The sequence below is a fragment of the Pongo pygmaeus genome, chromosome 3, assembly GCF_028885625.2.
Source record: "Pongo pygmaeus isolate AG05252 chromosome 3, NHGRI_mPonPyg2-v2.0_pri, whole genome shotgun sequence".
NCBI classification, from domain to species: Eukaryota; Metazoa; Chordata; class Mammalia; order Primates; family Hominidae; genus Pongo; species Pongo pygmaeus.
The window spans coordinates 99,908,606-100,052,784 of NC_072376.2; the positions used below are offsets into that span (position 1 = coordinate 99,908,606).

Consider the following 144,179-nt stretch of genomic DNA (forward strand, 5'->3'; position numbering starts at 1 on the left):
AGCCTGGAATTGAAGGGGCAGGAGATCATTTCGAGTTTTTTTCTATATAAGTCCTATTCCTATTTAGAGGTGTTGAAATAGTGGTCAAGATAAATCCTGCCTCCAAACATAGGTTTTGTAAGCCTACAAGAGTGTTTTTAAAAGCTTTGAATTCCTTAGACAAGACATGCACTGTTTAGCTCCCAACATAGCCCATTACTTTCTACTTTCTTATAAAGTTACAGTTCGGCCTGTACACTGTACATGTTTGGTCCCTGAAGTTGCGTTTGTGATCTCTACACACAAATCTTTTTTTTTTTTGAGACAGGGTCTTGCTCTGTCACTCAGGCTGGAGTGCAGTGACACAATCATAGCCTCCTGTATCCTCGAACTGCTGGGCTCAAGTGATCCTTCTGCCTCAGTCTCCCAAGGAGGTAGAACTACAGGTGTGTGCCACCACACTTGGCTAATTTTTAAAAAATTTTCTTAGAGATGGGGTCTTGCTATGTTGCCCCCCTGTTGCAAGGCTGGTCTTGAACTTCTGGCCTCAAGCTACCTTCCCACCACAGCCTTCCAAAGTGCTGGGATTACAGGTGTGAGCCACTGTGCTCAATTCTACTCACAAATCTTTAAACACCAGTGTTGTATCATGCTTATTATTAGGAATTGATCCCTACTGGCTAAAATGAGAGGAAAGTTTTTATGTAATACACAAATAAATCCACCTGAAGCTTGTACCTCTGTGAGACTTACCAGGCCTTCATATAGTCTGGTTGCTGTTATTGCCAGTTATAGTTCTCAGGAAGGAAATTGTATGGGAAAAATTTTGTAAGATGTAATGGGTTGGTAGAAAATCAGCACAATATGAGTAAATTCAGATTCAATAAAGGAAATCAACTGGCCTTTTATTGGTCCATTGGTTCTGAAAGGAGACATTTTTATGTTTTAAAAATCGCATTTAATTCAAATTAACTTACCTTGTGAGTTTCAAACCAAATCACTGTATTCTGGAATTGGATTTTGAAAGAAAAACAACTTTATCATATTCTTATTAAGACTTATCTCCAGCATTTGAGGCAAGTTATATCTATAAATCACACTTCATCTGTTATATAGATCTAAAACCCAACTCTGATTTCAATCTTAGTGCTACTTTGCCTGAATTTAGGCAACTTATTTCTCTTCTTTTCCTTTTTCATGTTTTTTCTTTGTATTTTTCTTCTTTCTGGATTCAAACACTAATTTCTTTCTTCCTATTAGAAGTGGACCTATTGGAAATCATTAAATTACGCAATACAAGAATATGTTACATTTTTTTATCTAGTGCAATAGAATCAGTCCAAATTATACTATATATCTCTTCAATTACCTTTGCTGCAGTGGCTCTTGGAGCAACAAATTCAAGGAGTAGTGTGATCACCTAGAATCTCTATGCCCATCTAGTATTTAAGCCATGTTACTAATGCCTTTATGGTTATGGGCAATGTGAGTCACAAAATTCAAAGCTCAACTGAATAATTGCTTTCACACCAGGAGCTCCAACTTCCAAAATATCTCAATTACACAGAGGTAGACTTACAGACTGATTACTGAGAAAATAACTTCATCTCTTAGGTTGGGATTAGAGTATGTCTTTATCACAAACAACCCACAATTAAAAATTGTGACCACTAAGAATATTAACGTGCCTCTATAATAGATGAGCTAGCTGTGCATGTAAGAGCCTTAAATGATACAGAAATTTAAGGTTTGAGATTTTCTCTTATTAAATATTTTTCATTTCAAAATGAATATTATTTTCAAATAAAATTTTTTAGTAGATATTGAGGTGGTGTCCTTACCTTGGTGTTAAAATCACTTTTCACTATTCTAAAATATTTTTGAAAGTTGTCTGAGGGTAAAAGATAATTTAGGCCTAATTAACACCTCTGAATACAACTTCACTGTTCCCAACAACCTAGTTTGTAATTAGCTAAGAGCTTTTCAGCTTCATATAAAAACGTTCTGAAATTTGAAATAGTTTCTAAAATTATTTCTGTAGTTGGAAAAAATTACAAATAATACTTAATTAGATTTTGATTAATCAAATTGAACTTAATTATTTAGAAAGGACATAGTATGATATAGTTCTAGTTAAGGTAATTGGCCAGGTGTGGTGGCTCACGCCTGTAATCCCAGCACTTTGGGAGGCTGAGGTGGGCGGATCACAAGGTCAGGAGTTTGAGACCAGCCTGACCAACATGGTGAAACCCCGTCTCTACTAAAAATACAAAAATTAGCTGGGCGTGGTGGTGCGCCCCTGTAATCCCAGCTACTGAGGAGGTTGAGGCAGGAGAATTGCTTCAACCCAGGAGGTGGAGGTTGCAGTAAGCTGAGATTGTGCCACTGCACTCCAGCCTAGGTGACAGAGCAAGACTCCGTCTCAAAAAAAAAAAAAAAAGAATAAGTAATTTATTGAGCTATGAAAAGAGATAATGAATGAAATTTTGAAATACTCAGAGAAGATTATTCTGATAAAAAAACTATTCTGTAAATATTTTTCAGATAAAAATCTTAGGGGCATGTTCTCTCAGTGACTATCACAGATAAGGTTTGTAACAACAACAACAACACATTTTTGATTATTTGAAAAAATAGTAAAAGATAATTGTATTGATAACTTTCATTTCCGCTAGAAAAATATGTAAAAAACCACTTTCTTTCAAATAGTCGAATACAGTGGGTGACATGTCCTTTCATTGCCTTACTTCAGAACTTGGAAAACTATATTATGATGTCATATTTTTGTGATCTAGCTTTTACTGTAATAGTTACCAAAGAAGAGCCCAAATAAAAACACAAATTTTTGCTTATGACAGGTTTTTTGCTATCAATTTACATTAATAATATTTAATCTCTTTCTACAGTGGACATCAAGATGCTTTATGGCCCTCTACCTGTTTTACCCTTACATTTTCTTCATTTGGAGGCAATGAATATGTAGAAATTTTTGCAGGGCCACCCTCTTCCCCAGCACACATGCTCAACTGCACAAAAAGTTAGAATTAGTTGGATCAAGCAGTGCATAATATTTCACATTTTATTTTCATTTATTTATTTTTTGAGACGGGGCCTTCCCCTGTCACCCAGGCTGGAGTGCAGTGGCACAATAGCTCACTGCAGCCTCGACCTACTGGGCTCGAGTAATTCTCCTACCTAAGTCTACCAAGTAGCTGGGACCACAGGTACATGCCACCACGGCTGGCTATTTTTTTAAGTTTTCATAGAGACAGGGTCTCTCCATGTTGCCTAGGCTGGTCTTGAAATCCTGAGCTCAAGGAATCCTCCTGCCTTGGCCTCCCAAAGTGTTGAGATTACAGGTGTGAGCCTCTGCACCCAGCTTGTTCTACATTTGAAATCAAATTTGGTAAAAAAGCACTTGATATTAGTTTTTTTCTGTTTAAACTTACATAATGATGAAGGACATTAATGAGCAGCTCTTATCTTACCACTGAGTATTTGTTTCCTGTAAGAGATGTCTCACACTTTTTCCTCAGCCACACACACACACACACACACACTTAAGGTAGTAGGGTTTAGGAAGCACAATTATAATTTGACATGAAGTGTGAGTCTTGGGTTGATCTTTTACATTTGATTGTCTAAATAATAACTGGAAATACACTTGAATAAGCATTTGGATTTTTATGGACTCTTTATTAGGGTATTAAGATATTGAAAATAATATGCGTAAACCACAAAAGAGTAGCATTCCATTTTCTTGAAGTGCACATGATATTATGAACAATACAAATGCATTATTTTTATCATTAATAGTTTTATCATTAATTATCTCATAAGTCAATGCAGAGTGAAATTACTATGAATTAAACTTCTGTTCACAATGTACAGTATTTTGCATATGTTGACTTGACTTAATTGTACATTTTTGTTTCCAAAGTTAGTGTTAAATACCTGGTGCATAGGTTGTTGTCAAGCAATTACTCTCATTGTCTTGTCATACATGCAAACATTTTGCTAAATATAAATCTACAAGTATCACAGCTGCATATATTCCTGAAGTGGTTAGAACAGAGGAGGATGCTGGAAAGTTGAGTTCTTTAAAATCTTCATTCAAAACAAGAGATTTTCATCTATGTCCTCTATAAAAAACAAGAAGCAAAACAACACTTTTAGAAAGTAGCCAGAGTAGTAGCACGAACAATATTAGAGTTGGGGGATTAGAGAAACCATCTAATAAGGCAGTATAATGGTGATCCTCAACTCTGGTAGGGCATCAACATCACTCATGAACTTTTACAAATATATATTTTTAGGCCTCACCTCTGGACTCCAGAATCAGAATCCCTAGGGGTGGACTAATGTCATGTAGACGTTTAGAAAACTCTGCAGGTAATTTGGCTGCAGGGTTGAGAACCACTGATAGAGGAAGAGCAGGTTAATGGGAGGTCCAGCCAAGAAGTGCCCAGTATACTAATCTAGAAGGTGAGCTGAAATATAATGGAAATAAATAGAAGTGTAGTGCTAGGTAAATCCAGTTTTTAACTGAGTAGCTCGTGAAAGAAATTGTTGCCATACCTGTGGAAGAAGACAGCATCCTCTAGCAAATATAAGATCACTCCTTACCAACACGGCCCACCCTAACAAACTATTATACTATTCTGTGTGGGCACTAGGTAATTTTCCTGCTAATAATCTTTATCTAGCCCAGAGAATGGGAAAGACTATGGACTTTGATTTTTTCTTTGAGTACTGGCTTCATATGTAAAAGGGAGATAATAGCTTCATTACTTATACATTTACTTATATTTGCACCCATAGCCTTTGTCTTCTTTCTGTTGCTCAGATAAGAGATTGTCCTTTTTCTTGACGTTAAGGCTAATTCCTCTACCTATGCTCAAGATCTCTTCTGACCTTCACAAGATTCTCCTTTTACTTTCCTCTTTTTTTCTTACTTCCTTCTTCCACCTTTCCTTTTTTACGAGACCCTTCCATTAGCATTTAAATATGTTTCATATTTAGCCTCTAGAACAGTGCCTGCATTTATGTAGACCACCTGTAAAGATTTCTTTTTTTTTTTTTTTTGAGATGGAGTCTCGCTCTTTCACCCAGGCCGTACTGCAGTGGCGCTATCTCGGCTCACCTGCCTCAGCCTCCCGAGTGGCTGGGACTACAGGCGCCCGCCACTGCGCCTGGCTAATTTTTTGTATTTTTAGTGGAGACGGGGTTTCGCCGTATTAGCCAAGATGGTCTCGATCTCCTGAACTCGTTATCCGCCCGCCTCGGCCTCCCAAAGTGCTGGGATTACAGGCGTGAGCCGCCGTGCCCAGCCTGTAAAGATTTCTTGAGCAAATGAATGAATAAATGAAAGGAGTGCTCAAATCTCTTTTATTTTAAAAAATGCTCCCCTTACTCTGTATCTTTTCTAGGTCTTTCCTGCACTCAAACATTCACTCCTTACCCTTTCTCATCTCCCTTTTCTTCTCAACCTATAGAATGTGACTTCCATCTCTACCATTCCACCAAAACTACTCTAACCAAGGCCACCCAGGATATCCTTATTTCTTTCATCTTCTTTGACATCTCAGTCGCATTTGGCACTGTCAATCTCTTCCTCCTCTTTGAAATACCTCCTTTGCATGGCACTATCCTGGTTTTCTTCCTTCATTTCAGGAGAAACTTCATTCTCCTTACTGAATTCTTTCTTCCTCCCCTATCCATCATCTAGATGTTGTTGTTTCTCAGTGCAGTGTTCAATCCTAGACCCCTTTTCATGTAACTCAATGCGTTTTCCTTGGGAGAATTCATTCCCTTCCCTGGTGTCAATTATTCTCTGTATGCTTATAATCCTCAAATATGCATTTCAGTTCCAAAACCCTGTCTTGATATATAAGCGGCCAACAAATATATATAAAGTTCCACGTTACTAATCATCAGGAAAATTTAAATCAAAACCATCTCACAATGAGATGCCATTTCACACCAGTCAGAATGGCTATAATTAAAAGGTCTAAAAACAACATGCTGGTGAAGCTGCAGAGAAAAAGGAATGCTTAGACACTGGTAATGTAAATTAGTTGAGCCACTGTGGAAAGCAGTTTGGAGATTTCTCAAAGAACTTAAAACAGAACTACTATTCAACCCAGCAATCCCACTACTGGGTATATTTATAAAAAAATCATTTTACTAAAAAGACACATGCACTCATATGCTCGTTGCAGCACTATTCACAATAGCAAAGACATAAAATCCATGTAGGTGCCCATCAGTGGTAGGCATGGTAGGGATAATGGTAGTTTTGATGGAGTGGTAGAGATAATGGCCAAACCATAATTACTTTTGCATGAAACTAACACTTAGGAGACAACCTAATACTTTACAATTCAACGTATCTAAAATGGAATTTGTCATTTACTCCAAATCCACTTCTGTTCTTGTGTTTTCTCAGTGGAAGGTGCCTCTATTTACCTCTATTTACCCTGCCTGCTCTGAGCCAGGGACCTAGGCATTGCACTTCTCTTTTCAATCTCTCACCTGTCTGCTCTCTGCTCCCACATATTTCCTATCAAATATTGTCTTATTTCCACATGCTATACATTTGAGTATGCTTATATTTTAAAATATATCTTGAATATGTTTACTTCTTTTTTTTTTTTTCCCTTTGGTCACTTCCCTAGTTCAAGTTCTCATCAGCTCTTGCCTGGGTTTACCACAATATTCTCTCAACAGTTCTTTGGCCCCGCCACAATGTAACCAGGGGAATCCGTCTTAAATACAAACCCAGGGAAATCACTGGCTTGTTTGAAACACTTTGGTGATCCCCCAGTACTCTTAGGATAATGTCTTTAAATGGCTTAGGGGAACTTGCGTCATCTGAGTTGTTTACCCTGTTAGTCTCACTTGGAGGGTTTTCTGACGATTAGCATGGGTATGTGTCAATGCATGGTGTGCATGGGCACAAAATAAATGAGGACTCCTGCACCTGTTACCTGAACCTCATTTTTACAGATAAGGAAAATGAGACTCACTGAGGATAAGCAACATGCCCTAATTCACACAGCTAGTTAATAACAGCTATGTGAGGAATATATGAGCACATCTATCACAGGCAGTTAAAATTCAGGAAAACATTGGCTAAACTTTATCTTCTCCTTCTGTAGATTTCTCAGCCTTGAAGGAAAGAAGGGTATACTTACAAATAAATTTGTTTTTCTTTAGCTACATTTCAAAGCAGTAAGTTGTTTACGTGTTCTGACTGAATATTTAATATCTGCTTTATTGGTTTATTATGTGATAATTTTTTCCTTTCTTCAAAATAAGGCAATGATGGCCAAACCACAGTGCACAAACAAGATCATTAGCAGCTTTGTAAATGACTGGACTTTAAGTCCTTCCTGCTCCTTCCAGACAACCGCCCAGCGAAGCCTGGGTGAGCTTACACACTGAAGAGCTGCCAGAAGCTTTGCAAAAGGAAGGATGAGATGCAACTGGTTTTCTTAAGTAAAATGGCCTCTGTTTAAATTTGCCTTTTTATCTGTCCTTTAAAATCACATGTCATATAAACAGGCATCCATAAATACATCCTATCCCAGCTGAGTTTTCCCCTCTAGATAATGGTGGGCAGGGCAGAACAGAAGGATATATTTGAATTTTTATAAGTACTCTGCTTGTATCATAGATGTTAGAAAGACAATTAACATCCAACCCCCTGTGGTCTCCTTCTCCTCCTCCTGCTGTAGCAGGATTGGTCAGTGTGACCAATAGAATGAGGCAGAAGTCATGATATATAACTTCTGAGTTTAGGTTATAAAAGACATTGGGGCCTCAGTCTTGGTTTTTTCTCTCTTTCTGTCTGGTCACTCGCTCTGGAGGAAACCAGATACCATGCTGTGGGCAGCCCTGTGGACGAGAGGCCTACACGATGGGATACTGAAGGCTCCTGCAAAGAGCCATGGGAGTGAGCTTAGAAGTAGACCCTTAGCCGCAGTCAGGCCATCAGATAATTGTTGCACTGCATGACCCCTTGACCACAACCTAATGAGAGATCCTAATCCAGAGCCATCCAGGTTAGTTACTGTGAGATTCCTGACCCTTGGAAACCGTGAGAAAGAATTTAACCTGTTAAGTTGTGGGGTGATTCACTGTGCAGCACAGACAACTAATACACAGAACTAGGTACTTACAAAAATATACATCCTTTCACAGAATGTTTATTTCACAGAATGATATTGCGAGGAAAAGGACTGACCCTCTCTGCTTACCTATTTATTAATAAGTAAATCCTCATACTTTCACCTCTTCCTCTCTAATTTCAAGGCACTCTACATATGCATGAGGGATATTTTAAAAATGAAGTTTGCACAAGTTATTTCTTTTTGGGAACTTCGACGTTTGATGAACTGACTTTCTTTAACGGCTTAGCTGCATGTTTATCCCAAGGGTATATTGTAAACACGAATGAAATCTCTGTTTCAGAGATTTGATGTTCACTGTTAATTTATGTTCTGTGAGTGGTATTTTTCTTATTTATTTATTTAACTGACAAACAAAAATGGTATGTATTTATCATGTAAAACATGACCTTTTAAAATATATATACATTGTGGAATGGCTAAATTGATCTGATTAACGAATGCATTACCTTACATACTATCATTTTTCTGTATGTGTGATGAGAATTGTGAGTAGATTTGAATGCCCATTGTTTGAACATCTTTCATCTTTTTTTGAGACCTAGTCTCACTCCATCACCCAGGCTGGAGTGCAGTGTTGGGATCTTGGCTCACTGCAAACTCTGCCTCCCGGGTTCAAGCAATTCTCCTGCCTCAGCCTCCCGAGTAGCTGGGATTACAGGCGCATGCCACCAAGCCTGCCTAATTTTTGTATTTTTGGTAGAGGCGGGGTTTCACCATGTTGGCCAGGCTAGTCTCTAACTCCTGACCTCATGTGATCCACCCACCTCAGCCTCCCAAAGTGCTGGTGTTACAGGCATGAGCCACCGTGCCCAGCCTTTCATATCTTAATTATTGAAAACATACCTGCTCATAAAATTCAAGTCTAACTTAAGGAAAGAAAAGGAAACATATTAAGACATAACCCAGCAAAACAAGTGTCTAAATTTAATTTCCTCCACTGCAGGAGTAAAGAAAGAATACTCTGATCTACCTCCCACAGCTCCCATTCACTGAGGATGAAGCCATGGGTGAGTTTAGGGATAAAGGATTATCCTGGCACTAATTGTGATGTAAAATCCAGTCTTTAGTGTGTTGGTAATGGATTCTGAGATGTTCTGACATCTCCCATTGTCAGAAATGGGCTTGCTTTTTTATTCTTTATGTGTAATTTTGAAAAGTTTGGCCCGAGGCCCAGGTTAAGGTAGGATATGAAATAAGGAAGGACACAAAGCCTGCTGAGATTTGGCCCAACTCTGGATTCACACGTCTTTTTAGGCTTAACTGACTGTTGAGACCTCAATGCATGTTCGCCCTTGCTACCCTTTGAAAACAGTGCCATAAAGGTAGTAAGAAGTGACTTCACAATGACAGCATGTGCACCAAGGCAGTCCTATCTGGGAAGCTGCCACCTTTTTGTTTCTTACTTCCGATTTGAACATGTGGCAAGACCTCTCTATGAAGCATGCAGGGCTTAGGGCTTGTCTGGGGAAGAAGACATCCCTCTTCTTTGGCTGGTGATGAATTTACCTTCTTTAATTCCAAAGCAGTGGCCCCACTCCTTCAGGGTGATGTGCTTATCCTTGTTGGGGTCACACTCCTCAAAGAAACGGGTTATGCAGTGTTCCATGGGCACCAGAGATGCTCGCAGAGGAGCAAGTTCAGAATGTGTCAAGACTCTGCAATGAAATACATGGCATCCTATTAATTGGGTAGCTTGTGCATGAAGATTTAAGTCTCAGGCTCACCAAGGACATTTTTCTCCCATAAGATTGCTGTATAGTGATATAAATAGAATACCGATAAAAACTGCCAACGAAATAAACTATTTGTGGGTAAGGTTGACAGCTTTTGGGATGTCGATTCACAAGGTTTCTGTCTTCACAGGAATGTCCTTCCCCCACCGTAAGTCTATAGGGGTGTACCCAGCAGTCATGTTGGTACAACCTGGTTCTCATCCACTGGCTATACCTGATTGTTTTAGATGCAGTCACTTGACCCACATTGGGCCAATCTTGGGAATTTAGGATCAAGAATGAGAAAGTTGGAGGAGTCTCTGTGGGAAGCTGGACCTTAACGTGTAAACTTGGGAGCTGTGGTGTAGCCATATTCTGCTATCTTCATAGCAGCTTTTTTTTTTAAATGAATATTACATAGCTTTGATGATTGTGATAAATGGACTTCAAAAAGTTCATTGAGAAATCGAATTAAAAGATAAAATTATAAAATATATACTTTATCAACATAAGCTCTATCAAGTTCCAGACTTTTTTTTTTATTATTATTATACCTTAAGTTCTAGGGTACATCATACGCAGCAGCTTTGTGTTTAGACTCCTAACCAGGCATTTCAGTATTCTAAATGTCTTAAACTGGGAAATGTCCTAAATCTGTTTAGGTTTTCCTTTTGCATAGATATGTAGATATTTTATCAGAGAGATAAATCTAGAAATGGAAAGGTAAAGAGTTCTTACCTATCCATAGGGTGTTGGTCAAGTTCACTAAACTGCCAGTGCACAGGATACACATACATGTGATAGTTTTTCTTAAAGTCCCTTAAGAGAAGGTCAATGGGATGGTCCCCAGCCAAGAGCCTCTTTTCATCCAGGTAAATTTTCTTGACCTGGGATTAGGAAGGCAGAAGACTGTCAGAGAATCAGACAAATGTAATGCACTTGTCACTTGCTAAACTTCACTTGAAGAGTGATAGTAACACGATAGGGGAAAAGAAGCTCAGGACATCATGTGCAACCAAATGAAATTCCTTCCAATCAATACTACAGGCCTTTCGCATGTCTACACAGAATAGCACCTGAGGTAAGAAACCTCTGGTTTTTAGAAGAAATTTAAATCTTTTTTTAAACTTTTAAATATTTTAAATATTTTTGGCCTCTTTCTTTTAACCAAGTAATGTTTGCTGCATTTTTAAAAAAAAACTATGAGGTTTTAATGAAAAGGGCTGAATTGACTTAGGTGATTAGTTAGTGAAAAAAGTGCTGCTCCTTCCCCCGATGACAGAGTCCATTCTTAGTCTTCTAGGTCATCCATCCAGTGCCCACTCAGTCTTGCTTTCGCTCTGGTGTGTTACTGCTTGGCCAGCCCCATTGGAATTTCCCTGTTTCATAGCTAATACCCTCAAGGCTCTCTGTGACAAGGTATTCAAGACAGGGGCTAGAAATTATTCTTGAGCAGTGCATGTGAAACTCTCAGCTTGTGATGTTGCCTCTTATTTCACTGAGTAATTGCAAGCAAACAGAACCTCCACCTGCTCCCAGAACCACAACTTTGCTCCCTGTGACCTTCCTGTGCTCCTAACCTAAGTCCAGCCCCTCTCATCTGGGTGGGACATGTATTGAAGAACGCCCTCTGGCAGTTGTGCGCATTCTCTGCTCCCCACTAATATTTCCTTCTTGACTGGGTTATTTCCAGAAGCATACAAACATCCTCTACCATCTCCTACTGCTAGGTGGGACTCTTGAACTCCCTTTCCCCTCCAGCTGCCACCCGATTTCTCTTTACCAATTCATAGCAAAACTCCTTGAAAGGAATGTCTATACTTGGGGCATCCACATCCTTCCTCCTAGTCTCTGTTGAACTCTGTCCACTGGAGCTTCCCTCCTGAAACATGCTCCCACCCCAGGAACAGCTCCTATCAAGGTCAACTATGACCTTGACATGCTAAATCTCTGGCCAATTCTCAGTCCTCAACTCACAACCTATAAACAGCATCTGACACAGTTAATGAACACCCTCCTTCTTGTTTTATTTGTCTTCACACCATGTTTAATCCCAAGTGACATACTTATACATATATTTGCTGATTTGGTTGTATTTACGTAAATGCTCATTTTACTATATATAATTGCATATATACATATATATGTATATATACAAATATATGCATATACAAACATTACATACACACACACATATATACTTATTTGTTTAGAGTCTATCTCTTCACCCAGAATGTAAACTCATGAAGGCAGAGATTTTCTTTTCATTGCTGTATCTCCAGTATTTAGGTAAATTTCTGGCACCCAGGATTCACTCAATAACTATCTGGTGAATGAATTTTGTCTGGAAGCTTCTGGAATCAATGTTCTGTGCTTTTTAATCTTGATATATTACTGATATTTTGAGTAATGGATTTACTTTATATCATACATCTATGTCTGGCCTATGAGAACAAAACAAACGCTTAGATTTAAATAAGATGTTTGGACTGACTATATCAATGCTAAATTTATATTAACTTTGCTCAACCAGAGCTTGCTCTAGATAGGAATTGAAGAGCCCTAATTCAGGCCACTGACCATTGGGAAGAATGGGGCGGTTTGGTGGTGTCTGAAACCTTGTAGCATGAATGGTGGCATCTATTATTCTGTTAAGCCACATGGGCTAACCGGGCGTGGGGAAGCATAGTGGGCTTTTACCAGTATGCAGAGGTAGGTAGCCCCCCACCACGTCTTTCTTCCTCATGCCCTGTAGACAGAAATTGAAGAAGCTAACCTGTGGATAACTTACTTTATTTCTCTGCTTCTCATTTAAATAGCCAGCATGTTCAGAGTTGGCTTCATAAAGCTGCATGAGGATATTCTTGAGCCAGTCTCTCATCCGTAGAGGAAACTGAATCACTTCAAAGTCCGTACAAGTAGGAATAGCTGTTACAAGCAGAAAACGTACTGTAATCTTTGGGCTTGTTCGTGTCCTATGGCAAGTCCTCATAACAGGAAGCTTAACAACTTCTGGCAACTGACAGAGCTTTCTCAGGGCCCCATTATTATGACAGTGGTCCTCAGCCCTGGCAGCAGCACAACAGAACTGCCTGGGGTTTTAAAAAACATACCAAATGCCAGCTTCCAATCAAATAAATTCTGATGTGATTGGTCTGGTGTGAAGTCTGGGCATCAGGATGTTTTTAAAGCTCCAAAATCTATTTGGATGTGCAGCTAGGCCCCAGAATCACTGCTGTAGAATCAGAGTTGAAATGTGTAGGTGGAGGGCACAAATGCTATTGAATAGAGAAAAAGGTAGATATTAGCTGATACTACGGTAAGAAATAATGCTAAATCTCAGTGGCTTAAAGAAACAAAAGTCAATTTTGCAATCCTGCTACAAGTCCAATAGAAGTTGGCAGGAGGGCTCTGCTCATTGCAGTCTCCCCAGAGCCCAGGATCACTGCCGTTTTTTGTTTTTGTTTTTAAATTATACTTTAAGTTCTGAGATACATGTGCAGAATGTGCAGGTTTGTTACATAGGTATACACGTGCCATGGTGGTTTGCTGCACCCATCAACCCATCATCTACATTAGGTATTTCTCCTAATGCTAACCCTCCTCTAGTTCCCCAGCCCCTGACAGGCCCTGGTGTATGATGTTCCCCTCCCTGTGTCCATGTGTTTTCACTGGTCAACTCCCACTTATAAGTGAGAACATGCAGTGTTTGGTTTTCTGTTCCTGTGTTAGTTTGCTGAGAACGATGGTTTCCAGCTTCATCCATGTCCCTGCAAAGGACATGAACTCATCCTTTTTTATGGCTGCACAGTATTCTATGGTGTATATGTGTCATATTTTCTTTATCCAGTCTATCACTGATGGGCATTTTGATTGGTTCCAAGTCTTTGCTATTGTGAACAGTGCTGTAATAAACATATGTGTGAATTCGTCTTTATAGTACAATGATTTATAATCCTTTGGGTATATACCCAGTAATGGGATTGCTGTATCAAATGGTATTTCTAGTTCTAGATCCTTGAGGAATTGCCACACTGTCTTCCACAATGATTGAACTAATTTACTCCCACCAACAGTATGAAAGTGTTCCTATCTCTCCACATCCTCTCCAGTATCTGCTGTTTCCTGACTTTTTAATGATCACCATTCTAACTGGCGAGAGATGGTATCTCATTGTGGTTTTGATTTGCATTTCTCTAATGACTAGTGATTATGAGCTTTTTTTCATATGTTTCTTGGCCGTATAAATGTCTTCTTTTGAGAAGTGTCTGTTCATATCCTTCACCCACTTTTTGATGGGGTTGTTTTTTTCTCGTAAATTTGTATCAGTTCCTTGTAGATTCTGGGTATAAGCCCTTAGTTAGATGGACAGATTGCAAAAATTTTCTCCCATTCTGTAGGTTGCCTGTTTACTCCGATGATAGTTTCTTTTGCTGTGCAGAAGCTCTTTAGTTTAATTAGATCCCATTAGTCAATTTTGGCTTTTGTTGTCATTGCTTTTGGTGTTTTAGTCATGAGGTCTTTGCCCATGCCTATGTCCTGAATGGTATTGCCTAAGTTTTCTTCTAGGGCTTTTATGGTTTTAGATCTTATGTTTAAGTCTTTAATCCATCTTGAGTTAATTTTTGTATGAAGTGTAAGGAAGGATCCAGTTTCAGTTTTCTGCATATGGCTAGCCAGTTTTCCCAACACCATTTATTAAATAAGGAATCCTTTTCCCATTGCTTGTTTTTGTCAGGTTTGTCAAATATCAGATGCTTGTAGATGTGTGGCGTTATTTCTGAGCCATCTGCTCTGTTCCATTGGTCTATATATCTGTTTTGATACCAGTACCATGCTGTTTTAGTTACTGTAGTCTTGTAGTATAGTTTGAAGTTAGGTAGCGTGATGCCTCCAGCTTTGTTCTTCTTGCTTAGGATTGTCTTGGATATATGGGCTCTTTTTTGGTTCCATATGAATTTTAAAGTAGTTTTTTTCTAATTCTGTGAAGAAAGTCAGGGGTAGCTTGATGGGGATAGGATTGAATCTATAAATTACTTTGGGCAGTACAACCATTTTCATGATATTGATTCTTCCTATCCATGAGCATTTGTTTGTGTCCTCTCTTATTTCCTTCAGCAATGATTTGTAGTTCTCCTTGAAGAGGTCCTTCACATCCATTGTAAGTTGTATTCCTAGGTATTTTATTCTCTTTGTAGCAATTGTGAATGGGCATTCACTCATGATTTGGCTCTCTGCTTGGCTGTTATTGGTATATAGGAATGCTTGTGATTTTCATACATTGATTTTGTATCCTGAGACTTTGCTGAAGTTGCTTATCAGCTTAAGGAGATTTTGGACTGAGACGATGGGGTTTTCTAAATATGCAATCATGTCATCTGCAAACAGGGACAATTCGACTTCCTCTCTTCCTATTTGAATGCCCTGTATTTCTTTCTCTTGCCTGACTGCCCTGGCCAGAACTTCCAATACTATGTTGAATAGGAGTGGTGAGAGAGGGCATCCTTGTCTTGTGCTGGTTTTCAAAGGGAATACTTCCAGCTTCTGCCCATTCAGTATGATATTGGCTATGGGTTTGTCATAAATAGCTGTTATTATTTTGAGATATGTTCCATCAATACCTAGTTTATTGAGAGTTTTTAGCATGAAGGGGTATTGAATTTTGTTGAAGACCTTTTCTGTATCTATTGAGATAATCATGTGGTTTTTGTCATTAGTTCTGTTTATGTGATGGATTACATTTATTGATTTGCGTATGTTGAACCATCCTTGCATCCCAGGGATGAAGGTGACTTGATTGTGGTAGATAAGCTTTTTGATGTGCTCCTGGATTCAGTTTGCCAGTATTTTATTGAGGATTTTCGCACTGATGTTCATCAGTGGTATTGGCCTGAAATTTTCTTTTTTTGCTGTGTGTCTGTCAGGTTTTGGTATCAGGATGATGCTGGCCTCATAAAATGAGTTAGGGAGGAGTCCCTCTTTCTCTATTGTTTGGAATACTTTCTGAAGGAATGGTACCAGCTCCTCTTTTACCTCTGGTAGAATTCAGCTGGGAATTTGTCTGGTCCTCAGCTTTTTTTGGTTGGTAGGCCATTAATTACTGCCTTAATTTCCGAACTTGTTATTGGTCTATTCAGGGATTCAACTTCTTCCTGATTTAGTCTTGGGAAGGTATATGTGTCCAGGAATTTATCTATTTCTTCTAGATTTTCTAGTTTATTTGTACAGAGGTGTTTATAGTATTCTCTGATGGTAGTTTGTATTTCTGTGGGATCAGTGGTGATATCCCCTTTATCATTTTTTATTGTATCTATTTGATTTTTCTCTCTTTTCTTCTCTATTAGTCTGGCTAGCAGTCTATCAATTTTGTTAATCTTTTAAAAAAACTAGCTCCTAGATTCATTGATTTTTTGAAGGGTTTTTTATGTCTCTATCTCCTTCAGTTATGCTCTGATCTGAGTTATTTCTTGTCTTCTGCTAGCTTTTGAATTTGTTTGCTCTTGTGTCTCTAGTTCTTTTAATTGTGATGCTAGGGTGTCAATTTTAGATCTTTCCTGCTTTCTCTTATGGGCATTTAGTGGTATATATTTCCCTCTAAACACTGTTTTAGCTGTGTCCCAGAGATTCTGGCCCATTGTGTCTTCATTCTCATTGGTTTTAAAGAACTTCCTTATTTCGGCCTTAATTTCATTATTTACTCAGTAGTCATTCAGGAGCAGGTTGCTCAGTTTCCATGTGTTTGTGCAGTTTTGAGTGTTTCTTAATCCTGAGTTCTAATTTGATTGCAGTGTGGTCTGAGAGACTGTTATGATTTCCATTCTTTTGCATTTGCTGAGGAGTTTTTACTTTCAATTATTTGGTGAATTTTAGAATAAGTACAATGCGGTGCTGAGAAGAATGTATATTCTGTTGATTTGGGGTGGAGAGTTCTGTAGATGTCTATTAGGTCCGCTTGGTCCAGAGCTGAGTTCAAGTCCTGAATATACTTGTTAATTTCTGTTGTGTTGATCTGTCTAATATTGACAGTGGGGTTTTAAAGTCTCCCACTATTATTGTGTGGGAGTCTAAGTCTCTTTGTAGGTCTCTAAGAACTTGCTTTATATATCTGGGTGCTCCTATATTGGGTGCATATATGTTTAGGATAGTTAGCTCTTTTTGTTGCATTTATCTCTTTACCATTATGTAATGCCCTTCTTTGTGTTTTTTGATCTTTGTTGGTTTAAAGCCTGTTTTATCAGAGGCTAGGATTGCAACTCCTGCTTTTTTTTTGCTTTCCAATTCTTGGTAAATAGTCCTCCATCCCTTTATTTTGAGCCTATGTGTGTCTCTGCACGTGAGCTGGGTCTCCTGAATACAGCACACTGATAGGTCTTGACTTTTTATCCAATTTGCCAGTCTGTGTCTTTTAATTGGGGCATTTAGCCTGTTTACATTTAAAGTTAATATTGTTATGTGTGAATTTGATCCTGTCATTATGATGCTAGCTGGTTATTTTGCCTGTTAGTTGATACAGTTTCTTCATAGTGTTGATGGTCTTTACAATTTGGTATGTTTTTGCAGTGGCTGGTACTGGTTTTCCCTTTCCATATTTAGTGCTTCCTTCAGGAGCTCTTGTAAAGCAGGCCTGGTGGTGAAAAAATCTCTCAGCATTTGCTTATCTGTAAAATATTTTATTTCTCCTTCACTTATGAAGCTTAGTTTGACTGGATATGAAATTCTAGGTTGAAAATTCTTTTCTTTAAGCATGTTGAATATTGGCCCCCACTCTCTTCTTGCTTGTAGGGTTTCTGCAGAGAGTTCCACTGTTAGTCTGATGGGATTCCCTTTGTGGGTATTCCGACCTTTCTGTCTGGTTGCCCTTAACATTTTTTCCTTCATTTCAACCTTGGTGAATCTGATGATTATGTGTCTTGGAGTTGCTCTTCTTGAGGATTATCTTTGTGGTGTTCTCTGTATTTGCTGAATTTCAATGTTGGTCTGTCTTGGTAGGTTGGGGAAGTTCTCCTGGATAATATCCTGAAGAGTGTTTTCCAAGTTGGTTCCATTCTTCTCATTACTTTCAGGTACACCAATCAAATGTAGGTTTGGTCTTTTCACATAGTCCCACATTTCTTGGAGGCTTTGTTTATTCCTTTTCATTCTTTTTTCTCTAATCTTGTCTTCATGCTTTATTTCATTATGTTGATCTTCAGTCTCTGATATCCTTTCTTCCACTTAATCGATTTGGCTATTGATACTTGTGTATGCTTCATGAAGTTCTCATGCTGTGTTTTTCAGCTCCATCAGGTCATTTATGTTCTTCTCTAAACTGGTTATTCTGGTTAGCAATTCTTCTAACCATTTTTCAAGGTTCTTAGCTTCCTTGCATTGGGTTATAACATGTTCTTTTAACTCAGAGGAGTTTGTTATTACCCACGTTCTGAAGCCTACTTCTGTCACTTCCTCAAACTGATTCTCCATCCACTTTTGTTCCCTTGCTGGCAAGGAGTTGTGATCCTTTGGAGGAGAAGAGGCATTCCCATTTTTGGAATTTTCAGCCGTTTTGTGTTGGTTTTTCCTCATCTTCGTGGATTTTCTGCCTTTGGTCTTTGATGTTAGTGACCTTCGGATAGGGTTTTTGTGTGGATATCTTTTTTGTTGATGTTGATGTTATTCCTTTCTGTTCATTAGTTTTCCTTCTAACAGGCCCCTCTGCTGCAGGTCTGCTGGAGTTCACTCAAGGTCCATTCTAGACCTTGTTTGCCTGGGTATCACCAGCAGAGGCTGCAGAACAGCAAACATTGCTGCCCGTTCCTTACTCTGGAAGCTTCGTCCCAGAGGGGTACCTGCCAGATGCCAGCCAGAGCTCTCCTGTATGAGATGTCTGTTGACCCCTGCTGGGAGGTTTCTCCCAGTCAGGAGGCACGGGGGGTCAGGGACCCACTTGAGGAGGCAGTCTGTCCCTTAGCAGAGTTTGAGTGCTGTGCTGGGAGATCTGCTGCTCTCTTCAGAGCTGGCAGGCAGGAACGTTTAAGTCTGCTGAAGCTGTGCCCACAGCCGCCCTTTCCCCCAGGTGCTGTGTCCCAAGGAGATGGGAGCTTTATCTATACACCCCTGGCTGGAGCTGCTGCCTTACTTTCAGAGATGCCCTTCCCAGAAAGGAAGAATCTAGAGAGGCAGTCTAGCTACAGTGGCTTTACGGTGCTGCCGTGGGCTCCACCCAGTCTGAACTTCCTAGCGGCTTTGTTTACACAGTGAAGGGAAAACCGCCAACTCAAGCCTCAGTAATGGTGGATGCCCCTCCCCCCACCAAACTCAAGCTTCCCAGGTCAACTTCAGACTGCTGTGCTGGCAGGGAGAATTTCAAGCCAGTGGATCTTAGCTTGCTGGGCTCCGTGGGGGTGAGATCCACTGAGCTTCCTGGCTTCAGCCGCATTTCCAGGGAAGTGAACAGTTCTGTCTTGCTGGCATTCCAAGTGCCACTGGGGTATAAAAAAATTCCTGCAGCTAGCTTGGTGTCTGCCCAAACGGTGGCCCAGTTTCGTACTTGAAACCCAGGATCCTGGTGGTATAGGCACCCGAGGGAATCTCCTGGTCTAGGGATTGCGAAGACTGTGGGAAAAGCATAGTATCTGGGCCAGAATGCACCATATTTCACAGCACAGTCCCTCACAGCTTCCCTTGGCTACGGGAGGGAGTTCCCCGATCCCTTGCAGTTCTCGGGTGAGGCAACACCCCACCATGCTTTGGCTCCCCCTCCGTGAGCAGCACCCACTGTCTAACCAGTCCCAATGAGCTGGGTACCTCAGTTGGAAATGCTGAAATCACCCTCTTTCTGTGTTGATCTCACTGGGAGCTGCAAACCAGAGTGGTCCCTATTTGGCCATCTTGCCAGCCACCAATGACGTTGCCATTTTTGAGGCCACTATCTCAAAGAGAGTTTGTGGTGGCAAAGGAGCAGAGGATGGAGAACCATACCCCAGCTCTTGAATGCTTCTGCCCAGAACTCAGATTATTTTTTTCACATTTCACCGGACGAAGCAAGATATATGGTCATACCTAGCATCCAGGAGGCTGACATGTTTCATCCTCTCCTGTGTCTGGAAGGGGAGGAGACCCGGAAATATTAGTGAGCACTGCTAATGTGGAGAATCACTTAGCGGTAAGGGGAGCCAAACACAATTGAGAGTATCCTGGGGCAGGAAGACAGCCTTAAAAAACTTCTGGAAAAATGTGTTGTCAGAAGACTTCTTGGCAAAGGCTTAACTTAAATTGGGAAGAGGGCAGATAATGTAGCAAAATTCCAGTGATTCAACTCTATGATTAAGTGGATAACATTATCATAGTGGTTCTGAGCCCTGGCTGCATATTAGAATTGTCTAGGTTACTTTAAAAACAAATAAAAAAAACAATGTCAGGATTCCAACCTAGTTCAGTTAAATCAGAATCTCCTACAATTAAGGCCTGAGAGTTCTTATTTTTTAAGTTTCTCCAGTTGATGATTTTTGTGTTCAGAACTACATCAGCTTTTCCCTGTTTGCATATAGATAATTCAGGCATGTCCAGATTCACCCCAAGCTCTCTCAGAGATGATGGTTGACAGGAGCGACATAATCTTACATTTGCAGGCTCCAAAATAATCCAGCTGGAGTTGATGTCCCTTTTTGGTCCCCTCCAGTCTGCATTTAGTAGCGAATAGATGACACGAACTGGCATAGGTCTGATTGTCAGTGCCACAAACCTATGGAAGATAAGTAGAAGAAAAAGCTGATAGAGCCAAATGCTCACTGGAAGACACTCTGCTCCTTAAAACTCATATGCTGATAACAGTGCTGTGCCAAAGATGTGGTCAGGTAGGTGAGACTATTAAAATCGTAATTGTTCCATTTGGCATTAAAAAATCAACTAAACTGTACCAACGGTGATGACAATTTAGCTCTAGATAAGCTCAGTAGAATGAAAACTGCAGATGTTCCAAATATCCCAAATATCCAAATGATAACCTATGTATCTACCTTTTTTAAGCAAAAATTTCAATTGCAAATACTTTTATTTCAGTCACTAACCTTTTGGAGCCACTTAAAGACTATTTTGCAGAATACTTACTTGATCAAGGGGTTTTGTTGGAGGACAAGTCACTGGATCCTGGCAGACACAGTGAGGTTTTCCCTGTTGGTCTGCCTTACAGATGTGGCCTCTTTTACACTGGAAGCTCATGCAAGAATCTAACAGAAAAGATTGGGCAGGAAGCATGGACAAAGTTAAATTGAGTATGTAAATACAAATTCACTCAACTAGTTTCATTTTCACTAATGAGGGGGAAATTTTGAAGTCCTTGAAATTTGCAAATTTGGAAGTGGGAAGACATTGGAATCCTCTTTAATTGATGTGTTAATGTCCAGATGGAACCTTCTATTTTACATGATAATTTTACAGACTATTTTACATGATAATCTAGATTTCCTCTTGCAGCAGTTTGGAATGGAGATGTGCAAAGAACAGACAGCTCTTCTGTGCCTGAGATGGTTATAGTCTGAAGTCCTTAGGGCAACGTTGTGCAAGCTGGTCAGAAGTGAAATAAGGCTGAAATTCAAAATGTTTGTGATAGGGGGAGGAATAAGGTCCTTTATCAAGTATGGGATATAAATTCACCAGCAAGTTACAGATTTGAGAATAAATAAGATAGAATTAAGTCTTTTCAGAAGCAAAAGGATTTAAGGAAGAACTCTAGCCCTTTCACTGATATCTCAACAGGGCTTCCAGTTTGTAAACACATTTACCCATAGTTGTATATCAAGTATGCACAAGAAAATGTCAACAATTTATGGGAGCATTTCCTTGGGGAGGACTGGGGAGAGAAAAAATTCTGTGCAGCATTCACAAAGGATGGAGGGGCAAGCCCAAAGTGGCAGATTCCATTTCTTCCTTGATATAGTCACAAACAGCTTGCTTCATGCATACTCACCCACACCATGCACCCTCATGTTGCCTTCACTTGACGTTTCCTCCTCATTTGATGAGTTCTCTGCTTTCTTGGCCTTTAGAATAACAAGAGCAAAAGTTAAAATCTACTAAGAGGAGAGCCATTACTTAATTTATATTTCCACTGTGCATACTTTCACAGAGTATTTTTCATGCTCAAATCATTTCAAATCTCAGAAAGGGAAACCAGGCTGGGTGTGGTGGCTCACATGTGTAATTCCAGCACTTTGGGAGGCCAGGGTGCGAGGATCACTTGAGCCCAGGAGTTTAAGACCAACCTGGGCAACATAGGGAAACTCTATCTCTACCCAAAAAAAAAAAAAAAAAAAAATTAGCTGGGCATGATGGTGCGTGCCTGTGCTCCCAGTTACTCAGGAGGCTAAGGTGGGAGGACTGTTAGAGCCCTGGAGGTTGAGGCTGCAGTAAGCTATGATTGCATCACTGCACTCCAGCCTAGGAGACAGAGCAAGACTCCATCTCTAAAAAACAAAACAAAACAGAAAAAAAAGAAAGAAATGGAGCCTGTAATCCCAGCACTTTGGGAGGCTGAGGTGAGTGGATCACCTGAGGTCAGGAATTCAAGACCAGCCTGACCAACAAGGTGAAACCCTGTCTCTACTAAAAATACAAAAATTAGCTGGGCATGGTGGCAAGCGCCTATAGTCCCACCTACTTGAGAGGCTGAGACAGGAGAATTGCTTGAACTTGGGAGGCAGAGGTTGCAGTGAGCCGAGATCGTGCCACTGCACTCCAGCCTGGGTGAAGGAGTGAGACTCCATCTCAAAACAAAAAAAAAAAAAACAAAAAAAAGAAAGGGAAATCAGTCACAACTGTGGAGGTAGACAGTAACCCCTGGAGAACAGGACCCATTTCTATCTTTATCAACGAGATTTAGTGCGGTATCTCTGGGGATTACTCAATAAGACTTGGAGTCTAGTCTTTGGATTTGAGAAAACACTAGAAATGTAGTATTGTCTTGTGATTTTGTAGTTAAGCCAGAGTTACATTGGAAATCTCTCTGAATTTGTTGGTAAAGCTTTCATACCAGGCTTTTAAGGTATAAGAAAACTCCTACGTTAGAGTGGCAGCAGAGTTCTCAGTAATTGAGGTTACCATTGACCTTGTGTACCAAAATCTGTGCCAAGTCCTGCTGGTGGGTGGCTGCCAGGATTTTGAATGAAGGCTCCAAATATGCTTCCTCCCTGCCCGGATCCTGCTGTAGTTTGCAGATTATTATTTTGGTATGTGTTTGCTTAATAAAGTAGGACCTTAATCTTTATAACTAATTCAACAAACATTGTTGGCTCTTTTGTTATGTCAGAGACATTTTGTTGGACACTGGTGATTCAACTCGAAAACAATATGACATCTGCTTTCAAGGCATTAGAGCAGCAGCTGTCAGTGTCTCCTATCCTTCAGATCTGTCATAATTTATCATTCCAGCTAGTTCCAGGGACTTTCAATGGCCAGTATCTGCATTTCTGTGTCTGAAAAATCATGGAAATTGACCTGGCTCACTCAAGGGACAGACTGGAAATGCTGGGAAATTAATACCCCCCATAGCAATCCTCAGCCAGAAGAAGTACCCTAGCTCCTTCTTGGAATAATTCTGAGAAAATGTCTTTACATGGCTTGAATGATGTTCCTTTTATTAGCTTCCTTTCCTTCTTGTGTTACTTCTCCACTCCTCTATCTTTGTTTCCTGTGCTTCTCAAATAAACAACACTCAAATCCAAGATCTGCATCTATGGGAACCCAAATAAAACAGGCAATCTCAGCCTAATGATAGAGATGGACCTAAAAAGAAATAACTGTAATATATTTAAGTAATGTACTAGTAGACTCCATACAGGACACTGTGAGAGCACAGAGAAAGGTCATGACTGTTTATTGATAATGCTGGCTTTATTGGACAAGGACCATTTAAAATAATCTTACCTCTTCGTGCTCTCCAGGCTCACTGGTATCTATATTTTCATTTTCCTGTGCTTTTTCTCTTTGCTCCTCAATTTTGAGGTGATAGGCAATGGATTGAGCTCTCTCGGCCTCCAGAAAGGCCTGGCTTGGGATGAAGTAGTCATCACTTGCACTGTGCCTGGGGCCATCATTGCCACCATCATCGCCATCATCACCACCATCATCATCAGCTCCATGATTTCTGGGCATGGTATTACCACCATCAGTAGGTTCCATGAGCAGAGCCTCAGAAACAGTCTTTTCATCTATCTCTTTGTGGTTGCTAATAGCTTCCAGGCCAGTTTTACCCTCTTGACTCTGCCATTCAGTTTCTTGAATGTGCTTATTGACTTTTGATGCATTTTCCTCTTCCATTTCTGCATTGGAGTTATCTTCTTGTTCTTGGTTACCCTGCTCAAATTCATCCTCCTGCATCTTGCTTACTTGAGTTGGTTGATCAGACTCTTCCAAAATATCATCAGATTGGGTATTGTCTTCCTCATGCTTGCTGTTAGCATGCTCCCTGGGCAATTCTGTCTTTCTTTCTTGGTTATCATTGTGGATACCAACTTCACCCAGCTCTTTTTCTTCTTCCTCTTCTCCATTGGAAATATTTGGATCCTGCTCTTGGTTTCCTTGATCCCTTAGGCCTTGGCTATGTTTACTGCTCCTGTTCAACTGATGATGTGAATAATTTCTAGGTTGTTCTTGGTTTTCCTCTCTCTTTGTGATACTTTCTTGTTGGTTAGAATCTGTGAAGGAACTAACACCAGGAGCAAAAAAATCACTGTTCTCTGAGAGTTTTTTCTCCTGAGGCTCACTCATATCTTCTTTTATGTCCAGTGTGCCTTCAGTTGGTGCATACTCCAAATTCACACTTAAGTCACCGTCACTGTCCTCTTGATCCTTCAATCCCAGCTCTTGGCTAGAACTCTTGCCCTGTTCTGCTGACTGTTCGTCGCTTTCCTCTTTTGACTTTAGTACTGATGATTTTTCAGCCTTAAAAGAAAAAAGTTTATTCTTCAAACAAATGATAATGTAACCATATTTATGCCTAAGGTAACGTTTAATATTCATTATTCTTTTTCTTCACACACTATCACGTAAATATGTTTATAATATTCCTCACACTCTGTAGCCACAGGTTTAAACTGAATTTGGATTCTATAAAATGAAACAAGTATACAGCAGCTCAGCCCAAGTAGTAAAACTCATTAATCCTCATGATTCTTCTAGTGATTAGAGACAGTTGAGGTGATCATCATGTTTTAAAAAAATTAAACTGAGACATAAATGACATAATCTCTTTTACCATGCTTTGAAACTAAGACCTTTGGAGAATTAAAAAATTATATTAATATAAAAGATGCTACTTTTACCTTATGGTGGGAATGGTCTTCTGTGGATACTGCTGTTTCTTTTTCATTTTCTTCATCTTCAGCCCTTAAACCGGGGATTGCAGTATTGTCGGGTGCCACCGTTTCAGCAGTTGGTTTGGAATGATCAGGTAATAATCTTGCATTTGTCTGAAAAAATTAAAAACTGGTTTTTGTTATTCATGTCTGGATGCTAATTTACAAATTTGCTAGTTACTCTTGTTGTCATCATTATTAGTAGCAATATACTTCATTTATACCAACAATTTAAAAATATTCTCTAGAGTTTTTGAGGATATAAGCAAATGCCTAGAACAGAATGTTAAGTGGAAGCAGAATCTCAATTGTGTTTAAGAAAAAGTTATTTGTGCAGAGACTAGGTGAAAATAAAGCAAAATGCATTTAAATAATGGTAACTTTGAGTTTTGAAATTATTTTCTGTGTTTTTTAAACTTTTGCAAAGCATTTGTACTTTACAATTTTGGCAAGTGTTCTTTAGCAGAAAGTTGAAGTCAAATAAAATTAACCATAGGATATCATATTGTACATTTGCCTAATTTAAGTACTCACTGATAATTAGCAGAAAAATTTATAAACTTTTTATCAATATTTATTTGATTTCTTAATGCCATTGGCCTTAACGTTGATCAGGAAATCTTAATAAAAAACAATTTAAGGGCTGGGCGTGGTGGCTCACACCTGTAATCCCAGGTCTTTGGGATGCCGAGGTGGGCGGATCACCTGAGGTCAAGGGCAGGAGTTCAAGACCAGCCTGGACAACATGGTGAAACCCCGTCTCTACTAAAAATACAAAAAATTAGCTGGGCGTGGTGGTGGGTGCCTGTAATCACAGCTACTTGGGAGGCTGAGGCAGGAGAATTGCTTGAACCCTGGAGGCGGAGGTTGCAGTGAGCTGAGATTGTGCCATTGCACTCCAGCCTGGTTAACAAGAGCGAAACTCCATCTCAAAAAAAAAAAAAAATTAGAATTAATTCAGACTGTGAGACAGGGCACTAAGCCTAAGTAGAAAAGGGCATGTCTGAAGTAGTAATTTCTGTTAGAGGGATGGTCCTATTTCTAGCAAGATTGGAGACTTGGATAAAGAGCTGGGCAGTGATGCATGATGGGGAAGTTGAACAACTGAACTTGGAGGTAAGAGGCCTCCATTCAAGTCTTGCTGCTGCTATTTACTTTCTATCTGTGGTTTGACAGGTCATTAATATTTTTTATTAATTAAAAATATTAATAAAATTAATTAATTATATTAACATTAATTAATTAACTCCAGCCTCTTGCCCAGGGTGGAGTTCAGTGGTGCAGTCGGCTCACTGCAACCTCTGCCTCCCAGGCTCAAGCCACCCTTCCACTTCAGCCTCCCCAGTAGCTGGGACTACAGGCACCACCATGCCTGGGTAATTTTTGTATTTTTTGTAGAGATGGAGTTTCACTATGTTGCCCAGTCTGGCCTCGAACTTCTGAACTCAAGCAATCTTCCTGTCTTGGCCTCCCAAAGTGCTGGGATTACAGGCGTGAGCCAACACGACCGGCCGAGGTCATTAATTTCTACCCTGCCATCTCTCAAGGTGGCAAGAAATATCAAGTGAGCAGAAATATCAAAATAAGGTTATGTATAAAAAATGTTATAAATTTTAAGGAGTTGCCCAGCTGAAAATTACTATTGCTAGTACTAATGTCACACCGTGTTAATAATATAAACTGGCCAGTATCTGAGGCAGATATTCACTGTGGATCTTTATTAGAGAGATACTCTGGACACTAAGATGGCATATCCAGGTGTAAGTATGAAACTGAGATTCTATTTGGATTAACTTATTTTTATTCCATTAGCAGGTCCTGTAGTGCTGACTGTGTAATATAAAGAAAGCCATGGAGTACAGGATTTATTTTTTATTTTTTAATTTTTTTTTGAGACAGGATCTCGCTCTGTTGCCCAGGCTGAAGTACAGTGGCGTGATCTCGGCTCACTGTAACTTCCACCTGCTGGGTTCAAGCAATTCTCATACCTCAGCCTCCTGAGTAGCTGGGATTGCAGGTGCCTGCCACCATGCCCTGCTAATTTTTGTATTTATTTATTTTTTTAATAGAGACAGGATTTCACCATGTTGGCCAGGCTGGTCTCGAACTCCTGGCCTCAAGTGATCTGCCCACCTCGGCCTCCCAAAGTGCTGGGATTACAGATGTGAGCCACAGCTTCTGGCCAAAGTACAGGATTCATATTAGGTTGGTTTGCTCTTTTGCTTCTTATCTCCTTTTCACCTAAGATGGGTAATGAATTTGAAAAAGTTTATAAAGAAGCCTTAAAGAAGGGGGAAAAGGAGAAAGAATGGTGGCCACTTTGGTAAGCTGCCAACAGGGGGCATCACAGAGGGCAATGGATGGGGGAGATTTTAGGCTTATTAGTGGAGAACTGGTCACTCTCTCTCCCCCTCCATCCACCTACTGCCCAAGCAGGAAGAAATGCACACAAAAAATCGCAGCTCTTTTACTTTCAGAAATATTCTGCAATTGAAATTATGTTTTATCATTATGGGCATATTTCTATTTATTTAACATGCCCTCTGGAAATCTATTTGGAATCTCCCAACTACACAGAATCCATTTACATCTGGAGAATTCAGGCAGGCAGGGAAAATGATACAAATTTGTAATAGGTCAGTTCTATAAGAAGATACTTAGCTTTCTAGCAGTTTGGCTAGGTTTACAAGATATCAAATTGTCCCAGAAAGGAAACATCTGGAATGTGTCTAAATGCAAGTGTGTCATTCAAACATTTGGTTCAAACACTTTTTTTGTTTTTTGAGACAGAGTCTTGCTCTGTCACCCAGGTTGGAGAGCTGTGTGCAATCTTGGCTCACTGCAGCCTCGACTCCCCTGGCTTAAGGGATCCTCCCTCCTGTGCCTCCCAAGTAGCTGGGACTATAGGCACATGCCATGGCACCTGGCTAATTATTTATTTATTTTTTGTAGAGACGAGACCTCACTATGTTACCCAGGCTGGTCTTGAACTCCTGGGCTCAAGTGATCCTTTGGCCTTGACTTCCCAAAGTGGTGGGATTATAGGTAGGAGCCACTGTGCCTGGCCCAAAGACACTTTTTGATGTTTATTTACATAACAGCAACAGCCATAAGGACAAAGCACATTTTCAGGAGAAAACAATGGTTTTGTGGGAACTCCTTTCAGTGTTGAACATTAAGTTGTCCCACTTTTGTAATTTCAGGGTGTAATGTATAATTTCAGTTAGAGTAGCTCCATACTACTTAAGCATGATTCCTGATGGTGGGCATAAACTCTGTCTTCCAAGAACAGCTTGGTCTGGGTGCCATGGAGTTTGTTTTTGCTGACACATTTGTCAACCAGGAGCTAGCCAACAACTTATCCAAAAAGCAAGGACAGAATTTTAGACCTAGAGAGGAAGGGAGGAAAGAGACAATTGAGAAATTGCTTTGTCTATTTAAAGGAGGCTGATTCCTCCATTTGGTGAAAAAGAAAAAAAAATGGCACGAATCCTTTGGTTTAATGAAGGATTACATGAATCATTTGCGGAACATCTCCAGTGGTCATTCATGCTATGGTTTCATTTGTTTTTTAACTTTCAGTTTGTTTTGAGGCCACTGACACGGTTTCAAATGATCTGATTTGTGTACAGCTGCTTTATTGCTGTGCAAATGGGGCCAATATATCTGACCATGAAGAAGAGAATATTCTAGTCCTGCCTACTGTCAGCATACTTGCTTGGACAGCCTCCCAAAGATGAGTTAGGAGCTGATTTATGATTACCATATCGTTTCCTGCCTAATTCATTGGTTTCTGTTTTCATTATAGACTCTCAAAATTTCTCAGCCAGCATCTATTTGATCTTGAAGAAAATGCTGCTGGAGACTGTGGATATGCACCCTAAGTATTTTTTTTTTTTTTTCAGACGGAGTCTCGCTCTGTTGCCGAGGCTGGAGTGCAGTGGAGTGATCTCAGCTCACTGCAACCTCCGCCTCCTGGGTTCAATTGATTCTCCTTGCCTCAGCCTCCCGAGTAGCTGGGATTACAGGTGCCCGCCACCATGCCCGGCTAATTTTTGTATTTTTTAGTAGAGATGGGGTTTTGCCATGTTGGCCAGGCTGGTCTTGAGCTCCTGATCTCAGGTGATCCGCCCATCTCAGCCTCCCAAAGTGCTGGGATTATAGGTGTGAACCACCGCACCTGTCCTAAAATCTTGGGTTTATAATAACAATGTGATGAACTTCCCTGGGAGAATTCATTTCTTCCTGTCTCTTGTGTATTTGGGCAGATTCTATGGCAAACAAACTGATAGCCCAAACTTTCTGCTGCATATTTATTGCGTCCTCTAGAACCTGATAGTTCTAAAAATTTTTTTAAGTACCTTGAGTTTTCCAGTTATTTGTTTATTACCTGGGCAATAAAGAATATAATTAAAATAAAAAGAGAATTTCAAACCATTATATAAGAACATTTTCTTTTAAATGGAGGATTTCTACATTAAATATCAGGAGAAAGAGATGTAATAACAGAAGAAAGGAAATTTACCGGGATTGCAGCTGCAGTTCCCAAGAGACATAGGAAAAAAAGCCCAGTCTTCATGCTTTCCAGATCTGTGAACCAAGAAGATAATTATCAGTGGCAGGAAAAAGTTTCCTTATGAAAAACTGCAAGATAATCTTAGCAAATACTGAGCTTGATATTGTCCTTGGCATATAAAAGTGATTTCTATCTTTGTGGATTAATATGTCTGAAAAGACAGATTGATGGCAGTTCTTACTCAATTGCATACCTGTGAAAATTACTCCCTGACTTTTTGGTCCAGCCATGTTCAGCAGAACCTATCTCTGTTTATGACAGTACTTCTTTGAGTAAAGACTCTGTGCAGATCTCAGGTCTTAAGATTTATGAGTATTCATAACAAAAAAAAAGTCATGAAATGAAGTAATATGGTATGTCAAGGTTGAGTAAAAACACACTGCCTGTTTAGTGGTAAAGAAACACATTCATTCAGTGAAGACTTTTAGTCATACAGCACTGCACTGCCACAGAGTCGTAGACCTACACGGTATTAATGTTCATCTAATTTAGAGGTTTTTACTGGCAATCTGTGAGTTGGGGGTGGCCTACAGATAGGTTTGGTTTGGTAGGCACTGTGCATTTTAAACCAGTATTTTAAATTCCAGAGGTTTCATGTCAAAATCCAAATTTCCAGTTTCTCTTTAATCATCTGACCTCTTAGCAACAACAGGCCTTCATGACAGCGGTTGGCTGCATCTGAGTTGAGACTGTCCTCTGTAAGGGATGCTGGGGTTTGTGCTCGATCTGTCTCACTTTTGGTATTTGCCTTTCATTTGAGTTTAGTTAGTTCCAAACGAACTCTTTAAGTTTAGAAATGAGACAAGTGAGGCTCAGAGAGGTTAAGTAAGTTGTCTCCAGATGAACTCTGGGTCTAAGGCTTTTCCCACACACCAGTTATATTATTGTGGTTCTTAAAAGTAGTGGGCAGCCTACATTTTTTTGCAGGATATCCCTAAGTCTGGTAGTCTGACCTCCAGCTGGGATTAGGGCTACAGTTTTTAGTATCTAGTAGAGGTTTTATGGATCGCCCAGAAATACTAGATGACTCCTTTAAATTATTTTTTGCAAACATAAACACATTCACAGAATTTTAAATAAGACTTTGAGGTTTATAAAGAAACTGAGCAGTTTCTTCTGCTACTTATCCCAATATTTCTAAATAATATGCTTAAATGGATATTTTAAAATATATTAAATATTACTCTAGGGATTTAATATTGCAACAACTATCACTTCACACACACGCACGCGCGCACACACATACACACACTTCTCTTCCTCCTTTCTCTTCCTAAAATAATTTTATCATAATTGTTGTTTAAATTTTTATTTAACATTCATGACAATGTAAATATTCCTCACAGCTGAACCAAGTAGTAATTTCATGTGTTGAACCACACTGACATTTCTTTTCTTGAACGATATTTTGGTTTTGTTTTCATTTAGAAATTGGCTTCCTTCTAAAGCTTTTTACATACTTTTTTGTGCTCACATCACTTATTCTTCCTGAATTTTCCAACAAAATTTAAAATTTCCCCTTAATATGGTAACAACAATAACAACAACAGAGCAACATCAACAACCCCCTAAGGAAATCCCTTGTGTCCATTTCCCCCCTTGGAAGTGGCACTCCCAGAGCCTCGGAGTTCTTGCTTCCTTTAGACTGGTGTATCCCTGGCTGCTGTGCAGCTTTTCTCCTGGGGTCCATACCTGGGGTCACCACACCCTGGTAATCCCCTTTGTCTTTTTTTTTCTGTTTGATTTCTTGCTTCCTAAGTCCCATATATTTTTCTTTCTTAGTTTTCTCCCTCATTTTGATGAAGCACATACTCCATAAGTTTCTTGAGAAACCATACACAGGAGACAGAATTTTTAAGGTATTGCATATTAGAAAAAATATCTGTATTTTACCATTTACTTGATACATAGTTTGACTAGATATAGAATTCTAGATTGGAATTTTTTTTTAAAGCATTGGTCTATTTTCTTGTAATTTCCAGTGTTGCTAGTAAGAACTCTGATGTGAGTTTTTCCCCAATGTTTTTATGAACACAGTATTTTTTTCTTCTTTATGGATGCTTTTATGTTTTTACAGTTGGCCCTAGTCTTCTGAAATATTACCATCTCTGCCTTAGTTTGGATACTTTTATATTTACTTTAGGAACTCATTAGGCCCTTTGAATTTGGAAATTTTTATATTTCAGTTCTGGGGAGCATTTTATGTGTTAGTTCCTTAATGATTTTTGCCCTTCTATTTTTTGTCTTTTCTTTCTGGAATTTATATTAGTTAAATATCAGAATTCCGAGGTTGATTCTCCGATTTGCTAATCATTTTTGCTCTTCTCTTCAATAGTGTGTCTATCATTCTAGGAAACTTTCTCAATTTTACCTTACATCTCTCCTATTGATTTTTTTTTTTTTCCTAGAGATAGAGTTTCACCATGATACCCAGGCTGGTATCAAACTCCTGAGCTCAAAGTGATCTGCCCGCCTCAGCCCCCTAAACTGCTAGGATTACAGGGATGAGCCACTGTGCCTGGCCTCTCTTTTTGATTAAAAAAAATTATACTCTTATACTTCATTTTCTTAATTTAATTTTTAAATTGACAAATAATAATTATACATATTCATGGGGTACATAGTGATGTTTCACTACATATAATGTATAGTGATCAGATAAGGATAATTTGCATATCCATCACCTCAAACAGTTATTATTTCTTTGTATTGGGAACAGTGCCTTTTTTCTAGCTATTTGAAATATATAATATCCTACAGTGGTATAGAGCACTAGAACTTATTCTTCCTATTAGCTATAGTTTATGTCCTTTAACAAATAGCTCCCTATTCCTTTCTTCTCCTCACCCTTCCTAGCCTCAAGTATCCTCTGTTCTACTTCTTACTTCTATGAGATCAACTTTTTTCATTTCCATATGAGTGAGAATATGCTTATATACTGTTAATTTTTTATTTCCCGAAGGCTTCTTTTTAATATTGTCCTGTTCTTTATTAGTATGACATATATTCTTGTCTCCTTGAGGATATTAATCAAGTATTTTGAAAATTTCCTCTGCACTCTGCATTTTCTGTTTCCTTCTTGTTCCTTTTTTCTCCCAGTTAGTTTGTTTTGATCTTTGTTTTTCATGTTGAAAGCTTTTCTCTAATGTCTGATGTATTTGGCTGTCCATTAATAGTTAGCAGTGAGTCACTAGAAAGCCAATTAGAACGTTATGGACAGGGCTTGGAGGGCTTCCAAAGAACAGTTCCATGGAGCATTGGAGGGCTTCCAAGGAGCAGTAACCTGACAGTCTTGATGGGGCACCCCAAATGTCATTGTCAGATATTATAGGGAGATTTTCTTTCTTCTAGAGGAGAAATTCATACCTCTTACCTTGGGAAGCAAATATAAACCTGGTTGCTAGCATTCTGTGAAATGAGTGAAGAGACTGGAGTTCTCTCAGTGCACACACTGATTTTTCACTTAGTCCCTAGGTTTCTGTATGGCTCCACCTCCTACCTGACATTGTGCTTACCCTGAGTGCAGAGCCAGAGGATAAGCTTCTTCCTGTTTGTGTTGTAACATGGAAGTCCTCTGGCTGTGCAGGCAGGAGGAAGGATCTTGAATCTAAGAGTTAATCTGATAGGCTTTCAACCAACACTCCAGATTTCAGCCTCTATCCTCACCCTGCCTGCCAAATCACCTGATGCCTCCAATTCTGGAAACTTGCATGGGTTCTTCAGTGTGAATGGCTTCTTTCTTTGTCTATGGCATCCTTCTCTGCAGACTCTTAGGTTTAACCTTTCCCTGTTCTAGTCAGTCTTCCATCTTTTAAAGATGTGTTGACACTTATCTTCTTTGTCTCCTCTTCTTTTATCTTAGTCACTGTGGGTCTATATTATTACTATTCTTTTGCTATCATTATTCTGGAATTTTAGCACGGAGTGGCAACATATGTATATGTTTCATCTCCATTTAACAACAGATGACTTCCATTTCATATTTTCTTCATATTTTCCTCCATCATTATCATCATCATTTTTAGTGTGACACATAGGAATTCCTATGAGTCTTTGGTTCTAACTCAGCAAATGAAGTTTTTTCTTTCTTTCTTTCTTTTTTTTTTGGTGACAGAATCTTGCTCTGTTGCCCAGGCTGGAGTGCAATGGCACAATCTTGGTTCACTATAACCTCTGCCTCCTAGGCTCAAGTGATTCTCATGCCTCAGCCTCCCAAGTAGCTGGAATAACAGGCATGTGCCACCATGCCTGGCTAATTTTTGTATTTTTAGTAGAGATGGGGGTTTCGCCATGTTGCCCAGGCTAGTCTCGAACTCCTGGCCTCAAGTGATCCACCTGCCTCGGCCTCTCAAAGTAGCAGCAAATGAAGTTTTTATTGAAGAAAACAGGGCTATAGCATAGACTTCCTCATCATGTTAGGAACAAGAACACATTTTTACCTGTCTCACTATTCAAATCACACAGGGTGGGCCACCTGGACCAGGGAAGAGTGAGTTGGAAGAATGGAGAGTAAAGCTGCACATAGAAAGTGATTTGGTATTGTGTGTGTGTGTGTGTGTGTGTGTGTGTGTGTGTGGTGGAGTGGGGGTGGGAGGGTTGAATCAGGGGTGTGGGAGAAACTTAAATCATTTATAACCTTACTAGTCTGGACTAATCAATTCCCAGTTTTAATGAAAATGACATGTACTTGGAGACTCAAGTATAATTCTTCTAAGTGATCCTTCTGAAAATGACTACATATAACAAGGAGAAATTTAGAATATTAACAATGGAATGCATGTTTACTTTATTTAGAATGGGTAATGGCATATAAAATATACTTGACATTTCTATTGCCATAGTGCTTTGGGTTTACCAAATAAATTTACAAATGGGATATTACCTTATTTGATCTTTACAACAACCCCAGGATGTGGCAGATGAAGAACAGGCCTAGAAAGCCTACAGTGTGACATGCTGGAGGTCACTGAGCTCTGTAGAAGGGGAGCTGGGATTGAAGCTAGGTTTCCTGGCTCCTACTCCAGCTTTTTTCTAGCTATTTTGCAAATTCTCCATTTTACCTCTTACACAAAGGTGTAAGGAAGGGGGACAAAAACTAAGAAAATCCCCAAACAAACAAAAAAACCACCATTGTGACAAATTGAGATTTCACTTTGAGTTTGAGTTTTTAAACAAAAAGTTCCAAACATTTTAAGGAGTAAGATGGCATGTACTTGGCAGAATGCACTTCTTTGTGTTGAAGGAAAAGGCTTATCTTAGAAGGCTGGTTGGATTACTTGATATTGAAAGTTTCTTTCAATAAAACATCTTATGGCCTAAACAAGGCAAAAAGCATAGGAATTCAATTTTCCATGAAAGAAAAATGTATTTAAGTAAAAACATGGAGCAACCTCCCCCTGCTGTCCCCAAACTCTAATACATCGAAAAGCACCTTACAATGAGAAAAGCATTAAACTGTCAGGAGAGCTGGATTCTGGCTCTAGCAGTGTCCCTGACTGCCAGGAGACCTTGGGAAAGTCACTTGCCCTTTCTTAGATACAGTTTTCTCAAGTGATGAACAATGAAGAGTGAGACCTAGATGATCCTCTAGCCCTAATATTTTAGGATTCTAACATTGGAAATAATTCCATTAATTGTATGAACCCTAAATTGTTGCTATCTTTTCCCCTTAAACTACTAAACCCACTAAAATATATTCCATGATTTTTATTGTATTAAAATAAAATATTTCATATATAGTAATTCATGCTTAAAGTAAATATGTGGACTCTATTAGCAATGATAATTTAAAACATTCTATTCTCTTAGTGAATGCTAATTGTAAAGAATCATTGAAAAACGTAGTTTCTTTCCTCTACATTTTAAATTCAATGTTTACTTATTTATTCATTTATTCCACAAATATTTATTAGATTTATGGAACTATAGTCACTTATATTTTGTTTTATTTATTTATTTTTATTTTTGAGACAGAGTCTTGCTCTGTTGCTCAGGCTGGAGTGTAATTGCAATCATAGCTCATTGCAGCCTCCAACTCCTGGGCTCAGGTGATCCTCCTGCCTCAGACTCTCAAGTAGCTGGGGATATAGGGGCACACTACTAAGCTCAGCTAATTGTTTGTATTTTTTTGTAGAGATGGGGTCTTGCCATGTTGCCCAGGATGGTCTCAAACCTCTGGCTTCAAGCATTCCTCCTACCTCAGCCTCCCAAAGTGCTGGGACTACAGGGATGAGCCACTGTGCCTAGCCTTATATTTTAGATCAGTATGTCATTACTATTCTACTGGTTTTGAAACTATAGAAATACAGAATAGTATGACTTAGTGCAGGGTTTCTTTATCTTGGCACTGTTAACATTTTGGCTTGATGATTCTTTGTTGTCGGGGGGCTGTCCTGTGCATTGTAGGATGCTTAGCAGCATTCCTGGCCTCTGCCCATTAAATGTCAGTAGGGAGCCCCCATCCCCCACCAGCTAGGGACAACCAAAAATGTCTCCAGACATTGCCAAATGTTCCATGGGGGGCAAAAGCGCCCTGATTGAGAACCATTGGTTTAGCGGAAGCAGACTGGTGCTTTCAGATTAGAGAGACATGCATTTGAACTCTGGAGCAGCATTTGCCATCTATATGATCTTTGGCAAGTTACTTAGCCCTCTAAGCCTCAGATTCCCCATCTAAAAATGGGGATAACATCTGTGATGGTTAATTTTATATGTCAACTTGACTAGACCATGGGATGCCCAGCTATCTACTTAGACATTATTCCTGGGTGTGTCTCTGAGGGTGTGTTCTGAAGAAATTAACATTTGATTTGGTAGACAGAATAAAGCAGATTGCTCTACCCAATGTGAGTGGGCATAATTAAATCCACTGGGGACCTGAATAGACCAAAAAGGCAGGGGAAGGGAGAATTCCCTCTCTCTCTCTGCCTATCTGTTTGAGTTGGGACATTGATATTCTGCTGTTGGATTGGGACTTAACACCATCAGCCCTCCAATTCATAGGCCTTCAGACTTGGACTAGAACTCAACATCATTGGTTCTCAGGTCTTCAGACTTGAACGGGAACTATACAATTTGCTCTCTTGGCTTTCCAATTTGCTGACTGCACATCCTGGAACTGGCTCCACTAATGTGAACTAAGTCCTCATTATCTGTATCTCTATCTATCTATCATCTATCTATCTATCTATCTAACTATATCTATCTATCTATCTATGTATCTATGTATCTATCTATCTATCTATCTATCTATCTATCTATCCATCATCTGTCTATCTATCTACCTACCTACCTACCTATCTCCTATTGGTTCTGTTTCTCTGGAGAACCTTGACTAATAAAACATCTAATTCAGTTTTGTGAGAGTTAGAAGAAATGGTACAGGTAAAAATGCCCGATACCTAGGAGATGCTCAATACATTTTAATTCTTTTTTCTCTCATCTTCCTGATAAGTTAAGTTGTGATTCTTGAATAAACAACTTAGATTCTCAGAAAATAATGTAATTTAAGTTTTGCTGTGAGGTCAGAAAAATTGTCCAGTGGAACATTAAAGTCCATTCTGGCCACACATTTAGGCTCCTTTTAATGCCAGGAGTGTTTCCGACATTCATCACACATAACAATGGAATTAGGCACGTGGAATGCTACCCTATTTTCTTACAAATGGTACAACTTAAAAGGGGAGCGAGAATTATCAAAGGCATTTTGCGTCATAAGGCTCATTTCTTTTTGTTTGTTGCAGCAACATGCACAGCTAATTAAATTTGAGAAAATATTTCCGTTTTAATCTGTCCGCATGATCTCACATGATCTCACAAGTTCCCTTCATTTCCCTAAATCTAAATGTAGCTGAATGAATCAAAAGGAAAGAATGTCCAGTTGGCCAGAACTTGCATCACTCATTCATTTTTTAAATTCATTCATTGAGTGCTTACTAGACACTGCCTAAGCACAAGGATACATAGTTTCTGTCTTAAGAGTTTCTGCGTGTGGAAAATCTCAAACTGCTTTTCCTGTGGTCTCACACCACACTACAATCAACACAGAAGACTTCTGTGACCAAATGTGGGAGATTTTTCGTCATCAACATGCAAGCAATCAACTCTGCAGCAGGCATAAGCTGAGTGTCCTCCAAATGAATTCTGACACTGTGTACCTGGAGATAGCGTCAGATCCCATAGGTTGAGGGCTCAGTCTCACAAGACATCTTCCCTTTCCCAGATACCAGTCACAAGATCAGGCCTTCAGAACTTCTGACTGACTGGTTTCAAGTTGGGCTTCCATGACTCCCTCTTTCGGTTCGATTAATTTGCTAGAGTGCATCACAGAACTCAGGGAAACACCTACTCAGGTTTACTGGTTTATAATAAAGGATATTACAAAGGATACAAGTGAAGAGATGGAAAGGGCGAGGTATGGGGGAAGGGGCACAGAGCTTCCAAGCCCTCCCCAGAACACACCCTCTAGGAACCTCCACAGGTTCAGTTATCTTGTAATTTCTTCAAACCTCATCCCCTTGGGCCTTTTATGGAGACTTCATAAAAGGATAGGCACCATTGACAACCACATAGAAATGTGTTTAGACAAAAAGGGTATGCTTTAGTACTCAAAGGCTGAGTGGGGAAACCCAGCAAGGTCCATCTGTTCAGATTCTTTTTGGCCTCTTTTTTTCCTTTGAGGTGGGTCTCACTCTGTGAGGCTGGAGTGCAGTGGCGTGATTTCGACCTCCTGGGCCCAAGCATGCTCCCACCTCAACCTCCCAAGTAGTTGAGGTTACTTGAGGTTACAGGCGATTGCCACCACACTTGGGTAATTAATTTTTTTTTTTTTTCTGTAGAGACAGAATCTCCCTATGTTGCCCAGGCTGGTCTTGAACTCCTGGGCTCAAACGATTGTCCCACCTTGCCCTCCAAAAGTGCTGAGATTACAGACATGGATCACTGTGCTGGGCCTCTTCTTGGCCTCTCCATGCAACATTCCTTCCTCCAGAATATGGGGAAGAACCCCTTCTGAAATGGGGGTCTTATGACCTACAATCACACAAGGTAGGTAAAGGCAGGGGAAGATTAGAGTCCTGCCTTGGGGAGAAAAAGTAGCAGGTAAAAAAATAGAAGATTAGAGAGAGAGAGAGATCCTGTTATTCTGAGGTCCACTTATGAGGCCTAAAATGCACCAACATTATAACATTATAACAAGGTCTATGGGAGTTATGAGACAGGAACCATGGATGAAACATATATATGTGTGTGTGTGTGTGTATAGATACATATATGTATATAATGTAGATATGTATATAGATAAATATATAAATATATACATATATAGATACATGTATATAAGTATATAGATACATATATACATATAGTGTATATATATATGTATATACTATGTATGTATACCTGGAGATAGTGTCAGATCCCACAGGTTGAGGGCTAAATGTATACTATATGTGTATATATGTAATCTATGTACTTATATACATGTATCTATATATGTATTATATACGCATATTTATATATGTATATGCTAATAATGTATCTATAAATATATATTTATATAAAATCATATAGTGTAATGTGATGATTATGTACATAATGCAATGGAAAGAGAGATAGGAAGCATTTTTAAATTAGGTAGTTGATAATAGCTAACTTTACTACATCCTAAGTACTTAAGTTCTAGGCACTATTCTAAGAGCTTTGCACACACATATTCTTTAAATCTTCTGAACAATTCTATCAGGTAAGCACATTATTGTAATCATTTCACTAGTAAGGAAACTCGGGCATAAAGATTAAGTAACTTGTTCAGGGTTACACAGCTAGGAAGTGGCACAGCAGATATTTAACACTTCTGTTTGATTTCAGGTCTGTGTTCTTAACTACAGTGTTCTTAACTACTGTATAGAGATGACCTCCAGAGAAGGTAATTCTTGATCTGAGGTTTGAAAACTAATAAACAGTAGTTAGCTGTATGAAGGATGAGAAGTGTACTCTAGAGGGTGGCAGGCAGCAGCTTGGGTGAAGTTGCAGAAGCATCGAGTCTCTAGGATGTTAATATTTGGGTCTGTAGGCTGTCAATAGGGGAAGTGGGCTGGGGTAGATAAGGCTCAAAAGTAAGCAGATAGCCATATTGTAAAAGTCATAGTGCATTAAACAAGGAATTAAAAATTCCAGCCGTAAAGCTATAGGGACCCAAAGAATTATTGTAAGTGTGTGTGTGCGTGCACGTGTGTGTGTATGTCTGTGTGTGTGTGCACACATGTGGACAGGGGTGATGATATAACCAGATTTGCATGTGTGACAGCTGTATGGAGGACAGACCAGTAGCATGACCTGTGAGAGACAATTATAACATCAAGGAGAGGTGGTCAGAGCCTTACATTTTGGCTGTGGTCTTAGGAGTGGCGAAAAGAGGGATAGATCCAGGCTGTACTTGTTTGTGAGAGCTGTTTGTTACATTTCAAGACTTTTTTGAGTTGGTTGTTAAAGCCATCAATTAAAAATTAAATTACATACATGTATAGTTTAATTATATTAAAAACAAAGAAAATAAATAGTAAAAACTCATCACTTCATAATTATTTTACTATTATCTACTTTTTTGAGGTTATTTACGTCTATTGTATCTGTTGGTGGAAATACTATATAATATGTGTTCCGCATGTCTCTTCCCTATTCTGTTCAGCGGTGTCATGTTGGTAGCTTAAAATTGATAGCAACAGGAGGCAGAGAAACTGTAGGCATACAGGGGCGGGTCCCTGGAAAAATCCCACCTTCAAGCCGAAAAGCCTGAAACCCACAGCCCAAAGTGAGAACTTCCATTCTCTCCTGATTGGTTCTTTCTGAATAATGTCTTTTTACCAATTGAATACTGCCTTTTCCAAAACTACCTACGGCCTGCCCCGTCCCCACCCTGTGCCCATAAAGACCCCAGAACTCAGCCAGCAGAAGGAAGAAGCAGCCTGATGTTGAGAAGAAGCGCCTGGACACAGGAGAGAGGTGGCTTGACTTCAGAGGAGAGGGATCTTCCCTTCCCGTTCCCTTTCCAGCTCCCCTCTCCACTGAGAGCCGCTTTCATCACTGAAAAAAAAAATTCTCCACATTCACCATCCTTCAATTCATCTGTGTGACCTCATTCCTCTTGGGCACTGGACAAGAACTCGGACACACTACGTGCAGGTACCCAAAAAGGCGGTCACACTGGCCCTTTGCCCTTGCTGGCGGAAGGCAGCTGCCCCACGTGATGAGGCAAAGGGCTCACTGAGCTGATAACACACTGCTGTCTGCGGATGGTGGAGCTAAAAGAGTATGGTTACACGCCCTCTGGGGCTTGGCGTGGCCAGTGCCCACACCTGGATGCTGGTGAGGGGCCCACATGGAGTTTGCTCCTGCTGTTGCCAAAGTGGCCAGTTCCTGCCTTCGCTTGCTCAGGTTCCTGCAGTCATTCGCTTGCGTGCTCCCTCCTGCAAGGGATTGAGCAGGGTGGGCTGAGTAAACAAAGCATCCCTGCCGAGAGTTCCGTGAAGCGGTCAAGAAAATATCCTGCATCAAAATCAGTTGTGGTGGGAGGATCAATCACACCATGAAAACCATCAAGTGTCACCCGCCTCTCCCTCTCTCAGAGAATGGGTTGTTCATTTACCAAAACACAACTGGATAGTTCTAAGAAATAATTAAAAAAAGAACAGATAAAACTTAATGACGAATTAGATATTGTAGGAATATGAGAAGGAAAAGTCTTGAGTCACATTTCTAATATGAACAACTTAATAAATGCTGGTATTAATTACCAAGGTGAAGGATTATAGGAGGAAGGTTTGGTTTTAGAAGAAAGATAGTGAATTAGTTTTGGACTTGTTGAATTTGAGTAGAGATATCTAGTAGATACTTAGGTAGATAGGTCTGGAGGTAAGCATGGAGTTTGGGGTTACAGATGTAGTTTGCATGCTGTAGCATGAGCAGTTATTCAACCAGTTAAGCAGAGAGCTGGAGCCAGAACCCTGGGGAGGGAAGATCATTAGGCACCATCAGAGGATGGAAAGAGCTAAAGATACAAACAGTGAGAGAAAGAAGAGTCACATGAGAAAAGGGAAGTGTTAAATGTCACAGAGAGTTCAAAGCAAACGAGGTCAGGAAATTATCCATTGCCTCTGGAAGTGCAGAGGTTATTGAGGAGCTCAGGGAGAGCAGTTTTGTTGCTGTGGTGTCAGTGGATGCCAGCCAGCAGTGATTGGAGAGTGAACAGGCATGGATGAAGTGAGGACAGTGAGTGTAGACCACTCTAAAAATGATTGGCTGTGCAAAGGAGAGTAATGTGGTAGCTTAAAGGGAATGTGCAGTTACAGGAAATTTATATTTGTATTTGAATGTGATCATTCAGATTCCTTTCCTTTCCTTTCCTCTTGCTTTTTTTTTTTTTTTTTTTTTTTTTTTTTTTTTGAGACAGAGTCTCACTCTGTTTTCCAGGCTGGAGTGCAGTGGCGTGATCTAGGCTCACTGCAACCTCCGCCTCCCGGGTTCAAGCAATTCTCGTGCCTCAGCCTCCTGAGTAGCTGGGATTATAGGCATGTGCCACCAAACCCAGCTAATTTTTTGTATTTTTAGTAGAGATGGGGTTTCACCATGTTGGTCAGGCTGGTCTCAAACTCCTGACCTCAGGTGATCCACCTGCCTCAGCGCCCTGAAAGTACTGGGATTACAGGCATGAGCCACCATGCCCAGCCCCAGATTTCCCTTCTATGCTGAAGGGAAAAGACAGGTAAATAAGGACAAATTGAAGATAAAGGGAAAGAGAGGAGATATGGTAAACAATGATGACCCCCAGTAAACCGCAACTTCTGGGCTTCGTTTCCCTATGATGTGGGCCTTAATCTTGTGATTTGCTTTGACCAATGTGACATTAGCAAGCATGATGCCAGCAGAAACTTGGTAAACCTTTGCACATTGGAGTTTTTCCTCTTGGTGGAAGCTATCAGCCATGCTGTACAAAAGCTTGACCCAGACTACTGAATGATGAGAGACCATGTGGCCAGAACCTTGCAGGATAACAGACCCTCCTGGATGATTCAGCCCCAGATGTGTTCCTAGCTCACTGAAGCCAAATGAATTAACTCCAGACAAAATCAGCAGAAGAATCATGCAGTCGAGCCCAATCCAGATTGGAGAATTATGAGCAAATGAAGGGATGTGATTTTAAGTCATTTAATGTGAGAGAATACTGTTTTACAGCAACCGAAAACCAAAACAAGGAAAAACAGACCAGTTGCCAAAACCATTAGCAAGACAATATTTCATAACAATTAAAGGCATAAGTTCTGAAACAGGATGTCATAGGCTCTAATACTTAATTTGCATAAATAAGCAAATTGTGTAGCTTTTGGGGGCTTCAGCTCATTGTCTATAAAATAGTATGAAGATTAAGTGAGACAATACCATCTTGGTAAGTCCTGGATACATATTTACTGGTCTACTATTAAAGCACATGCGAAAGGTTTAACTCCAAAGAGAAGGAGGAACTCTTTATTCTTTAACACAAAAGGAAGGAAAGTTTAACTGTAAGGATGTCTTGAGGCAGGGTTCCAAGGCATATTAACTTATTAAGATGGATTTAGTTATACCTTCCTTGTATTTATTTAGCATTTCACAGTTTATAAAGTGTTTTCTTATATACTCTCTCATTTGATTCAATGAAGAAAGGAGGGAAATAATTTTTAAATGTAAAGAAACAGAAATTTGAAGAGTCTGAATTATTTGGCCAAATGTACAAGGCTTAAGAGGTGGGCAAGAATTAGAAATGCTGAGCTTTGGACTCAGTATCCAATATTCTCCCCAAACAGACTAGTGAACAGGCTACAGACTAGAAGCCAGAAGTTCTGGCTTTGGGCCCTGGCTTTGCCGAGTACTAAATACTACCTTGAACAAATTACTTTCTCTCTCCAAACTTCATCTATAGGATGGGAATAACAGTTCCTTCCGATGTCAAAGGTAGCTCTTTGCAAGGTGAGGTGAGGGAGCTCTTTGCAAACTCTGAAGTACCTTACACATGCAAATGATTATTATTTTCATTGTTCTGCCTGCTGCTTGTCATCAGTAATATCATTAGAGTCATTTATATCTTGTATTAACTACATATGTCTTGTATTAAGTGTGACATAAGGGAAAAAAACCTTAGTGTTTCTCCTCCCCTTTTCCGTATCTTCCTCCCCTAGGGGATTTCAAGCTTCCCAGGAGCTAGTTCCAGAACATATTTACTTTTAGTTCACTCATTAAACACAAACTCACCTATCCTATATTCTATACTTTTAAATCTTTGTTTTTTGCATGCATCTAAACCATACCAAGGAAATAGGAATATTCCTGAATTAGGGCTGGGCATGGTGGCTCATGCCTGTAATCCCACCACTTTGGGAGGCTGAGGCGGGCAGATCACTTGAGGTCAAGAGTTCGAGACCAGCCTGGCCAACATGGGGAAACCCCGTCTCTACTGAAAACACAAAAATTAGCTGGGCGTGGTGGCATGAGCCTGTAATCCCAGCTACTTGGGAGGCTGAGGCAGGAGAATTGCTTGAACCCAGGAGGTGGAGGTTGCAGTGAGCCAAGATTGAGCCACTGCACTCCACCCTGGGCAATAGAGTGAGACTCCATCTCAAAAAAAAAAAAAGATTATTCCTGAATTAATGTATTTCTATTCTCAGGTAAGAGGTATGTTCACATTGTTCTTAACCCAAAAAGAGCTATCGAATGCTGAGAATCCTGGCGTAGCTGTATGGAAGATATTTTAAGGCATAGAACAAGTCTAGGGATTGTCATATAACCTCAGATGGCCACTACTGCAGGCTTTTTGAGAGCCAACATTTACTGAATGGTGCCTGATTATTACTGAGTCCAAAGATGGAACTATTTTTTAAGAGTTTTTTCCATCCTGTAATTGAAAACAAAATTTAAACGCAGAGTATGGTCATGTCATTTAGAATGATCCAAGCAGGAAACCCCTTCAAGTTTCAATTATAAAGAAGATGCGTGTGTTTTATTTTTGAAGGACCTTGTGGGAAAATCCAGTATCTAGACTTTAAAACGCCTTGTGTTCTTCCGTCGTGTTCCATGTTGTCCTTTAGACTAGTCACTGGGCATTTTTGTCTCACTGAGCTAATTGTATTTGCCACATATCGATCAAAAATAATTTCATGGCCTTTAGCTTCTTATTTTAAGAACTGAGCAAATGTGCTGATTGTATAAATAAGACAGAATGGAGAACTTTCCTGGGAAATGAGAGATATTTTGAAAACAACTGTCATACTGAAGACTCAGGGAGGCTTAATTAGCTGATGCTTGCAAAGTACTTTGAAAAATCAAAACCATGATGTCCTTGCTAAGTATGATGAATACCATTTATTCTTGGATGAGTAAAAAGTCATTTATTTTGAGACATTCGAGTTTGGTGTGCACTGACTACAAAATACAGATTATTTTTGCAGAAATCGAAAATAAAACTCCAGATGAAAAATGCAAAAATGAGACAAATTTTGGAATTCACAGAATTATTATTCTCAAAGACTTAAATATGCAGTATTGATGTGAAACTAAATAAATATTATTTTGCTCAAATGCGTGAGCTTATTCAAAGGCAGCCGCATAGTTTAAAGGACAGTTGGTATGGAACTGGAAGATCTAAGTTCCAGACTTGAACTGCCTTTTACCAGCTAAGAGACTTTGGTCAAGTCACTGGTTTCTTCATCTACAAAACAGGAAAAATAATAATACCTTTTCTTATCTATCTTCTGGAGTTGTTTTGAGATTCAAATGTGATCCTATAGTTATTTGGTAATTTCACCAACTGTAAAAATGAAATGAAAGATGTTATCATATCTTTGAAACACTCATAAGGCAGAAAATGGCTTAATAACCCCAATAATGAATAATTCAGACACTTTAATTCATCCCTTTACTAGAGTCCTTAGGTTATTTCTTTCTTTCCTTCATCTCACTGTTTCTTTTTATGGATTTAGAGAGGTTAAAGATGAGGGATGATAGGTAACTGGAAGGAGAGCCCTTTCCTTCTATTAGGAACAGGGTGTCTCATTACCAAACTTTCAGGAGAACCTCAGCTGGAATTTTAAAAGATGATAGCTAGACAGCATTTTATAGAGAACATCCAGCATTTGAATTTCAAATGCCTAGAGTTTTTCTATTGGCTGACCCATGTACCATTAAAACAAATCTCCAGAGGAATCATTTGTCATGGCAGATATAGATCTCCCATTAAGAGCCAAACACCCACAAATGTCAACTCTATTCTAACTCACATGGGTAGCTGCCTTGAGATAATTTCTTACATTTCTTATTTAATAGGTATAAATATTGTGGTAGAGATTGCTGTAAATTTTTTGCTATTTCTCCTATTGAGAGGTGGAGTCTAATTCTCCTTCCCTTGAATCTGGACTGGGTTTAGTGACTTACTTGGCCAATGGATTGAGATAGAAATGATGTTCTGTGACTTCTGAGGCTAGGTCATAAGAAACCTTGGAACTTTTACCTGGATCTCCTGGAAAACTCATTTTGGGAGCCTTGAGCCATTTTCTGAGTCTGTCATGTCACAGAAGACACTTCAACAGTTCTACCAATCCCAGCTTTGCATCTGTCCTTGCAAATGCACAGGACACGTGACTGGAGAGATCTTGTGCCACTCCAGATCAGCTCGTCTCCTAGCTGAGTACCTCTGAGAGGCCTGCCCAAATTTCTGACCCACCAGATCTCGAGACATTATGAAACAGTTGTTTTGAGTCACTAAGTTTTTAAGAAGCAATATATAATTGGCTATAAACATTAAATATTTTTGTGTGGAATAGCACTCAAGTGTACTCATTAGTAGTAGAATCATTTATGGTCATCAAAGTATTATTTTATTGAAAAAGTACATTTTTATCTTAGACCATTTAATGGTAGCTCATTCAATGGCATATTCATTTCCTGAGATTTTACTATATGCCAGGTTCTATGCTAAGCACTTCACCTGTGTACCACCCATGCACTCCCATCTGTGACCCTCACCTCCATTTCACAGAACTACCATTCATGAGTGCGTCCTGACCATCCCTCTTTGCCACTGTGCCCAGTCAGCATTGAGGAGCATGGAAGCCAAAGGGCACCCAGAGGGACAGCTTTTCAGACACATTCTTAAAGGTCTGTTTCTTTCTTGCTCAGGCGAAACTAGTCCATTCCTCCTTTTCTATAATGTGTAATTGAGGGATTACTTTAATTATATTTAGAGGATCCCCCAGGCTTATCTTACCCAAGCTTGTGCAATAGCCACCTTTCACCACCTCTTAATCATGCCTTTCAGAGTTTCTCATCTTACCATACCACTCACTAATCTCACTGTGTCTCATTCCAGAGCTCCAGATGGGATGGATCCATCCAGGGAGACAGTTGCCTGTTCTTTTTCTCAGACATTTGCCAATCCTTCAGAAAGGGTCCACCACTCCCTGCCCTGTGTTATAGTGGGAGAAATTATTTTGGCCACATTTATTTTTCTTTGCTTAAGTCCTACTATGGTATCTGTACTACTATTTTCTCTTTCTCAGAGAAAGAGAACACAGGATTTTCTCATATTTACATTTATTTATTTTTCTCGACTTTTTGTTGTATTTGGGGTATAGACATTTGAATATGGCCAGGATAGACATGCCATAAAACTAGGAAGCTTGAGTTTCAAGGCCCCTCACTTGTGCAGACTCCATACAAAGTTCTAGACTTGATTTTGACTTTTATATTTTTAAAAAAGAAGGTCCCAAACATACGTATAAACTCTTGGCTTCACAAACCCTGAATCTGCTCTTAGGATGGCTCACCTGAAGTCCTGGCATTTGTGACGTTGCAGTAACTTAATAATATCTGAATGATTGGCTTCATGTTGTTAATAGTATGACAACACACCTTTTAAAGCCTAGCCCCTGTAATTATCAGTTAGATTAATCCTCTGCTTTTTCTGCCTTTAACTCTTCTCTCTACCCCTTAATTTATTTGTTTCTCTACTACCCCTGTAATTTCTTTCCCCTGAATGCCTAGTTCTTGGCTTTATCCTCTGACTGCTCTTATTTGAATTTCCCTTATTAGTTAAACTCTACCAGTATAATATAAAACTTCTTTGGATTCAGTGGAAATTGTCTCTCTTTTGCTAACAGAGCAAGTCAGTTGTTAAATTCTGCTAGTTGGGAGAGGAATTTCAAGTGCTTTCAGCTCTGTGAATGGACCAAGAGTTATTCGCTGGGGGGTAGTTCTCTTCCAGGATTAAGAAAAACAACAAATAATACCAAAGAACAGTTCCAAGTAGCCTCATTCTCATGGTGTTGGGACCTTCTGGGGAATAATGGTGTACTTTGATGAGCATTTAGTTCTTGTGTGAACCGCTAATGCAAGCATTCAGTCCCAGCAGAAGTTCCTTTAGGATTCAGATCATGGTACAAGCTTCTCATGTACCTTGGTGGGGGCCAACACATTTAATATGGGAAACAATTGCTTGCTTACTTCAGTGGTGCAAAGTTACTTATTATCTACCTTTTCTGAAAGAAGCAGATGTAATAAACCCTAATGGATTTTAAGGCTAGAGTTTGAAAAGTTCTTTGAAAATAGGGTGAAAATCTGGAAGCTTATTTATGCCTTCAGAGAGAAAATGTTAAGATGCCTTCAAGCAAGGAAAAGACACAGCTTGCCCACAGCTGGTCCACAGCTGTTAATTCTTGTCCTCCCACCGTGGGAAAAGATTCTTCCCCTCAAGCCAGGCTTAATGGCTCCTGCCTGTAGTCCCAGCTACTGAGGAGGCTGAGGCAGGAGGATTGCTTGAGCCCAGGAGTTTGAGGCTGCAGTTATCTCAGGCTATCATAACCTTGAATGATCCAATCCAGAGTGTTTTTCAAAGTATAATAAAACATTTGCTTTTGAAATCAATGGCTTCATTTTCAGATTGTAAGAAGACATCAGCTGTTTTTATCGTGAGATGATGCTGATACTTCTCTTCCCCTCCTATGCCTATCCAAAAAGCTAATGAGTACAAGATCAATACGAGTACCAAGGTTTCAACCAAGCATTTTTCTATTTTATAACAACATCTTCCACTATTTTCTTCTCCCCATATTTTAGGAAATTATTGAAAAGTTTTTCTAGAAAGACATTAACCTTCTTCCCATTATAAAGTCCTTAAAACCTATTAGTTGGAGTTGGGCAACAGGGAAGAAAAAGAGAGAAAAAGAAGACACTTAGGGTTAAGAATTTGTGCTTTGTTTCTTCTGAATTCTAACGGAATACTCCCTTGATTTAGAGAGAATTAGCTCAAAATTGTTTGGTCCTCAGTAAAAGATTGGGAGGATCCACTGAACTAATGGCTTGAAAGTTAAAAATGATTTCAATGAGCTAAGACAGCATGAACATCTGACCAAACACATCATGAAACCATTTACATGTTTTATTTACCCATCATAAAGGTCAGTTCTTCTGATTTTTGTACATCTCAGGGTACCTTCCTATCGGGTCCCTATCTTTTTTTTTTTTTTTTTTTTTTTCTGAGACAGAGTCTTGCTCTGTTGCCCAGGCTGGAGTGCAGTGGCCGATCTCTACTCACTGCAACTTCCGCCTCCCGGGTTCAAACAATTCTCCTGCCTCAACCTCCTGCGTAGCTGGGACTACAGGCGCACACAACCACGCCTGGCTAATTTTTATATTTTTTAGTAGAGATGGGTTTTCACCATGTTGGTCAGGCTGGTCTTGAACTCCTGACCTCAAGTGATCTACCCGACTCAGCCTCCCAAAGTGCTGGGATTACAGGCATGAGCCATTGTGTCTGGCCTGGGTCCCTATCACATTATATAGGCAATTGGATAACTCAAGTTGAATCAAATAATGTAAAAATGCTTTGCTTTCAGAGCTATTTAGGGCCACTTTGAATGGTGGGTTCGTTAACTTTGTAGGCATAGCACTTTTATTTGAACCTAGGATAAAGTTTGTCCTAAGTTTTGAAAAAGATAACCATTTACCACTCCCCACTCCACTAATCTTCAATTAAAAACCTATTAGTTGACTGCATGATTCTTCTGAAAATTTGCAAATTTTTTCCCTATAAGCTGCAAATATGTGTTTTACACACATTCAGTGGAGTACAGTGATTATACAGAAGTGACAGAGATTTGAATAGAATGTGGTTAGTAATTTTATTATTAAATATCTCAGCAATTAGTAAACTTGTGTCAAGTACTTTTAAAATATCTATTTTCATAAATTACTGTTTTGAGAACTGTTTCCATTTATCTCAACCAGGTTTTAGGAATTTAGGATGACCCCTCTCCAAGCAGTACTGCAGTCTCACTAACCTCAAGCAAACAGGTTGGCTGAAAGGGTGACACACAGCATTGGATATCACAAAGGTATCAGAAACAGGCCAGGCACGGTGGCTCACACCTGCAATCCCAGCACTTTGGGAGGCCGAGGTGGGTGGATCATTTGAGGCCAGAAGTTCACGACCAGCCAGGCCAACATGGTGAAACCTCATCTCTACTAAAAATACAAAAACTAGCCAGGTGTGGTGACGGGTGCCTGTAGTCCCAGCTACTCAGGAGGCTGAGGCAGGAGAATCACTTGAGCTGGGTAGGCGGAGGTTGCAGTGAGCCGAGATTGCACCACTGCACACTGTACTCTAGCCTGGGTGACAGAGCCAGACACTGTCTCAAAAAAAAAAAAAAAAAAAAAAGTTGTTGGAAACAGATATGGGAGAATATTGGCCTAAATAATTCACTAATTTATTTCTTGTTTAACATGGCATTCCAAGTTCAATAAGAAAAGTCATCTTGCCAGAAAAAAAAGTGTGTGGGAGGGAGCAAGTGTTGGCTCAAAATTTGCTTTGCCTGACTAATGGATCCTTGAGGAAACTCCCCAAACTCCTGGAATCAGATATGAAAACGTTTTTCCTTTTTGTGGGAGTAGGGGGTAGTAGATTATGACTTTTGTTCCTAAGCAAGGCAAGCCAAGGTCATTGCAACCTTCCTGCATAATTGCCAAAGTGAGAAGGCAGAGCACAAGCATATCCCCTGCCTGAAGCCCTTTTGTTTAGTTTCCTTTTGTATCAAAAAGATTGGCTTTCACCATGGGAGAGGTTGTAATTGGATTTCACCATGAAAGGAAGTTGTAATTGGATTTCTCAGCACTCTACAAGCTCTGTCCCTGGAAAAGCAAGGAAAAGGGGCCTAAATATCCTTTCTGCTAGCTGGAAACAGTCCAGCCAAGCCCTCAGAGATTGACCTGAAAGGTATGGGCAGAATGAGCCATGTGTGTGTCAGCTACCCCCCATCTCTGATGAAAAGCTATGTTTGTAATAGCTAAATATCGCTCCTGAAATTTGTATCTCCTAGAAAAGAGGAGGGTGTCTAAAGTTTGGCATACACTAAACCACAAAAACATCATTCTCCGTCTAGATTTATTAGGGAACTTACACAAATGACCAGAATATGTTTTTATTTTCGGTACTATGGTTTATTTTGCATTCTTTTTTTTGTAATTGATTCCACTTCAGTTTCTATGATATTTCCTAGAAACTTAAATTACAGTAAGATTAGGTTGAAGTAGATATTTGTATTTGATTTATTTTCAGTTCCTATAGTTTTTTAGAACATTAATTTACATTTAAATTTTAAAAGATAAATTTTATTTTTCAAGTTCTGTATATTGCCGTGCCACTTAAATCAACTTAGCATACCTGTCTCCCCTGGGCACTTCTTGCCTTGCTGTACTTCTTTCTATCTTCCTTCTCTTTCCTTTTCTCTTAAGCATTAATAAGCTGTCTGAACACTGAACCAGACTGTAAATGCAGTCATCCATACCTCTGAAAGGAGGAACAGGATTCTTCTTTCATATTGGCCACATCAGTGACTCCCTGGAAATTTTAGTGCTGGTAGTTATTGCTTCAAGACTTTCTAATTGAATTTTCCTTGTGTTGCCTAGCGTTCCCCTGGTTTCTGAACCCTCCAGTCTGAACCCTCCAGTGGTTAGCTCCTTCTTTGGCAGCCTCAGCAAAATTTACAAGTTCTCTTCCTTCCCTTCTGGGCCTAGGGAACTTGTTCAATGTTTTTGGATTTCAAGGCAGATGATGACAACTTGATCTGTTTATCACTTTGTCTAAAGTTTAATGAACTAAGAAAGACATACCATGTGTACTAGAAAAAGGAGAGGTTTGTCTTGTTACTTTCTTTTTCTTAGTACTCTTGGCCTATCATTTCCTGGAGTATGTACATCCATGCATCCAAATAAGGCCAGGTATCTTCTGTTGAATTTGTTTATATCAGAGGAAGCCTGTAGACTGCTATTTTTAGCAATTATTACAACTATGGAAAAATTTCCTTTTTGGGAAATGTAGTAAACAAAACAGTTATTATAGGTACTTTATAATCAGACTCAGAACGTTCCTGTTCACCTTGTTTTTACATAATAGTCAAAGGCCTTGTTATCAGAGAGCAAATCTCTTAGTCATATTTTGGCTAACATATACGTGCTGTTACCTGATCCAGTGTTAACACTGATGCTTTAGAGCTTTTAAAGTATTAATGAGTCTCTGGGGAGAGCTCTATGGTTTGGCCCTAAAGTCATCTGAAGGATGAAAAAGACGTTCTTCTATTTTGAGTTCTCTGCTGAGTCACCATCTGACATCAAGGTGTCCCAGCCCTGTAAGTGTATATGATATACTCAGAGTCAATGACTTAAGACTTTTCTGGGCATCTGACCTTCAACTGCCCATCATCCTTCCTAATTGAACCTACCACCATATGGGTCTGAGCTAGGGATAGACATGGTCATGCCTGCTGGGGCTTTGAGACTAACCAGAAATCCATCCAGACGTTAAAGGTGTACATTAAACCTGAATCAAGCAGAGGGCACATACATTTAGTGCTCAGGGAAGGGAGTATTATGGAGATTTACATCTCCCACTGCTCTGCCCTTGCTCTCGGGAGCTGGCTGCCTCTCAGTTCCTCAAATAGGCCACGATCCCTCTTGCTCCAGGGTTTTTGCACAAGTGTTCACACTGTCAGAATTCTCTCACCAGCACCCACTCCTCCCAGCCACCACCACCAAACTCATACACACACACACACACACACACACACACACACAGAGTTAACTTCTATTCAGACTTCAGATCAAGGAAAGCCATTATTGACCCTGAGTGGAGGTCAGGATCCTTATATACTCTCTTAGAACAGAGGTGTTTTGCCCTCATAACACCTATTTCAGTATATCATTATATATGGCATGTGTTCAAATAAAATGTGTTTTTTTTTCAATCCTGCTGTAAAAAAGAGGGATTTGCCTTATATTCAAGTGCTTCCAAAGTCTCTCACATTAACGGCCACTGTCTCAGTTTCTTCATTTTGAGCAGCAAAGTACTATTCAAAAAACAATTAGAAATCATCTCAAGCAGCTGGGCACGGTGGCTCATGCCTGTAATCCCAGCACTCTGGGAGGCCGAGTTGGGTGATCACCTGAGGTCAGGAGTTCAAGACCAGCCTAGCCAACATGGTGAAACCCTGTCTCTACTAAAAATACAAAAAATTATCCAGGCGTGGTGGTGCACACCTGTAATCCTAGCCACTCAGGAGGCTGAGGCAGAAGAATTGCTCCAGCCCAGGAGGTAGAGGTTGCAGGGACCCAAGGTCACACCACTGCACTCCAGCCTGGGTGACAGAATGAGACTGTCTCAAAAAAAAAAACAAAACAAAACAAAAAAAAACAAAAAACTGAAGCAATGCTTATTTTTGTTCTTAGGAAGGTCACCTTGACAAAATGGATGAAAAAATAGATAAAGATATTTAAAGCAGGTTTAGTCATTATTCCTGAGGTATGATTTCATTATTGCAAGTTGGAATCACACAGTTTTAGAAAGCCACACTTACAGTTTCAAGTGGTTTTTAAATAAGCCCTTTAAAGAGCACTGGAAAAAACAATCTAGTAAGTAATGAAAGTGTGGAGAGCATGACCACGAATGAGGACTAATGCCTGGGGATTAAATTTGCAGCATCAGCAGATGTTTAGCAACTTGCAGAAGGATTGATGATGTGCTCTGTATTAGATAATTACAGCGTGGATCCAGTGAACATACACATTGGTGTTAAAGATGCGTATGAAGAGTTTTAACAAAATTGTTTCGTGAAATGTGAGAAAGGAAAAAGTCATGTTAATAAGTATAAAATATTTAAATTAAAATAACATATTAAATATGTATGTGAACCATAGATTAAATATCCCAAGTGTACATTACAATATATTACCCATTTGTACATTCTGTTTGGCCAAACACTTTGGTTGGGGATGTTCTCACTAGAAAGATGAAGATGGCGTTGTATTTGGGGGCACCTTATGTTTGGGCCTGTGCAGTTTTCATTATCGTGATGGTTTGATCAATGACCATTTCCCTAACTACATGGTAAGCAGCACAAGAGCTCAGCTCCTTTTTGGTTTTGCTCCCTGCTGCATCTCTGGCATTTTGCATGAGATAGAACACTGAATACATTAGTTGTTTGAGATGTAAGATAAAAATGCTAACTTATTTTCATAATTGCATGACCTAGAAAACACTGGAGGAACTGAAACAGAAACTTAATAAAAAGTTAATGAAAGATAAGATGTTTTAATACTTTTTACCCTAGTGTTCATCAAGATGAGATGATCCTTTATAAATGTAAAAAGTCACAATACTTTTTTTCCCCCTTTAGAAATCAAATGGTTCACATTTATGCAATGATAATTCTGAAGCCTCTATTCAGTATATTTAACTCACTGGAGATTCTAAGTTCAAAAAGGCCATTCATGTCAGAGTTAGATCAAACTGAAACTTACCCAATAGTCCCACAGACAGTTCTTTTTGAAAAACATAGAAATTGACCCTCCTGGTCTTAAAGTGTGAAACTTATATTTGTTTTATCTAAGTTCCTTCCTCAGGACAGGACCTTCAGGCTTCTAAAAAAGTATAAAAGAATGGAAACTCACCAGATCACTGCAGCACATGCCTGACCCCTTATTCACCATGATTATTTCCTTACCCCTCCCTAGTCTTATTTTCTTACACATTGTTACATTTCTCCCCTGCTATGTAAACCCCTAGTTTTAGTCAGTTAGTGAGATGGATTTGAGACTGTGCTCCCATCTCCTCAGCTGCAGCACCTGATTAAAGCATTCTTCATTGGCAATACTTGTTGTCTCAGCGATTGGCTTTCTATGAAGTGAACAGCAGGACCTAGACTGGAACCTTGGTGTTTCAGTAACAAAACCATGAAAAAGAATTGTAATAACTACACTTATTGAGCATGTACATTCATTATTTTAGTTAATCATACAATGATCATCTGGGCATGGTGGCTCACACCTGTAATCCCAGCACCTTGGGAGCCTGAGGCAAGAGGATCACTTGAGGCCTGGAGTTTGAGACCAGCCTGGCCAACATGACAAAACCCCATCTCTACTAAAACAACAAAAATCAGTCAGGCATGGTAGTACATGCCTGTAGTCCCAGCTACTCAGGAGGCTGAGGCACAAGAATCACTTGAACTCAGGAGGTGGAGGTTGCAGTGAGCTGAGATCATGTCACTGCACTCTAGTCTGGGCAACAGAGCAAGACTCTGTCTCAAAAAAAAAAAAATACAATGATCTTATGAATTAGCTGTTATCCACATTTCACAAGTGGGGGAAACTGAGGCTCCAGAGCTTAGCAGCCAACCTTTACCATGGGTTAGATACTGTAATAAATGCCTTACATGCTCAATCTCATTCAATTCCCATGACAATTTTATGACTGGTATTATATTTATTTCACAGATGAGAAGACAGAGGCACAGAATGGATTAGATTAAAACAACTAGAAGGTATGAGTGCCAGGATTCAAGTCCAGGCAGTCTGTCCCAGAATTCCCCTCCATAACCACTACACCATAGCACATCGTGAAGATGGGAGGAAGCAGTGGGAACTTGAAAAATGGATTTATTGCAGGGTGTGCTGCAGTATATGTATCATTGAGGCCATTTCTATTTCTCTTCCTTTGCCTTCCCAGTTGTTTTTCCCCTGTATGCCACAGTAAACTAGCCACTGTTTTAGCAGCTTTCTTGTTGATTTTTAAAATACCTATTCACTAAATCTTTAAAGGAAACATTTAGCTACTGCAATGGGTGTACATAAGTTGGTTGTGTAACAGGAAGGAAACAAGCCAGGACTGGAGACTTCATTTCTAAAGAAGGATTTTAAAGCAGACTAAGAGTTATTTCCCAGAGCGGGTCATGAAGCAGGAGTCTCTCTACACCCTTTCATTGCTATGACGACAGCCTGCTCCCGCTACATGCAGCCAGAAAAAGCAGCTGACATTTCAATGCTAGGAACATAGGGGAGAGGTTTACAAAAACGCCAAACAAAGACAAAAAAAAACAAAAAAAGACTCTTTCACTTGAATTTCAGTTAGAGAGGAAAAAATATCCCCTGGAGCAAGTCAAAAGCCCTATTCTTGCCTTTAGAAGAGATAAGAAAGAAAAAATGTTGGGGGCCTTCCCTCTTGTCCAAGTGGGCCAATAAAACAGAATTGACGGCAAAGCAGCATTTCTTCTCACTTTGTGTAATGGTAAACTGACATAGAACACTTTCTTTGGTTTCCTTTGACTCGGCCATTAAGAAGCTACTAAGTGATGCAGCAGTGAAGGCTCATAGTAATAAATACCTCGTGTTGAGGCCCCCCCACCAGGGGAAAATAGTAGTGTCAGATTTACTTTTACATTTCTTTGGATAAAAAAGGCAATTCAAAGAATACTTCCTTCTTGATCTCCATTGTTACTACCAAAGAAATCATTGCAAGTATGTAACAGAGGCCTCACTGATATATGACATTCCTTATAAGCAACCAGTCAACTTTCCTATGTGTTTACTTCTCTGCCAGGTGCTATACTTGGCGTTTAATAAACATCACATTTCATTCCTACAACGACCTCATTTCTGTGTATTATTATCCCCATTTTGCTAAACAGATGGGTAAACTGAGTCGTGGAGGTGGGAAGTAACTGCGAAAGCTTACACTGATTGTAAGAGGCAGAGTCAGGATTCTAGCCCAGATGCACTGGACTCTGAAGCCCATGCTGTGTCCACTCTGCTGTGCTGCCTCAGAGGCATAGACCTGGCATTCATATTTTATTGTAGAGCAAAATGTGTAAGTACAAGGAAGAAACCCTGAGAAAATATCTAGAGTCAGTTCCCATTCTATGGAGTTTCAATAGGGACATATAGTTAGTCCAGTACTTTCATATTATCTACGATCGATTGATTGCTTTAATGTACCAGACATGGCTCTTTTCTTCACTTAATTCTTACAACAAATCTCTGAGGTAGCTACTGATTTTATAATCCCATTTCTATGAATGAAGAGACTGAGGCACAAAGAGGTTAAGTTGTTTGCCCAAAGTCACAGAGCTATTTTGCGGTAAAGCTTGGATATAAACCATGGTCTTATATAAACCAGGTCCATATGGTAAGATATAAACCACTGGTCATGGTCTTATTCATTTTATTAGATTGCCTCCCCACCTTTGGAACAATCAGTCAAGACCATGCACTCTGTTTTTCAAAGTTCTATCCATCTTTTGATGACTAAGACAAAAGCCAGGCTAGCCCTAGGTAGTGCTATCATCGCTAACTCAGCCTTTGGCAGAAGATGCCCTGTGAGCCCCATGAGAAACAGATCCTGGCCTGGTTGGACATCTCTCAGGAAGCCAGGCCTACTGGGAAGTTCTACTGGATTTATTTATGGGGGTCTCCTTCTCCACTGAAGATCATTCTAGAGGGATAAGTGAGGACTACGTGCACTTCAGATCTTCTAATAAGTTGTTTGTGCCCTTCTTGGTGGAAAAATGTTCCCAACCTGTTCTGGACATGGTGCTAAACTTAAGTAAAATAGCAGTGTTTAAGTCAACTGAGTAAAAAGAACAGTCAAGAGGAAATGAAATAAATAATGTTTTCAAGTTGTCCAGATACATCATTATTCATTTTATTTCTGTCATCACTATTATTTTTACTTAGTTGATATGTGAATCTGTGCCATGAGAAGCTATTGGGGATTAAATCTCAAAAGACCTAGGAAGGAAATGCCAGCACTCTAATTTCTCAATGGCTGTGTGAAAATTCTCTGAAAGAAAAAGGCAAGGTTCATAAATAACACGTGCATATTCTTCTCCAAAATGTGGAAAGTGGCACTAGTTGATTGGACGATAAGTAGATGAAATAAACTGCTCTGCTTTGCTAGATCTTATTAAACGAACAGAAATATAAACTTAAATCTTTCCAAAGAGGGTGTTTTTAATAAAAAAAATCATAGTTAACAATAGTCACAACCATCAGGTTTAACTGAGTAAGCTGTGAACTGAAAAAAGCTGGTGTCTACGAGAAAGGGGAGAATTAAAGAAAAAAAAGATTTCTGCTGACTTGGACTGAGTGAACATTTCTATTCAATGTGCTTAGGCCCTGGGCCAGAGGAGAGCTCAGATACAATGCCAAGGTGACATATTTAACCTCTTTGCAGATTAAAGGCAGTGCAAAAGAGATACACTTTCTGCAGTACCTCTTGGTATACTGTTTCAACAGTATTGATCTGCAGTTGAAAGCAGGTTTTTTTTCTTTTCTTTTCTTTTTTTCTCTTGCAGAGTGACCTTTAATACCTGGGAAGGATGAATAAGCACAACTTACATTATTGCTTTATTTTAGAAAAGAGAGCCAGAAATGGTAGCACTTTATAATATGAGTTATCATAATCTCTTTAGCTCTTTAATTCTCCTCTCCCATTTTTGCTTTTGTAAATAAGACATTATCAAAAATTAGAGAAATTTTAGCTCTATGTGTGAGCATCTTAACAAATGATAGTAGGAGGCAAAAAATAATTAGTTATAGAGCTGTAAAAGGGAACCAAGAAAGGGAAAATAATCACAATAACTTAAAAATAATCAAACAAGAATATAGTATAAAAGGAGAAATTTTCCTACCTTTTGGAAAAGCAAAAAGTTCCATTTCTACATTGCTGTTAGGCTCAGGAGATTGAATAACTTTAGATAATTTAAACATAGAAAACATACAAATTATTTGATTTGAAAGTTTTTTTTAAAAACTACTTTCTTTGTAGTTTATTTCATATATGTAATAAAGTACTTCTACAAAACACATTTCAGGATTCAGGCTTCACTAAGATCTGAATGCTACTGAGGCGATCAACAGTTCCACATTTCTATTCTCGGTCTTCACTAAAATCACCATTATTTATTAGTACTTGCTATTTAATTTCACAGGAAACAAGAAAACATGAATACAAATGGTAAAATTCTCTATTAAGTATCTTTTCTGTAAATCACACAAAATTTTTTTGGTAAATAAATGGCTTTGTGTTATTTAGGCAAAAATATTTGACAGCTTTATCAGATCACGCAAATCAGCTTAACAAATGCGCTTAGATAATGCCGTAAATTTATTACAACTTACCTTTAAGTAAGGGGCTGGACCCAGAGCCGCTGCAGAAAATTGAAGTTGAATCACCTCTGCACACAGACAGGGAATAAAGTTTGACAAATACCCAAGAAAAACTCTTTAAATCCCTTTCCTCGTTAGCTCTGCTTCTTTGCCCAGAGGCACATTCAAGTCTACTGGAGTTGAAATTCTGCTGCTCTGTCAACTGGTGGGGGTCTGAAGTGACAGACGAGAATTTGGAGGTTGGCACCAGAGAGTATTTCAGACTGTCATCGTTTTTGTTGCAGATTCCTGGATTTCCCTAGCAGGCTGGCCTCTCATGCGAGAGCTTTACAGGCAGTGCTTGCAAACCAAAAGGGAAAGAGCTAATTCTGGTGGCATGGATGGGGTTAACAGTCTTCCCCTCAAGCTCTTGTTCTCAGAGCCTCATAACTTGGCCAGAATATAAGCACTTGGCTCTTTATACATTTTTTTTTCTTTTTCAAACAACTCTGAAAGGTTTTATAAGCAGCATCCCTTTTTTGGAGATTTTTATTTTAAGACCTTGAAAAGAAACTCCACGCTGTTGTTTCTTTCTAAAGGAAATTGGGGAGTAGGGATTAAAGGAGGGAAGAAGAGAAATGGCAGCAGATGCATTTTTACATTGCTCAATTGGAAATTGTTCTAGCAAATACAGTCTGAATTTTAATAGGAGGGTACTTCAGATACCTTAACCTTCTTTGAATGAGATTTGGAAATGTACATATATAAAAATGATTGCTCCTTATATTATAGATCACTTGTATGCTAATTCAGAAATGTTGCAGTTCTCCCCTCAACACAGCTCTCCACTGTAACTCCATGGTTATAATTGTTGGTCTCTAAGAAGGAGATTTCCCATGAAAAAGAATGGAGGTGTGCACTTATTTTTGGCCTGGAATTCTGGTTATTTGTATATGTGTCTAATCTCTTCTACTGCTACTTCTACATTTATCACACATTTATTATGTGTCAGACACTGTGCTAACAGTTTTTTATGCGTTATTATCAGTTGATCCTCACTACGCATGGTAAGTTTTACTGTGTTCCCATTTGAGGGATAGTGTCATACAGTGGTTGAATTGGCAGAATTTGAGGCCAGCAAGCTTGGATTTGCATCCTATCTTCACCACTTCCTAACTATGACCCAGGACAAGTTATATAACCTCTCTAAAGCATCAGTGCTTTTATCTATAAGACAGGGATATACATATGGAAATGATAATATCTATCTTGGCAATTGTTCTGATTTTTAAGTTAGTTAATATGATAAACTGCATAGAACAGCCCTGCCACGTAGCAGACACTCAATAAATGTTAGCTATTATCATTTACATAAGAGGAAACTAAAGCTTAGTAAGGGTGAGTGGTTTTTCTAGGGTCTCCAACTGTAACTTACAGGATGGGATTCCAAATCAGCTACCATGGCTGACAGCCACACTTGTGTAACTTATCTATAATACCTCTATTATATGATATAGACATATATATATATCATACCTGCTTCTGAGCAAGCTGTAAACTCCTTGAAGGAAGGGGATGTGCCCTTTCTGCATTCTCCTGGTGCCTAGCACAGTGCTTTGCACACTGTAAATGTTCCATTATCATCAGATGAATAATTATAATTTAATTTAATTTAGATTTTCTAAATGCATGCCAATGTCTGGCCAAAAGCAAAAACACTGATAAAAACAAAATAAAACCAAAATAAACCAAAAACCCCCACCTACAATTCTAGGCAAATATGCCCTCAGCCAAATCTCTCAAAACACTTTAGAATTATTTGCCCTATTTATTTTCAGAACACTGCAAGAAAAAGGTAACAAGAATTATCTCTATTTGCAGTTGGAGAAATTTGGGAGCAGAGGAAACTGGGCACTTTGCCTAGGAGCCAAAAACAAGTCACGGTGCAGCTGGGAACAATCTCACGTCTCTAGAATCAGGATAACTTTTTCCAAACCGCCTTTCCCAGGACAGAATGAAAGGACTTGATGTCTTTTTGCCTCAGACAATAGGATGTTTTTCCTTAGCCAAGGTCTAGGGGTTGAGCAATCTCCTCGGAGGAAGGATAAAGGGGTGGGCAGTGTTTGACCATGCTTCTCCCTGGTGTGCACATCCTCTGTGCACATCTGCTCTGAAAACTGTGGAAGACGTAGACCATTTTTCCAAGTCTCCCGAGGGGCGTGGGAGCAGTGAGACTAATGCAGAATATGTAAGAAAAGCATTTCTGAGGATTTGGCCTTAGTTGGCTAAGGAAAATTTTCTTGGGGACCCAAAATACTAACTTCTTATTCTAACTAGCATTCCCCATTTATTTGAGATGGCTTTGTAAGATTGATTTCAGGTGACTACATCAATTCAATGAGAATGTAGAAAAAAATTTCATTTAGAGGGCTCTGGAAAAAAAGTTACCCAACTAAAATTTTTTTTTCTGCTAAAATTGGTATTTTATGCTTCTGTAAAATGATCAAAATAAATTTTCTTATGTAACTCTGTGTTAACCTAAAAAGTAATTACTTAAAGCAAACTGGATTCATCTCTTAAATGTAAATAGGTACCTAGAGAGTTCATTTGTAGGTGGCAAAGCTTGAGAATTTTGACTCTCAGTTTTATTGGAAGTCTTATTAATTTATAACCTGATTAATAAAGACCCACTGTATTTCTTATAACAAAACAAGAGAGAAAAATGAATTAAAAAAAGGCCTTTGAATTCACAGTGTCTTTTCAGTATAGCTTTATTTGGAAATGTTTGTTGGCAGATATTCAAACTCATTGTTTCTGAAGCTGTTTTTTCTAAAATAGTTTACAGTTCAGAAAGCTGAGGACAATAAACCTGCAACAATACTCACCTAACAGATGGAGCTATAGATCAGATTTAGAAAACGTGTGAGATGTCCAAATGGGTTGGGAAAAGTTTGACAAAAAGCTCATTATGTTACTGTACATGAAGAGACGTAACATCAGTGTTGGTCAGAGGATGTGACAGATGTCAACATCTAAGTGGATTTTCTTTTTTGTTTTTTTTTTACCTTTTAGTGTTAGGATTCCCTTTGAGAATCTGATGAAAGCTGTGGGCAAGCTCCTAAAACCCATCTATGAAACTCCCCCCCAATATCCTCTCAGGGATTCTATGAAGTTAAGAACCCCTAATTCAGGGGAAGGAGCAGAGAACACGTTAATTAATCCTCAAGCATATACAGAACTTCTTTGTTACATATAGCAGAAGCCTCTGGGTGATATGAAAGAAATGTAGTTCCTGCCCATTAGGAGTCCAAGAGCCAAGGCATATACTCATTGTCAGAAGGTCGCGTGAATCTTTTGGAATAGTGGAGATCCCCAGGAAGGAGGTAAGTATGGGTGAGTGAAAAAGCTGCAGTAAAAACAGAGTGTCCATATTGATCTTGGCCAGGACCTGGCCTGTAGGACCCTCTTCCTTGCTTACCCAATGTATTAGTTTCCTAGGGCTGGTGTAACAAAATACCACAAATTGGGTGGCTTAAACAGCAGAAATTAATTGTCTCACAGTTCTGGAGGCTGGAAGTCCAAGATCAAGGTGCCAGCAGGGTTGGTTTCTCCTGAGGCCTCTCTCCTTGGCTTGTGGATGGTCACTTTCTCGCTGTGTCCTCACACAGTCCTTCCCCTGGGCATGTGTGCTTCTGGTGTCTCTGCCTCTTTTTATAAGGACGCCAGTGCTGTTGGATTAGATCCTCACTTTTACATCTTCCTTTAACCTTAATTTACCTCTTTAAAGGCTCTGTCTCTAAATACAGTGATTTTGGGGGTTAGAACTTCAATTTATGAATATTGGGGGAAATAATTCAGCCTATAACACCCCATTACATTTAAAATATTTTCCCCATTATGTTTTTAATACCTTGATATTTAGTTCTCTGTGGGTCTTGCTTCTGGGACCCATTCTGAGGTCTCAATTCCAGCTGAGTTACTGATCTCTGCCTGTAGAATTTCCTTACCCTCACAGTACCATCATAACTTGGCACTGAACCATTTCAGATCTCTCAGCTTTGTGCTGATTATTAACCCTCTGGGTCATTTTCTGACTATGGACTCTTGCAGGAGTTTATTCTAGCTATCCTCTCCCAGGCCAGCCCTTCTATGAGTTTAGTCATACCCTCTATTTGGTCTTAGGCAGATGCTTGATACACAGAGAGCAATTAATAAGTAAGACAGTAGCAAAATGTGCACAGTATTTTGTTACATATAATGTGGACATTATGTTACACACTACACATTATGTTTATACATTACACATTATATTTCACAAAATTACATTATGCATTATATATTTAACAAAATTAAGTATAATGTGTAATGTAATTAATTGCTTTTTTTAGTAATAAACTTTGAAGCAAAATAAGTGAAACTAAAAGGAGAAAGATAGGTTAGGACTAGTGGATTTTATTTTATTTTATTTTATTTTTTTTGAGACAGAGTCTCACTCTGTCACCCAGGCTGGATTGCAGTGGCCCGATCTCGGCTCACTGCAACCTCTGCCTCCTGGGTTCCAGCGATTCTCCTGCCTTAACCTCCCAAGTAGCTGGGATTACAGGCGTGTGCCACCACGCCTGGCTAATTTTTGTATTTTTAGTAATTTTTCACCATGTTGGCCAGGCTGGTCTTGAACTCCTGACCACAGGTGATCTGCCTCAGCCTCCCAAAGTGCTGGGATTACAGGCATGAGCCACGGTGCCCAGCCAGGACTAGTGGATTTTAGATATCAGGCTAAGCAGTTTGATCTTTATTCATTAGGTAAAAGGGAGATCTGGAAAATTTTCTCATTGAATGTTAGGGAGTGTAAGAAGAACATGTTATGCTGTAGTAACAAATAATCCCCAAATATCAGATGCTTACAACAACAAATTTTTGTTTTGTTTTGTTTTTTCCATTCTTGCCACATGTTTATTGCAGGTCTGCTGCAATTCTGTTACATGTCTTTACTCTGGAGTGTAGGCTGATGGACCAATTCCCTTGGCAGAAGAAAAAGAGACACAGCAAAATATGCTTGGTTTGTGAAGCTTCTGCCTGGGTGTAATACTTATCACTTCTGCCTACATTTCATTGATCAACATAAGTCATTTGACCACAGCTGACTTCAGTGGGATGGGGAGATATATTCCTCCCATCCAGAGGATGGACCCTATATAGGCAAGAGAACCAGAAAATAGATTTTCATCAGGAATGGAAGGAGACCCTGTTGAGAAAAAAAGTATTAGGAAAAAGGAAGAAAAGAAGATAGAAGGGGCAGAGCAAAGTTTTAAAAAAAGCATGATGGGGCAGATATAAGACATAAAGGGGGGAAGGGAGAGAAAATTAGGGCAAAAATAAGAGGCAGCCCTATAAAGACACAAATAATTGAGACAACTGGGATAACAGAAATATAAGGGGTTAGATTATCTTAGTGCTGTACAATCATGTGGTTCTATAGAGCCGTAAGAGGTTTGCATTAGTTTCCTGGGCTGTCATAAGAAATTACCACAAACTGGGTGGCTTAAAACAACAGAAATGTATTGTCTTGAAGTTCTAGAGGCTAAAAGTCTGAAATCAAGGTGTCAGCAGGCACCTGCTGCATCCCAATGCCATAGGGAAGAATACTTTCTTGCCTCTTCCTGACTTCCAGTGGGTGGCTTCCAGAAACACCTAGTATTTCTGGGCTCGTAGCCGCAGTCTCTGCTTCCCTCTTCCCATGGCCTTCTTTCCCTGTGCGTCTCCTGTGAATCTCTGTGTGCCCTCTTCTTGTGAGGACACCAGTCATTGGATTTAGGGTTTACCGTAATCCAATGTGACCTCATCTTAACTTGATTACATCTGCAAAGACCCTATTTTCAAATAAGCTCACATTCACAGGTATGAAGGATGGAGACTTGAACATATCTTTTTGGGGAGCAATTCAACACATTATAGTCCATTCTCTGGTCCCCCAAAATTCATGTCTTTTCCACATGCAGAATACATCCATCCCCTTCTTAACCCATTTCAAATTTCTGAACCTATTCCGGCATTAACTCTAAATTCCAAATCTCATTTAAATATCATTGAGTCAAAAAGTCCCAAATATCATCATCTAAATCATCTAAATCAGGTGTATGTGAGATTCTTGGTATGATTTATCCCGATTCCTCATCTATGAAACTAGAAAACCAGTTGTCTCTCCCCAAATACAATGGCATAGTATAAACAGTTTCATTCTGAAATGGAGAAAATGGAAGGAATACATAAATGGACAAGGGTCACTTGTTCCAAGCAAGTTCAAAACAGAGCAGGCCAAATTCCATCATGTTTCAGGCCTGAGAATAATCCTCTGTGGCTCAGTGCGCTGCTCTTTGGCCCACAGAGGCTCTGCCCTCAGGGCCTGCAGGAATCCCACCAGTTCCTGAACTATCTTCTGAGTTGTATTACTTTGCTAGAGCTGCCATAGGAAAATACCACAGGCTGAGTGGCTTAAACAGAATAAATTTATTTTCCTCCCAGTTCTAGAGGCTGGAAATCCAAGGTCAAGGTGTCAGGAGGGTTGGTTTCTCCCCAGGCCTCTCTCCTTGGCTTGCAGATAACCACCTTGCTGTGCCCTCACGTGGTCCTTCTCCTGTGTGTATCTGTATTCTAATCCCTTCCTATAAGGACACCAGTCATTGTGGATTAGGGACCACCACTCTTATTACTTGACTTTACCTTAGTTACTTTAAAAGCCCTATCTCTAAATATAGTCACATTCTGAGGTATTTTAACATATGAATTTAGAGGAGACACAATTCAGCCTATTACAGGAGTCATTTATTCATGTGTGAAAGGAAATTAAATTTTGAGACCTCAAACTCATTTAGCCAAGGGAAAAGTCAAGCTGGGAACTGGGTCATGCAAACCTGCCTCCCGTTTTGGTTCCTAAATAAGATGACTACAAGATGAAAAGCTACATGCCCGCCCTATATTTTGCCCACAAGGAAATTCCTAGTGAGATCTTATAACTTTACCATGGCAATGCAAATTGATAGCTTATCTTTACAGGTGCAGTCGCTCTGGCCCACCAGACACAAATGCTTATCTGACTGTTCCCTGACCCCATTTTGTCCATTTTGTCTGTGTTATCTGATGTAAAATGCAGATTCTCCACATTTTTCCTCTGCCCTTTTTGTTTATGTCATCTTATGTAAAAAAATGTAGATTCACGGAGCCAGGAAAAGGCATAAATGACTATTTTTCCCTAACCCCTCTTACATGAAAACTGTGTGCTTCTCAATATCCCACCCTTTCCCCTTTAAATTTGGAGCCCTCAAAATCATCTTCAGAGAAAAGCATAGACCTATCTCCCGGGTGCGTCCTTAACTTTGGTAAATAAATCTAAAATTATTGAGACTTGTCTCATCATTTTCCTCAATTGACACGTTTTCATTTTTATTTATTTATTTATTTATTTATTTAATGAGGCAGGATCTCACTCTGTCACCCAGGCTAGAGTGCAGTGGCATGATCTTGGCTTATTGCAACCTCCGCTTTTCAGGTTCAAGTGATCCTCCCACCTCAGCCTCTGGAGTAGCTGAGACTACAGGTGTGTCCCATGGTACCTGGCGAATTGTTGTGTTTTTAGTAAAGATGGGGTTTCACCATGTTGCCCAGGCTGGTCTCAGACTCCTGGGCTCAAGCAATCTGCCTGCCTTGGCCTCCCAAAGTGATGGGATTACACATGTGAGCCACTGCGCCCAGCAGGAATCATTTTTTCTTTTCCTTGACGGATAACACATGTTCGCAGTCATATAGAATTTTGAAAGTCCTACAGCCTTCATTTTGTCCTGCCTCTGTTTCTTGAAGCCCAGGTTGGCAGTATTTCTGCTGATATAACATTCTTAAAAACATTATTGGTTTCCTATGCAATTCATGGGGATCTGGGCCATCAGACAAGAAGGTCCTGCACAGATTTTTCCTGGATAAACCCACTTGTATTTCTGGCTCCTGCTGAGAAGGTTGATTGAATCCATGGGTCACACTCACATACCTAATCTCTATAACAAAAGGCTGTTTAGCCAAATTCTTGGTGTTCTCTCCAGAGCATACTTTCTCGCCATTTGCATTCTGGATAGGCTGAGAATTTCCAAAGTCATCAAGTTCTGTTTTGCTTAATAGTTTCTTCCTCCAATTATCTCTTTCTTCTCATTTTCTACTATAAACAGCAAGAGAAAACCAGGCCACATTTTCCACACTGTGTTTGGAAATCTCATCAGTTCAATATCCAAGTTCATCACTTATGAGTTCTGCTTTCCACCCAACAGTAGAACATAATTCAGTCAAGTTCCTAACATTTTATAACAAGAATAGCCTTCCCGCCAGTGTCAAATAACATGTTCATCATTTCCTCTGAGTCCTCACCAGAAGCACCTTAACATTTATATTTCTACCAACGTTCTGTTTGTGACAATATACATGTTCTCTAAGATGATAGACGATTTATCTACAGTTCTCCTTACTTCTTTCTGAGCCCTTCCTGGAATCTCCTCTAACGTCCACATTTCTACCAACAATCTTTTCAAGGCAATCTAGGCTCTTTAAAACCATGTGTCTAGGCTGGGAGTGGTGGCTCACGCCTATAATCCCAGCATATGGGAGGCTGAGATGGGTGGATCATTTGAGCTCAGGAGTTCAAGACCAGCCTGGCCAACATGGTGAAAACCCATCTCTATTAAAAATATGAAAATTAGCCTGGCACAGTGGCGTGTACCTGTAATCCCAGCTACTTGGGAGGCTGAGGCGTGAGAATCACTTGGACCTGGGAGGCGGAGGTTGCAGGGAGCCAAGATTGCACCACTGAACTCCAGCATGGGTGACAGAGCCAGACTCAGTCTCAAAAAAATGAAAAAAAAAAACTGTCTAAAAATTCTTCCCACTACCACCATTATCCAATTCCAAATCCACTTCAACATTTTTAGGAATTTGTTATGGCGGTATCCCATTCTCAGTACCAAAATCTGTATTGGTTTCCAAGGGCTGCCATCACAACTTACCATAAACTGTTTGGCTTAAGACAATAGAACTTTATTTTCTCAAAGTTTTGGGGGCCAAAACTCTAAAATCAAGGAAGCAGGGCCATACTCTCTCCAAACTCTGTAGGGAAAAATCCAAAAGAATCTAGCCTGATGGTATTTGCTGTGAACATGGACTGTCAGGTTTATTGCCAGAGTGCTAGACATGTGCGTCTGAGTTCCAGCCCAAAGAGTTATGTATATCCAGTGCTTTGATTCAGAATTGGTACATTCTAAATTGAAGGACGTTTGGAGTTGAAGTTCACTGCCTGTTGTTTTCTTAACCCTTTAATCCTTCATGCTACCTCCCTATCAGGTGCTAGGCTATCATAAGACATAAAAAAGGCCTGGGGGGTTTTGCTAATCTCTGATGCCACTGAATACTACCAGAAATAAATTCTATTCCTCAAGCTAAATTACACCAATCAAGCCCTGTAAGGAAGGAGAGTGTATTTAAAATCCTTGCTCTCGCTGGAGGAAGTATAGTAGAAAATTGATGAGTCAGAAAGACCGGAATTCAAGTTCCAGGTCTGATGCTTCCTAGCTGTGTGATGTTGGGCAAGTTACTTAACCTCTCTCTCTGTGTCTCATTATCCTCATGCGTCCAATAAGGATGATAATAAAACCTGTCTAATAGGGTAGCTGCGAGGAAAAGAGATGATGTTCGCACAGTGCTTTGCCCAATTCACGACTAGACTGGGGTTCAATATATGATAATAATGGCAATGATGATGAAGGCCAGTAAGAAAGCTGAATATTGTTGAAGATTGTGTCAAGGAACCTCTGTAATAGGATATAGAATGCCTCCTCTTTTCACATGAACTGCTAATACTCTCTGTGAAGAATGACAATTTTTAGGCAGAGGGGTGAAACATATCCCTTTAGTCAAGCTATGCAAACACAGCAGCTGCTCACATAAATCCCTTGAGTTTTATGCCGTTGTCTTTTCTCAGACAGAGCCCTCATTGAGTTTGGGAGAGTTTGGGTTGGCTGAGTAATAGCAGCGTGAGCTATGTAGCTACTCTTTCATTCTGACCTCACCTTGGGATAGACACAGAGCCCAATGTATCAAATCGCCTGGTGTACAGATCTCTTGTCCAAGTGAGGTGCAGCTGGACTTTATATTTCTGTGCATTTGACTTGCAGGCTATGTCTTATTCACCAAGACAGAAGTTTATACTTGGGCCTTCTCATGGGTGAGGTCACTTTGCTGTTATTAGCCAAACGCCGCTCTTCTCCAAATGTCTGATGTTTTCTTGGCTGTAGTGTTCAGTTCCCAGAGCAAGATGTTTTAGACTAAGAAGTACTGCTTGTGCAATGACGCAAACCTATTCTGGAAATTTGCTCCAATGGTTGTGTTTTCTTGTTGGTTTTGAGCAACGGTATTTGTATTTTTGTTGATATTTCCCTTGTGAAGGAGCAATGGGTTTGTTAGATTTTGCGTGGTCTGATTGTACAACGTCAGGGATGCAGCTGAGGCTTTGTCTCTAGCAAATGTTAGGAGAGACAAATTCGGACTGTTTAAAGTCTACATCGGCATTAACTGGCTGGCAACTTGAAATGAGACAAAAATGAATGATTTCCACAATGCCTGTCCTCGCTAGCTCAGTATTTCTCAAAAATTTCTTTTCATTATCACTCCCCCAAGGAGCTTTTTGAACATTTTTTTCCTAAGTGTCTCCTCCCACCATGAAATTTTAATACTTCAGATACACTGTGTATCTATTTATATACTATTATCTGTACCTGTGTTTTATATATAAAAGAATAGAATTCTAGCTACCCCTGAACCAATTTTGCCCTTTTACTAATGATCCTCACCAATTGACTGAAAACACATCTCATGCCTGAAAAAAACACAATTTACTATGGGGTAATTCATTGGCAATTACAATTTATAGCTGGAGAAACTGAGTCATGAATGATTTTCTAAGAACTCGATATAATAGTTATAACAGCATTCATTACTCTACAAACATTTATAAAGGGATCTAGAACTAGAAATACCATTTGACCCAGTCATCCCATTACTGGGTATATACCCAAAGGACTATAAATCATGCTGCTATAAAGACACATGCACACGTATGTTTATTGCGGCACTATTCACAATAGCACAGATTTGGAACCAACCCAAATGTCCAACAATGATAGACTGGATTAAGAAAATGTGGCACATATACACCATGGAATACTATGCAGCCATAAAAAATGATGAGTTCATGTCCTTTGTAGGGACATGGATGAAATTGGAAATCATCATTCTCAGTAAACTATCGCAAGAACAAAAAACCAAACACCACATATTCTCACTCATAGATGGGAATTGAACAATGAGAACACATGGACACAGGAAGGGGAACATCACACTCTGGGGACTGTTGTGGGGTAGGGGGAGGGGGGAGGGATAGCTTTAGAAGATATACCTAATGCTAAATGACGAGTTAATGGGTGCAGCACACCAGCATGGCACATGTATACATATGTAACTAACCTGCACATTGTGCACATGTACCCTAAAACTTAAAGTACAATAATAATAAAATAAAAAAAAGAACACAGAAGAATAACTTTTTGAATACATTGCAGTTACTTTTCTGAGGAAATGCAGTCAAAATCTCTATAATTACAAGCTTTTTGTCCATGTTGTTAGCTCTTCTCATGTTGTGTGCCAAAGTTGGTTGAGATCTGTAAAAGCACAGGACAAATATTTCCTGCACATACCCTTTTTCATTCCTATGCTCAAATCCCTGATGAAAGCCCCAATCACTTCACATCCGACTGTTTTCCCTACCTCTGAACTCACATTCACAAATGCAAATTGCCCTCAAGGGCCAGGGAGGCCACAGAAATTAATGAAGGGGGCCCGAAGTAAGAAAAGGACACTCTCCCAACACAGGCAGGGATGACTGGCAGCTGACACATGGCCTTTGTGTTAGGAAGACAAGAGGGGGTGCACGGGACTTGGGAAATGGAAAATATGTAGTCCATCTGAAGGTGGCAGCCGCTACTCAATTCTTGGAGCTTTATTGTCACAGGGAAATGGCAGCCCAACATTGTCTGATCATTTTACTGTTTTAGAGAGAAACCAGAAATCTAACATTTTATGGGATTGTTAAATATTGACCAACAGTCTTTGTGCCAAATAAAACAGATCTGTGAGCTGGGCTGGGCCACTGAACACTAAGTTTTGAGCACAGTTCCAGAGACTTCCTTCTCTTTCCAACCCAATCTATCTTAAACTCTATTTTAAACAATTTCACCCTCTCAAAGTGTAATTCACATCATGTTCCTCTCCTGCTTAAAAGTTTTCAATAGCTTCCCACTGCCTACCAAGTCAATTCTAAACTCGTGAGCTAGGCATTTTAAAGCCATCTGCCACTTTATGTAATATCTTCCCTTCACTTATGTGAACATCAACTTTTTCTCCTTTCCTTGACTTGCTTTGTAATTTTCTGCCTCACTCCTTTGACTAAGGTGGCTTCTTCTGCCTGAAACCTTCATGTTTAAATCTTAACAATCTTTCAAAGTCGAACTTCAGATGTCTCCTTTCCAAGAAGCCTTCTTTGCTGTATCTGATACGAGGTGATTCTTTCTCTGAACTTCAATAACGCATTATTTTTGATAAAGTGCTTGGAACACTCTGTTCAGAGTAAGTGCGTTAGGATGAGTTGGCTTGGAAGGAGTGGCTCATCACCCTCATTTGCCCTTCACTTCTCATCTCTGGCTCTGTCCTGTGTCATAGGGGAATAGCATATTCATTTAATTTTTTCTCTGGCATTTTTCACTTTTCATTGTGTAATACAGTTATTTGTATAGAGGTCCTCTATCCCTTACTAGGTAATATTTTCAAACAGGGATTCTTTCTTTCTTTCTCTCTTTCTTTCTCTCCTTCCTTCCTTCTTTCTCTTTCTTTCTTTCTTTTTCTTTTCTTTCTCTTTCTTTTTCTTTTTTTCTTTCCTTTCTTTTCCTTCCTTCTTTCCTCCCTTCCTTCTTTCTTTCTTTCTTTTCTTTCCTTCTTTCCTTGCTTTTCTTTTTCTTCCTTCTTTCCTTCTTTCTTTCTTTTTTTTTCTTTCTTTCCCTTCCTTCCTTCCGTCCTTCCTTCCTCCCTTCCTCCTTCTTTCTTTTCTTTACTTCTTTCCTTTCTTTCTTTCTTTCTTTTTCTTCTTTCTCTCTCTCTTTCTCTTTCTTTCTTTCTCTCTCTCTTCCTTCCTTCCCTCCCTCCCTACCTTCTTTCCTTCTTTCTTTCTTTCTTCCTTCCTTCCTTCCTTCCTTCCTTTCTCAGGGTCTTGCTCTGTCACCCAGGCTGGGGTGCCATGGGCCAGTCATGGCTTACTGCAGCCTTGACCTCCCAGGCTCAAGCGATCCTCCTACCTCAGCCTTCCAAGTAGCTGGGACTATAGGCTTAAGCCACCAGGCCCGGCTAATTAAAAAAAGATTTTTTTCCAGGGATGGGTGTCTCCCTATGTTGGTCAGGCTGGTCTCAAACTCCTGAGCTCAAGTGATCTTCCCACCTGAGCCTCCCAAAGTGCTGGGATTACAGACATGAGCCATTGTGCCCCGCCGGGGATCATTTCTTATATAACCTTGATTCCCCACAGTGGCAAGTACTTAAATATTTGTAAAATGAGCATTTGCAATTCTATTGATTGCTTCATTCACCAGATCATTCCTTCCCACATGCCCCAAAAGTTCCAAATCTATGGATGTTTTACTTGAAGGGAACCAAATTGAGAGAAAGCAAACATACTTCAGGAAGGGTAATGTATAAGGAACCATCAGGATTCTCATGCATTTGCGTCATTTGTCTACCCTCTTTGGCCCAAATATTGAGCCTTTTAAACATTTAAAAATATTGACCAGTGAAGATTTAATATGTTTGATTGACCCTCATTTTAACATGCTGTTCAACATCTGCCAATTTTTAAAAACTGGTCTGACATTCTAGAAGGAAAAAAAGAATGAGCAATTCCTAGGTTAACGAACATATGTAAAGAAATTTGATATCTCTTTTGCCTTCCTGGGCTCCTGGTACAGGACAGTATACTTGGAAGTGGCCACAAGAGGGGAGTATGAACCACAGTCATCCTTAAATGAATGAGACCAAGGATTCACTCTTTCTCCAGCTGAATGAAGAAAGCTCCATCCTGAACAATAGTCAGTTGAATTATCATTCCCTTTCCAGCTGACGATCAAAGACTGAATGTGGATCTGCTCTTTCTGTGTTCACAGAGACTGTAGCCTTCACCTCTCAGTTGTCCAATCAGACCATAACCCTGACTGGAAGAAATACTTATGGAGGAGGGCCTGAAGGATGTGCAGTCCCTCTCGCTCAATTTCTCTCCCATTGTTTTACCTTTGCATGAAACCAGAGCCCTGAGAGAACTGTGTTCCTGGATCATGTTGCTTTGGGTCCTGTAGAATTATTTCTACTGAATTGTGATTTGGCCTCCCTCAAAATCTTTGTACTGAGGGAAGCTTTAAGAAGCAGCTGTTTAAAATGTGTTATTAGGCCAGGTGTGGTGGCTCACGCCTGTGATCCTAGCACTTTGGGAGGCCGAGGAGGGTGGATCACCTGAGGTCCGGAGTTCGAGACCAGCCTGGCCAACACGATGAAACCCTGTCTCTACCAAAAATACAAAAATTAGCTGGATGTGGTGGCAGGCACCTGTAATCCCAGCTACTTGGGAGGCTGAGGCAGGAGAATCACTTGAACCTGGGGGATGGAGGTTGCAGTGAGCTGAGATCGCACCACTGCACTCCAGCCTGGGTAACAGAGCGAGACTCTGTCTCAAAAAAAAAAAAAAAAAAAAAAAGTGAAACTGTGTCTCAAAAAATAAAAATAAAAATAAAAAAATTTAAAACATAAAATGTATTATTATATCAACATAAAGATGTTGTCTACAAATTCATACAATGTTCTGTTTTTAAGGACCCATGGGAGAAATTTTGCTTAAAACTCAGAATGCAGGAAAAGCTGTTTGTCTTGATATATTGACTTTCTAAATATTTTAACTTATTATGCCTTTCTCTTCCCTTTCACTGCTGGGAGGCTTCATTTATTCAACCAGTATGTACGGAGTGCCCGTATGTGCCAGCTGGCTGCTGGAGATATGATGGGGAGCAAAAGGAGAAGGAATCCTGTCCTCACAAAGCTTCCAGTTTAGAGGAAGAAACAGATATTTATTTATTACTCAGATAATTGCACAAACTGAAAAGTGCTATGAAGGGAAGGGCCCTTGCTATGAGAACATAGCAAGACAGGACTTCGTTTGAAGAAGTCCCCTTTGGGCCCGAGGCGGTGTGAAAGTTTCCTAAGGGAAAGGGGGTGGGGTGCTGGCATTCCTGACCTGAAGAGGAACCACCTACTGGGGAGAAGACCTGCATTCTGGCAACTGGAAGAATTCCAGGGAGCTAAAGTGCACTTTATGTGGATGGGGAAGGTGTGGAGGAAGGTTTGAGTGGGGAGTGAAGTTTTGGTGCCCTGTATACGTGTTTCTGCTTGCTAATCTTTTTTTTTTTTTACTTTTATTTTAAGTTCGGGGGTCTATGTTCAGGTTTGTTATATAGGTAAACTTGTGTCATGGGGGTTTGGTGTACAGATTATTTTGTCAGCCAGATGCTAAGCCTACTACTCAGCAGTTATTTTTACGGATCCTCTCCCTCCTCCCACCCTCCACTCTCAAGTAGGCCCCAGTGTCTGTTGTTCCCCGCTTTGTGTCCATGAGTTCTCATCATTTAGCTCCCACTTATTTTTATTTTTTATTTTTTTGAAACAGAGTCTCCCTCTGTCGCCCAGGCTGGAGTGCAGTGGCGCCATCACAGCTCACTGCAAGCTCCACCTCCCAGGTTCACACCATTCTCCTGCCTCAGCCTCTGGAATAGCTGGGACTACAGGCAGCTGCCACCAGGCCCAGCTAATTTTTTGTATTTCTTACTAGAGACGGGGTTTCACCGTGTTAGCCAGGATGGTCTCGATCTCCTGACCTCGCGATCCGCCTGCCTCGGCCTCCCAAAATGCTGGGATTACAGGCGTGAGCCACTGCGCCCGGCCTTAGCTCCCACTTATAAGTGAGAACATGCAGTATTAGTTTTCTAAGGATAATGGCCTCCAGCTCCATTCATGTTCCTATAAAAGACATGATCTCATTCTTTTCTGGCTGCATAGTATGCCATACAGAACAACATAGTATTCCATGGTGTATATGTACCACACTTTAAAAAATTCTATCTGGCCGGGAGTTGTGGCTCACGCCTGTAATCCCAGCACTTTGGGAGGCCAACGCAGGCGGATCGCGAGGTCAGGAGATCGAGACCATCCTGGCTAGCACGGTGAAACCTCGCCTCTACTGAAAATACAAAAAATTGCCAAGTACCTGTAATCCCAGCTACTCAGGAGGCTGAGGCAGGAGAACGGTGTGAACCTGGGAGGTGGAGCTTGCAGTGAGCCGAGGTCGCACCACTGCACTCCAGCCTGGGTGACAAAGGGGGACTCTGTCTCAAAAAAATAAATAAAAATAAAAAAATAAAAATAAATTTAAAAAAATTAAAAAATTATATCTGTCCCTGATGGGCATTTAGGTTGATTCCATGTCTTTGCTCTTGCGAATAGTGCTGCAATGAACATATGCATGTATGTGTCTTTATGGTAAGATGATTTCTATTCCTTTGGGTATATAACCAGTAATGGGGTTGCTGGGTCAGATGATAGTTCTGTTTCTATATGCATGCTAATTTTACCCAGGCTTTTGTTTTACCCTATATCCCTTGATATGTTATCTTTTCATAAGAAACATATTTTGTAGAATAAGATGGAATAAATAAAAAGTTATTCAAAATTGCAGTATAAGCAGACTCCATCTTGAATTAAATAAAAACAGATTTCACACCATGCCACCCCTGCCAAGGCTCCCTCACGCCCATGGGTTCTCACTCTTGGACACAAGGTGTACTGTCCCACCTTGTGTGTGAGCCTGTGGACTTGAGAACATAGACTGGCTTTGCTCTGCTGGCATCTGGAGGCTCAAGGTATTTTTCCTTCACAGCACATCAGGATCCAGAGTTATAAAGTACTGGCTACTAGATGGATTTATTGACAATTTAGAAATTATAGTCCTGCCTTCTGGTCCTATAAAAAGTTACATCCAGTTCCCTCTGAAAAACACTCCAGGAATAAACAGGTCAAGTGAATAAGGCAGTATTTTATAGTTGCTTTTCTGATCAGAGACCTTCATTCTGCTGGCTTTGCTGAGGATTAGAATGTGTTGCTAAAAGGTTGCTAGAGGAAACCTCTGCGGTTAGGTGTTCTTGCCTTCATCTGTCATCTCTGTTCTCAGTATTGATTTGAACCAAGGCCTTAATGGGGACAAAATAGAACATATCAATGTCTCTTACATTTCCTAGGTCAGGAAAAAGCCTATTTCTGAGAACTTACTCATTGTAGTAACACATTTCATTTAACAGAAAGGGGTGCGGTGGAAAGGAAGAAAGAAGAAAATGAATTATGATACCAGTGAGATGGTTAGAAATAGAGTTGCCCATCATTCTGCCTCAGCCAGACAGAGCTCTTTGCTGAGCTCCAAAATGCACTGGACATATTGCTGCCACAGCACTTTTGCACTGGCTGCCCATCAACCTGGAATGCTCTTCCTCTACATAACAACAAGCTTGACTTGTTCACCTCCTTCTAGTTTTTGATTGAATATATTATCACCTTGATCATCCTATTTAAAATTGATGACCCCCTTGAACTCCTGATTCCCTTTACCACATCTCAGGGGTTGGCAAATTATGACCTCTAACCACCTGTTTTTGTAAATAAAGTTTTATTGGAACATAGCCAAACTCATTTGTTGTTATTGTTATTGCATTTTACACATTGAGTGTGACTGCTTTTGTCCAACAATGGCAGAGTTGAGAGACAATGTGGCTCACAAAGTCTAAACAATTTACTACCTGGCCCTTTTCAGAAAATTTGCCAACACTGCCCTGTTTCATTTTCTTCTGTTTCATTTCTAACCTTCTAACGGTATACACATATCTATATATCTATATCCATCTATATCTATCTACATATCTATATCTTATTTTTATTTTATTCTATTTTTTGAGATGGAGGCTTGCTCTGTTGCCCAGGCTGGAGTGCAGTGGCACGAGCTCAGCTCACTACAACCTCCGCCTCCTGGGTTTAAGTGATTCTCCTGCCTCAGCCTCCTGAGTAGCTGGGATTACAGGCACGTGCCACCAAGCTAATTTTTGTATTTTTAGTAGAGATGGGCTTTCACCATGTTGGCCAGGTTGGTCTTGAACTTCTGACCTCAGGTGATCTGTGGCCTCCCAAAGTGCTGGGATTACAGGCGTGAACCACCACGCCCTGTCCATCTTTTTTTTTTTTTTTTTTTTTTTTTTAAGTTTTGAGATGGAGTCTCCCTCCTCTGTTGCCTAGGCTGGAGTACAGTGGCATGATCTTGGCTCACTGCAACCTCCGCCTCCTGGGTTCAAGTGATTCTTCTGCCTCAGCCTCCCTGAGAAGCTGAGACTACAGGCATGCGCCACCAAGCTCAGCTAATTTTTTTTTTGTATTTTTAGTAGAGATGAAATTTCACCATGTTGGCCAGGCTTGTCTTGAACCCTTGACCTTAGGTGATCTGCCTGCCTCAGCCTCCCAAAGTGCTGGGATTACAGGTATGAACCACTGCGTCCGGCCTGCCCATCTTATTTTTAAAAATCTCCACAAGGGCAGAGATTTTTAATTTATTTTGTTAGTTCACCAATATATTTAAATATCTAGAACATTGCTCGGTAGATTTTGAATAATGATTTATTGGATGAATAAATGAATAAGTGAATATAAAGTGTCCCACAAAGATTAGACAGTTAGTTTGATAATTATTATTTCAATATAACTGCAACTTATGAAAAGGGGAAGATATCCATTACAACAGTGTATATTCTCAACCTAACACGTAGAAAGTTGTGACTGTTACAAGCTCCTCTCAGCTGCTGCAAGAAGCATGCTGTCACAGGCTTGTCTCTGAGCCTTATATACCTGCTTACTTCTGCTAGGACACCTACACAATCCTCAAATAAACACTAGAGGAAAAGGCTTTTTTATGAAAGTAAACATTTTTTTGTCATTCTAAAAGTTTTGGCTTTGTTGGGGAAGTGCTATTTTCATGTTCAGACAGAGGAATGCCTATTTTTACACTACAGCCAGACAAGACTCAACTATTGAGCCAAATGGGCAGGTGTGTTTTCAAACTATGTCTTTATTTCACTTAAAAGAAGACGGGAAGAAAGAAACTCACCTTTTGATCAAGGAAATAAAAGGTTCAGCCTTCTAGTTCCTTTCAGCAGCTGGTAAAATTTTTCATGTGGGTTACATTTCTCGATCACATAAAAAAAACCAATTTACATAAATTAGTCTCTTGTCAATATGAAACATCTATGTAGTTGCTGCAAAAACACTAAGGTTGGACAGCATCTAACTAGAATTCTGAAGTTTTTTTCTTATTTTTGCTGACTTTTTGATTGCCACTCCAGTGCTAGTTTTCAAAAGTACAGATATGTCAGCCTTCTTATTATTTTTAGGTGGGTTTTGAGGATGAGAATGAGGAAAGAGTTACATATGGCACAAGTAGGTCATACTCTGAGAGCTGGGCTCAATTGGGGGTGATTTTGCATTTAGCAAAGTCTGGAGACATTTTTGATGGTCACAACTGGGCAGGTGCTATTGGCAGTTTAGTTGGTAGAGGACAGAGTGGTTGTTAAACAGTCTGCAGTGCCCAGGATGGGTTCTTCCCATCCCCATCAAGCCCCAACCTCCCAACAAATAATTACGCTGTCCAAAATGTCAGTAGTGCTGAGGTTGAAAAATCCTGTCCTGTGATCTAGTTAACATGCTGCCTTTTCCTTTCTCAGCCTTTTGCTTTCTTGTTGCCTTGGTGATGTCATTCCTTGCAACCTGGGGTTAATAATAGATGCCCATTTCTTCCTTCACTGGGAGGAGATAAACATGGTGAGCCATTCAAGCACCAAAAACACCTAAGGAAAAGTATTATTACTATTTATTAAGAAAGAATTGTATGTCTCCAAATGTCATGTCTGTATTTCTTCATGACTGCTTAAAAAAAGTTTAAATAATTGAAGGGTGCCTAACCTATGTGTCTTCTGTCCCTTCTGTTGTAGAGAGAGGGTCATAGAAACACAGGCTGCTGAAATCCACTTTAAAAATCTACAGCTGATGTGTTTGCTCCTTTTGGTCTTTTTCTGGCTGTCCTATTCCAGAGTGTCCTCCTTCCCTCTCTTTGTCCTTGTCCCCTCGGTGATACCCTGACCTCCTTGGCTTTTTCCTTCACCTGATACACCTGAAGGGTATGTCTGCTACAACCTCTCATTCCTTTCCCCTTAATTCACTTGATTCTTGATTCAGTATTTCATCAACTATTTTTTGTTACTCAAGCACTCTCTTGGGGTCTTGCACTTCACTCAAGTGGCTTTTTAGCAATTTTTCTGAAGGAAATGTTCTCCATCTTAATATAAATATATATATAAATATTTACCCTTGAATGTTGAAAGTCATGGCTAAATAATAATACAAAAATGAGAACCAAAAAAAGAATCACTTTACTTAAACATTAATTTGGGCTGGAAAGATAACTTTGTGGCTTTAAACCAGATTCCTGATGTTTTAGCCATCTAAATCCCCAAATTTTTGTTAGAATAAATTGTATTTGTTTATTTTTAATTTTGTGGAATTCTTGGGTTCTCGAAGTCCTGGAGCTTGAGGACCCAATTGGCAAGCATGAAGGGCTGGAAAATCCTATTGTTAACTGACAAAATACCTTTTCACAAGAGTTTATGCAAGCTAAAAGAATATAGCTGAAGACAGGATTACGTGCTTTTCTACAAAGTTCTCTTATAGTTTTTAAGGGGAGGGTAGTGATTAGGATACAGCACTGGTTTTTTTTGTTGTTGTTGTTTGTTGTTTTCTTTTGAGATAGAGTCTCGCTGTCGCCCAGGCTGGAGTGCAGTGGCACGATCTTGGCTCACTGCAATCTCTGCTTCCTGGGTTCAAGCGATTCTCTTCCCTCAGCCACCCAAGTAGCTGGGATTACAGGCACATGCCACCATGACTGGCTAATTTTGTATTCTTAGTAGAGATGGGGTTTTGGCATGTTGGCCAGGCTGGTCTTGAACTCCTGACCTCAGGTGATCTGCCCACCTTGGCCTCACAAAGTGCTGGGATTACAGGCGGGAGCCACCGCACCCGGCCGCAGCACTGGGTTTAAAGGAGATCTTAGAGAAGAAGTTGTTCCTGTCAGCAAGCTGGAAACACTTTAGATGTAGGAGATTAACTTGGTTAGGTCATGGTCCTTCCCATTGTGTTATTTCTTAGATTTTTATATGTTTTCTTAAAAGAGGAGAAATATTCTGTCTATATTAATTAAATTGGGAGAAAATGAAATTTACTTTCTATTTGCACCCAGTTTCACTCAGAGTAACACCCCAAGTCGTCACATTGGTCTCCAAGTTCTTGAGGCTACGGTGCGGTAACTGTGTTGACCTCATCTCTTGCTATTGTGCCCCAACTCACTCAGTCACTCTGCTGCAGAACACTGGCCTCCCTGCAGCTCTTCACACCCTTCAGACACACTCTTGCTGGGGAGCCTTTGTGTTTGCTCCTCCTGCCTGGAATGCTTTTCCCTAGTTTACTTACTTGGCTTACTCTCTCACCAACCTCGTCTTTGTTCCAGTTTCTCCTCAATGAGACCTCTCTGCCCTCACTATTTAATTCTGAAAACCATACTTTTTCTTTCTTCCCTTAGGTCTTTTAATCCTTCTTCCCTGCCCAACTTTTTTCTCCTTTTTTAAAACATAGAATAATGATCTTTTAACAAACTATTTACTCATTTATAATGCATTGTGTTTATTTCCTACCTGCCCTTGCTAGAATGTAAATTTCTCAAGGGCAGAGATTTTTGTCTGTTTTGTTCACTATTGTGTCTTAAGAGCCTAAAACAGTGCCTGGCTCTGTGTGAAGCCACACATCATTGTTGAATAAGCAAGTGAGTTGGTTAAGCATAAGCAGGGACAGAGAGGCTTTTATGAGGAATTTGTAGATGTCAAAAGAATAGCTTGAAGGCCAGGTGTGGAGGCTCATGCCCGTAATCCCAGCACTTTGAGAGGCCGAGGTGGGTGGATCACCTGAGTTCAGGAGTTTGAGACCAGCCTGTCCAACATGGCAAAACTCCATCTCTACTAAAAATACAAAAAATTAGCTGGGCGTGGTGGTGGGCGCCTGTAATCCCAGCTACTTGGGAGGCTGAGGCAGGAGAATTGGGTGAACCTGGGAGGTGGAGGTTGCAGTGAGCCAAGATTATGCCATTGGACTCCAGCGTGGGGGACAGAGCAACACTCTGTCTCAGAAAAAAAAAAAAAAAGAATAGCTTGAAGACACCCACAAAAGTAGGACAGAAGGAAGATAAAATGGAGATGGAGGAAACACATACAGATGATCCTTGACTATGATGGTTCAACTCACAATTTTTCAACTTTATGATAATGCAAAAGCTATATGCATTCAGCAGAAACCATGCTTTGAGTACACTTACTGTTCTTTTTTTGACTTTCAGTACAGAATTCAATAAATTACATGAGAAATTCAACACTTTATTAGAAAATAAGCTTTGTGTTAGATGATTTCGCTCAACTGTGGGCTACATAAGTGTTCTGAGTATGTTTAAGGTGGGTTCAGTTTTCTAAATGCATTTCTGATTTAGGATATTTTCAGCCTACAATGGGTTTATCAGGAAGTAACTCCATCATAAATCGAGGAGCATCTGTATTGCCCTTACAATTTTTTCTAGGGTTTACCTTGCTGACAGGTATCTGAGGTATAGGAAAATGCCTGGATATAGGTGCTCAAGGGCAGCTGTTTCTAGGAATTTTAGGGGAGCGTGTATGTGACAGAGACAAGAGGAAGAAGGGAAGGCATTGCAATGAATATAGCTAAGAAACATCCCATCACTCCCTTGATCTTTTATCCTTCCAACCTTCATGCACTCAACTTTTGTGCTTGTACCTGCAGCACACCATTGGTTTTATTTTTATAGTCAGACAGAGATGATAAACATAAGATATCTCTGGATAGAACCTTAAATACCTCTCAGGGCCATAATGAGACAAAACAACTTCATTTTTACCAGACACAAGACAAAGATGACTGGCTTATCAGACCAAACAATCTACCTGCTCACCTGTGTGGAACTGTTTTAACTCGATATTCCAGTGTGCTCCTGCTGAATTAGAAGAAAGAATGGAAAAGCTATTAGAAGATGAAAAAGTCATGTTAGTTTATGCTTTCCCCAACAAACAGTAGATGCTGCTAGTAAGCATCTTTTATGTGCGCAACTCAGAGCCTGAGCTCTGTATTTGTTTGGGGGATAGGAATCAGACTATCTGGGTTTAAATCTTGTTTCCACTACTCACTAACTGTGTGACGTAAGGAAAGTTATCTGATCTTTTAAATCCCATTTTACCATGTGTAAATAGCACTGTGAGATTATTGTGAGGATATACATGTGAGGTGTCTAGCACAGTGCCTTAATAAAGAGCATCTATTAGGCCTGCTCTATAATATAGGCAGTTAGGCTGCCTACTTTTTTTTTTTTTTTTTTTTTTTTGAGGTGGAATCTCACTCCCATTGCTCAGGCTGGAGTGCAGTGGCATGAACTTGGCTCACTGCAACCTCTGCTTCCTGGGTTCAAGCGATTGTCCTGCCTCAGCCCCCTGAGTAAGTGGGACTACATTTGCGCCACCACGCCAGGCTACTTTGTGTATTTTTAGTAGAGACGGGGTTTCACCATGTTGGCCAGGCTGGTCTCAAACTCCTGACCTCAAGTGATCTACCTGCCTCAGCCTCCTAAAGTGCTGGGATTACAGGCATGAGCCACCATGCCCGGCCAGGCTGCCTATCTTAAAATTCTGGTATTATTCTGTACTTGTTATGAAATTTAGGGCAAGATACTTCACCTCACTTTGCTTCAGCTTCCACATTTTCTTTTCTTTCTTCTTTCTTTTTTTAAAAAAATATTTTGTAGAGATGGTGTTTCACCACATTGCCCAGGCTGGTCTCAAACTCCTGATCTCAAGCGATCTGCCCGCTTCGGTCTCCCAGAGTGTTGGGATTCCATGCGTAAGCCGCTGCACCTGGTTTCAGAGTCCTCGTTTTCAAAAGAGTTAAATTAATTACTATGCAGAATTGTTATGAAGATCCAATGAAATTATTTAGGAAAATAAGAAAGACTTGGCACGTGCAAGTGTGCAGTAAAAGACAACCTTTATTACTATTTTTTCTCCTATTTGTTTTTGTTTTTTTTTACTGTGGTAAAAAAAATACTGTGGTATGTGATATACATAACAGAAAATTTACCAACGTAACCATTTTTAAATGTATAGCTCAGTGGTATTAACTACATTTATAATGTTCAACCATCACTGCCATCCAACTCCAGAACTCTTTCCAACTTGTAAAACTGAAACTCTGTTGGGGTATGGTGGCTCAGGCCTGTAATCCCAGCACTTTGGGAGGCCATGGTAGGTGGATCACTTGAGGTCACGAGTTCGAGACCAGCCTGACCAATATGGTGAAACTCTGTCTTTAATAAAAATACAAAAATTAGCCAGGCATGGTGGTGAATGCCTGTAGTCCCAGCTACTCGGGAGGCTGAGACAAGAGAACTGTTTGAACTGGGGAGGTGGAGGTTGCAATGAACCAAGATTGCGCCACTGCACTCCAGCCTGGGTGTCAGAGTGAGACTCCATCTCAAAAAAAAAAAAAAAAAAAAAAAGACCAAAAAACCAGAAACTCTATACACATTAAACAATAATACCTCATTCCCCACCCTCCTCCCAGTCCTTAGCAACCATCATTCTCCTTTCTGTCTCTCTGATTTGACCACTACTGTAAGTAATGTCATACGAGTAGAATCAGTGTTTTTTTGTGACTGGCTTATCTCACTTAGCATAATGTCTTCAAGTTTCATTCATGTTGTAGCACATGCCGGCATTTCCTTCATTTTTAAGGCTGAATAATATTCCATTGTATAAATATCCCACATGCTTATCTATTCAACTGTTGATGTACATTTGGGTTGCTATTGTGAATAATACAGCTATGAACGTGGGCATATAAACATCTCTTTGAGACCCTACTTTCAATTATTTTGGGTGCCTACTCAGAAATGGAATTGTAATTATATAGCAATTTTATCTCTAATTTTTTGAGGGACCACCATACTGTTTTCCCTAGTGGATGTACCTTTTTACATGTATTCCCATCAACAATGTATAAGAGTTCCAATTACTCTACGTTCTTCTCAACATTTGTAATTTTCTGGCTTTTTCTTTTTGGATAGTGGCCATCCTAATAGATGTAAGGTGGTAACTTGTCTTACTCTTTTGTTTTTGAGATGGGGTGTCATTCTTTCACACAGGCTGGAGCGCATTGGTGCAATCTTGGCTCACTGCAACCTCCACCACTCAAGCTGAAGCGATCATCCCACTCCAGCCTCCCGAGTAGCTGGGACCACAGGCTCACACCACCATGCCTGGCTAATTTTTTGTATTTTTGGTAGAGATGGGGTTTCACCATATTGCCCAGGCTGGTCTTGAATTCCTGAGCTCAAGTGATCCACCTGCCTTGGCCTCCCAAAGGCCTGGGATCATAGGCGTGAGCCACCGTGCCTGGTTGGTTAACTTGTCTTACTTTTGCCTACAACTACAATTCCTGCTACTGCTATTGCTATTACTACAACCATGGCTGCTGCTTCTACTATATTTACTAAGCAATGGGAGAAAGTTGGAAAAAATCGAAAACATAAATTTTACTCTCAAGGAGACTTCTGTTTGTTATATTTAAAACCAATTTTCCTCATCTTCCTATCCATATTCCTTTGTTTATCCCTGAAGTGCAATCACTTACCAATAGGAACTGGTGAATGCTATCAACATACTAGAGTAAGAGGAGGGAATGTAATTCAGACTCTTGCCTCTAGAAACAGCCGTAGAGTTCCTTAATTGCAAATCAGACAGCATTCTGGATTGCAAAAGTTCCTGTTTTCTACTTCATTTCAATTGTGAACTTGGACTTGGTGATATACTGAAAATAATGGAAGGGATGATGAAGAGTTGGCTATAAATGAGAAAGAACTGGTCATTGTGGGAGAGACTGTGAGTTGTCTACCAGTATCTGTTTTGTCCTTTTTTCTTTAGCATCAAAACTCCTGAGTCATAGCTGGGCATGCTGCTTTCCAGCTGGAGTCTATATTTCCCACATTCACTTGCAGTAACTGTGCCCTTATGACTAAGTTCTTGGCAGTAGAATAGCAGCAGAAGTGATGTGTGCCAGTTTCACATCATGCCCTTGAAATAAATGAGTAACACAAACTTATTTTCTTTCTTCTTACTGCCTGAGGGGTAGATATGATGGAGGGTTCTGGGGCAGCCATTTTAGAGCCAGCGATGGAAGGTGTGTAATGGGCATGGCTGAGATGCCCTCCCAGTCTCAGATGGTCTATCTATGGACCGTTACATGTGAGAGAGCAATAAACTTCTACCTTGTATTAGCCACTGAATTTTGAGATAGCTTAGCTTAATCTATAACAAATACAGACAAATTAACTCAATAAAACCGGCATTCTACTCAATCACAATAATAAAGAAAGACAAATTCAAATAGTTTGAATGTAACGCAGACATTTTCAGAAAGGAAATACATTAGCCTTTGAAGTACACCAATTAAAATTCAAGAAACCACATTAAGTTTTGAGTTTCCAAGTATTTTCCAAATCTTTTTCTCATAGTTCTTTGTCCCATAATGAAGGTCTAGCTCTAGTGATCAGTGGTGATGCACAGTTATATTTGCAATGTTATCAATTACCAAAGCTCTTTTGGGTTTTTGGTTAAATGCTATGTTGTATGATTAGAACTCTAACAAGTAGCAATGTGATTATCTACATAGCCTGTACTTAGGGTTTTAAAATACTCTGTCCATGGATAGAGTGGTGTAGACATCAAAGTATTATAGACCCTAAAATTTAGAGTAAAAACTACCTCTGTGGTCAGTGCAATCACATGCTGAGGACTCCTAAGTCTGATTTACTCAGGACATGTATTGCTTTCACATTTCAAAACAAGCTTTAAAAAATTCAATCTAAGGTTGCAATTGGTTATTTACCAGTTTAGAATTATCCTATAATTTAGAGGTAGTTTTCTGCTCTATGAGAGTGCATCCACAGCATCTGTAGGACATCAGCATTTTAAAATATAATCAATGAAAATTAATACACTTGGGAATTAGCATGTTAATGGAACTTGAAAGAAGAAGGCTCATGTTGCAATGTTACCTTTAGAAGAAGGTAAGTAACCCTTTTATAGAAAGGGGATTAATAGTGGGTCTTTTTCTGTAGCATGGTCAATGGCCAAAGAATGATTTCGCCTCATAGACTGTGATTGTGATTCATTAGGGAATACCTAAAATGAAGGGAGCTTTCTATCCAGCCAGCTTAGCTTCATAAACATGCCTGTAAGAACATCCCATGTCCTGTACTTTCCTTCTGTAAATATTTGCTCTGAGGTTTGTGCTCTTGGGTGATCCACCAAGCCAGAGGAAATGAGTACCCTTCCCCTGAGCAAGCTTTGTCTGATATAGTTATACTTGATATGTTAGCTTGTAGATACATCTCTTGGGAGTTTGGCATGGCTCAATGCCTGTATATTCTTCGATCTCTAGGTCAATGAATAAAATAGCTTCTAGTCCCTAAAGCTGGGAGCAGATCATTGACCTCAGTGTAAGCCATTCGCTGAGAGTCAGTTTGAAATAGCCATTCCTGAGTTCAAATTATCACACTTACCTTATACTAACTCTAAGTTTAGGAAGCACTATTTTAATTTCAATAGTTCTCAATTTTAAATTGGGCACACAAAGAAAGGAAAGGTAATGCTCTTAAAAATAAATGATTTCTCCTCTACATACATAGTAGCATGGGAAAAAATATTGATAATATTAAATGCTGTTGAGAATGCGGAGATACTTAGATCTCTCATACTGAGATCTCTCATAAATTGGGGCAGCTACTCTAGAAAACAGTTTGGCAGTTTCATATAAAATTAAACATTACTTACCACGCATTCTAGCATATGGAGTCTTGGGCATTTATCCTAGAGAAATGAAAACTTATGTTCACACAAAAACCTGTACACAAATATTTTCTGCGGCTTTATTTGCAATAACTCTAGGTGGAAACAACCCAAGTGTCCTTCAAAATGTGGATGGATAAAGAAACTGAGGTAAATCTATACAATGGAATTCTATGCTGAAATATAAAGGGGTGAAGTATTCATATATCATGTCAGCTTGGATAGATCTTAAGGGTATTATGCTAAGTGAAAAATGCCAGTCTCAATGGGTTACATAATGTATGATTCCACGTATATCACATTCTTGAAATGGTAACATTTTTAGAGATCAGGTTGCCAAGACCACTGACAGATCAGTGGTTGCCAAGGATTAAGGATGGGGATGGAGAGAGGGTGTGGATTAAGGATGGGGATGGAGAGAGGGTGCGGATTAAGGATGGGGATGGAGAGAGGGTGCGGCTATAAAGGGGTATCACAACAGAGCTCCTTTGTGGTGATGGAATCTATATGTGAGATAACATTTCATAGAACTATGCAAAACAATGACTGCATGTGAAAACCAGTGGAATTTGAGTAGTCTATAGTCTAGTTAGTAGTATTCCTGGTTTTGATAATGCATTATACTTAAATAAGATGTTACCTTTGGGGGAAACTGGGGGAAGGGCCCGCAGGACCTTTCTGTACTATTTTTTTGCAATTTTTCTTGAGTTTATAATTATTTCAATAAGTTAAAAATAATGACTACATTAACACAGAAGCCATGACAGATTTCTTTCTTTCTTTACTGGGGAGCAATGCAATGGGAAGGAAAATGCCAAACTGCAAATTAAAAGAGTTCTGCTTTTATCTCTCTGTCCCTCTGGGAATATTTCTTCTGAAGAAAGATTTCCCAGGATAAAGTTTGAAAACCACTTCTTAAAAGATTGTGGAAATTTCTTGAGACAATAAAAATCAAATCATGTGAAATCATTTAGTTTTTAATCAAGAAAAGGAGTTGGATTTTAGAAGGTGATCTGATATATTATTTGTTACAATCAAGGGTTATACCTTCCAAGGGAAGTAATTACAAATAGCCACATAATTTAGACATGGTATTAGAATTCGTTGGTTTGTTATGAAATCACAGATGCTGATTTAACCCTAGCTAATATACTGTTCGCTGCATTGCAGAGAAATGAAATTGTTAGAGGACTCATCCTAGGAGTCACTTAAAACTGGCAGTTAGCTGGTAGAGTCATGACTTTTTGATCTGAGATCCAGATAGACAAGACACAGGATTTGTTGCCAAAGCAAACTGCATCTCTAGATACTCAAGCACTATTTATTTGCATTCATAAAATTTTGCTCTCATTCAGATATTTTGAACTGCAGAGCAGTTTGTGGTGGTTGTCCATTGCCTTGTGTAGCATGTACACAATGTTTTATGTAGCATCTGTGGAGGCAAAGCTTTCTTGATAGGCTCTGTACAAATGGGGTTTGGATGGTTCACTGTCTGTGTCCAGCATATCTATCCAGAGCCCCAATTCGTCTCTCCTTCCGGTGACCAATGCCTGATTACTACTGTGGTACCTAGGCAGGGCCTCCGGGTAATTATAGAGTCGGCCCTGTGGTTGTCTTCCAGGAAATGGCAAGTACCAGTTGCCCTAGTGTGTCCCTGCAGACTTCGCTCAAGGGACAACAGAAAACAAATGCCATATAAGGGCATCCTGTGGCAGCTGCTGCTTTTCTGAGGACAACTGGAAGGTAGACAGGTTCTCTTTTGCCATTTCCATTACCCCTTTCTAGATCAATTTTAGCTCATTATTAAGAAAAATGTGTGGATATATGATGATCCTCAAAAGGACCTACATGAAGTTTTCTTTTATCTTTTCTTTCTTTTTTTTCCTTTCTTTTTTTTTTGAGACGGAGTTTTGCTCTTGTCACCCAGGCTGGAGGGCAATGGCACAATCTCGGCTCACTGCAACCTCCACCTCCCCGGTTCAAGTGATTCTCCTGCCTCAGCCTCGCGAGTAGCTGGAATTACAGGCACCTGCCACCATGCCCGGCTAATTTTTGTATTTTTAGTAGAGATGGGGTTTCACCATGTTGGCCAGGCTAATCTTGAACTCCTGACCTCAGGCGATCTGCCTGCCTCAGCCTCCCAAAGTGCTGAGATTAGAGGCATGAGCCACCACGCCTGGCTACATGAACTTTTGCACCAGAGTTTTAGATACTTGCTGTTGACTTTCTTCTATTTACAGTGACTCTGAGAATGTATTTGCAGCTTTTTAAATACTATTAGCTTTCTGCTAAGTCTCCTGGAAAGTCCTTAAAAGAGTTTCTCTGTTTTTATCATTTATTTGAGAGAACAGTAGCTTTATTAGCTTGTAGCCAGAAATAGATTTTAAAGTTATAACTCAATTCCCAGAATTAAATTTATCAGTTGTAGAAATTCAGCTCTGAACTGTTAACTTTTGCTGTATGATGTGAAACGAGAGCAGGAGGAGAGGAAGTATGTTACTGGCAGAAGACAAGTCAGACAGGATCTTCTCAGGTATCCTCATAGTCAATTGCTCTTGGCAACTTGTTCCATTTTCCTACCATCAGAGGAAGCTGACAGGATGTCATAATGTGAAAGGAGGCCGTTGTAGGAAATGCTTTGGAATGCCATGGACTATTATGTGGCCATTAAAAATAATGAATTAGAGGGCATCCAAATAATTTGCAGGAACTTCCGTAAATTATTGTTGAATGAGGAAAACAAGAGGCCAAAGAGTGTGATGCTGTATGGAGCACTCAGCACTAGTCTCTCTTGCTCGCGGGTTGTACGTTTGGCAGGAGTAGCAGCTAAATCAACCTTGATGAATGGGAACCTAGGTTGGACATATGCATAGCCTCTCTCCCTGCCATGATGGCTACTTCATCCACTTGGCCATCTGATTGGGGTTGCTGATGACAGAGGCTGACTGATGTGAGTTGGCTGAGTCATTTTGTCTATGACTGGCTGTTTGGTGTTCCTTCCATGTTGGCACTCTTTGGTGGGTGTTGACATGTCTCATGAAATTCTTCATTCTTCATGCTTGTTCTTTAATGTCCAACTGCATGTCTATTTCCAAGATCTCCTTTTTCTAGATTTTCCAATCTTTTCCTTTTTTAAGCCTCTGTGGTGGGTTGAACAGTGTCCCCCCAAAATTCATGTCCACCTGAAACCTCAGAATGTGACCTTATTTGAAAATAGTGTCTTTGCAGATGCAATTGGTTAAAAGTCTTGAGATGAAACATCTTGGAATCATCCTGAACATATCTTGACTTGTGTTTTTATAAGAAGAGGAGAGTACAAGAGGGATCCATAGGGAGGAAGGTGATGTGACAATAGTGGCAGAGATTGGAATGATGAGTCTGCAAGTCAAGGAACACCAAGAATTGCCAGCAATCACCAGAAGCTGGGAGAGAGGCCCGGGATGCTTTCTTCCTTGGAGCTTCCAGAAGAACCAACCCTGCTGACAACTTGATTTCAGACTTCTGGCCTCCTAAACCATGAGGGAGTAACTTATTTTTATTTTTTTTGTAGAGACAGAGTCTTGCTACATTGCCCAGGCTGATCTTGAATTCCTGGCCTCAAGAGATCCTCCTGTCTTGGCCTCCCAAACTCTGGAATTATAGGAGTGAATCACTGTACCCAGCCAAGAGGGAGTAAACTGAAGCTGCTCAATTTGTGGTCATTTCCATGGCAGCTCAATGAAACTAGTACAGTCCCTGACCAGCTGGCCATGCGTTGGCCACTGTCCATAAGTCCATGTATATTCTAATCTTGGATCACTTCCTTTTTTGTACAAAGTGGATGATCAGGTACCCAGCTTGAAGCTCTAATCATTTGGAAAATTTCTCTTACCACCACCCTTCAAGGCCATCCCTTAAACTTCTATGACATTAGATGTCTCTGACAATAAATTTAATACATTAAAACTAAAAATGTCTGAATATTAAAAGATATTTCTTAGAAAGTGGAAAAATAAACTAAGACAAAATATTCATGATACCCTGGCAAAGAATTGATAGCAATAATATCTAAAGGACCTAAAGGACATCTATAAGCTAATAAAGAATGGCCATACCAGTGATTTAAAAATGGACAAAAGCCATCAATAGGAAGCTCACAGAAGAGATAAAACATATGGCCAATAAACCTACGAAGAGATACTCAAGTTCATTAGTGATCAGTGAAATGGATAACCAAAAATCAGGATGACAATGAGATACTATTTTAAATACAGTAAATTGGCAAGTTTAGAAAGTCTAATAACACAAAATATTGGGAAGGTTGTGGATCAGTAGATTAGTTTATAGTTTGCTGGTGGGAGTGTTCAACCACTTTAGCAAGAAATTGGCATTATCTCTTAAAGTTGGAGACTCGTATATCTATGATGAGTAATTCTACACTGGGCATATACTCAAAAGAAATTATTGCAGGTGTACATTAGGAGACATCTACAAGAATGTCCATGGAAGCATTTCTGTTTGAAATAGCAAAAACTTTGAAATAAACTTACATGCCTCATGACAGGAGAAGAGATAAATTGTGGTACCTTCATACAATAAAATATCTTACTGGAAAGAAAATTAATATAAATGATGCTAGAAATATAATTTGAATAAAAATTAAGCTCTCAAAAGGTTACATATACTACAAAACTCGTTTTAAAAAGTTACAAACAACTAAAACTACCCAATATGCTTTTTAAGAAATATTTATATTATGGTAAAACTGTAGTTCTAAAAAGCAAAGGGAAAACTAATACAAGTTGCAAGGTAGTGGTTACCTCTGGCAGAGGGAGGCAGGGTATGAGATAGGGAAGATAACATTGGAGGGTGTTAGAAATTATGAATGTTTCCATTGTCTTGCAGGGTGGTGTATACACAGGTATTTATTGCATAACAAACAAATTGTTCAACAAACAAATAGGTAAATAAATAAATAAATAAATAAATAAAAAGAAGGCCATGCCTGAACCAAGGATGAGACCATGTCATGAACCGTTTTATGATTAATTTAATTTTAGGCATCCAGCATTAGAAACACAACTACTGGATTTTTGATTGGGCAGAGATGTTTCTGGTTGAACCAGCAATGGAAGCAGGAAGAGCCCTAAACCTGGGGCAAGGGGAGAGACAGGATGGGGTGTGAAAGAGAAAGGAAAGAATCCCCAAGAAAGTCACACAAGTGGCCTAAAGGGAAAGGCTTGTGAGAAATCCCCTGTAGGAGATGGTCCAGGAACTTGGAAAAGAGAGCTGTCTAGGGGTCCGTTTGAAGTTGTTTCCTGTTCTGAGCCTTGGTATAAGTAATCTCCAGTATCCAAAGCCCACAGTAAAACTCTACTACATAGTTAAAATACATAACAAATAACAAACTCTCTTCATTCAATCACTCGTTCATTATACGCTTATTTATTGGGTTCCTATGGCAAGGGGCACAGCATTTAGCAGCAAACAAAACAGACCAAGTCTTTGTTCTCATGGAGTTAATACATCATTTTCCAGATGATACAAAATGCAATGGCAGACAATGAAGCCATGTAACAGATTTAGGGAGAGCCGGCAGTGGAGGTGATTTATATCAGTGGTGTTTGGTGTGAATGAAGAGAAAGCAAGTGCAGGGATGGCTACCCGCACAGTGGAGTGGGGACAGAGGAAGGGGGGATAGATAGTGAGTGGGGATTTGGAATTCTGCAGGAGCAGGGATTTGGCATCTAGGAGAACGTAAGTCCTCTTTACAGCAAACTGTGGGAATATTGGAGAAGGCTCTGGATTTCCCACCATACACAGAATTTGGCTTGTATTACTTAGTTTGTAAGTTAAAGGCAAAGTTAATTCTAAAAATTGGAGAACTTGGGCCTCTGCCATTATACTTCTGTTTTTCTACTTTCTTTTGTATCAGTGGTTCTTAATCTAAAGGAGCAGTAGAGAGGAGCATGGGCATTTGTGCTTTGGAAGAGCTTTCCCAGTAATTCTGATATAACTTCTCTTCCTGTTTTCTCCCTGCCCCACATAACTCATGCCTCCATCGGTAAACATTGCTTATTTACAATAGTCATTCCTGGCTTAATTATCCTAGGGTAGCTCAAATAATCTCAGGCTATAACTTTTCCTTAACAAAGTAATAAATAAAATCATTGACAACATATTTAATTAAATATTTAGATTTTTAATTTAAATTTAAACATTTCAAAAGGTTGATGACATGTTTAAATTAAAAGCAACCTAGCAGAACATTTATTAGAAAACGGTAGAATTGTTAAATGAAATGCCAGGTTCCTCAATGCCCCACCTTAAGAATCATCGTGTTAAGAGTTTGTTTTAAAATCATTTTCTTGATCCTCTTTAACAATGGCTTCATTTTTTATGACAATATTTGTTTCCAGTATGTTGGAAATGAAACTGGACAAAACAGTTAGATGAATGCTGAATTAGCATAAAGGTCTCTTTTTTGATTTCATCTGTGTGTTTAAAGTTAATGTGTTGAATGCTTAGTACATGCCAGGAAATATTTTAAGCATTTTGTGTGTATTATTTAATGTTCACGATATCTCCATGAATTGTATTCATTGATATCCCCACGTACAAACAGGGAAACTAAGGTACAGCTTCCTGAAGCTGGTGAGTACAGTGCTAGACTGTCATCCAGGCAGGCTGTTTCCTGAGCTCATGGCTTTAACTCATTTGCAATACTATCTCCAGTAAATACCAATGCAACTAATAGAACAATGTCTCAGTATTATCCACCCCATGCATTTCACTTATCTCACTTGTTAAAATGCTTTGAAAAATTTGCCACCTTGAATTTTCAAAGTCTTCCAAGTTCATGATTATCAGCTCATGAATGCTAGAAGAAAAGATGATTCACTGCTGTCCAAATTAAAATGCAGCAGGTTGTAGCTGAAAACAGTCCAGGGTTAGCTGATGACTAAATCTAAATGTCACATAGAATATGCTATTTTATTTTTAGGAGCTCCAGGAAACAAAGATATCCAGGTACAAGCACATTACAAACTCAGTGGGCTTTGCCAGACAGCATAACTTAAGCATTTTATTTTGAGTAGAAAGAACTCACTTTGTGCCCTACAAACGGTCACGCAGTTTGCTTTCATACTGTGTTCCTTCATCTGCGGTTATTATTTCCTTCTAAAGTACACAGATAGAAACCTTTGCTTGCATGAAGAAAACTTTTCCACACTCCTATTTTCTTTCCCCACCACATTCCATAGTAAAATAATATATTTTTTTACATCTCAAGTTACTTTTCTCCTTCCATAACTATTTTAGTATTTCCAGGATTTAAAAAACCACACACACACACCACCCCCCCACACACCCCAATCAGCATCTCTTCAAAAAAAGAAAGTTTGTGAGCTCTTAATTTCTCTATTTTGAAGTTGTCTTCCTCAGCTCCGATAACAAAGTTATCCTTAGGGCATAAGGAAGTAGGCTGTTTACAATTAGTTAACACCAGGTCATCCTTTTTTTGACTTAAACCAGTTTTGGGGCATCAGGTATTCTTAACATTGATGCTGTGAAACTTCTAATGACCACAGGATTCAGAATTGGGCTACCCAAGGCAATGTATAAGTTATATATATATATTGTAGATATTGAAACAAAAGTGGGACGAACACACCAACCTTATGATGCATGGTAACGTATTCTATTCTATTAAAACAATGCTAATTGGGACCTGTTAAGATGATTTCACAACTCAGAATGAGTGATGGCCCACTGTCTGAGAAGCTCGGGCCCCAAGCACAGCATCCGTGGATGGTGGATGGCGGTTTTCAACCCAGGCTGAATATTAGAATTACTTGTGAAACTTTTTAGTAGTACAGATCTCACAGAGGCCCTATTAGTTAAGAATATCCAGGGAGTCATAAGGAACATTTCTGAAACTTTTCACTTGACAGATTTGGGAGTACAGTCGGACCTGGGGAGTGACAAGAACTGCAGGTTCATTTGTCACCACGAAGTGAGATAAATAAAATCTGAGGGTGGATCCAGGTTTTGTGGGGCCTGAAGCTCGTACAATTTTGGAGTTCTTTGTAAGAAAAATGATACAACATTAGGCAAGAAGAGAAATATTTTTTGGTGAATGAGAAAACAAACCACTACAAATTACAAATTTTAAAAAGCAGACAAATCCAACAAATACAAAAAATTCACAAAAATAACATTTTTATTAATTGGTTACCTACACAGCTCGTTAATACTTTCTACTTTACATTTATTAGATTCATGCTCATTTGATTTATATTTAGAGATAATAGAAATAACAGAATGACTATCTGGTTTTTCGTTTAGTATGGTTGATGGAAGCTTATTTTTTACTGACGATAGTTGAGAAATTTCTTCCAGCTTCACAACTTGTTATTGGAAATGTCAAGTGAACTTCTGGACTGTTGTCTGAATTCGTTTGTTAGGGCTCCCATTACAAAATACCACAGACTGGGAGACTTATACAACATGAATTTATTTTCACAAATTCTGGAGTCTGGATGTTCATGATCAAGGTGTTGGCAGGTTTGGTTTCTTCTGATGCCTCTCTCCTTGGCTCACAGAAGGACGTCTTCTTGCTGTGTCTTCACATGGCTGTCCCTCTGTGTGTGTTTGTGTCCTAATCTCCTTTTCTTATAAGGACACCTGTTATACTCCATCAGGGCCCATCTTAATGACTCCATTTTAACTTAATTACCTTTTTAAAGATATTTTCTCCAAATACAGTCACATTTTAAAGTACTGAGGAGGGGTTTTAATTTTATGAGTTTTGGGGGGGGACACAAATCAGCTTATAACATTATTAAACTTGGAAAAACATCTTTCAGATACTTTCATATTAAAATTTTCCCTGTGCAGTGATTGATCCTAAGTACTCTGAACTATTGACATTTTAACTAATTTGATGGCTAGGTCCTCATTATATTAGTTTATTGCCATCTCTTTGTAGACATCAAAGCAGCAAAAAAGGAACACATTTTCCAATAATTTATTTTCCGTTATTATTTAGATATTCTTTTTTTTCCCTTTCTTTTGAGATAATGGTCTCACTCTGTTGACGAGGCTGAAGTGCAGTGGTGTGATCATGCCTCACTGCAGTCTTGACCTCCTGGGCTCCAGTGATCCTCCCACCTCAGCCTCCTGAGTAGCTGGAACTACAGGTGTGCACCACCAAGCCGGGCTAATTTTTAGTATGTTTTGTAGAGACGGGGTTTAGCCACATTGCCCAGGCTGGTCTTGAACTCCTGGACTCAAGTGATCTGCCTGCCTCAGCATTCCAAATTCCTGGGATTACAGGCATGAGCCACCGTGCCTGGCCCATTATTTAAATTTTCAAACAATCCAAGCATTTACTTGTTACTTCTATTTGAAATTTGTCACATTATCTTAATGAATTACTGCTGTTGGTATAATCTAAAAAAAAATTTACAGTTTGTTTCCTCAACATTAATTTCAATTTATTTCATTTTTAATCTTTATTGGTTTTGTTTTATATGCAATTAATTTTTATTTAAAAATTTTCTGCTACTTAATAAATATTTAAATTATAAAAGAAGCTATGATTTATATGAGACCAAATCAGAAGTTTGTAATTTGTCCCTGTTTTTTAAAGAAAACATTCCTAAACTTCTTGCCAAATTGCAGTTGAGCTTTGTTATAATAAGTATGCCATTTTTTATGAAAAGAGAAAAAACTTTTTTAACTGTATTTTTTTAATAACTGTATATCCTGACTTATTGGCTATATAATCCTGACAGGACAGAACTTCAATTTGGACAGGGTAGAGATGAGAACTGAATCCTCCACTACATTTCACATGGCTGATGTGGGAAGAATTTGTACAGACTAACTTCTGTTTCCATACATTTCAAACTTTGTTTCTCATTGACTACCCACATGCTTCCAGTACCAATTGCCTTATGAGATGTTCATTTCTTGAACTGGCCTCTGTCCTTACAACTTCAGGATGCCAGGTGAGTTGACACGGTGGCGGGTAGAAGTATTCCTGGAAGCCATTTCTACACTGGGACAGTTAGCAATGACTTTACTATACACGGAAACGACTGTGAACCACAGAAATATAGCCCACTCAACTCAAACTGAAAATGTCCACATGTCACCTTTCACTTTTGCTATTTTCCAAAAGTGCCTGTGGTTACTCCACATCAGTGGGCATAGGGGAAGTCAGAGTGGAAAGGGACAGAGGACTGAATCAATTGTGGTTAAAATAGCCTGCTTTTGAAGATCTCATGAAAACATGACTATCTGAATATATTGCTAGGGCCCTCCCAGAGTTCTGGAAGGGGCCGTACAAGTTGGGGCAGGCGGTGCTCTGCATCTTAGCCATTTATGCCTAGTGTTCCATTTTTGGAATGCTAAGCGTGTGGGAGTTATTTACATCCTTCTGCTCAAGATCATCACCAGGTCTGATTTTTCACACACAAAAAATTGCAACCTCTGGCATAGATGGGTTATGGTTCATTATCTTCATGAAAATCTGACTCTGGCGAAATGTCAGGGAGCTCTGTTGCCCCCATACCATAAGTGGTTATTTGAGGTTTCTCCCTAGTACAGTGGTTCCCCAAAGTGTGTCTCCAAATTAGTCCATGATGATTTCAATAATGGAAGAAAAAACAAAATGAAAAAGATAAGGACAGTGTGATACATATGTATCACATGGGGTTGTCAACTGTTTTCCTTGAGAGGGACTGTCATTTCTGAAGGAGAGAATACCCTTCCTATTAATTTGGTGTCAACATATCCTTCCTTATTTGAAATAGTGACACCAATGGAGAGTAAAGTGTCAAGCCGGCAACCTTATGCTGGTCTTTCCCCCTCCTGCTTTTACTATCATAGATTCCATTCAGCCTGTTAGTCCCTTTGGGCTGCTATAGCAAAGTACCATAGACTAGGTGGCTTCTAAGAACAGACATTTCTTTCTTCTTTTTAAATATTTTTAATTTATTTTATTTTTATATTCTATTTCCATAGGTTTTTGGGGAACAGGTGGTGTTTGGTTACAGGAATAAGTTCTTTAGTGGTGATTTCTGAGATTTTGGTGCACCCATCACTCAAGCAGTTGTACATTGTACCCAATGTGTAGTCTTGTATCCCTCAAGCCCCTCTCACCCTTTCCTCAGAGTCCCCGAAGTCCATCGTATCAGTCTTATGCCTTTGCATCTTCATAGCTTAGCTCCCACTTATGAGTGAGAACATACAATGTTTGTTTTTCTATTCCTGAGTTACTTCACTTAGAATAATGGTCTCCAATTTCATCCAGATCACTGCAAATGCCATTATTTCAATTACAGACATTTATTTCTCACAGTTCTGGAGGCTAGAAGTCCAAAATCAGGGTGTCAGCACTGTCGGGTTCTGGCGAGGGCCCTTTTCCTGGGTTCTGGCAAGGGCCCTTTTCCCATGTTGTGGACTTCTAGCTGTATTCTAACGTGGTGGAAGGAGAGGATAAGAGAGCTCTCCAGGGTCCTTTTTGTAATCCCATTCACGAAGCCTCCACTCCCATGACCTAATCACCTCCTAAAGGTCTCACCTCCAAATACCATCACATCGGTGGTTAGGATTTCAACATAGGAATTTTGGGGGAACAAACATTCAGCACCTAACAAGGAAGAGAGAGAAAATGGAAGATTGCGTGGGACAATTTCTGGCCAGATCTATCTAGAAGTGCATTCATCTCTTTTTTTTTTTTTTTTTTTTTTTTTGAGACAGAGTCTTTCTCTGTTGCCCAGGCTGGAGTGCAGTGGCACAATCTCGGCTCACTGCAACCTCCGCCTCCCGGGTTAAAGCAATTCTCTGCCTCAGCCTCCAGAGTAGCTGGGATTACAGGTGTCCGCCACCATACCTGGCTAATTTTTTGTGTTTTTAGAAGAGACAGGGTTTCACCATGTTGGCCAGGCTGGTCTTGAACTCCTGACCTCATGATCCACCTACCTCGGCCTCCCAAATTGTTGGGATTACAGGTGTGAGCCACCGCGCCCAGCCTGTGCATTCATCTCTTTTGCCTACATTTCTTTGACCAGAACTCAGCCCCATTGTTCCACCCTAGTTATGTGAATAGCTGAGACACGTGTTCCCAGCAGGAGAATGCATTGGCAAACCACAGCATTACCTCTACCATGTGGAATTTTCTGGATCCTGATAATGTTTTAAGCAGTAGGAGTAGAATATGATTATTATTTTAGGCCTCTCGTCTATTTCATTACTTTTTACCACATAAAGTGACAACCTCAATACCTAAATTTAGTATTGCTTTGTATTGTTGTGTAACAAATTATCACAGATGTACACCACCACCCAATTATTATCTCATACTTCTGTACATCAGAAGACTGGCATGGCATGGCTGTATTCTCCGCTCAGAGTCTTACAAGTCAGAATCAAGGCATGCTTTTCTGGAGGATCTGAGGAGGAATTCACACCAAGCTCATTCAGCTTATTGCAGGATTCTGTTCCTTGCTGTGAACCTGGGACTGAGGTTCTGAATTATTTGGCTGTGGCTCTTTCCATCTTCAAGCCAGCAATGGTGTATCAAACCCTTCTCACCTTTGAATTTCTCTGACTTTGTCTTCTGCTTTTAAGGGCTCAGGTGGTTACCTTGGGCCCACCCAAGTACTCCAGGATAATCTTCCTGTTTTAAGGTTTAACTGAGTCATAACCTTAATTACATCTGAAACATCTCTTTCACCATGTAAAGTTACATATTCATGGGTTGTAACGCCAGGGGTCAAATGTCACTGGGACCAAAATTCTGCCTACTACACCAGGAGTATCTCACAGAGACAGCCTTCCTTCTCTTTTCACTCATTTTCCAACTCTGTCAAGGACCCAAGAGAACTCTAGCCTCTTCCAAATGCAGCCGGAAGTACCAAATGTTACCAGTTTTGCTCCTCTGTTTGATTACAGGTGTGTGTGGAAGAGTGGGCTGCTCTGTCTCACCACTGGCTGGGTGGGTGAAGAGGGGACGGGAGCACTGGGGAGGGGTCTGGCACTGTAGGTTGTGGTGGTGAGACACTACTGTGGTTGAATCTTCCTTCTTTTAAAAATCAAATGTATTATACTATGGGGTTGACACACGTTCTTTAATGCCACTCTCGCTCATATTCTAACACATTGGACAAAGAAATTCAATAAAAAAGATCTAAAAAGAAAAGCACTCTTTTGTTAACACTAGACAAAAACTGTTTCAGGAATTCTCTCTCTTTAAAACTCACTTTCCACATACATTCAGATCCCAAGAAGTCTCTAGTAACTTGCAAACCTTACAGTCCAAAGTATTGGATATCATTGGTTTTTCTCCTCTACCCAAATAGAGATATCTGAGAGGGTGCATTGGGGACACATATCTGACGTATTTTGAGGAGAGCTTATTAACAAAATTACAGTGCTCATAGGCAAGAGTAATGTGTTACATGCTTCTTTGTAACTCTAAAAAGAAACTGTCATCAGAGTGAGCAGGCAACCTACAGAATGGGAGAAAATTTTTGCAATCTATCCATCTGACAAAGTGCTAATATCCAGAATCTACAAGAACTTAAACAAATTTACAAGAAAAAAAAAACATCAAAAAGTGGGCAAAGGCTATGAATAGACCCTTCTCAAAAGAAGACATTTATGCAGCCAACAAACATGAAAAAATGCTCATCATCACTGGTCATCAGAGAAATGCAAATCAAAACCACAATGAGATACCATCGCACACCAGTTATAATGGTGATCATTAAAAAGTCAGGAAACAACAGATGCTAGAGAGAACGTGGAGAAACAGGAACGCTTTTACACTGTTGGTGGGAGTGTAAATTAGTTCAACTATTGTGGAAGACAGTGTGGCGATTCCTCAAGGATCTAGAACTAGAATTACCATTTGACCCAGCAATCCCATTACTGGGTATATACCCAAAGGATTATAAATCATTCTACTATAAAGACACATGCACACGTATATTTATTGTGGCATTATTCACAATAAAAAAGACTTGGAACCAACCCAAGTTAGACTGGATAAAGAAAATGTGGCACATATACACCATGAAATACTATGCAGCCATCAAAAAGGATGAGTTCATGTCCCTTGCAAGGACAGTGATGAAGCTGGAAACCATCATTCTCAGCAAACTATCACAAGAACAGAAAACCAAACACTGTATGCTCTCACTCATAAGTGGGAGTTGAACAAGGAGAACACATGGACACAGGAAGGGGAATATCACATACCGGGGCTTGTCAGGGGATGGGGAGCTAGGGCAGGGATAGCATTAGGAGAAATACCTGTAGCTGACGGGTTGATGGGTGCAGCAAACCACCATGGCATGTGTATAGCTATGTAATAAACCTGCACATTCTGCACATGTACCCCAGAACTTAAAGTATAATAATAATAATAATAAAAGAGCTTTCCAAGTTGCTATAAACTGTAGGGGTGACAAAACTCCACTTCTATTTTCTTAGGGTCTCAACTGGGCTTGAGAATTAAATTGACATAAGAGAGATTAACAGGAGAAAAACATACAAATGTATTTAGTACAAACTTTTTGTAGCATTTTAGCCTTCATAAGTAAATTAAAACTGGAAGAAGCAGAGCCAAACACTTACATACTGAATTGGACAAAGAGTAGTAAATTGCAACAACGTGGTAAGGTAAAGGGGCTTGGGCTAGGATAGTCAGTTGGGTAGAGAAGTGGCTGGGAAAATAAGGATTTGTGTAACAGGGTTTGTTTTGTGCAGAGTTCCTTGGCTTCAACTTCCCATCCTTGACCATAAGAATGTTGCTTTCTTTTCTAGTATAGGAAGGACTTTTTTACATGAGAATTTCGTCTCCTGTTTTTAAGAAATAGCATGAAGGTTAGAGTGATCTCGCATCTGCTGTTCTTTTTTTAAGTGCCTTTAACTTCAATATGTCAGAGCAGCATATTTTGGGGTGGCATATTTTTAACACCTTCAGAACATATTAGCAATTTGCTAAATTCTTGCTGAATGAAAGGATGAATGAATGAATAAAACCTGAAGTGTAGTTCAACTGTTGCAACATTATAAGCAAATGAAATTGAAAAAGACAGACCATGTAATGAGGTCAATGTGTGTAAGGAAAGCTATTCATGTCAGAAGAAAGAGCAGGTTCACATCACATATTGCGACTGTGGTTTCAATTGTTATGTCTAAACTCCAGAATGACTTGTTATAAAACTCTGTTTTTTGTGTTCTATGCCTCTAGTTTATGTTTTAAGATGGCATCACACTCACTGCTTCCCATAAAAATAGTATTCTCATAGAAAAACAGTGTTTTCATAGATAGATAATTATAGTTGTTTGAATTGTCTTTCAAAACTAGACACACCATTTGACTCAAAGTTAGAAATTTATGTTAAGAGGTAAATACGGAAAACTAAATCTAACCTTCTGTTACTTTATGTGGCAGGGAGTCTGCTTCTATACCCTACTGATCAATTCAGTAGAAAAACGTTTGCTAACATAGTGTTGAGTGGCAATGTAACTAACTACCTGAGTTTTTTGTTTTCCACGAAATGGTTTTAAGATTCTAGCAATACAATGAAGATATTTCTATTTTTAAATCGTACACAGGTATTTTGAAACCATTTGAATTTACGTAACAGTTGCCAGAACAGGTAAAAGAATGCTATACAAATAAATAATAAAAACAAATGAATATTAAAATAATAAATAAATAATAATAAAAGTAAATAAATAGAAAACTGCTATATCTCTTTCACCCAGATTCCTCAAATGTTAACATTTTATTGCATTTGCTTCATCATCTGCACTCCATTAATCATCAGTCTCTTTCTGAACCTTTGCAGAGTAAGTTGCAGAAATGACGTTTCTTGACCCCTGCAAATTCCAGCGTGTCATAAAGGTAATGACACTGTCACATAATAGAGCCTATAACTTGTCAAATAAACATGTCAACATTGATACAACATAACTATCTAATCCGAAGATCCTGTTCAAATCTCACTAAATAGCCCTACAATGTCTCTTTTTCCTTTTTGATTCAGGATTCTATTCAGGAAAAAGTGTTGCATTTAGTTGTCTTCTCTGTTAACACACCTCCAAGTTGGAATAGTTCCCACTCTTTATTTGCCTTTCATATGCCTGACAGTTTTAAAAAATAGAAGGCTTAGATTCTGTAGGATGATCCTCAGCTTTGGTCCATCTGATGTGTTCTCATGATCAGCCTCAAGACATGCATTGTTGGCAGGGATACCATGGAAATGATGCTGAACTGTTCTCAGTGCATCATGTCAGGAGGCAGGTGACACTAACCTATCCTATTGCTAGTGCTGGTAACCTGGATCACTTGCTCAACGTTGCTCTCTGCCAGAATTCTCCATCTTAAAGTCATCATTTTTCCCTTTATAATTGATCAGTATTTGGGAGATGTATGGGGGTAGTTATTCTGATACTGTACCTCATCTAATCGCCACTCACCAGCTATGGCACCCATTAACAGTTTCTGTCTTGATCAGCCTCCTCTATAGTGGTTGCATAATGGTTGTTCTCCATTTTTCACATTTAATAGTTGACATTCTGTAAGAAAAAACTTTGTCTTCTCGTCCATTTATTTACTTATTCCTTTATTTATTTATATCAGTATAGACTCATGGATTTCTGTTTCATCATGGGTCATACTTCATTAATACCATTATTTATTTTGACTTACAAATTGTTCCCATCTTGGTCAGTGAGAGCCCTTTCAAGTTGGCTTTTGTACCTTCTGGATGTGTGCCCATCATTCTTTTTTTTTTTTTTTTTTTGAGATGGAGTCTCACTCTGTCGCCCAGGCTGGAGTGCTGTGGCGCAATCTCGGCTCACTGCAAGCTCCGCCTCCCGGGTTCACGCCATTTTCCTGCCGCAGCCGCCCGAGTAGCTGGGACTACAGGCGCCCACCACCATGCCCAGCTAATTTTTTTTTTTTTTTGAGACGGAGTCTCATTCTGTCGCCCAGGCTGGAGTGCAGTGGCGCTATCTGGGCTCACTGCAAGCTCCGCCTCCCACTCCTGGCTACTTTTTTTATTTTTAGTAGAGACAGGGTTTCACCATGTTGGCCAGGATTGTCTTGATTTCCTGACCTGGTGATCCGCTTGGCCTCCCACAGTGCTGGGATTGCAGGTGTGAGCCACCCCGCCCAGCCTCAAGAAACTGCCTTTTTTTTTTTTTTCCAGACAGAGTCGTGCTCTGTCGCCCAGGCTGGAGTGCAGTGGCACAATCTCGGCCCACAGCAAGCTCCGCCTCCCGGGTTCACACCATTCTCCTGCCTCAGCCTCCCGAATAGCTGGGACTACAGGCGCCCGCCACCACGCCCAGCTAATTTTTTTGTATTTTTAGTAAAGACGGGGTTTCACCATGTTAGCCAGGAGGGTCTCCATCTCTTGACTTCGTGATCCGCCCGCCTCGGCCTTCCAAAGTGCTGGGATTACAGGCGTGAGCCACCGCACCTGGCCGCCCGTCATTCTTTAGTATTTATGTTCTTTCTGATATAAAAAGATATTCTAGACTCATCTTGTGTTTTTCATTTTTGGCTTCAGTCCTAGAATTAGCCAATCAATGCCTTTCCTGAGGAAAGAGGTGTTCTCCAAGGAGCTCTAATTTCTTTCAGAGGAGAGTAGTATTTAGCAAGACATGTATGATTTGGTGTACTCAAATCCATTTGCCTGGGATCTTGACTTTAGTACCTACCAAATCAGGCCCTAGGCAAGGCATTTAACCTTCTTGTGCCTCAGTTTCCTCATTTGTGAAACAGGGATAAAAATAGTGATCACCTTATGTTATTGTTGTGAGACCCAAGTAAGTTCATCCAGGTAAAGCTCTTAGTGCTTAGCACATATTAAATTCTCAGTAAATTCTAACTATTATTTTCAGTTGAGGTAGGGTTACTTTCCTCAGTTTATTCAAGGTTAAAACAACCCAGAGCCCCGGAAATGTAACATGCTCCTTGGACTTTCTCAGTCCCATTTCCTCAACCAGACATTTAGTAGGTCATAGTCATTTCTAAATCGAGGTTTCTGTCCAGGGTTAGAAGTACAGCTATTGTGTGTAATTGATTGATGATATATTGTTTAGTTACCAAATAAAAGGGGCAAAGATTTTTTTTTTTTTTTTTTTTTGAGATGGAGCCTTGCTCTGTTGCCCAGGCTGGAGTGCAGTGGCATGATCTCTGCTCACTGCAACCTCCACCTCCTGGGTTCAAATGATTCTCGTGCCTCAGCCTCCTGAGTAGTGGGGATTACAGGCACACGCCACCATGCCCAGCTAATTTTTTAAAATTTTTTTTAAGTAGAGATGGGGTTTCTACGTTAGCCAGGCTGGTCTCAAACTCCTGACCTAAAGTGATCTGCCCGCCTCGGCCTCCCAAAGTGCTGGGATTACAGGCTTGAGCCACCACACCCGGCAGGGGGCAAAGATTTTCAAAAATTGTTAAGAAAATTAGAGATCCAGACAGTTTTCTTGTTCATATCAGCAGACATAGCAGAAAGCCTCTGTCCTCAGAAGAGAGCCTATGGATTTGGACAGATGTCTGCATGGGAACTTGATGGAGACTCCAGAGTTCCACTTCCTAATGTGACAAACTCACAAGAGAGGATCTGAATGATAATGGCATCAATAGTGTGCCTAGTGCATGAAAGAAAGAATGGCTCAAAGAAGAAGAGTGCCTGAATGAAGGCCACCTTGAATTTTCTGTACAATGTATCTCAAGTAGTTGAGTGATCGATCTATTGAGTAGGGTCCTTTAGGGTCATTCACTTTTACACTGATTAATGTCTATCAAAATTCTGTTTTAATCTTTCCTTGACAGTGACTAATCAAGATACCTGGTCATACCTTAAAACTGTTCTTATTTCATTACAGGACAGAGAAGTTTGTTTTCTTATGTTTCATGAGGTGATTTTTTCATTAAAATCTGTAATTCACACTTCAGGTTTTTAAATTATTTGAAAGATTGTTCTTTTCTGCTATTTTTGTGTGTGCCTGTTTAAAAATCTCCTGTATAGATTTTATAGTGCAAATCAGAATCCTTTTAGACATGCAGTTTTATATTGTGCTGACTAAGCCAAAGTTTGTAGTCATCTGTATCTTTTTGCTATTTTTATCCTCTGACATGATTTTAGATAATGATGAAAAATAGACCTGCCGAAAACAACAACAACATTTCTGAAGAGTGAATTAATCCCTTCCTGTTTGCAACTTGGGTATCGTTGGTGACATTATCACATATCTTCAAACTTGGAAGATGACTGTGGTATAGCTTTCTGCCTCCTCCAATACAGCAGCCATCAATTTAGACAAGATACAGACATAATTATGTCCCTGAAAAACCAGAAAGGATGGTAAATTTCTCTTACAAGTGAGTGAAGACCCAGGCCTCCCAAATTTAGCCAGCTTTCTCTTGCAGGAACTGATTCTTGCCTCATCTGTTTCTCCCACAGAAAACACATCCTTTAACAAAAGTGAGAGAGTGTTTTGTGGGAAAAAAAAAAGAGATCCAAGAATTAGCTTACTTTGTGTGAAATAATGCCTTCCTCAACTGCATGCATCACTGAGATAGTGATTTATGTTTTTTACTTTGACAGTTTAAATTTTAGATAGAAATAATTTACTTTCCAGGATATCTTTTTTGGTATAGTACAGTGTCTTTTAAACATTCTCCATGTAAGCATGTCAATTTGCCTGAAGTTCCCCTGTCCCTGGATCAGGTGCCGGCATGCATTTCCTCTCTCTCTGCCAGCCTGCTGCTCTCACCCTCCCACCCCACCACCAGATCAGAGGAGGGCTGTGGTCCCAATAGAGGTGCTCAATTCACTGATCCTTTGGAGGTGGTAACAGAAGCAGTAGTGGCAGGAGATGGGGGTTGAAGGAAGGGGCATGGAGCCAGCAGACTGAAAAATACTACCGTGGGCTTGCATTCAGCAGCATCTACCTTGTGAACCATATCAGAGCTGGACTCCAGGACGCTGATATGTAATTACCTATTCCGTAGGGAAAAGGAAAGACTCAGTATCAGTAATAACAAACATGCCTATTGTTCTTTTCTGGTTACGAAATATTTTTACACATATAATATTTGATTCTCATAATAACTTTGTGAAGTAGACATAAAAGGCATTCTTATCAGTCATCCCCGTTTGCAAATGAGACAAGTGAGGTTCAGAAAGTTTAAATGGCTTACTAAAATACACAAAGCTAAGAATCATCATCACCATAGCAGCTAACATTGATCTAATCCTTATTATATGTCAGGCACTGTATTATGTGCTTTATATGGATAGTTTTTTTTTGGTTTTTTTTTTTTTTTTTTGAGACGGAGTCTCGCTCTGTCGCCAGGCTGGAGTGCAGTGGCGCGATCTCGGCTCACTGCAAGTTCCGCCTCCCCGGTTCACACCATTCTTCTGCCTCAGCCTCCAGAGTAGCTGGGACTACAGGCGCCCGGCACCGCGCCCGGCTAATTTTTTGTATTTTTTAGTAGCGATGGGGTTTCACCGTGTTAGCCAGGATGGTCTCGATCTCCTGACCTTGTGATCTGCCCTCCTCAGCCTCCCAAAGTGCTGGGATTACAGGCGTGAGCCACCACGCCCGGCCTATACGGATAGTTTTTTAAATTTAAGATAGCAAACTGCAAAACCAAAACCCAAAAATAGGCAAAGTTCTGTATCATTTCTACTATACCAAACAGCCTTCTTCAACAGTAATTCTCAGACACCCAAAAGTAAGTATGAGGAAGTCCAATACAAAATTTAAATTCCCCGAAAGCAACAGATCCTATAACTAATATATTATAGTTAGGCCTACTTTAAGAAGGTTTTTGAGAAAATAATTTATTTAAATTGACTATCCTTTCCAAATTTTTTCATTCAGTTTTCTATTACATTGACACATCTTATGATTTCACAAAAAGTTAGTAGAAAAGTGTAGCAAACAGCTGCCCTCCTTTAAGGTTGCCCCCATCCTTTAGCATAAAACAATTCAGGCATTCAACAAGAAAAAGTTCAATTACTCAAAGGTGTCTAAAATAATTTTATAGTTGACTATATGAAGGCATATTCTCTCTGCTGAGATTGGGTTATCTACCTAAATACATATTGGAACTGCTCATGTAGTTTCCTGATAGATAACTTGGTACATTTTCTTTGGATTTTAGTGTGTTCAAACATTTATAATATATTATATAAAAAGAGAAAAAAACTACACTTCACTAAGCATGAGCTCTAAGTGAGTAATTTAAATCTGAGAGCATTCTGCTTTCAGAGTTAACACATTCGTAGCAAACATGCTCCCTGCTCCCAATCATGAGCCAGTGGCAGACATTGCTAGTTGCTGAAAACATTTGTTCCTTCTAAAGCAGGACTCAAAGCAGCATCAAAGCTTGTACTCTAATCGGCTATTACTGATCAGTCACAGTTGGCACCTGTGAAGAAACCTAGATCTGAATAAGGTTGGTGGATTGTAGCAAAGTCAATACCCCTGTTGAGATATTGTACTGTATTATGGTTTTGTGAGATGTTACCACTGGGGGAAACTGGGTAAAGGGTACACAGAATCTCTCTCTATTATTTCTTACAACTGCATGTGAATCTACAATTACCTCAAAACAAAACGTTTAATTAAAAAAAGAAATCTATTTGTCACTTGAGATTTGCAATACATTTCAATGAAAATCTGTTTGATGCATTTATGGAATGACCATTTTAATTAAATGACAATTTCAGAGCAGGTAAACCACTGGGACGTTTGGTTCAACCCTTTTATTTCAAAATGAGGAAATAGGCTAAGGGGGCCGGGCGCTGTGGCTCACGCCTGTAATCCCAGCACTTTGGGAGGCCGAGGCGGGCGGAGCATAACGTCAGGAGATCAAGACCATCCTGACTAACAAGGTGAAACCCCGTTTCTACTAAAAATACAAAAATTAGCAGGGCATGGTGGCGGGCTCCTGTAGTCCCAGCTACTCGGGAGGCTGAGGCTGGACAATGGCGTGAACCCGGGAGGCGGAGCTTGCAGTGAGCCAAGATCGCGCCACTGCACTCCAGCCTGGGCGACAGAACGAGACTCCGTCTCAAAATAAATAAATAAATAAATAAATAAGGCTGAGGGAAGTTAAATGGCTTTTGTTGTGATGCCTGAATCTATTTACATGCATGATACCTTACATGGAACAGAGAAATAAACTGATATTTATTAGGTGACTCTTTTGTGGCAGACGCTGTGCTAAGGGGACTTACATAAATGAACCCAGTTGACTTCCAAAGACTTCTTGTAGGTGTTAGTCTCATTTTTTTTTTTTTTTTTTTTGTCTCTTTTTTTACTTTGAGACGGAGGCGTGAGCCGCCGCGTCCGGCCGGTGTTAGTCTCATTTGTACATCTGAGGAAGTTGAAGCTTGCTGCGCCACGACATTAACTAGTGATAGAACCTGTATTCAAACTCCCTGTGCTTTCAGAGCAGTTAGCTCTCTCCTACACCACTTTTCAAACTTTTCCCACTACAATTCACTCTAAAAAATAAATATTACGTTGTGACCCAAATACACATGCAAACTGAAACAAACCCTTAAAAATATCTTTATGATGTGTGATGCTCTAGTCTGTTCTGTCCTATTCTTTTCTATTCTATTCTATTCTATTCTATTCTATTTAAAAATAAACTAAAATTGATTTTATAATTCATTAATGGGTTGTGACCTGTATTTTAAAAAACACAGCGTGCTATTTTCTGTTTACTATGCCGCTTCCACTAATACTTTGGAAGAACTCTTCATGCCATCCAATAGTCCTTTTTTCAGCTTTGCTCAGCTCTTTCATACCAAAATTGAAGGGGATGTTGCCTTGGTCAGCCTTTGGTTATTTAAATTCATAATAGCATATGCAAAACATTGTAGCAGATTCTTTCTGTGGGCTTAAGGCATTTTAGTCCCTTCCCCCCTCTTCTCTCTCTCTCTTTTCCTGGCCACATCCCTGTGAGGGGGCAGATAGACCCTTTCAAATTGAACACTGTCATTTTCTGAACTGATGGATGGTTTGTTCTTTGAGGAGACTCCAAGGCCGTGTCTATAAGAGGCAAAAGTAGACAAGTTATCCACCGATTTACATTTGGCTTAAAACCGTCTGTGAGTGGGTGTGCTGGGTGGTCGTAGTGGTAGAGTTGGGCTGTGTGTCATTTACCCTGGCAATACTCCATGGGATAGGGTGAGCTTGGGTGGCCTGCTGCTCATTTCCTGGTGGATACTGCAATATACCTATTTTACATTTGAGGAAGTTGAAGCTTGCTGCACCATAACATTCACTAGTGATAGAGTCTGTATTTAGACCTGCATCATCCATGCACTATCTTCCTTGGGTGATGGTATATCAGGGCCTTCAATTTCCTAGCTCTCTGTGGGATTATACTGAGAGCCCAGGAATACCAGGGGTCTGTCAGTGGTTATGTTAGCTTTTGACAATTGTTGGCATTGATTTATCCTTCTGGGTGTTAGGAAAAGGGCTGAACACTTCACGTGCGTTAACTTGTTGAATCCTCACAGCAGCCATGTGATGAGGATGCTATTATATCATTTTGAATTATCATAAAGGCTAGGCTGGCTTTTGTTTAGTAGGTTATTTGAAGGGCAGAGGAGGGTTGAATTAGAAAATGTGATGACAAAGGAAGTGGCAGAGGTGAGATTTATATACACACACACCCACAACACACACACATCAAAAATAAAATATTGAATGGTTTGATGTCCAAGTAAAGCATTTCTTGCTTTTTTCTTTTTCTGTCCTTGATCATCTTGGCTCTGTCATCATCTGTGTCAGCCAACATTATGATAATTTAAATCCTAGAATGTTCTATGCTGGCTTTTCTTATTTAGAAACGATGATTGAAATTGGCTCTGAGATCTGAGCTTATTTTGTAACCACTGGCAAACTCAGCTTTCTTGTGGAAGATATTTTAGTCCTTGCTGAGCAGTGTTTCTCAAATATTAGCACACACAAAAGTAATCTAGGAAGCAACTTAAAAGGCAGATTCCTGGCCACCAAGATATATTGTGATTTAATAGGTCAGAAGTGAGCCTCTGAAGTCTACCTTTTTAACAAATTTTGATTTAACAGTTGGAACCAAGGTGATTCAGGTATAAATTATCTAGGAGCCACATTATAAAAATGCTTATTCAACATATTCCCAAAATGTATGGGGGAATAACCCATATTTGGGACCTGCCTTTTTCCTCCATCTTAATATCTATATTTAAAATGTCTTAGAGGTCAGGTATGGTCATTCACACCTGTAATCCCAGCACTTTTGGGAGGCTGAAGGGGGCAGATCACTTGAGGTCAGGAGTTTGAGACCAACCTGGCCAACATGGCGAAACCCCGTCTCTACTAAAAATACAAAAATTAGCTGGGTGTGATGGTGCACACATGTAATCCCAGCTACTCAGGAGGCTGAGACAAGAGAATCACTTAAGCCCAGGAGGCGGATGTTGCAGTAAGCCGAGATCGCACCACTGTACTCCAGCCTGGGTGACAAAGTGAGACTTCATCTCAAAAAGTAAATAAAATAAAATTGTTTTAGAAAGGACTTCAAATATTGGTATTAAAGACAGCAGCAATAATACTTATAATAACCATGGATAAAGAGAGTTCAGCAGTGCTTCAGAACAATCTAAAAGTGTCCTCACAAATACACCCTCCCAAGACTAAACCAGAAAGAGGTAGAATCCCTGAATAGACCGATAACAAGTTCTAAAATTGAGGCAGTAATTAATAGCCTACCAACCGAAAAAAGCCCAGGACCAGATGGATTCACAGCAGAATTCTACCAGAGGTACAAAGAGGAGCTAGTATCATTCCTTCTGAAACTTTTCCAAACACTAGAAAAAGAGAGAATCCTCCCTAACTCATTTTATGAGGCCAGCATCATCCTGATACCAAAACCTGGCAGAGACAAAACAAAAAAAGAAAATTTCAGGCCAAATCCCTGATGAACATTGATGCAAAAATCTTCAATAAAATACTGGCAAACCGAATCCAGCAGCACATCAAAAAGCTTATCCACCGTGACCAAGTCAGCTTCATCCCTGGGATGCAAGGCTGGTTCAACATATGCAAATCAATAAATGTAAACCATCACATAAACAGAACCAATGGAAAAAAAAACCACATGATTATCTCCATAGATGCAGAAAAGGCCTTCGACAAAATTCAACAGCCATTCATGCTAAAAACTCTCAGTAAACTAAGTATTGATGGAACATATCTCAAAATAATAAGAACTATTTATGACAAACCTGTAGCCAATATCATACTGAATGGGCAAAAGCTGGAAGCATTCCCTTTGAAAACCGGCACAAGACAAAGATACCCTCTCTCACTACTCCTATTCAACATTGTATTGGAAGTTCTGGCCAGGGCAATCAGACAAGAGAAAGAAATAAAGGGTATTCAAATAGGAAGAGAGAAAGTCAAATTATCTCTGTCTGCAGACAATATGATCGTATATTTAGAAAACCCCATTGTCTCAGCCCCAAAACTCCTTAAGCTGATAAGCAACTTCAGCAAAGTCTCAGGATACAAAATCAATGTGCAAAAATCACAAGCATTCCTGTACACCAATAATAGACAAGCAGAGAGCCAAATCATGAGTGAACTCCCGCTCACAATTGCTACAAAGAAAATAAAATACCTAGGAATCCAACTTACAAAGGATGTGAAGGACCTCTTCAAGGAGAACTACAAACCACTGCTCAAGGAAATAAGAGAGGGCACTAAAAAATAGAAAAAATTCCATGGTTATGGATAGGAAGAATCAATAGTGAGAAAATGGCCATACTGCCCAAAGTAATTTGTACATTCAGTGCTATTCCCATCAAGCTACCATTGACTTTTTTCACAGAACTAGAGAAAACAACTTTAAATTCCATATGGAACCAAAAAAGTGGCCATATAGCCATGACAATCCTAAGCAAAAAAAAAAAAAAAAAAAAAAAGCAAAGCTGGAAGCATCATGCTATGCTACCTGACTTCAAACTATACTATACTATACCATACTATACTATACTATACTATACCATACTATACTATACTATACTATACTATACTACACTATAATACACTACACTACACTACACTACACTACTCTACACTACACTACACTACACTACACTACACTACACTACACTACACTATGCTACAAGGCCACAGTAACCAAAACAGCATGGTACGCAGTAACCAAAACAGATATATAGACCAATGGAGCAGAACAGAGGCCTCAGGAATAGCACCACACATCTGCAACCATCTGGTCTTTGACAAACCTGACAAAAACAAGCAATGGTGAAAGGATTCCCTATTTAATAAATGATGTTGGGAAAACTGGCTAGCCATATACAGAAAACAGAAACTGGACCCCTTCCTTACACCTTATAGAAAAATTAATTCAAGATGGATTAAAGATTTAAATTTTAAACCTAAAACCATAAAAACCCTAGAAGAAAACCTAGGCAATACCATTCAGCACATAGGCATGGGCAAAGACTTCAAGACTAAAACACCAAAAGCAATGGCAACAAAAGCCAAAATAGACAAATGGGGTCTAATTAAACTAAAGAGCTTCTGCACAGCAAAAGAAACTATCATCAGAGTGAACATGCAACCTACAGAATGGGAGAAAATTTTTGCAATCTATCCGTTTGACAAAGGGCTAATATCCAGAATCTACAACGAACTGATACAAGTTTACAAGAAAAAAACAACCCCATCAAAAAGTGGCTGAAGGATATGAACAGACACTTCTCAAAAGAAGACATTTATGTGGCCAACAAACATGAAAAAAAGCTCGTCATCACTGGTCTTTAGAGAGATGCAAATCAAAACCACAATGAGACACCGTCTCACGCCAGTTAGAATGGCGATCATTAAAAAGTAAGGAAACAACAGATACTGGTGAGGATGTGCAGAAATAGAAACACTTTTCCACTGTTAGTGGGAGTATAAATTAGTTCAACCATTGTGGAAGGCAGTGTGGCAATTCCTCAAGGATCTAGAACTAGAAATAACATTTGACCCAGCAATCTTATTACTGGGTATATAACCAAAGGATTATAAATAATTCTACTTTAAAGACACATGCACGCATATGTTTATTGCAGCACTATTTACAATAGCAAAGACTTGGAACCAACCCAAATGCCCATCAATGATAGACTGGATAAAGAAAATGTGGCACATATACACCATGGAATACTATGCAGCCATAAAAAAGAATGAGTTCATGTCCTTTGCAGCGACATAGATGAAGCTGGAAACCATCATTCTCAGCAAACTAACGTAGGAACAGAAAACCAATCACCACATGTTCTCACTCATAAGTGGGAGTTGAACAATGAGAACACATGGACATAGGAAGGGGAACACCACACACTGGGGCCTGTTGGTGGGTGGGGGGAAAGGAGAGGGAGAGCACTAGGACGAATACCTAATGCATGTGGGGCCTAAAACCTAGATGACAGGTTGATAGGTGCAGCAAACCACCATGGCACATGTGTACCTATGTAACAAACCTGCACGTTCAGCACATGTATCCCAGAAGTTAAAGTAAAATAAAAAATAAAAATAAAAAAATAAAAGCGTCCTCAGCCAAACCTACTCAATCAAGACACTGATCCCTTGCACGAATGTGCCTATTGATATGTAGGCTTTTCTGCCTGTGACAGAGATTATTAGTGCTCATCCATAACTGAGTGCTCCTCCACATTTCCCAGCTTCTCTTGGAGTTGGGTTGGCCCGTGACTGGGTTCTGGCCATCAAAATATGGACAAAAGTAAAGAACCACTTCCAGGCCTGATCTCTACATTATCCAGCATAGTCTTTTATGCGATGTGTCTTCCGTTCTCCATCTTTCATGTATGTGATGCCAGGGTGGCCTCGAAGCTGCAGGGTGGTGGACCGACAAGATGGAAACAGCCTGGGCCCCAGAGTCACTGACTAAGGACAGCTACCTGGGTCTCTATTGAATTATGACAAGAGCAATAATAAGCCTTTATTATACTATAAGCCACTGAAATTTTGGGGCTTATTTTTCTTGGCTTCATAGTCTATCCTTACAGTGTTACTAACAACTAATTAATAATCATAATAGACATTCTTCCTTTACTATAGCAGAACAGACTAATTGTAACTGAATCCCCCAGTGGGCCAATAACCCATCAGGATGGAGCCTGAGCAATCCTGCCATTGCCCCTTCAAACCAATAGCCCATACAGGACCATTGCAATCAAACATTTGCTGAAAAGCGCTAAAAGACCGTCTTGTTTCACATGCGAGTAATAATTACCCACTTTTTCATCTGTGAAAATTTTCTGGCCTTCTTGCATCAAACTGGATCCCAAAACAAACTTTTTTCCTTCATCTCCAGAAGATTATCAACTCCCTCAAATGTCAGAAACAGAAATGGTGTTCATGAATTAAATGATTCTTATATTCAACAGCTGGTACATATTCAAAAGGAAAATATAAAGTAACATGGCATCTAAAGGATCAAAAATAATAAAAACCTAAGAACTTACTGCTCTCATTCTTAAAATTTCTTAAGAAGGCAATCATAAAACTTGGCCCATTATTTTTTCTATAACCTTCTAACACTGATTTTATTTTCTAACCTGAGAAAAATTTTTTCTTTCTGTGTGTGTTGGAGTATCTCAGTGTTTTCCAGTTGCACATCATGACCTATTAATGGGTCCTAAAACCAATTTAGGGAGTTGAAACTGCTACAACCAGCATTAAAAAGAGGAACATAATATAAATTATCAATGTGTGTCACACAGTAATGGTATTACATTTCATGAAAATTCTTGCTGATGCACACACACACAGACACACACACAGAGTTGATTCTTGTTACTAAGAAATTATGGTCTGTAAAGTTGCCTTGAACACTGAATTAGCTAATACCGAGGAAATACAGAGTTAGGGTCCTACAAGCCTCTAGTTATGACATTTGTGTAAGTTTGAAACCATCCTTATAAACTTTATAAAATTAATCAGGGAAGAAGGGGGTGGGAAATGAAAATAAGCCAAGCTTGCAGCACATTCAGCATTAACCATGAGGTCATCTTGCTCTCTGATCTATTTTTCATTTGAGTTATTCTTCCAGTCCTGCATACCAATGAAACTACTGATGTCAGCTGGTCTGAAGGACCCCACAGAAGCTGACTCAGTGAAGAATGTGATTTCCACATCCTGATGATTTCATCCCCCTTACCCCAACCAATCAACGACCCCAATTTTCTTTCCTCTTTCCTTCCACAATCTCTTTAAAAATCCTAGCCCAGAACTCCTCAGGGAGATGAATTTCAGGGTCTCATTCCATCTCCACATTCAGCACCCTGTGATCATTGAGCTCTTTCTCTGCTGCAGACACTGCTCTCTCAGTGTAACTTGTCTGTTACTCAGTGTAATTGATCTGTTGCTGTCACAGTGCGCATGTGAACCTATTGGTCTTATAGTAAATTGGTCAGTATATAATCTTGTTTTATGTCTGTTCTTTTTAAAGACACCTTATTTAATATATGTGTGTGTGTATATATATAAATATATATATATATATATAGTTGATTCATTAACGTTGAACTCACTCACATAGCACTATAACTCATGCCTGAATGAAGCTCATCTAACAAGTCTATGTTTTTCTGTAAGGCACATCACAGCTTTCTTGTGCTTTTAAACACTAGACAGTACTTTAGTACTATGTTTGGGGGCCATTTTAGACAGGGAAATCACCAAAAAAAAAAAAAAAAGAAAGAAAAAAAGGCCGAAACAAAGAAAGTGGTATTAAATAAACTGCAAAAAAGACACTTGTTTACCATAGGAGAACTAGAAACCAGAAGGCTGAGTGTTACCTTGCTTGACCTTAGTTGGGAACATCCACGTAGGGCTACTCAAATTTTTTGCTGCTCTGCACATGAGAATATTCCTGACTTACCACAAAATCTTTGCAAGTATTTTGGGTTACAAGTAAATGTTAACAAGTAGGCAGATGAGCAAATATGGAATCTCTGAATAGTGAGGATTGACTATATGTATATGTATATATCCAGCTAGCCTTCCATATCCATGGTTTTAGCATCCGTGGATGCAACCAACTGTGATAGAAAATATTTGGAATAAAATTTAAAAATACAACAATAACAAAGAATACAAATTAAAAAATACAGAATAACAACTATTTACATAGCATTTACATTGTATTAGGTGTTATAAGTCATCTAGAGATGATTTAAATTACACTGGAGGATGTACATAGGTTATATGGATATACTATATAATTTTTGCATACCTGTATGCAGATTTTTGTATCTTTGGGTGGTCCTGGAATCAATCCTCAGAGGATTGTGAGGGATAACCCTACACACACACACACACACACACAATATTGGATTGTGACATAAAATGTATTTCTTATTGTGTCCTATGATTTAGAAAAAGTTGGAAAAACACTACTGTAATGTTTCCATTTTTATCTTATTTTCCTAAGTCCTTTTCTTTGTCTAAAAATCTTTATGAATTAGTGTATTGTTTTGCATGTAGGGACAATAAACTCTTCCTAGTCTTGGAAAAATTATGAAAAATAATTTTTCTAACTGCTTCAGGAACCTTGATTTTATATTTGTGTTCTGATTGTGTGCCATATTGATGCCAGCTGAAAATCAGTGAAAACCTTTTCAGATTAATTTATTTTCTTTTAATGTCTTTCCTCTCAAAGCTATTGGATACTGAGAGGTTGACTTATCTAAAAGCAGAGTGACTGATAAATGAATTCAGTAAAGTTTCAGGTTACAAAATCCACATACAAAAATCAGTAGCATTTCTATACACCAACAATGAATTAGCTAAAAAGGAAATCAAGATGGCAATCCCATTTACAATAGCTACAAAGAAATAAAATACCGAGGAATAAATTTAACCAAGGAGGTGAAAGACCTCTACAGAGATAACTATAAAACACTGATGAGAGAAATCACACAGGACACAAACAGATGGAAAGGCATCCCATATTCATGAATTGGAAGAATTAATATTGTGAAATTACTATACTACCCAAGACAATCTACAGATTCAATGCAATCCCTATCAAAATACCAATAACATTCTTGATTTTTAAAATTTTATTTCTTTAAATTTTATCTTTACTACACTGAACCAGTAAGATTCTTCACAGAAAGAAATAGAAAAAAAAAAATCCTAAAATTTGTATGGAACCAGAAAAGACCAAAAATAGACAAAGCAATCCTTAGCAAAAGGAACAAAGCTGGAAGCATCACACTACCTGACTTCAAAATATACTACATAGCTATAGTAACCAAAACAACCTGGTATTATTATAAAAAGACACATAGGCCAATGGAACAGAATAGGGAACCTAGAAATAATTCTACATATTTATAGCTAGCTGATTTTTGACAAAGGTGCCAAGGACATACATTGGGAAAAGGACACCCTCTTTAATAAATATGCTGGGAAAACTGAATATCTATATGCAGATAAATGAAACTAGACTACGTTCTCTCAATCCATAAAAAATCAACTCAAAATGAATTAAATACTTAAATGTAAGAACTGAAACTATAAAACTCCTAGAAGAAAACATAGGAGAAATGCTTCAGGACATCATTGGTCCAGGCAAAAACTTTAAGACATCAAAATCACAGCCAACAAAAACAGAAATAGACAAATAAGACTATATTAAACTGAAAAAACTTCTGCACAGCAAAGGAAACAATCAACAGAGTGAAGAGACAACCTGTTGAATAGGAGAAAATACTTGCAAACTGTTCATCTGACAAGAGACTCATATCTAGAATATACAAAGAACTTGAAAGACTCAACAGCAAAAATCCAAACAATTCCATTAAAATGTGGGCAAAGGATCATCTGAACAAGACATTTCTCAGAAGACAAACAGATGGCCAACAGATATATGAAAACATGCTCAACATCACTAATCATTAGAGAAATGCAAATCACAAGCACAATAATATATCATCTTACCCCAGTTAGAATTGCTATTATTAAAAGGTAAAAAATAAGTAATGCTGGCAAGGATGTGGAGAAAAGAGAACTCTTATACACAGTGGAAATATATTAATGCAGCCATTATGGAAAACAGTACAAAAGTTTCTCAAAACACTAAAAATAGAACTACCATGTGATCCAGAATCTCACTACTGGGTATTTATCCAAGGGAAAAGAAATTAGTATATCAAAGGGATACCTGCACCCTCACATTTATTGCAGCACTATTCACAATAGCCAAGATATGGAATCAACCTAAATGCCCATCAATGGATGAATGGATTTAAAAAATGTGTTATATGTATGAGATGGAATACTACTTAGCCATAAAAAAGAATGGATTCCTGTCATTTGCAGCAAAATGGATGAAAGTGGAGGTCATTATGTTAAGTGAAATAAGCCAGATGCAGAAAAACAAATATCATATGTTCTCACTCACATGTGGAAACTGAAAAAGTTGATCACATGGAGATAGAGCAGAGAATGATAGTTACCAGACACTGGGAAGGGTGGGATGGAGGGGATGAAGAGAGATTAGTTAATGAGTTAACATAAAGCTACATAGAAGGAAAATGTTCTGTGTATCACCTTACTAATAGCACAGTAGGATGACTATAGTTAGCAGCAGTATATTACATATATTGAAAGAGCCAGAAGACTTTAAATGTTCCCAACACAAAAAATGACAAATGTTCAGGCAATGGATATCCTAAATACCCTGATTTGATCATTACACATTATATGCAAGCATGAAACTATCACATGTACCCCATAAATGTGTACAAATATTATATATCAATAAAAGGGCAGAATAATTGATGGTTTTATATAAAACTCTTCAGGGAATGAAATTATTTCACAAGGTAGCAGCCATGAATAGTGCTGTAATAATTATTCATTTCAAGCTGGAATTTCTTTTCCTGCTCATAGGTAATGTTGTTCCTTTTAAGAACAGTCTTGACACATAAAGGTCTATTTTTTTCTGCAATTCTTTCTTTAATGCATTCAACAATTTTCTTTAAGGATTGAAGTACTTCAATAACACTGTTAGCTCTTTCAATCTGAATAATCATATTGTTAAAGAGATATTGACAAGTATGATTAAGAAATAAATAAGCCTCATTCAATGGATTAGTTAAGAAGTCAACAAAAATTTGGGGAGTCTTTTCTTTAGAATTAAAATATGATTTATTTAAATGCTTCAGATAACCTGGGGATTCTCTCAAACGCCCTTGTTCAAGATACCCAATGCGTTTCCGAATGCAAGAGAATTGAAGACTGCTGCATGCCAACAGAATCACAAAAATTTTTTAATCACCCTGAAAAGTGTAAATGCTGAAGTAGGGGAATAATTTTATGGCAATGACTTCGATGTCTATAGAAAGAACATTAAGTGCAGTTTCAACAGCATTATTTGGAATATAGTCAGACAGTCAATGCCTTCTATTCATGTTTTGCTTCGACTTTGAATAAACACTATCTGCACTTTTTTTTTTTTTTTAGACGGAATCTCTCTCTGTCACCAGGCTGGAGTGCAGTGGTGCGATCTAGGCTCATTGCAAACTCCGCCTCCCGGGTTCAAGCAATTCTCCTGCCTCAGCCTCCCGAGTGGCTGGGACCACAGGAAGCACCACCACGCCCAGCTAATTTTTGTATTTTTAGTAGAGATGCGGTTTCACCAGGTTGGTCAGGATGGTCTTGACCTCTTGACCTCATGATCTGCCCGCTTTGGCCTCCCAAAGTGCCGGGATTACAGGCATGAGCCGCCGTACCCGGCCACATTATCTGCACTTTTATGCAAATATCCATAATATGAATACAAATATCAAAATTTGTGTCAAAATTTGTATTCATATTATCACCACAAAAAGAAGTACAATTTTTCTTATTAATTCTTAACTTAGTAAATAATAGAGGCTTTGCGAAAATTTGCTTTAAATTTTCAAGTCTCATCTGGAAGAGATGTTACAGTAATCTTAAAAGTAACTCTTTTTGTTCCACGTATACTGCTCGGGAGATGGGTGCACCAAAATCTCACAAATCACCACTAAAGAACTTACTCATGTAACCAAACACCACCTGTTCCCCCAAAACCTATGGAAATAAAAAAAAAAAGTAACCCTTTTTCATATGACAAATATTGCACAAGCAAAGGGAATGCGTTTTCCACTTTATAATTACTTGCATTCTTAGATATATTGTAAAAATTTAAGGCATTAGGTCTTCAATAAGCTCTGTAACAGAAAATGGAACTATTACATTTTAAAAATTATTGCAGTATCTTTCATCCTGGCACTTGATAATTTTTCCTGGAAGTGGAGGAGGGAGAGTTGAATCAGAAAACTTGACAGAGGATGAGATTCCAATACCAGCCATTCCAGGAACTGGTTTTATTTATTTTTTTAATTATTAGGGGTACATGATAGTTGAATATATTTATGGGGTACATATGGTGTTTTGATACAGGCATACAATGAGTAATAATCAAATCAGGGTAATTGAGGTATCTATTACCTCAAGCATCTATTATTTCTTTGTATTAAGGACACTCCAATTCTACTCTTCTAGCTATTTAAAAATATACAATATATTTTTGCTACTTATAGTCACCCTATTGTGTTACTAAATACTAGACCTTATTCGTTCTAATTGTATTTGTGTGCCCACTAACCAATCTCCCTTTTATTCCTCCTCTCGACTACCCTTCACAGCCTCTGGCAATCATTATTCCACTCTCTACCTCTATGAGTGAAAATATGAAATATTTGTCTTTCTGTACCTGGATTATTTCACTTAACATAATGTCTTCTGAAACTGGTTTTATTTTTGCTTCTACTTTCTTTAAAAATAATTTTTTTTTAGCATTTCAATAATTTTGGGGGAACAGGTGGTTTTTGGTTATGTGGATAAGTTCTTTAGTGGTGACTTCTAAGATTTTGGTGCACCCATCCCCCGAGCAATGTACAATGTACCCAGTGTGTAGCCTTTTATCCCTCACCCACTCTCAGTCTTCCCACTGAGTCCCCAAAGTTCATTATATCATTCTTATGCCTTTGCATCTTCATAGCTTAGCCCCCACTTATAAGTGAGAACGTATAATATTTGGTTTTCCATTCCTGAGTTACTTCACTTAGAATAATGGTCTCCAATTTCATCCAGGTTGCTGTAAATGCCACTATTTCATTCCTTTTTATGGCTGAGTAGTATTCCACAGTGTATATATACCACATTTTCTTTATCCACTCTTTGGTTAATGGGCATTTAGGCTGACTCCATATTTTTACAATTGTAAATTGCACTGCTATAAACATGCATGTGCAAGTGTCTTTTTCATATAGTGACTTCTTTTACTCTGGGTAGATACTCAGTAGTGGGATTGCTGGATCAAATGGTGGTTCTACTTTTAGTTCTTTAAAGAATCTCCATACTGTTTTCCATAGTGGTTGTACTAGTTTACATTCCCACCAGTAGTGTCAAAGCATTCCCTTTTCACCACCATGATAACATCTATTGTATTTTGATTTTTTGAATATGGCCATTCTTACAGGAGTAAGGTGGTATCTCATTGTGGTTTTGATTTGCATTTCCCTGATAATTAGTGATGTTGAGCATTTTTTTAATGTTTATTGGCGATTTGTATATCTTCTTCTTTTGAGAATTGTCTATTCATGTCCTTTGCCCACTTTTTGATGGGGTTATTTGTTTTTTTGTTGCTGATTTGTTTGAGTTCCTTGCAGATTCTGGATATTAGTCCTTTGTCAGATGCATAGTTTGGGAAGATTTTATCCCAGCCTGTGGATTTTCTGTTTGCTCCGCTGATTATTTCTTTTGCTATGCAGAGGCTTTTTAGTTTAATTAATTAATTTATTTGTATTTTGTTGCATTTGTTTTTGAATTCTTGGTCAGGAACTCTTTGCCTATGCCAATGTCTAGATGAGTTTTTCCAGTGTTACCTTCTAGAGTTTTTATGGTTTCAGGTTTTAGATTTAAGGCTTTGATCCATCTTGAGTTGATTTTTGTATAAGGTGAGAGATGAGGATAGAGTTTCATTCTTCTACATGTCATTTGCCAACTATCCCAGCACGATTTGTTGAATAGGGTGTCCTTTCCTCTCTTTATGTTTTTGTAGGCTTTGTTGAAAATCAGTTGGCTGTAAGTATTTGGCTTTATTTCTGGGTTCTTTATTCTGTTCCATTGGTCTATGTGCCTGTTTTTCTGACAGTGTCATGCTGTTTTGGTGACTATAGCCTTGTAGTATAGTTTGAAGTCAGGCAATGTGAGGCCTCCAAATTTGTTCTTTTTTCTTAGTCTTGCTTTGGCTATGTGGGCTCTTTTTCTTTCCATATGAATTTTAGGATTTTTTTTCTAGTTCTATGAAGAACAATGACAGTATTTTGATGGGAATTGCATTGAATCTGTAGACTGTTTTTGGCAGTATGATCGTTTTCACAAAATTGATTCTACTCATCCATGAGCGTGGGATGTATTTCCATTTGTTTGTGTCATCAATGATTTCTTTCAGTAGTGTTTTATAATTTTCCTTATAGAGATCTTTCACATCCTTGGTTGGATATATTCCTAAATATTTTAATTGTTTGCAGCTGTCGTAAAAGGGATTGAGTACTTGATTTGATTCTCAGCTTGTTTGTTGTTGATGTATACCAGTGGTACTGATTTGTGTACATTGGTTTTTGTATCCTGAGACTTTACTGAATTCATTTATTAGATCTAGGAGCTTTTTGGATAAGTCTTTAGGGTTTTCTAAATAAAGGATTATATCATCGGTGAACAGTGACAGTTTGACTTCCCTCTTTACTGATTTGGATGCTCTTTGTTTCTTTCTCTTGTCTGATTGCTGTGGCTAGGACTTTCAGTACTATGTTGAATAGAAGTGGTCAAAGTGGGCATCATTGTCTTGTTCCACTTCTCAGGGGAAATGCTTTCAATTTTTCCCAATTCAGTATAATGTTGGCTGTGGGTGTGTCATAGGTCGCTTTTATTACCTTGAGGTATGTTCCTTCTATGGCAATTTTGCTGAGGGTTTTTATCGTAAAGCAATGCTGGATTTTGTCAAATCCATTTTCTGCATCTATTGAGATGATCATATGGTTTTTGTTTTTACTTCTGTTTATGTTGTGTATCCCATTTATTGACTTGTGTGTGTTAAACCATCCCTGCATCCCTGGTATGAAACTCACTTGATCATGATGTGTTATCTTTCTGATATGCTGTGATTGATTCGGTTAGCAAGTGTTTTAAGGATTTTTGCATCTATGTTCATCAGAAATACTTGCCTGTAGTTTTCTTTTTTTTGTTATGTCGTTTCCTGGTTTAGGTAGTAGGGTGATACTGGCTTCATAGAATGATTTAGGAAGGATTCCTTCTTTCTTCATCTTTTGCAGTAGTTTCAGTATTTTTGGTACTAATTCTTCTTTGAACGTCTGATAGAATTCAACTGTGAATCCATCTTGTCATGGACTTTTTTTTCTAGGCATTTTTTAATTACTTTTTTAATCTTGCTACTTGTTATCGGTCTGTTCAGTTTCTATTTCTTCCAGATTTAATCTAGGAGGGTTGTATATTTCCAAGAATTTATACATCTCTAGATTTTCTAGTTTGTGCACATAAGGTGTTCATAATAGCCTTAAATGATCTTTTATTTCTGTGATATCGGTTGTAATATCTCTCATTTCATTTCTAATTCAGTTTGTTTGGATCTTCTCTCTTCTTTTCTTGGTTATTCTCATTAATGGTCTATCAATTTTGTTTATCTTTTCCAAGAACCAGCTTTTTGTTTCATTTGTGTTTTATATATTTTTGTTGTTGTTGTTTAAATTTCATTTAATTCTGTCCTGATCTTTGTTATTTCTTTTCTTATGCTGGGTTTGATTTGTTTTCTTTCTCTAGTTCTTTGAAGCATCACCTTAGATTGCCTGTTTGTGCTCTTTCAGACTCTTTGATGTAGGCATTTAATGCTATGAACGTTCCTCTTAACACCGCGTTTGCTATATCCCAAAGGTTTTGATAAGTTGTATCATTATTATCATTTAGCTCAAAGATTTTAAAATTTCCATCTTGATTTCATTGTTGACCCAAGGATCATTCAAGAGCAGATAATTTAATTTCCATGTATTTGTCTATTTTTGAGGATTATTTTTGGAGTTAATTTCCAGTTTTATTCCACTGTGGTCTAAGAGGATACTTGATATGATTTTGATTTTCCTAAATTTATTAGGATTTGTTTTGTGGTCTGTCATATAGGCTATCTTGGAGAAGGTTCTAAGTGTTGATGAAAAAAATGTGCATCTGCAGTTGTTGGGTAGAATGTTCTGTAAATATCTGTTAAGTCCATTTGTTCTAGGGTATAGTTTAAGTCCATTGTTTCTTGGTTGACTTTCTGTCTTGATGACCTGCCAACTACATAGGAGACAGTGAAGTCACCCACACACCAAAAATACAACTACTACATCCAGCATCTGGGAAAACCAGTGCACAAAGACTCTCTGTAACTAAGGTTCTTATATGGAGACTTCATCCTTACAAGCACCAACAATCATGTTAGGCTAAAATAAACATTAAATCTGATCCTTAAGAGGGGAAAAACAACAACAACCCCCCTCCCAAAAAAACCACAGTCCAATCAAAAATAAATTCAAGAACAATTTAAGAACTAATCTACCCAAATGAGAAGAAACCAGAAAAGTAATTATGGTGATATGACAAAACAGTGTTGTATAACATCCTCAAAGATCACACTAGCTCCTCAAAAATGAATTCAAACCAAGAAGAAATCTCTGGATTGCCAGATAAAGAATTCAGAAGGTTGATTATTAAGCTACTCAAGGAGATACCAGAGAAAGGTGAAAATCAACTTAAATAAATAAAAAATACAAGATATGGATAAAAAATTATCCAGAAAAATAGATATCCTAAAGAAAATCAATCACAACTTCTGGAAATGAAAGTTACACTTAGGGAAATACAAGATGCAGTGGAAAGTTTCAACAATAGACTAGAATAAGTAGAAAAAAAGAACTTCAGAGCTCAAAGACAAGGCTTTTGAATTAACCTAATCAGACAAAAAAAAAAAAGAATTAAAAAAATGAACAAGTCTCCAAAAAATTTGAGATTGTGTTAAATGGTTAAACGTAACGACAATTGGTGTTCCTGAGGAAGAAGATAAATCTAAAGGTTTTGAAAACTTATTTGAGAAAATAATTGAAGAAAACGTCCCTGGCCTTGCTAGAGATCTAGACATCCAAATACAAGAAGCTCAGAGAACTCCTGGGAAATTCCATCACCTAGGCACATAGTCATCAGGTTATCTAAAGTCAAGACAAAGGAAAGAATCTAAAGAGCTATGAGACAAAATCATCAGGTAATCTATAAAGGAAAATTTATCAGATTAACAGTGAATTTCTCAGCAGAAATCTTACAAGCCAAAAGGGATTGGGTTCCTAACTTTGGCTTCCTTAACCAAAATAATTTTTAATCAAGAATTTTGTATCCAGCAAAACTAAGCTTCATAAATGGAGAGATAAAGTCTTTTTCAGACGAACAAATGCTGAGAGAAATTGCCACCACCACGCCTGCACTACAAAAAATGCTAAAAGGAGTTCTGAATCTTGAAACAAAACTTCAAAATATACCAAAACAAAATCTCCTTAAAGCATAAATCCAACAAGTCCTATGAAACAATAATACAATGAAAAAAACAAGATGTTTAGGCAACAACTAGCATGATGAATAGAACAGTATCTCACATAGTTTATGTGAGATATGCTATGGTCTGAATATTTGTGTCCCCCTGCAAAATTCGTATGTGGAAACCTAATCTCTAATGCAATAGTAATTAAGGGATGGTGTCTTTAGAAGGTTATTAGGTCATGCTTTGCTTTCAGTGGGATTAGTTCCCTTTCAAAAGAGCCCTGAATGAAGGTGCTTGATTGCCCCTTCTACCATGTGAAGACTCAGCAAGAAGGGGCCACCTATGAGGAAGGGAGTTCTCACCAGACACTGAATCTGCCAGTTCCTTGATCTTGGGCATCCCAGCCCTAGAACTGTAAGAAATAAATTTCTGTTGTTGATAAACCACCCAGTTTATGGTATTTTGTTATATCAGCCTGAACTAAGAAAAGCCATCAAAACTTCTGCTGCGATTAGTTTATTTTCCTTATCTGAATTTATCTTAAAAATTTATTATTGTATCACATTTTTGGTAGTAGTTGACGAAATCATGTGTCTCTTATGTTTAGTTAGCATCTGTTGGTTTATATCTGACTTTTCATAATTTTTTATACTAAATGAACAATTTGGAACTGCACAAATATTAATAGTTTCCAGAGGATTTTTTCCCTCATTTAATAAATATCCACTGTTCAGAAAATTAATTACAAAATTTACACTTACATTTTGGCATTTTGATGTTTAAAGACACACAAATTCAAATAAAGAGCAGCCACCACTAGAATTGAAAGGACTGAATTTGATAACCTAACAGTAACAATAATATGTCACTCACAAATCAGAACTCATAGCTAATCATAAACAGGGGCTGAAATGTTGAAAGACCAACTAGCAATAAATTGAACTCAGTATCGGATGTAAAAAAGGTGAACTTTCCCTTTGCCTACAAGGTAGATATGTAGCAAGACACAGTCTTTCCAAATTGTTGGTTAGGGAAGCCTGACATTCAGGGATTGATGGACTTTCAGATGTTTTAATGCGGTCACTAGAGTAAGGCATTTACTGATTGGCTGTTATCTAGAGGCATAGACTTGTCATGATTAGCTGAATTCCAGAGCTTGGGCCATTGATTTCCTAACTTTTGGAAACAGTTACTGGTGCAAGGAAGTTGCTGATTGGCTAATTTTCAGAGCATGTGTACAGATTTGTTACTGCTAATTAATGGTGGTTATTTGTTCATGAGTTGGGACATTAGCCAAAGGACAGTCTTCCTCTTTTGAATATGAAAAATAAGTATTTTAATTTTCAGTTCCCCCTTTTGGTCTGTCCTCAGCCAAGCCTGCAAGAGGAATCTTAAAGGATTGTCCAGATTTTTATTTGTGGAGGTATGACTTTTTAGCTAGTGTTACCATTTAAGATTCAAGCACCAATAACTGTGGCAGAAAACTAACTACAAGCTTTGTGTAGTTATTGGAAAAAAACCGAATACAGGACATTTAAGGCATCCTGGCAAAGCCAATATAGGACTCAGGACAAAATCATTTGGTACAGGTCACCTCTTGTATATACAGGATGCCTGGAAATCAGATGCTGGCTATATCTCAGGCCTGCATCTCTGTGATATTCCCAGAACAGATTGTGCTTCAGCTTCTTTGAGTTCTCAAAGGAGAGTGAGTGGCCCAAGCTGAAGCTGGATCATTTGAGAAGTTCAAAGCCAGACTAAACAACTAATGAAAAGTTTGAATCAAAGTAGTGCCATAATTAGATTTGATTTTAGAAAGTTTTTTTTTTGGTATTTATATGGGAGATTTGGGATAGGCAGAAACAGAGACTGGTGACAAATGAGTCTATTAGGAGCCTCAACGCCCACGATGGGAGTAAGAATGGGAGCCACTAAACTTCTGTTTTTACCAAAGATTAGTAATTTACTTATAATACTGAATAAAATAATGTATCAAAGTTTTGGGGTTTAATTTAAAATATATCACTTTCCAACAATTCTAAGAAAGTTTATGACAAGCACAGGACTTGGACTTGGTGAATATATTATTCTAGGTTCTCTTGAGAAGCAGAACCAATTGGATGCATGTATATCATAGAGAAGATTGTTTAGAGTTCCCACACTTGGTTTTTGAGGCTGGTAAGCCCAAAACTTGCAGAATGAGCAGGTAGACTGGAGGCCTAGGGAAGAGCTGATGTTGTGGTTCAAGCTCAAAACTGGCTGTTGAAGAATTCCTCCTTGCCTGAGGGAGATCAGTCTTTTGTTTTATTCAGACCTTCAGCCGGCTGGATGAGACCCATCCATATTAAGAAGGGAAGTCTGCTTTACTAAAAATCCCCCAATTTAAATGTTACTCTTATTTCTCAAATTAATATTGTATCTGCTTTCTGAATTGCAGTGTCATTAATCCAATATTGGACATTGAATTGAAGATTTTTGCCTTTTAAACTTCCACCAATCAAAGACACCCAGCAGGGATGTTGTAAATCTGCATATGCAGTGAACTTCTACTCAAATGTCTTCTGCTGGTTTTGTGAACAGGTCTTGCACCAATTTAAAGTAATTTGAGTTGGATGATCCTCTGTGGCTATGCTGCTATTACTATTCTTGCCTTAGTTTTGCTATTTGGCTCAGCTATGTTCATCCAAATTGAAGAAAACAGGAAGGCAAATGGTTCAAAATCATAGTAATAGAATAGCTAACTAGGTGAAGAGTTCAATTTCAAACTCTTTCCTTAGGAACAGAGTAATTGATTCTAATTAAGGGTTTTTAAAGAACTTATTTAGTTACTAAATTGAGGTAGATTTCTGAGTTCTGATCTTAAATTTTAGGTAATTGTTCAGTTTCCACAACAAATTGGGGTTTATGTTTCCTTTTGGCAATTCCTTACTATAAAGCCTTAGTTGTAACTTCTCAATTTACAGGATTTGAAATGGGGCTGGCAGAAATGGGTTAACTACTTCTTTTTTTTAAAACCAGCTTTACAGAGATATAAATACTGAGATGCGCAAGAAACTGCACATATTTAAAGTGTACAATTTGATAAGTTTTGTTGTAGGTCAACAGCCATGAAACCATCACCACAATCAAGACAATGAAAAGTCTCCATTCAAGTTTCCTTGTGGTCCTTTATAATTCCTTGCTCCCACTCCTTCCGCCTTGGCCTCAGGCATCCACTGATCTATTTTCTGTCACTATAGATTAAAACGTGTGGTAAGTAGAATGTTAAGATAATCCCCAATTACCCTCACCCTTATATAATCCCCTTCCCTTTGAGTGGGAGTGGAACCTGTAAATATAATGAGATATCATTTCCGTGGTTTTGTCTTATTATGTGGCAAAAGTGATTAGGCAGATGTAATTAAGTTTACTAATCAATTGACCTTAAAGTAAAACCTGAGTGAGTCTAACCTAACCTAATGAGCCCTCTTTTTCTTTTGAAAAATTACTTTGGCTATTCTAATTCCCTTGTATTTCCATGAGAATTTTGGAATAACTTTCCAAATTTCTTCATGGATTTTAATTGGCATTGTATTGAATCTATAGATAAATTTTTGGAGACTTGACATCTTAGTATTGAGTCTTTTGACCCATTATCATGGTATAGATCTTGATTTATTTAAATAGTCTTTAACTTCTCTCAGCAATATTTGCAGTTTTTCAATGTTCAAGTCTTCAGATATATCACTACATATTGTACTGTTGGTGGAATTATAAATTTATTGTTTTTAATTTAAATTTTTGATTGTTAATTGCTAGCAAATAGAAATTTTTTAATTATTGATATCATATCCTATAACCTTGCTTAACTCACTTATTAGTTCTAGTAACCTTTTTGTATATTCAGCTGGATTCTCTACATAGATGATCATATTGTCCACAAAATAAAGACAATTTAACTTCTTTTCCAATCTGAACGCCTTTTATTTCTTTTCTTTCTTAGAAACTCAAGAACAATATTGAATAGAAATGGTGAGAGCAGATGTATTTGCCTTGCTTCTGATATTGGGGGAAAGCGTTCAGTAGGTAAGTATTAAGTATGATGTTATTAGGTTGGTGCAAAAGTAAGTGCAGTTTTGCCATTAAAAGTAATTGCCCTTTCATTCAGTATGATATTGGCTGTGGGTTTGTCATAAAACTTATTGCGGCACTATTCACAATAGCAAAGACTTGGAACCAACCCAAATGTCCAACAATGATAGACTGGATTAAGAAAATGTGGCACAAAGACACCATGGAACACTATGCAGCCATAACAAATGATGAGTTCATGTCCTTTGTAGGGACATGGATGATGCTGGAAACCATCATTCTCAGCAAACTATCACAAGGACAAAAAACCAAACACCGCGTGTTCTCACTCATAGGTGGGAATTGAACAATGAGAACACATGGACACAGGAAGGGGAACACTACACACCGGGGACTGTTGGGGGGTGGGGGGAGGGGGGAGGGATAGCATTAGGAGATATACCTAATGTTAAATGATGAGTTAATGGGTACAGCACACCAACATGGCACATGAATACATAAGTAACTAACCTGCACATTGTGCGCATGTACCTAAAACTTAAAGTATTAAAAAAAAAAAGTAATTGCAAAAAACACAATTACTTTTGCACCAAAAGATGCCTTTTATCAGGTTGAGGAAGCTCCCTTCTATTCTTAGATAGCTGAGAGCTTTTGTTTATTTTTAAAATCAGAACTGAACGTTGGATTTTTGAAATGTTTCTTCTTTGCTTAATGAGATTTTTAAAATCGGAAGTGAACGTTGGATTTTTGAAATGTATTTTATTTGCCTAATGAGTTTTTGTTTTTTTTTTTGAGACAGAGTCTTGCTCTGTCACCCAGGATGGAGTGCAGTGGTATGATCTTGGCTCACTGCAATCTCCGCCTCCTGGGTTCAAGCAATTCTCATACCTCAGCCTCCCAAGTTGCTGGGATTACAGGCATCTGCCACTGCGCCCAGCTAATTTTTTTTTGTATTTTTAGTAGAGACGGGGGTTTCCTCATGTTGGCCAGGCTGGTCTCGAACTCTTGACCTCAAGTTATTCGCCCACCTCGGCCTCCCAAAGTGCTAGCATTACAGGCGAGCCACTGCGCCCAGCCGCCTAAAGAGGTGTTTAAAATCAGAAGTGAATGTTGAATTTTTGAAATGTTTCTTCTTTGCCTAACGAGATTTTTAAAATCAGAAATGAATGGTCGATTTTTGAAATGTGTTTTATTTGCCTAGTGAGATTTTAAAAATCAGAAGTGAATGTTGGATTTTTGAAATGTTTTTCTTTGCCAATGAGATTATGTGGTTTTCTGTCTTTGCTAACATGGTGAATTAAGTTGCTTTTTTTTTTTTTTTTTTTTTGAGACGGAGTCTCACTCTGTCGTCCAGGCTGGAGTGCAGTGGTGTGATCTCGGCTCACTGCAAGCTCCGCCTCCCAGGTTCACGCCATTCTCCAGCCTCAGCCTACCGAGTAGCTGGGACTACAGGCGCCTGCCACCACGCCCGGCTAATTTTTTGTGTTTTTAGTAGAGACAGGGTTTCACCGTGTTAGACAGGATGGTCTCGATCTCCTGACTTCGTGATCCGTCTACCTCGACCTCCCAAAGTGCTGGGATTACAGGCGTGAGCCACTGCGCCGGCCATATTGATTAATTTTTAAATGTTAAGTCAGCCTTGCACACCTGGAACAAATTTTACTAGCTCATCATGTATCATCTTTTAAAAACATATTATTGGGTTTGATTCACTAACATTATATTTAAAAATTTTGTATTAACATTTATGATGGATATAGATCAGTAGTAGTATATGCTTATAACATTTTTGGTTTTGGTATTGGGATAATGTTGGCATCATATAATGAGCTGTGAAGTATTTTCTCCTTCTCAATTTTCTGGAGGAGTTTGTGTAGGATTGGAATGATATCTTCCTTAAATACGTCATAGAATTTGTCAGTGAAACCATTTGGGCAGCAAGAATTGTACCACTAAACAACCAATGCCTCTCAAGTGAAAGCATCTGGGCCCAAAGTTTTCTCTCTGGGCAAGTTTTAAACTGTGAATTTAATTTCTTTAATAGATACGGGGCAATTGAAGTTATCTATTTTTCCTTGAGTGAGCTTTGTTGGTTTTAAGGAATCTATCCACTTTGTCTAAGTTGTTAATTTATTAACATAAAGATGTTCCTAGTATTTCCTTATTATCCCTTATAGAATATTTATAGAATGTCTATAAAATCTGTAGAGTTGTCATTTCTCTCATTCCTGATATTGCTAATTTGTGTCTTCTCTTTTATTTCCCTCATTAGTCTGGAAAGAATCTTCTAAATTTTATTGAACTTCTCAAAGAATCAGCTTTGGTTTCACTGACTTTCTCTATTGTTTTTCTGTTTTCTATTTAATTAATTTCAGTTCTGATCTTTATTATTTCCTTTTCTCTACATACTTTGAACTTAATTTTTCCTTCTTTGGTGGAAAATGAGGTCATTGTTTTGAAACTTCTTCTCTTCATATATGGTTATTTAATGCTATAATTTCATCCTAAATAACTGCTTTAGTGACATCCCACAGATTTTGATATGCTATGTTTTCATTTTCAGTCATCCCGTATATTTTGAATTTCCCTTTTGGTTTCTTCTTTCACCACCCATTGACTATTTATGAGTGTTCCACTTAGCCTTAAAATACTTGCGGTTTTCCAGAATTCTTTTGTTATTGATTTCTAATTGCCTTCCATTGTGGTCGGTAAACATAATTTGTATGACTTGAATTCTTTTAAATTTATTGAGATTCATTTTGGGGCTCAGACTACATTCCATCTTGGTAAATGGTCCAGGTACACTTGAAAAGAATGTTTATTCTTCTGTTGTTGGATGAAGTCGTCTGTAAATGTCAATTAGATGATACTTCTGTTTAAAGCTTGTATATCCATTATGTTTTTATTTCAATTATTAATAGACGGCTATAGAAATCTCTAACCATAATTCATGTTAATTCAAATTAAGGAAAAGAAAGGCAGGTTAGTTCACCAACCTCCACTGATGAATGTGTGTGTGGGTAAGGGTGTCACTCCCATAAGTGACTCGAGCCTTGTTAAAAGTTCTTAGGCCCTTTAATCTGCCCAAGTAAATATGCTATATGAATAAAAACAAAGTATTCGCTATGAAAACAGCTTCAAGGCAAATTTCCTTTCCATTCAATTCACTTCCTTTTAACCTTACTTTTTCCCTACATATAAAGCTTTATGCTGTATATAAATACCATATATTTTTGTATATATAGTTTCTGGAGATACCACTGCTGCATAGTGATATAGCATTAGTGGTCTTATTGTTTCACCTTCTTTAATATTGTAACACAAAAATTGGCATATTCCTGAAAATTCTAAACAAGTATATAGAGAAAGACTCTCAAGTTTTTGAATGTGTGAACTGAAGAAATAGTTTAGGGACTACCTGCATTATAGTACATCTAGGGTTCAAGAGAATGGTGCACTTGTGTTGCAAAACTTGTTAGACATAAAGTCTAGTTTTCTATTTTGCATTCTGCAGCTAACACAGATAATTGAGAGATAATGGACAGCTAAATCTGTTGTCTTTATGCACCTTTGGACATCTTGCTACTTTTGACATTTTGAATATCTGTTTTTGAAATGTAGTTTGAATACTCAATTGATAGATTTTTAAGCTTTTATGTCACTGCTTATTTCAGTTAAATCAGAGAGATTTCAGGGGAGTTACTGTTTATAGATTGTTAAAGATCCCTCAGGCAACGTCAAGGCTGCTGCATATGGACAGTTTCTTGAATTATAGCACAGAAACTTTAATACCTACCTCAAGAATGATAGGGGTCTTAAATAGGAAGTCATATTTACTAAAGAAACCTAGAGTTTTCTTAGATTGCCAATCTTGGTAAGACAAGAAATGTCAGGGTGACAGAGTTTAAGTGGCTCTTTTCAGGTATGTTACACTGATTCTCTATATTTAAGATGTGAAGCAGCCTCACAGGAGCTGTTTAATTAAGTGAAAGTAAGTCTAGTCCTTTTGGAACCGAACGGTTCAGTGAGCAAATACATATCACCAAGTGAAGGAAGTGGGGAAGTTATTATGTGCTTCATCGACACGATGACACTTTATAACCCCATATCAGGGATCCTAAACAGTGATTGGTTGAGAAAATTATCAAACCGAGTTTAAATTTCGGCAAGTACAAAATTGTCATGCAAAAGTCCAAGACAGTGGGCCACTTTCAGTCTTCAAAGAGAAAGATAAGAAATTCTGGATTTTCAAAATCCTTTTGAAGCCTTTTAAGGTAAGATGAAATATCCTTTTTACTGAGAACCAACTGATTCATTTAGAAAGAACTTTGAATTTCAAAGATGAAGCCAGTTTGATTTTAAGAAGCGAATACCCCTTAACGATTAGATTGTTTGCTTCCTTTTTGACTTGTCATATTGATAGTATGTATAAAAGATAGCGGACAATTATGACCTAAGGAAGAGATAGATTGGGAAGAAGAAGACCTCGTACTGAAAAATTGGCCAACTGAGGTGGAAATTTGACAATTAACTATCTGGGCACTTTGATTTTGATAAAAAATGAGATAACTCAGATTTCAAAAAATCTACCTTGGGCTTTCAAACAAGGCTTTAATTAGGCTTTGCTTTTTAGTATTTTATTACTTACTATTACTTATTATTTATTGTCCCACATGAAATGAAATTTAGCAATCACTAATGATGCCAAATCTAATTGCTAAATGAAATGGAGCTAAATATCATTTCATTAGTAACAATAAATGAAATAATCTGATGGAGGTTCACAAATTCTGAAGTCTTTGTTTCATGCTGAGATCACCTGGGCCATTTTTATAGTAGTCTTCGAAGTCATTCACCTGCCTTGGAAACGGTGATAACCATCATGGAATTGTTCCGGAGTGGAGCTGAAAGAGAGATGTAGTGGTCAGATTTCTGAACTGTAGCTCAGAAACTGGACACGCATCACTCTGGCCTTGGCTGCAGGTACCTTTCCAGTATGCCGAGGCTCTTCCAAATCACAGTACAGACAGGCCTTCTGCAGAGCTATGTAATGATTAAGCTTGGGACTGCAAAGTACAGGATAACTGTGGCTTAGTAAGCAGCTGGCCTTCAACATCTGTGCCCCAGAGCTCTGCATGATACTTGTCCTGGTGTCACCTCAGCCTCACTTGAATCTATGGCATTTCAGAAGGAGCTCTAGCTGTTCTTGGCTTTCTGTTGAACAGCTATAAGAGTGAGCACTTTTTTCCCCTTCAGTAGCTCTGGAACTGTGTCATCTCTCCTATGAGAAAACGCCAATAATTCTCATGACAGTTGATATTCAGTGAAGTTTTGTTATATTTTCACTACCACCATTAAATTCAAACAAAGCCATTGTATGACATGCAGCATTATAATCTATACATCCGGTGGGAGTGCATGAAATAGGAGTAAAACTCTCTTTCCTATCATTACTTCAAGAAATCCAACTTGCAATATAAATTAATGTTTTTACTCACACACGTTATAAAATGTCTATTCCAACTTATGAGAAACATGTTTTAGACCATTTCTGAATTTGAATTCTAACAGGGATGAAGAATCATGATTTTAGAAGTCCCATATAATAATTGCTATCATTTATTCGAAAATTGCAAAGTGCCTGAAGCAATGCTAGATATGGCTTATAGTCATAAATATTTATCAACAACATTCAGAAAATGTCTTTTTCTGTGCTTTGCATTGGAATACAATAATCACCAAGACACTCTCCTGGGCCTCAGGAGCTTACAGGAAATCAGGGCAACACATAAGTAACTAGGCAATTTTAAACAGTGAAATGTGTTACCAGTGAGATGTGCAAACTTCCTTGGTATAAATAGGAAAGAGATACCAAATACCCTTTGAAGTGGAGTCAGAAAGGGCTTCTCAGAGATAATTCTACCAAACTTCAGGATAATCCTGAGGTGCAGGTGTTGTTATTATTCCAGGTGAAGAGATAATAAACCTACTTAAATTTCTCAAACTTACAGAGCAAGTAACAGGGGTAACATTTGAACCCAGGTCTCTGAATACAAACCCCGTATTCTTTCCACTAGTGTAGCCTCCCTCATGTTAGTAATTTCTTTCTCTTAAAGTCTGGTATAGCTCAATTCTATAGATTTGGAGTAAGGATGACAAGTGTTTTATCTTTTAAGCACAAATTTCAGCAGAATTAGTTAATACTTGATTAAAGCTATTCAGAAGAGAAATAGATGTTTTTACATCCAAGAATTGCAGAAGAACAAAGTTACAGCTATGCCCTTTGTACCTATATGGCGTTTTCCTTCATTGGCACAGGCAGAAAAAAATCTAGGAAGCTACATTAGTGCTGAGCCTGGTGATGCCCCCATAACCACACCAGGTATGTTCTGGACCATCATATGTCTTCTCATGTTAAATACATGCTTCTTGTCCAGGAAAAGGGCAAATGCTTACACATCAAAATAATATAGTACTATGATTATCCCTTTACTTTATAAGTAATTTTGTGCTGTTCCTTTTTTATACAGCCATTGATTATTATTCCTAAAGAAAATGAAGATAATTACATATTTTTGCATTTGGGCAGTAGCATGGGCCATTCCAGTAAGTATGCCTTTCTTAGAAAACCTCTTCACTCTGTTATCTCTTTTAATCTAACATTAATACAAAATGTAGTGTGTGTGTGTGTGTGTGTGCATGTACATGTGTGTATATATATGTGTGTGTATATATGTTTCCTTAATATTTTTTTTAACAGGCTGAGTCTAAACATTTAGATTTGCACTAAGGGCTTTATGTGATATCTGTGAGGTTTCAACAAAACCACTCCAACTCATCGTCTCATTCCTCTACAGAAACTCATATCTTGTCTGAAGGATTATTATTATTTAAAACATATATTCAGATTAATTTACAATTAATGCCCAGAAGTCATGGAGACTTTGTCCATCTTTGCTTCATACTCTGTGAGTTTCATTCTAATATAAACAAAGTCTGTGCTGTTTAGGACGTTTCCAAGAAAGAATAATAAGAAAAAGTAGATTTTTTTTCAACATATAGGAGACTAATGTTTCACTCAGAGTTATTATTTATGTGCTCACTGTGGAAAATTTGGACTATATGATGAATACCAATAAAAAATTGAGAAAATTCAACCATTTATAATTTTACTAGCCAGCCATCATGTTTAACATTTTCATATGCTTTCATAATACCAAACATTTCGTATTTATGTAGTTGAAAATGTTCTCAAGTATTTCAAATGTGCTCTTGCAGAGCACAGAAGTATACTAGCGTAATATTTGATTTTGCTTCTGTGCAGGCTCTGGTCACGCCTCCTGTTCTCTTAAGAGTTTTCATCAGGATTACACTTAGAGTAGGTTTGTGCTAGTGCAAGAGGCTTTTTGTAGAGAAACACCAGAGGTCTATCCCCTCGTCTTTCTACAAGACTGTTTCCTTCTACAGTTGAGATAAGTGGGCTGATCTAACACGTCCATAAAATTGGTAATACCACAGTGAAAAATATCCGTGTGCCCAGTTTAAATTCTACACAAGCCTTGTAAGAAGCCACTTCTCTTTTCTCTCTGATTAGATCATACTTTGGCCATTGTGTTAAACCTTTCTTCTTCATGGAGGGAAGAATGTGTGTGTGTGTGTGTGTGTGTGTGTGTGCATGCTCACACACATATTCATAAATAAGAACCTTTTCAATAGCCAGTATTTTCTACTTGGCAGGTTCCTCAAAGCAAACCACTGCAGAGACATGTCGAAAAATCCATGAATTTGCATCTCCTAGCAAGATCAAATGTGTCAGTACAGGTATAGGATGTAATATATTTCATTTTATTTCCTATTTCTGAGTTGCTACATTCCATTAACTTCCCCAAGATTGCAATTTGCTTTCCTTCAAGATCATTGATACGTATAATTAATTGAATTGTTTCTTTTTCAGGATGAGTTAAATGCCAGTGGAACCATCAAAGAAAGTGGTGTCCCGGTGCATGAAGGTGATAGAGGAAGGCAAGAGAATACCCAAGATGGTCACAAGGGAGAAGGGAATGGCTCTAAGTGGGCAGAAGTAGGAGGGAAGAGTTTTTCTACATATTCCACATTAGCAAACGAAGAGGGGAATATTGAGGGCTGGAATGGGGACACAGGAAAAGCAGAAACATATGGTCATGATGGAATACATGGGAAAGAAGAAAACACCACAGCAAATGGCATCCAGGGAAAAGTAAGCATCATTGACAATGCTGGAGCCACAAACAGAAGCAACACTAATGGAAATACTGATAAGAATACCCAAAATGGGGATGTTGGCGATGCAGGTCACAATGAGGATGTCGCTGTTGTCCAAGAAGATGGACCCCAAGTAGCTGGAAGCAATAACAGTACAGACAATGAGGATGAAATAATTGAGAATTCCTGTAGAAACGAGGGTAATACAAGTGAAATAACACCTCAGATCAACAGCAAGAGAAATGGGACTAAGGAGGCTGAGGTAACACCAGGCACTGGAGAAGATGCTGGCCTGGATAATTCCGATGGGAGTCCTAGTGGGAATGGAGCAGATGAGGATGAAGACGAGGGTTCTGGTGATGATGAAGATGAAGAAGCAGGGAATGGAAAAGACAATAGTGATAACAGTAAGGGCCAGGAGGGCCAGGACCATGGGAAAGAAGATGATCATGATAGTAGCATAGGTCAAAATTCGGATAGTAAAGAATATTATGACCCTGAAGGCAAAGAAGATCCCCATAATGACGTTGATGGAGACAAGACCTCCAAGAGTGAGGAGAATTCTGCTGGTATTCCAGAAGACAACGGCAGCCAAAGAGTAGAGGACACCCAGAAGCTCAACCACAGAGAAAGCAAACGTGTAGAAAATGGAATCACCAAAGAATCAGAGCCACACACTGTTGGGAAGAGCCAAGATAAGGTTAGTTTGTAAAGCTGATTTCTTTCAATGGCAGTTTAAATTCTTCCCCTCCATCTATTGATGCTAACACAAAAATAAACCATGACAAGCATCCATGTATTTTTGCATCCATATTACTTGACTATTTAAGGAAACCTAGAGTCCTTACTAGACTTCGAGATAGAACAACTTTAAACATCTTACATTTCTGATAACTTAGTTATAATTCTAGAAAAGTCTTATGTGAAATCATGGATCCCCCATGTAATTGTTTACAAAAGTTCCTACTGGGTAGGAATGTGGATGAATTTTTAAGGAATCTAAGCACCAGGATGCTTTCAATTACAGAATAAAGCACATTTTCACAAATAACTGTGAAGTACTAGAAATGTAACCCCTATCCCTATGGCAACTTTTCCCAGTTATTCTTCCTCAGATCAATGCAATTTTGCAGCAAATATTCACTAGTTAATCGTTCTTTCCTCCATTGTTCCATAGGGAATAGAAATCAAGGGTCCCAGCAGTGGCAACAGAAATATTACCAAAGAAGTTGGGAAAGTCAATGAAGATAAAGAGGATAAAGGACAACATGGAATGATCTTGGGCAAAGGAAATGTCAAGACACAAGGAGAGGTTGTCAACATAGAAGGACCTGGCCAAAAATCAGAACCAGGAAATAAAGTTGGACACAGCAATACAGGTAGTGACAGCAATAGTGATGGATATGACAGTTATGATTTTGATGATAAGTCCATGCAAGGAGATGATCCCAATAGCAGTGATGAATCTAATGGCAATGATGATGCTAATTCAGAAAGTGACAATAACAGCAGTAGCCGAGGAGATGCTTCTTATAACTCTGATGAATCAAAAGATAATGGCAATGGCAGTGACTCAAAAGGAGCAGAAGATGATGACAGTGATAGCACATCAGACACTAATAATAGTGACAGTAATGGCAATGGGAACAATGGGAATGATGACAATGACAAATCAGACAGTGGCAAAGGTAAATCAGATAGCAGTGACAGTGATAGTAGTGATAGCAGCAATAGCAGTGATAGTAGTGAGAGCAGTGACAGTGACAGCAGTGATAGCAACAGTAGCAGTGATAGTAGTGAGAGCAGTGACAGTGACAGCAGTGATAGCAACAGTAGCAGTGATAGTGACAGCAGTGACAGTGACAGCAGTGATAGCAACAGTAGCAGTGATAGTAGTAATAGTGACAGTGACAGCAGTGATAGCAGTGACAGTGATAGTAGTGACAGCAGCAATAGCAGTGACAGTAGTGACAGCAGTGACAGTGACAGCAGTGATAGCAACAGTAGCAGTGATAGTAGTGATAGCAGTGACAGTGACAGCAGTGATAGCAGTGACAGTGATAGTAGTGACAGCAGCAATAGCAGTGACAGTAGTGACAGCAGTGATAGCAGTGACAGTAGTGATAGTAGTGACAGCAGTGAAAGCAAGTCAGACAGCAGCAAATCAGATAGCAACAGCAGTGATAGTGATAGTAAGTCAGACAGCAGTGACAGCAACAGCAGTGACAGTAGTGACAACAGCAGTGACAGCAACAGTAGTGACAGCAGTGACAGCAGCAATAGCAGTAACAGCAGTGATAGTGACAGCAGTGATAGCAGTGACAGCAGCAGTAGCAGTGACAGCAGCAACAGCAGCGATAGCAGTGACAGTAGTGACAGCAGCAATAGTGACAGCAGCAATAGCAGTGAGAGCAGTGATAGTAGTGACAGCAGTGATAGTGACAGCAGTGATAGTAGCGACAGCAGCAATAGCAGTGACAGCAGTAATAGTGACAGCAGCGATAGCAGTGACAGCAATGACAGCAGCAATAGCAGTGACAGCAGTGATAGCAGCAACAGCAGTGATAGCAGTGACAGCAGTGACAGCAGTGACAGCAGTGATAGCAGTGACAGCAGCAACAGCAGTGACAGCAGTGATAGTAGTGACAGCAGCGATAGCAGTGACAGCAACGACAGCAGCAATAGCAGTGACAGCAGTGATAGCAGCAACAGCAGCGAAAGCAGTGACAGCAGCGATAGCAGTGACAGCAGCGATAGCAGTGACAGCAGTGATAGTGACAGCAGCAATAGCAGTGACAGCAGTAATAGTAGTGACAGCAGCGATAGCAGTGACAGCAGCAATAGCAGTGACAGCAGCGATAGTAGTGACAGCAGCGACAGCAGTGACAGTGACAGCAACGACAGCAGCAATAGCAGTGACAGCAACAGCAGTGACAGCAACGACAGCAGCAATAGCAGTGACAGCAGTGATAGCAGCAACAGCAGCGATAGCAGTGACAGCAGTGATAGCAGTGACAGCAGTGACAGCAGTGATAGCAGTGACAGCAGTGATAGCAACAGCAGCAATAGCAGTGACAGCAGTAATAGTAGTGACAGCAGCAATAGCAGTGACAGCAGCAACAGCAGTGACAGCAGTGATAGCAGCAACAGCAGCAATAGCAGTGACAGCAGCAACAGCAGTGACAGCAGTGATAGCAGCAACAGCAGCGATAGCAGTGACAGCAGTGATAGCAGCAACAGCAGCGATAGCAGTAACAGCAGTGATAGCAGCAACAGCAGCGATAGCAGTGACAGCAGCAACAGCAGCAATAGCAGTGACAGCAGTGATAGCAGCGACAGCAGCGATAGCAGTGACAGCAGTGACAGCAGCGATAGCAGCGACAGCAGTGACAGCAGTGACAGCAGTGAAAGCAGTGATAGTGACAGCAGTGACAGCAGCGACAGCAGTGACAGCAGCGACAGCAGTGATAGCAGTGACAGCAGCGACAGCAGTGACAGCAGCGATAGCAGCAACAGCAGTGACAGCAGCGACAGCAGTGACAGCAGTGACAGCAGCGACAGCAGCGACAGCAGTGACAGCAATGACAGCAGTGACAGCAGTGATAGCAGTGACAGCAGCGACAGCAGTGACAGCAGCGATAGCAGTGACAGCAGTGACAGCAGCGATAGCAGTGACAGCAGTGACAGCAGCAACAGCAGCGACAGCAGTGATAGTGACAGCACATCTGACAGCAATGATGAGAGTGACAGCCAGAGCAAGTCTGGTAACGGTAACAACAATGGAAGTGACAGTGACAGTGAAGGCAGTGACAGTAACCACTCAACCAGTGATGATTAGAACAAAAGAAAAACCCATAAGATTCCTTTTGTGAAAAGTCTGGTAATGGGATAGGAAAAAAAGATTTCCAAGAAAGTAAAGAAAGGGGAGAAATAAACATAAGACGTATGTAAACAAAAACAACTGGGGGAATAAAATCAAACAGTTGGATTCAGAACCAAGACCTAACTCCTGCAGAGAGAGACTGAATGCATGACCTTTGGTACATGCCTGTTAATATTCATGTTCTGAAAATATTTTGTTAAAAGTGTAAATCTAAACATAAAAGAAGAATTAAAATATTCTTTAATACTTCACACAGAAACCTCAAGTAATCACTACATGATAACTTCAATTTAAGTGCCATGTGCTGCAGAGAATGTAGCAGGCAGACACATCTTAAAAGCAACATGTGGCATTGCCTTAAGTCTCCATAGTTAATGTATTCTGGAGAGGTGGTCTGCTTACCACTGAGTAAAAGATGCTGTACTGTGATAGCCAACTTGGCTTTGGATTCAGTTGCTTGTTCTATGGAAGAAATACATTTATTTGTTACATGAAAAAAAATTGCAGCTACTATTCAAACTACCTGGGCTATGGGAATAATCTTTCTAATGATCAAATAGAGTAGTTATAAGTCACAGAAATTCTAAAGAGTGCTAGTCAGAAAGAGCTCAGAGACGGGTCGATGTATAAAATCTGATCTGTAATCTGATGTATAGCATCTGATGTTAAAATCTGATGTAAAAAAATACATCTCAACAA

At 39.1% G+C, this 144,179-nt stretch overlaps 2 protein-coding genes across 4 annotated transcripts; one reads left to right on the forward strand and one right to left on the reverse strand.

The window, feature by feature from the left end:
* Positions 1-3,654: 3,654 nt before the first annotated feature.
* On the reverse strand, positions 3,655-59,773 carry SPARCL1 (SPARC like 1). Of its 3 annotated transcripts, XM_054485189.2 has the most exons (12): positions 59,318-59,732; positions 58,410-58,506; positions 29,741-29,805; positions 25,183-25,329; positions 23,786-24,802; positions 21,831-21,903; positions 20,972-21,090; positions 20,486-20,606; positions 12,678-12,814; positions 10,625-10,773; positions 9,681-9,829; positions 3,655-4,121 (listed from the first exon to the last, which is right to left on the reverse strand). In XM_054485189.2, the coding sequence occupies exons 3-12, from the start codon at positions 29,792-29,794 to the stop codon at positions 4,093-4,095; spliced, it is 1,995 nt and encodes a 664-aa protein (XP_054341164.1). In that variant the 5' UTR covers positions 29,795-29,805; positions 58,410-58,506; positions 59,318-59,732; the 3' UTR covers positions 3,655-4,092. The 3 variants fall into 3 exon arrangements, with proteins under 3 accessions (XP_054341164.1, XP_054341163.1, XP_054341165.1); XM_054485188.2 differs by lacking the exon at positions 58,410-58,506 and having other exon boundaries at positions 59,318-59,773; XM_054485190.2 differs by lacking the exons at positions 58,410-58,506; positions 59,318-59,732 and adding an exon at positions 45,554-45,572.
* A 78,138-nt stretch (positions 59,774-137,911) lies between these two features.
* Positions 137,912-143,435, forward strand: DSPP (dentin sialophosphoprotein). Its single transcript, XM_054485498.1, has 4 exons — positions 137,912-137,962; positions 139,094-139,177; positions 139,311-140,297; positions 140,775-143,435. The coding sequence occupies exons 1-4, from the start codon at positions 137,912-137,914 to the stop codon at positions 143,433-143,435; spliced, it is 3,783 nt and encodes a 1,260-aa protein (XP_054341473.1).
* The last annotated feature ends 744 nt before the right edge of the window (positions 143,436-144,179 follow it).

Excerpts from the sequence above, each read along its gene's own strand:
- SPARCL1 (XM_054485188.2), bottom strand. The coding sequence starts at position 29,794 with ATGAAGACTGGGCTTTTTTTCCTATGTCTCTTGGGAACTGCAGCTGCA. Across the intron at positions 24,803-25,182 it reads AAGACCATTCCCACCATAAG|GCTGAAAAATCATCAGTACT; the intron begins GTAAAAGTAGCA and ends TTTTCTTTTAAG. Across the intron at positions 21,091-21,830 it reads CATGAGGGTGCATGGTGTGG|ATTCTTGCATGAGCTTCCAG; the intron begins GTGAGTATGCAT and ends CTTTTCTGTTAG.
- DSPP (XM_054485498.1), top strand. The coding sequence starts at position 137,912 with ATGAAGATAATTACATATTTTTGCATTTGGGCAGTAGCATGGGCCATT. Across the intron at positions 137,963-139,093 it reads CAGTAGCATGGGCCATTCCA|GTTCCTCAAAGCAAACCACT; the intron begins GTAAGTATGCCT and ends TCTACTTGGCAG. Across the intron at positions 139,178-139,310 it reads GATCAAATGTGTCAGTACAG|GATGAGTTAAATGCCAGTGG; the intron begins GTATAGGATGTA and ends TTTCTTTTTCAG.